Raw genomic sequence first — 115,285 nt, 5'->3', positions numbered from 1 at the left:
CCCCCAGATGCCTGGCTTTACCTAGTGCCCTTACCCGGGCAGGTAGGGTCCCACAGCCCCCTGGAGGCTTCCCTGCCATTCACCAACTAAAGATAGTGATCACAAGGACAAGAACAATGATAAATGGGAGGAAGAGGTGAGAGACACTCTCTTTTGTCCTCTCCACCAGGCAGGTGTCTTGGTGTCCCCTGGTACCCATGAAGAAACAACCTCAGAGGACAGGTAAGTTACCCATGACTTGAAACCGTGCAGACTCAAGCCACTCAGCTGCACGTACTCAGCACAGGCACTCAGTGGCTCCACAGCCTCCCCACCTCCCTCCAACAGGGACTCCCTTACCCATCCCTTAAATTCTCTCTGGCCTCTCAGGCTAACTCCCTATGGTGTCTCCTCCCATTACCTTGTCACAATCAAGACTTTACAAGGTGTTTCCTGGCTTCCTCAACACAAGCCCATCACCTCTCTGCGGGCCTGGAAGCCTGGGGCCTACCCACCCAATGTCTCTCCTCCACTCTGACCAAATCACCCTCTGCCAAGGGCCTTCTCCATGCTCCAGGGACCTCTGCCTGCCGCTCTTCCCTGAGAACCCAGATGAGAACAGCCTCACCTCTCTGGGCTCAGAGGTCCCCTCTTCCAGGAAGCCTTCCAGGGAAGACTGAGCTGGGGAAGGCCCTGCAGGCCATGGTCCTCAGCCCAGAATCCTATCTCTGGGCCAGTTTGGCAAGTGGTAGGTGGGTGGAGGCAAGCCTATGGCACCCTGGGTTAAGGTCTAGGTGCCCATGGGGTAGTCCTCCCAGGCAGTAGGAAGCCAGACTGGCACCCGAAGGCCCTATCTCAGAAGCAGTCCACAGACCCTGCCTCTGGGGCACCTGAGGACTGTTGGGCTGAGGCTAGGTCTCACAGACAGGTGTTCCAGGACGAAATGGGCAGGTGAGTGGAGAGGTCTGGGCCAGCATGGGGTAGGGCTAGACTTCACAGGCAGGTTTGTGAGGAGACACCGCCTAAGCGTGAAGAGCTCCAACAGGTGTGCAGCTGCTGAGGCCAGGTGTTCCTAAAGTTGGCTGTGAAGTGCGGGGAGGTCAGAGGAGGAGGTGGCCCAGAAGGGCGGGAGAGGTGAGCAGTGGGGAGGGATCATGGACAGGTGCAGCTACCACCGAATGTGTGGGAACAAGTGCGCCTGCGCCCAGTCTTCTGTGCCCCTGGCGTTGCTCACGGCCCGCTTCTCCCGCCCACTACCCCACCTCCGCGCCGTTCCTCCCAGTCCCATCCCCTGACCCTTACCCCTCACCCGCCCCCTGCTCCTCCAGCCCCTTCGCCTGCCTCCCGCCGCCACCTCCGGCCCCTACCCAACCTTTCCCCAGCACCAGCCCTCCCACCCCGAGTGTCTCCGGCTCCCGGCGGCCCGGCTTCCCCCAACCCTGCCCCTGCCCCTGCCCCTCCCCTCCCCTCCCCTCCCCTCCCCTCCCCTTCCGCCCCGCCCCGCCCTGCCGGCGCTGGGCTCTGGCGGCGCGGGGACCCGCTGCCCTCTGGCGGAGACGCGGGGCGCGGCGGCTCCCGGGGATTCGGCGGCCCCGCCCCGCCACGTCTGAGTCGGCAGTCCGCGCAGGGTCCGACCCAGCCGAGGGCTCCTGAGCCCTGGGCGCTGCGCGCGCTGCCACCTCCCGCGACGTGTCGTTACTGGGCCCGGAACAGGGAACCTGAGTGGCCTGTGCAAACCCTGCCCCTTTAAAAGTGAAACCTACTCCCTGGCCTGGTGCCGGGTCGCGATCCGACCCCATTGCATTACTGAGTGGCTTGCGTGAGTTTCTGGCTCCCACCTGTCTGCACAGGTAAGCCCCATAAATCTTAATTCGCTCCTCCTGTGACCCTCATTCTACAGGGACGTGCTGGGCCCTGGCTCTGCGCCAGGCAAGTGGAGGGCCAAGCCCCTGAGCGGGTGGCCTCTTAGCAGGTGTAGGGGCTGGTGAGAAAAGCGCAGAGGGCCAAGAGCTTGGAGAGAATGAGAAGCATAGGGATCAGATCATACCACTATCCTCTGGAAAAAATAAAACATAAGCAGTGACAATTGTATGTGAAAGCTGCTCCAGACATGGGTCTTTGGCAGCAAAGGACAGTGGCCCAGGAGAGAAGGGAAATCAAGACTGCCTGCCCCTACCCTGCTCAACTAGCAGAGCCCAGATGGGTGGCAGGTGGAGAGCAAAAGGCCAACCCCCAGGGCCACTCAGGGGAGGGAGGCTCCTGAGGACAGCAGGAGCAGGAAGAAACACCTAGGCTGGGAGAGAAGCCCTGCAGGAGGAGGGAGGGCTGTGGTGCCAGAGGGCACCTGGGGACTCCAGACTCAGAGTAGGGAGAAGGTCTTGCCTCACAGCGGGGAGAATCACCCTGGACCACAGAGTTTGCGCCTCCAAAGGAGGCTCCAACACAAGCTGGGAAGGGTCACACAGTTGCATGTAACTCAGTCCAACCCCAGAAACACACACAGGATCCAGGAATCCAGAAAATATCCAGTACATGCTAAGTGCCCCGTAAAGACAACCAGACGTGGAGATAAGCAGGAAATCAACCCATATTAAGGGGGAGCTCAAGCCAAATTGACCAGAGTTGACAGGCAGAGGTTAGACCAGGTGAGCACATCATATGCATCCTGAGACTGCTTTCTGTTTGTAATGCTGCAGGAGAGACACGAGGGGACGCAGAGACAGACAAGAGCGTAAAGCTTCAAAATGAATTTCCACAAGTGGAAATGAAGTGCCTCTGATAAATAAGACAGATGGAACTGATGGCAGGCTGTGAGAGCCACGCTCGCCACACCTGCCTGCGACAGAGCCCGTCCAGTGAGGCAGAAGCAGCTGGGGAGAGTGGGCATCGCAAGCTGTGGAACTCCCAGCACAGGCAGAACCAGGTCCCCACAGGAGAAGGTAGAGAGGTGGGGAAAGAAGAAATCCTCTGAAAAAAAATGGCCAGAATTTTCCCAGAGGCGATGATTGAAAAACAAACCTACGACCAAGAAAGGCTGACCTGACCTGAGTGCAGAAGAGTCAAGTAACATCAGTATCAGGGTGCGGAGAGCCAGCCCAGCGCAGAGCGCAAAAGCAGCTCTGAGGAGAGGTGCCTTCCATGCAGACTGGCAAAAGATGCTCCTGCAAATAACCCAGGCAAGGAGACGCCTGCGTCTTCAGCACCCAAAAAAGAAACCTGCCAAGCCACGTGCCTGGCCAGCAAAGATGCCTTTTAAAAACAAAGGTGAAGCCAGGACGTTTTCAGACATCTGAAGCTGAAAGAATCCATCCCCAGCAGATCTGCAGCAAGGAAGGCTAAAGATGTCCTTCAGGAGAAGAAGGTAATGCCAGATGGCACCTGAATCTGCACGACTTGAGGAGGCCTGCAGACGGAGACTACACCAGTCCTGGAGAGCATGGCCTGACTGAGTCTCTGTAGAGACAGCTGTTTAACACAAAAGTGACACAGGCATCGAGGGGCTTAAGCCACATGAAAACCTCCAACATAGACTAAAAGCAGAAAGAGGCTGGGAAGAGATAGAGAAGAAGTGCCTATGAGACCAGGACCACCACGACCCTCGACCATGGCACATGGGCATGCTGCAGGAGGCCAGGCATGGGGGTGCAGGCCTGTGGTCCAGCTGCTCGGCAGGCTGAGGCAGGAGGGTGGGTTATCCAGGAACTGAGGCCAGCCACACAGTGAGACCCCATCTCAAAAACAAAAGCTGTTTTATATCCTGAAGCATTAAAATAACAAGGAATTTCAGCTAATGGGGCAAGAAAGGAAACAAAGTAATTAAAACATTAATCCAAAAGGAGGCAGGAAAAGAGGGAGAAAGAACCAATGAATAATCAGGATAAAAGACAGCAAGATGAGAAAACTGTTAGGCGCACATACATTCAGGGTAAACATGAATATTCTAAACATTCAAATTAAAAGGTGGAGGTTGTCAGATTGGGTACAAAAGCAAGACACAGACAGATGCTGCCTAGAAAAAACACACTACAATACAAAATAGGTAAGATGAAAGTGGGTGGAAAGATATACCATGTTAACACCAGGCAGAAGAAATCGAGGGCAGCCAGAGCAGAGAGCATTTCCAGAGACTGCAGGACTGTTCCATGGGGATAGAATGCTGAAATGTCAAAGGACTTCCACACCCTAAATGTACACGCATCCAACGGTAGGCAAACACCACAGAAGAGAAACTGGTAGGACTGAGCAGAGAACTGGACAGTACCCTTGCAGTACCTGATCAGCAGGTGGACAGGATGGGGACATAGAAGAAACAAGCAACAGCTCAGCTCCTTGGCCTACTTGTGTCCACAGAACCCACCACCATTTTCTGGGCACAGCCTCAGTATATTTAAAATGATTTGAGTCATTCCAAGCATGTTCTGTGGCCCCAGTGAAATTCTGTTAGAAATCAGCACAGAAGGGCCGGGTGTGGCTCATGGCAGAGTGCTGGCCCAGCATACCTGAGGCCCTGGTCCCTTGCTGAAAAACCAAATCAAACCAAAGTGGAAGGAAAGGATAACATACCAAAAACTGAGGGCCGTGCTCCATGTAGTGAGTGGATGCTCACAGTACTCAGTGTGGAGTGTAAAAAAGACAGGCTCCAAACCAGCAGCTTAGCTCCATCCCAAGACAAGAGGACACGGGAGCAAATGGCACACCCACTGAGCCGGGAGCCCGTGAAGTTGTGGTCAAGGTCAACAAAGCAGAGAGCAGAGAAGCTTTGGAGAAATCAGTGATAGCAAAACTGACTCTTTGGAAAGATGATAAAACTGACAGATCTCTTACAATCAAGAGCAGCCAGAGCAGAGAGCATTTCCAGAGGCGGGCAGGCAATGACCCTGATTTGTAAATGCCAAGGCCAACTGTGCAGAGAACGCCATGGAATCAAACCTGGAATGAAAAGGAACAAGACGGATTCACACTGGAACCCAAGAGGCAGCATTCCCAGAGTCTGAACACACAGAGGGTGATACAGATGTGCATATCGTAGCCAACAGATGTGGCAACTAGAAGAAATGACACCCATCCTGGAAGACAGGAAGACCAGAGCGCACTCAGAATCTCCAGAGCCGGAACAGCCACATATCGATTAAATAATCTGAACTTTTGCTTGAAGAAAGCAGGAAGCCCAGCCAACTCTACTGAGAGCCCAGAAAACACTCAAGGAGTCCACAGCAGCTCTGCAAAGGAAGAGCAGGACCACTGCTCGCTCCTGGGCAGCAGTGGAGACGCCAAACCCAATGACAACAAAATGACATCTGTCATGAACCGGTGCATAAAATGCTTTATTGCAATTAGTCAAATGCAACAATATGAAGAGGAACACTGCATGCTGATCAAGGGGGGTGTCCAGGTCTGTAGCATTGGCTTAATTATGAAAACCCACTAGCACAGCTGGCCACATCGACGGACAGGAAGGTTGGAACAGGGATCTCAGTGTTACAGTAAAGGAATAAAAAGACACAACACTTCCTCAACCTGGAAAAAGGTATCTACCAGAAAGAAAATTAAAAGTACATCCAACATCACATGGGAGAGTAAATATTGGCTCTTCCCACTGACATCCGTAACCATGGTGTCTGTTCCTGGCCAGTGCAGTAAGGGCAAGGGAAAACATGACCCATGTGGAAAGGGGCAGGCAATGGCCCTGGTTTGTAAATGCCAAGGCCAACTGTGCAGAGAACGCCATGGAATCTAAAGGAAGCCAATAGAACTCATGAGCTCTCGCACGTCAGGGTGCTAGACCCTCACACGGCACCCCTCAGGGACAGCAGCAAGCGACTCCCAGGCGTAGCTGGGGAGCACGGGAGTCTGCATGTTCAGTGGAGTGACCCAACCCTTCCACCCAGCATTCACCACCCAGAATCTAAGGTGCAGGGCCACACGACGGGCACCCACGTCCAGGGCCACTGCCCATGTCGTGCCCTAGCCGGAGACAACCCAAGGTGTCAGCAGGAGAAGGCAGACACGTTGCTCCCACCCACGGCACTCTCACCGACTGCAGGACTCAGGCAACAGCGAGGACCGTGTGGCTGCATGGCAGCCAATTCACAGGGGAAGGCTGCTAACTCCTGGGTTCTAACGCTCCTCCTGCCTCAGCCTCCTGAGGAGTAGGGACCACAGTGTGGCGGCTGCACCCAGACTCTAAAGGTGCATTGATCTCTGGTGACAGAAAGGGGCCAGAGGTTGTGGAAATGGGGAGGGGTGAAAGGGTGAGGCAGGAGGATGGAATGGCCTAAGACAACTTTGGGGTGATGGGAAAGCCATCTGGATCAAGGCCGGGACTCATGGGTGCCTCTGTGCCCCGAGCCAGTGCGCCAAGCAGCCCCCATCAGAGGCCTAGCGCTTCAGGGCCCTGTCCCAGAGCCCCGTGTGGCTGAGAGTCTGTGTCCCCCAGCTCTGTGCCGAGCCCTAGCCCCCGTGGGATGAGAAGAGGAAGAGACATGAAGAGGGACGGGGCACCATCCACAGGCTGTGAGGTGGGCCTTGCAGGGCCCAATATTGCTTCCTCAGCCGGATGTCCAGCCTCCACAGCTGGGGGTGGTTGATGTCGGTCTCTGAGGCCATGAGTCTCTGCTGCTCTGTGTTGGCAGCCTGGCTGCCCAGGACAGGACTCTCTGATCAGTCTTACCCACAGGGCTGTGTGTGTGACACCAGACCTGCCTCACGACTGGTCAGGGTGTGTTCTAGGCTACTGGACAGGACAGCAGATTGAACAGACCCTACCAGCTCTGGGCTCAGCCCCGAGCCCCGGAAGACGGGTACCCTGGCCTGAGCTGAATCTCTGCCTGAGACCAGAGAGGACACTGGCTTGGGGGCTGACGGGTGGTACATTTTTCAGGTCTCCCACCTGGAGACTCCTGGCCTGCCCAGGCCTATTCCCACCATGGCCACTGGCAAGGGTGCTGCCTAGAGTGTTTCTGTTGTCTGGGGAATGCACACCCCGACTCAGCAGCCCAGGTGGTCAAGGCCCATCCACAAGCCTCTGTGACCCCACAGGCCCTGCTCCTGGGGCCGTGGTGTTCAGCTTTAGGATAATGAATCCTCCGGGCTACATACTACGTGCCACAAAGGAATGGGCAGCAAGAGGCCCCCAGGCACAGGTCCAGTGCTGCCCACCACTCCTGCTGTTGCCTTCCCCACCTGGGCTGCTGCAGGGGGGTGTGCACTGCCCACCTGGGCCCTGTGGGGTCTCTGGGAATATCCTACAGGTGTCCACCAGGTGGGACACCCCAACAGAAGGTGCAGGGAAGCTCCAACCTGGGGCTGGGCTGCCTGGGGTCACCCTGAGAGGGCAGCACAGGCCTTGTCCTGGTGGCCCTGGCTGAGGGCCAAGGAAAAGGATGATATGCAGACCTGGGGCTGCACCCAGGCCTCCGCAGCCCTGGGAGGGTGTTCCCTCGAGGGCAGCCCTGCAGGGCTGCCATGCCAGAGTGAGACCCCACCCACAGTCCCAGCCGGTCCTGGTGAGCCATGCAGGGAGGTGGGCACACCCATGCCCAGGCTGCTCCAGGCCAGCTTAGCTCCTCCCTGGCCCTCTCCGCCTAGCTGGGCCTGGAATCACGAGCAACCCAGGACCTACGAAGGGGGCTCTCAGGCCAGGTGGCTCTGGGTGTGAGGCCAGGGCCACCCTGCAGGAGACCAGCCTCAGTTATCAGTGGTGCTGGAGGAAGTGCAGGTAGAGGAATGGTTGCCCTGGCAACGGGAGGACTCCCCAAGAAAGAAGAAGTGGAGTGGGAAGGGGCAGCTGAAGACTGGGGCTCCAGGGCCATCTGTGCTGCCAGGTGGCACCCAGCTTAAGGCTGGACCTGCTCACCTTCAGGAAAGGGGGGCAACCCCAGGAGAGAGCTTGTCTGTCCCCAGGCAGCCACCTGAGGAGGGTGCCATCCCTCCTCTGCCCCCAGTAAGGCCGGGAGAGAGGGTTACAGAAAGGGAGTAGGTGCCAGGCCTTGGGGCGCTCAGGAGCCTTGTGGCTCTGCAGGTGGAGGACCACCGCCTCGCCACCTGAGCAGTGCAGGCCTCCAGCCTGTGCCGACCTGAGCACCTGGAACAGCAAGGGGCAGGAGGCCAGAGTCCTGCACTTCAGGGCCGCTGTCATGCCCCAGGACCAGCAGCACCAGAGCCTGACAGAGGGCCGAGTCCTCCTGACTTGGACAGGACACCAGCACTTCCAGAGTGATATGCCTTCAGGGGCCTGTGGCTTGGAGACCACGGGAGACATGAGAGGTCCCTAGAATGACTGATGGCAGCTGGTAATGCTGGGACCCTGATGCCCCCATGGCTCCGAGGCCTCCCACCTGAGCAGATCCCTGTACCTGGAGCCGGGTGGACAGGCGGGTCCCCGAGGAGGACCTGGAAGTAGTCTCTGGCTTAAGCCACGGTGTAGTAGTGACTGCCTGGAAGAGAGGCCTGAACCACTCAGTCCCCTCCCAGAGACCATGTGACTCGGGGCTCAGAGTGGGGCAGGGCATCTGCAGCAGCCCTGTGTGGAGGCTGTGGGCTTGTGGACACTCTGGCCGGGCCTGCGCTGGTTCAGGAGGCAGAGTGGGGCCTCCAGTGGGCCCCAGCTGGCCGGGCGGTGGTTGAAGACTGGAGGATCGCAGTGCCTAAGGCCCTGGCCTGCAGTTGTCACAGGCAGATGCTCCTCTGTCCTTGCCTAGCAGGAGCCTCTGTGCCACTCTCCCGCCAGAGTGCACCCAACCGGATCAGGGCGATGCTGGCTGGACCTGGGGCAGGAGACTGCACACACCCTCCCTGCCTCAGGAACATGTGCGTCCCACAGGGTGGGAGCTCAGGGGTCTGTCAGCACCCAGCAGCCTGGGGAGTCCAGGATAGCCCACTTAGACGTCCCTGTGCCTTGCTCCACCTCTCACAGGCAAGGCCTGGGGGGCTCTGGTTCTGGGTGCCCCTGTGTACCTAGTTTCACATCCCACCCTCACCACCTCCTGGACAACAGGTAATGCTGGCAGGAAAAGGCTCCATGGCCTAGCCTGCGACACTGCTGGACAGGTGGCCCTCAGGCCAACGCAGCCAGCAGACTGAGAACTGCCAGCAATCCAGACTCTACCTCCTAGTGCAGGCTACTTTCTCCTGTCCCATGAAGTCCCCCTGGAAAGCAGCTCTGGATTCACCACTGAGCCCTGGTGAAGCCCCAACACCAGTCTCCACTTAGCCCAAAGGGCAGCGCAAGCCGAGGGCACACATGTGCACTGTGATGTGCCACACGTGGGCAGGTGGAGCCTTTGGACACTCTAAACCCCGCCTCTCCCACAAGAAGCCTGGGCTTCACATGCCCTCCCACTGCTGCGGGAGGAAAGGCACGCGTGCAGAAGTGGCTTACAGCGCTGTGTCCAGCAGGCCACCCAGAAGGGGACAGAGGCTGTGTCCTAGCCCACTGGGCCTGGCCCTGGGAAAGGGCATACCCCACCCAAGTTTGGCTCTCCAACAGCAGCATCCAAAAGGCTGACTGTTGGCCAGACCCAGAGAGGAAGGAGGCTGGGGACTGGCAGGCCTGGGAAGACAGTGCGTGGGCTGCCAGGACAGGCAAGGGCCTGTGCCCTCAGAAATGCCCACATTTGTCCCAGGGCATCCACTCCGCTGTGACCCTCACAAACATAGTGTCAGATACTAGGCTTCTGCCTAGATGCAGTGGCCATGGTAACAGGGACAGCATGGACACCCCTGGCTCTTGGCATAGCTTGAAACCTGAGCCCCAAAAGCAAGGGCCAAAGGCGACATGTCAAGAAGGCTGGAGGGTGGGGACACAGCGACCCCAGGCATGGCTGGCCATGGGACCTGGCTAGGGAAGGAGCACTGCTGAGCCCTCCATCAGCCTGGACGCGAGCTCTGCACTTAGCTACAGGACAACCCCAGAAGACATGCTGGCTCCCATGCCTCTGTCCTCCACTGATGACAGTCTCTCAGCCAAAGACAGCCATAGTGGGCATGGGAGAGGGGCTGGGGCTGGGGCCACGTCCCTCAGTGGAGCGCACTGCTCCTGGACGGTGGCTTTTCTTTGCAGCCTTCTGTCTGGACCTGCTGGTGCCCCTCTGCTCGGCAGCTGCCCCCACCTGAGTGTCCTCACTCATTTCTTCCTGGGCCCAGAGGACCTGGGGAGGTGGAGACAGCAGTCTTTCCTGCTGCTGACCACAGTCTGGCATGGGCAGGGATGCCCTGTCCCACCCTCCACCATGGTGCCCTGCAGATACTCCTCCTTGGAGTAGCCTCAGTGCCCCGTTCTGCAGAATGAGGAGGAATGCTGGGAGCAGGAGTGGGGGCTCCTCGCCAGGGGGACACCAGGGACCCCTGGTGGGCAGGACAGGTATCTCCACCTGGTAGCCCTCACCAGCAGCTCCACCTGGCGGGGTGGGGTCCTTGTTGGGAGGAGGCAGGCAAAGGCCAGGCTCCACCTGCTCTCCACCAGCCCTGTCCTCTTTCCCTGGTGCCAGTCCCCACTTGACCCAGTGTCCATCCAGAAGCTGACCCATCACTGTGATGTAGAAAGGCTCTTTAAACTGTGAGGTGGGAGACAAAAGGAGCTGGCACCCTATGACCAGCCAGCAGTTCACCAGGCTCATGGGTCCCTCATGAGGCAGGGACCTCCAGGTATGGTACGGGGTTGGAGAAGGGGCCCGGCCGGGCCCAATAGTCCAGTGCTCGCACGCGGTAGGAGCCAGAAACAACAGCTGTGTCTGGAGACATAAAGGTACATGTGTTATTGAGCATGTGTCCACCTGAACCCACCCTGAGTCCCCCAAACCCCCTGCCCCACTGCACCCAGGGGTGTGCTGAAACCCAGGGCAGTGGGTGTTAGGTGTACCTGGGCTGAACACAAAGAGGTTAAAAGTGGATGGCCTCCTGCTGACCGGGGTGTATGCCTCACCATCCGGGGAGAACTGGACCTCATAAGTCCACAGGCACCTGGGGGGTTGGGGTCAGGGTGGCCCCTGAGGTCTGAGTGGGCAGGGCAGGCTGTGTCCACAACCCTCCAGCCCCTTACTGGCATCTCCCCAGTCCAGCACCCTGGGCATTCTTCCTACAGGGACAGGCCACAGTAGCTGAGGGGAGAGGACAACGGCCCAGCTATGGCTCTCAGTGTCCCCTGCAGGGGCCCAGCCAGCTCTCCAAGACAGGTGAGTGGTCCAGGGTGGCTGTGTGCAGGGGAGCGCATGTGCGATGGGGGCCGTTGAAGGGCAGAGGACAGGCCTTTGGGTCAGCCTTGTGGAGGGCATTGGGAGCTCTGCAGGGGGAAGACCAGGTGGGCCTCTGCAGGGCAACACTGAGGAGGGGCAGTGGCCCAGTCACGCACTTGGAGCCCACACGCTCATCCGACCAGACCAGAGCCAGCTGCCCTCGGGTCAAGGGCAGGACACGGAGGCGGGTGACCTGCGGGGAGAGAGGGGGGCTATGGCAGGGTGTGGAGGGAGTGGGCAGCTGCTGGCGGGGCAGGGGTGTCACTTGCCTGGCCAGGAGGCTTCTCGGGGCGCGCACACACGTGCACCAGAAGGAGCGAAGGCAGCGCAAGCTCAGGATGCAGCGTCAGGCTGCTGCCGACCGGGAAGGGGCGTGGCTCTGCAACCACAGGGTCCTGAGGACAACAGAGGGGCCCAGGTGAGAGAAGCCCCCCTGACCACAGGTCTCGGCGACACCCAGGGCCCACAAACCTCAGCTAAGCGCATGCGGCGGAACTGCTCCGCGGAGGGGAAGACCGGCCGGCCCATGCGCTGCCACTCGCTGTGGGGGCTGCAGAGACGGTTGTCCAGGTGGTATGTGACGTAGAGGAGCCCTGCGGGGCAGGACACTGGGGCTCATCTCACCTGCCCCACCCCCTCCAGCCTGCCCTTGCTGGGCACCACTCACCTGGGAGGGGAGGAACCCCGTACAAGCGCAGTGTCACACGGATGCTGCGGTTGGGGTGGGCGCGGGTGTCATCGCTTGCATAGACCAGCATGGTGGCACGCCAGGTGTCAGTGGGGCCCTTAGGGTGGTGGGCACTGGCCAGGACGCCCACTGTGTGGTTGCTGTCCAGCACCACCCTGTGTCGGGACACCTCTGCCCAGAGCTGCTCTCCATCTACAGGGCCCACGGTGGGGGTGTGGGTCTGTCACCATGTGGGGTAGCTGCCCTCCACCTGCCTTCCCACCATGTGCTCCTCCTCACACCTCTCGGCCATAGAACCAGAGGGGATGGGGGCAGAAATTTAGGAGGACTAAGCCCCAAGACATAGGCACAGCAGGAAGTGTGCTTCCCATACCTCAGGTTCTTTGTACAGGATACTCCTGGCCCTGGAAGATACCCTGACTAGGTAAAGCCTGGGTCAGGGGCTCAGGGCCTTCTCTGGCCTTCCCCATCTCAGAGGGAACATGCCAGGGGCAGGTCTGACCGAACACACACAGGAGCAACAAGGAGACTTACCCAGCAGGGCCAGCAGCCCCATGGCTGTGAGAACTGGCTTGCGCAGCAGCTGCACGTGGGGGGGGTGGGTGTTGTTCACCTGGAAGCGGGCGGTCAGCGTGCGCTGGGAGAAGGGGTGCGGGTGGTAGCTCAGGAAGGCGTTGTCATTGCTCAGGAGAGCATAGTGGACTGGGGAGCTGGCGTTGGAGACCAGCAGATTCTGGTGCTGGGCGATGACCTGCGGGGGCCCAGGACAGCAAGGTCGTGGAGGGCCACCTGCTCACCCCACCCTGGAAGCTCAGCTGGCCGGCCTGGTGGACTCAGCAGCTACAGGGTGGGCCCACCTTCACCACCATGGCTGCGTAGGTCACGTCGGCCCTCCACGGCTGTGGCTGTGACCAGCCCACCAGCGGGTCTGCCTCATCGTTGTAGATGGGGGTGTCCTTGAACGTGGGGAAGAGCTGCTGGATCTGCTGCACGGTGGCCACCTCCTGCTCCAGGATGCCGATGGAGCTGCCGTTGCCCTGCAGCAGCACCGGCCTCAGCACCGCAGCTGGCGAGCCTGGCTGAGCGGGACTGGGCACAGCACACACCTTCTTGTGCAGGGAGATGTAGTCCAGACGCACGCCCACCTCGCCAGTGAAGAAGTTGGTGCCATTGGCACAGTGCCCCAGGAGGCTCCAGCAGAGTGGGGACCGCGGGGGCGGGTGGAAGGAGTCACCGGGGCCACCCAGCCGTAGGGCAGGGCTGGCAGCCCTCAGACCCTCAGAGCAGGCATCATAGTAGTTCAGGAAGCCTGCAGCCCGTGGGTCCAGGGATCAGGAGGGTCTGTGGGCACAGGGCCCCCCTCAAGCCCACCCCACATGGTGGGACCGCAGCAAGCCACACACCTTGAGTGGTCATGGACACATTGTCAAAATCCTTGTGGTCTGGCTCATTCCATGTCTCGAAGTTCCACTTAGAAACCTGCGCTAGTCCGTACCTACCTGCAGAGTGTCCACCTCCATCCAGAGGGCATGAGTGCCCCCCGCCTCCCAGGGGTCCCCAGGACTGGAGATCTGGAGTGACTGAAGGTGAGCCCCCACCCCAGGAAGCCCAGGAGCCGTGATAGGAGGGGGCCTGGGTGAAGGGGAAGGAGAGCCTCAGGGCCCCAGGGCATGCCCTCCCACACACCTATGTATCTCCTGGCCAGGAGAGAGACCAGGTCCCTCCACTTCACCACCTGCAGCTTGTCCTCAAAGTCACTGAAGCGTCCTGAAGGGCTTCCCATCAGCTCAAAGCCTAAGACACAGCAGGCAGCTGCCCCACTGCCTGCATAGTTCCAGCAGCCCACCCAGTCCCAAGGCAGCCCAGGCCACCACTGCCAGGGAGGACCCAGGGTGTCTGCAGGGGGCTTGCCCCTGCTCACCGGGCAGCAGCTGGTTCTCTTGGAGGAGGTCCAGATACCCGTCCAGGTGGGTGAAGTTGTAGCTCAGGCCCTGCCCGGCCGGCCCCTTGCTGAAGGAGAGGAGGTGCTGGGGACAGCCATGCATCTGGCAGCCCTGGGCTGGAACCACTGCCGCTCCCAGGCAGGGAGAGAACGATAAGGTGCCAGGCTGAACGTGGCTCCAGGGTGCCCATGCCTGTCCCTCTGGAACACCAACACTGTGGAAGCCTGTCAGTCACCCACAGCCTGGTACCAACCAGAGTCCTCATGTGTCCAAGACTTTCAAAAATGGGAGCCTGGGGTGGAGGGGCAGGAAGTCGGCAGGAGCCACACAACAGGACGGGGGGGGGGGGGGCGTCCTGAGGATGGCTGGCCTGGAGCAGAGGACTGGTACAGGGCCAGGCAGAACGTGGTCTCGGCACCTCCTGGAGGCAAGGGCCCCACATTTGGCACCCTCACCACCCTCCCATCCTCCCAAGAAGCAACTGAACAGGCAGGTCAGGAAGGTGGAGGGTCTCCCCACACCCTCAGTCCAGACGGACTCCCACAGGGCTCAGATTCAAGAGGGACAGGTATCATCAGACAACCACGTGGATCTTTAATAGGCTGTCAGATGTTTGTTGGAGGGGATGTGACAGGAGTGGGAGCAAAGGGGGCAAAGGGTCAAGAGAAAGGACCTCTCAGAGTAACATCAAAGGCCTGCCAGGTGACAGGACACGCCAGTGATGTACACACATGCAAAGGCCCTGAGGTAGGCATGAGCTCATGGAAGGGTTCAGGCAGAATGAACAAGGTGTGTTTTGGGGGGTCTTGTGCCCATGTGAGGATGGGACATTGACTGACTGAAGTAGAGCCCTTGCAGAGTTCTGAGCAGAGCATCACAGGGACATTTTGGAAGGGTCCCTGTGGCAGTGAATTGGAGTCAGAGCAGGAGCCAGAGACTGGCTAGAGGGCTGCAGGGGCTCCCAGCACAGCTGGGCAGTGCCTTGGAAGCTCATGGGAAGGGGCTAGAGCTCATGGGCTTCCAGGGAGTGGGTGGGGTGAGGTTTCTCACAGCAGCTTGGAAGAGCAGGATGAGCCTGCAGGAAACTGGTCTGGGTTTGGTGGTGGGAAACTGGCCGCCTGAGGGGGGCTAGGTAAGGGTGCTGGTGCTCATGGGTCTGGGGCCAGCTGAGGCCTGCTCAGTAAAGAGTTAGGAGAGCCAGCCAAGGTCTGCCACTGCCCAACCCAGGCACTAGACCTCCCACTGGGAGCCCACTGCAGCCCTCTAGCCAAGGTCCAAGGGTTAGGGTTAGGATCCAGGTCCAAGGACATGTGCCCCCAGAGGACCTGCAAGACAGCTCTGATTTGTCTGGGATGGGATGGCAGGCAGGTGAGGTCACCATGGTAGACAGTGCAGTCTGGCTTGACCACAGATGAGTCACAGCTTATGATGACCCCTGCCCAGCAGGTGGGGACAGCACCCCTTCTTCAGGTTCCACATATCCTTCCCCCCTCCCGCACACCCTGGAGCAGAGCCTGGGCCCAGTCCTTGGTCCACAGGCCTAGCTCCTGGGGCTCCCTCTGCTGGATCTGCTGACGCCCGGAAGGCTACGCCCACTCCACCTCAGCGCCCTCAGACAAGGGGCACAGTCAGTAGCAAATAAATGAAACGTTACAAGCACTTGGATAAAGATTAAATGCGCGGTCGCTGATAGACCGGTTCCAAAGTCCTGGAGGTAATGAGGGGACACAGTCACAGGCTCCCGTTTTCTCTGCAGATCTCTGCGGCCATAACCCCACCTAGCGCCCACTCCAGGGACGGGCCGGAGGGTCTAATGGCCCTAGTAGCCAGGGATGCAGGATGCCAAGATGTCCCCAGCGGCTGCCCCAGACCCAACCCCAGGGGCCTGTCCTGTGGCCCCACTTTCGGAGGGTCAGTCTCCCTCTGCCTCAGCCCCCACTGTGACAGGATTCCAGAGGCCTAGACTCGGGAAGGGAATAGGCCGGAGAATGGTGAGGTCCACCCAAAACTCCCCTGCAGAGCCGCCAGGATCCAAAAAGCACACAGGGCCACAGCCAGCTGAGGCCAGGAAGCGAGAGGCCCCTCTACAGGGCCAGGCCCCGCGGGACCGCGCCGAGCCTCACAAGGGCCCATTCACCGCGCTGGTGCCTGTTGGGCCCCAGGCCCCCGCCCCTGGCCCGAGCGCGTGCGCCGCTAGAACGCAGCCGCTGCGGCGCGGTGAGTGCCCGCCGCTGGGGTGACGGCGGGCGGGCCCGGGTGGGCTAGGCGGGTGCGCGAGGTGACACGGCCGGGGAAGCGTGCACGGGGGCGCGCATGCACGGGGGCGTCCGCACGGTGGAGGGGGGAGCGGGCCGGGACGCGCGTTCTGGGGGTGGGCGGCCTGCAGGGGTTGCATGCAGCGGGGGTCGATGAGCGGGCGGGGCCGCGCGTGCGGCGGGGGTCAGGGCAGTGAGCTCGTCCGCCCGCGCCTCCGCTGAGGGTGGGATGGCAGCCCGAGGGCGGGATGGCAGCGTGGGAGAGACGCGCAGGGTGGGCAGCGGCCGCGCGCCCTGAGGGTGGGGAACGGGGCGGAGCCGGGCCGCGCTCCCGGCGTGGGAAAGAGGCCGCCCAAGGCGGGGAGGACCTGCATCTCTGCCCAGCTGGGGTCTTCTGAACCCCGCTGCACGCTTAAAGGATAAAACGAAGGAAATCACGCGGCCGCACTGGACGAGATAGGCGTGCAGCGGGGTCCCGGCGGACTGAAGGCGCCGGACCACAAGTCGCTGCCCTGAGTGGGCCCAGCAGAGAGCGAGGGAGCCTATGTCTCATGGGCGCGCTGCGGATGGGGAGTGGTCCTCACCTCAACACAGAGAAACCCCGGCTGGGGGCTGGGAGCCCTAAGTCCCAAGGGTCCTACTATTTTCTCGCCTGGGGTGTGACCACAGTTGCATCTCCCCTGCGGAGACACCCGTACCAGGCGGGGCACCGGGAGCCCGGAAACCTGTCAGCCAGACCACAGAGGGGGAAGGGGCTGCCCCTACACTGCTCTGTACTGCCCAGGTGACACCCCCCACCTTGTCCTGTGGACCCAGGATCCATCCTGCCAACTCCAGGGAGACCCCAGGAACGTGACTCAGCCCTGGTGGTCTCCTGGGTAGTTCTTCACTGCCCCTCCATGGGTAACTGGGCAGATGAGAGTTTTATGACGCCCAGCACTGCCTTCTGGACAGCAGAAGGGTCCCTTATCTGCCTCAGAAGGCAGGCTGCAATTCACCCCCACCAGACCCACTGGAAGCCACACTCCCAACCACTGGGCAAACAGTGGGCCCCTCAGGCCTGGGGTCCAGGAGGAGGAAGGCCCAGCCCCTGCCGAGGCCCAGCAGAGCCAGGGGAGATGGTGGGGTCCTGGGCAGGGTCCCAGGATCAGATCTGGAGAGGGCATGGGTGGGGGCTATGGTAACAAAGGTGGGTATCCAGCTTAACCTCATCTCCCACTCAGGCTTCCTTCCACCCACCTAATTCCACACCCACTTAGTCCCCAGACAGGGCTGCTGGTCTTCCCTGGCCAGGCCCATGGCATCAGGAAGCAGAGCTTGGCTGGCAGGACAAGGTTCCAGGGTGGTCTGGCTGGGAGCTGCCTCCCTCTGGAGCTCTGCTCCCCACCTCAACATCTTACTGTCTCCTCCTGGGGGAGGAGCCCAGGGTCCCAGCTGGCTTTACAAGACATGTGGGGAAGAGAGAGAGCTGGTGGCTTCACGGGGCCCAGAGCCACGCAGGCACAGCAGGCCAGGCCAACTGGACCTCCCAGTCCCACGGGAGGAGCCACCAGTCTGTGGGGCCTCCCTGCAGGATGGAAGAGCACCTAGCCCCCGCAGCCCCAGAAGGGAGCCAAGCCTCCTGACACATCGCGACGTCCCCACAAGCCCACTCCTATCCAGATGGGGCCTAGGGTTCTGAAAAGTCACTCTAGAGACAGCCACCCACCTTAGTTCCTTCACTTTGGGCCACACTCTGAGTACTTGGTTTAATCCCTTCTAAGGGGCCACTTATCTTCAGACCAGCCCTACAAAGCAGGTGCTGTTGGTCCCACCCTGCTTCAGAGGAGAGGGTGAGCTGCATGGGGACCAGGAGCCCACCCACAGTCACACATTGGGTGGGTTCAGGGCCAACCCAGGACCCCCTCTGGCAAGGGCAAGAAGGCACACCTTTCATAGGAGCACATGTGTGCACACACCAGCAGCCTGGGTCTGGTTTCCTCACAGGGACCCTGGACAGAGGTTGGGGACATGGTCACACTGTGCCCAGTTGGCTGTTGTGCCTCCCCTGTTCCAGCTTGGACCAGGCCAGGCTTCCCGACAGAATGGATAACATCTAGCAACTGGATAGGGGCCTTGCCTCCCCACCCGCCAGGGGTGCTGTGCTCACCTCTGGCCAGGTCTGAGACACTGGGCACCCTGCTCTAGCCACTCATCCCACCCCTCCCAGCAGGGTGGCTGCCCCCAGGAAGGTGGTGGTCACTGGAGGCCCCTACAACTATGATTATGTGTGAGGCTCCGATTACTGTCTGACTCTCGGGATTGGCTCACTGGATCAGCACTCAGGTAGCACTGGCCGGGGGAAACCCATGACTCAGCTCTCTTTGGGGTAAATAATTGAACTGCAGGTCCGACACACACAGTGCTTTTCACAGGTCAGCCTCAGACCTGCCGTCCCAGAGGGCTTGGAGGGCCAGCCGGCCAGCAGGCCTCAGCCCCTCCATATTCTGAGGGCCACCAAGCCTGTGGGCACCACCAGGTAAGAAGCATCCCTGCGCCCGACCACCTGCCACGGCAGAGGCACTGGACAGCCAGGAAGGAGCAGGGAGGCTTGGCTCCCGCAGTTTCCTTGAGAGACTGGGGGGTAAGACAGGAGCATTTGCAGTCCCGTTCTGTATGCCTGGGCCCTAGGCACCTGCGTGAGCACCGAGAGCCAGAGACCCCTGTGGCAGGGGCTTGGGAGGAAGGGCTCACTGCTCTCACTGCTGCTGGGGACCGTGTGGCCTACCAGGCTAGGACCACCTCCCCACTCTCCCCAGAGGCGGCAGGCACCTGTGCCCAGGGCCAGCCATAGCAGTGGCTCCTCACAGGTGCCTTGGTGCCCTGGGCTCTGAGGGCCAGAGAGTATTTGCTTAAGATTGCCAAGAAGGGGATTTTGAAAACAGGTACTTTGGAGCCTGAGGAGGACAGGCCCAAGGTCGCAACTGTGGTCAGTGTGGCCTCTAAGCTCCGCCCCTGACACCCTGCCCTTTCGCTCACCCAGGCAGGTCAGAAGGTGCAGGGATGGCCAGGCCAGCTGTTTGCAGAGTGGCATGCTGGCTGGGCAGGGAGACAGATGCCAGCTGCCTCAACTCGGTCCCAGCTGGCCTGGTGGGATCACTAAGCACTTTCTCTGACCCTGGGGGGCGGCTGTTGGAGAGACACGTGAGAGAGGCACAGATCTGGGTCCCTGGCATCCATGAGGCCCTCTGCCTCACTATTCTGTGTTGTCCACTGTAGAGTGGTGATGGTCTGGGTGAGAGTATGGGGTGGACAGCAGGGCTTTTCACAAACCATGGACCAAGGGAAGTAGCAAGGGCAGCTGAGCCACATCTGCTGCTGACACCCTTGGGCCTGAGGCCTGTGTGTGCAGGTGGAGGCCCTTTCCCTCTCCCTTGGGGAGGACCTTCAGGATGCTTTGGGGTGGATTTCGGGCAGGAACTGCAGAGCCCACAGGCCAGGCAAGCCTGGACAGAACGTCTCTGGGCAATTTCCGAGATCATCCGGCTCACAGGAGGCACGTGGCTTGTTGCCCACATCTCTCCAGAAACAGGGTGTGGGAGCTGAGGCCCAGCATCCCTCCATCCAGGGCCTGCTGTTGGCAGGCAACCCCTGCCCTCTGCCCAGTGGACCCGCAGCACCAGCTGGGCGCTGGCTCCTGGATCCATGAGGGGACGAAGGCCCTGACCACTTCGACTCTCCCTTGCAGGTTGGTCTGCGGTGCCAGGTGCTGCAGGATGGAGGCAGCCCCTGAGTCCCCGCAGCAGGGCAGGGGGCTGGTGCTAGTCCGCCGGCAGCCCCCTGCGCAGAAGGGTCTACTGGAGAGGCTGAAGGCCAGGCTGTGGCGGAGCTGCACCTGCAGTGTGCCACGAGCCTGGGCGCTGGTGCAGAGCCTGGTGCCCGCCACACGCTGGCTGCGTGAGTACCGTCCGCGGGAGGATCTGGCGGGCGACGTCATGTCGGGCTTGGTCATCGGCATCATCCTGGTGCCACAGGCCATTGCCTACTCCCTGCTGGCCGGGCTGCAGCCCATCTACAGCCTGTACACATCCTTCTTTGCCAACCTCATCTACTTCCTCATGGGCACCTCACGCCACGTCAATGTGGGCATCTTCAGCCTCCTGTGCCTCATGGTGGGGCAGGTTGTGGACCGCGAGCTCCAGCTGGCTGGCTTCGACCCCTCCCAGGATGGCCTGGGGCCTCAGGGCAACAGCAGCACCCTCAACAGCTCCACCACCTCCCTGGTGCTGGGGCCACCAGGCTGCGGGCGGGACTGCCACGCCATCCGTGTCGCAACCGCCCTCACGCTGGTGGCTGGCATCTACCAGGTGAGGAGCTGCATGGGAGGCAGGGCTGGCTGGTTCAGCTGCTCCTGCTCAGGGGCTTGCTGCCCACCACCATGGAAGGCCATGGGGAAGTGCAGGTCAGGACCAGAGAGGTTCCCTCGCCTTGAGGCCAGGGCCTCCTAGAGGGCAAGGCAAGGGCAGAGGTGGGCACACAGGGTGACCCATGCCTAGGACCCCAGAGGCTGTGGATGCAGACAGGAGGGGCATGAGCAGCTGGCCTGGCCAGTGGCAGTGTGAGTAGGGCTGCTGGGCCAAGCCTGGCTGTAGCTGAGACAGCTGGGCCGCAGCCTCACGGCCTCCTGGGTCTCCTGTCCCAGGTGAGCTTGGGTGGAGATGCTTCCCATGGCCTCCCCACCCCCATTTGCCCCTTCCCAGGCTGTCTGCCTGGTCCCTCCTGTGGTCCCTTCCCTGCCTGGGAGGGGGCGGGCTGTGCCTGGGCAGGACACAGAAGGAAGGGGCTGCCTTCTGACACCAGAGCCGTGACCCCTGAACAAGTCTAGTTCCAGTAGCAGGAGGTGAGACATGACACCCACAGTCACCTGTTGACACGCAACACCACGTGTGTCAGGTCTGCTGGCGTGCGCCTGTCCAGATCACAGGGGCCAAAGGAGGGTCCCACTCTGGAAGCAAGCAGGTCACAGGCTGCGCCAGCCGCAGATAGGCAGCGAGGTCTCTGCCTGCGGCCTTCCGTGCTGACTGCACTCTGTCCACAGGTCCTCATGGGCGTCCTTAGGCTGGGCTTCGTGTCCACCTACCTCTCTCAGCCCTTGCTCGACGGCTTTGCCATGGGGGCCTCCGTGACGATCCTGACCTCGCAGCTCAGGCACATGCTGGGCGTGCGGGTGCCCCGGCACCAGGGCCCAGGCATGGTGATCAGCACGTGGCTGAGCCTGCTGCGCAGCCTGGCGCAGGCCAACCTGTGTGACGTGGCCACCAGCGCCGTGTGCCTGGCAGTGCTTCTAGCCGCTAAAGAACTTTCAGACCGCTGCCGGCACCGCCTGAAGGTACCGCTGCCCACGGAGCTGCTGGTCATCGTGGTGGCCACACTGGTCTCCCACTTTGGGCAGCTCCACAGGCGCTTTGGCTCCAGCGTGGCGGGCGACATCCCCACTGGCTTTGTGGCCCCACAGGCACCAGACCCCAGGTTGATGCAACGTGTGGCGCTGGACGCAGTGTCCCTGGCCCTGGTGGGCTCGGCCTTCTCCATCTCGCTGGCGGAGATGTTTGCCCGCAGCCATGGCTACTCCGTCCGCGCCAACCAGGAGCTCCTGGCTGTGGGCTGCTGCAACGTGCTGCCCGCCTTCTTCCACTGCTTTGCCACCAGCGCAGCGCTCTCCAAGAGCCTGGTGAAGACAGCCACCGGCTGCCGGACACAGCTCTCCAGTGTGGTCAGTGCTGCTGTGGTGCTGCTGGTGCTGCTGGTGCTGGCCCCACTGTTCTGGGACCTGCAGCGGAGTGTGTTGGCCTGCATCATCGTCGTCAGCCTGCGGGGAGCTCTGCGCAAGGTGAGGGGCCTCCCACGGCTGTGGCGGCTGAGCCCAGCAGATGCGCTGGTGTGGGTGGCTACTGCGGCCACCTGCGTGCTGGTCACCACTGAGGCCGGGCTGCTCGCTGGGGTGCTCCTCTCGCTGCTCAGCCTGGCAGGCCGCACACAGCGCCCTCGGGCGGCCCTGCTGGCCCGCATTGGGGACTCGGCCTTCTACGAGGATGCCATGGAGTTCGAGGGCCTTGTGCCTCAGCCTGGGGTGCAGGTGTTCCGCTTTGCAGGGCCACTCTACTATGCCAACAAGGACTTCTTCCTGCGGTCACTCTACAGCCTTACTGGGCTGGATGCGGGGCGCTCAGCTGCCACAAGGAGGGAGCCAGGCTCAGAGATGGGGGTTGGAGAGGGAGAGCCAGTTGATGGCAAGGACCTGGGTTCAATGACCAGCAGGGCCAGGCTGGTGCCCATGGTGACTGGCTTCCACACGGTGGTCATTGACTGTGCCCCACTGCTCTTCCTGGATGTGGCGGGCATGGCCACACTGAAGGACCTGCGCGGTGATTATCGGGCCCTAGGGGTCACCCTGCTCCTGGCCTGTTGCAACCCCTCAGTGAGGGATGCTCTGAAGAGAGGGGGCTTCCTCGGTGAGGACCAGGGCCCCGAGGATGAGCAGCTGTTCCCCAGCGTGCACAGCGCTGTGGAGGCCGCCCGTGCCCGCCGTGGGGAGCTCGTGGTTCCTGACTCTGCCCTCTAGCAGGGCCAGGGTCTTCTGGCATCCACTCCCCCCATCAGCCATCACCGAGCTCCTTCTCCAGGAGCCTGCCAAGGGCTAGAGTCACCCAAGGATGCAATTTTGGGCCACCTCTGCCACGGAGAAGCCAGGGAACCTCAACTGAAAAGGGAAAGGGCAGCACTCGAACACACATGAGAACCCCACATGCTTCGTCTAAAACCTGTGCTGCCACCCTGGTGCCAGCAACATACACGGTCCCTCGGCCCAGACTCTGAGAGACCATGCCCAGTCTGACACTCTATGTCACTGTTTGATTTGAACAGATTCCCACAAATGGTGTGGCCTTCGAGGAGTCAAAAGGACACCCCATCCCTGGGCCTACCCAGCCCCTGCCTCACAGGGAGGAGCTGGACAAGGGACCAGGGGCACCAGGGCCTATTTCTGGAAGGCCACCATACCCAAGTGCTCCTCACACCTGGTGCTCACCTCTGGCCAAGACTTGCATAGCCGGTTCAGTGTCAGGGACAAGATGGGAGAGCAACCTTGGTCAGCCCCCAGGTGCACTGTCCCTGCACAGCTCTGCCAATGGCCACACAGCCTGGAGCACCTGTCCTCACACAAGAACCAGGTGCAGCAAATGCAGCCAGATACTAACCTCCAAAGTGACTTCCAGGGAGAACCCAGCTATGCCCCTTCCAGGGATCCAGGGCCTCTGGGCACACAGTGGGCTTCCAGCATTACCAGCCAGGATGTCCCCCTCCTGCCTTCCCCAGTGGAGGCTCTGTTCCCCATGATGCCATTCCCTGCTGCCCTGCACTGTCCTCCACAGCTGGCCCATAAGACCAGGCCTACCTCTCCAGTGTCTCTGTCAGGTGGGCTCTGGCCAGCAGCCCAGTATGCCTGCCCCAGCATCACCCACCTGGCTGTGATGAGGTCCAGCAGCCAATGTGTCCGGACTTGCTTGATGCCACCATGAGGGACAGCACCCACGTAGGCCAGGTTGAGCTGCTGGTCCCAGCTGAGGTCGTAGTGGGCAGCCTGCTCATGTGGCAGTGGGGGACTGGGGATAGGACAAGGCACTCTGTGTTCACCCAGGCCCGCCCAGTAGACATGGTGCCTAATGACCCCTCCACCAGGAATGCCAAGTGTCTTGTCCTGGTGGGCTGGGAGCTCCCACAGGACCCTCGCCCTGTCAGACAGGGAAGGGTCTCAGCTCTCCAAGGAGGGTGCTGGTATCACCCAGGGGTGGGAGTCAGCCCCCAAACCGCTGGGCTGCCCTTTTGGGGAGCCAGGAAGAGGGCATCCTGAGCCCCCAGCCTAAGTACCCACCAGGACTCTTCAGACTCCTGGCCACAGGGAAAGCTCAGGGCTGGCCCCAGCTATCCAGCACGGAGAGTACCCATTCAGTAAAGCCCCATACACCCCAAACTTGGAGTGGAGGGGAGAGGAGAGAAGACCCCCACCTGAGCCACAGAGGAAGTAGCTTGGTGGGTCCTGACTCCCTAGGGCCCACAGTGTGAAGGGCAGTGAGCCCGAGGGTTTCCCCAGATGCGACAGGGGGCCTCAGCAGCAAGGTGGGCGCCCTGCTCTGGGGGGCCTCCCGGGCCTCAGCTGTCCGCGCGGGTGGCTCACCAGAAGCCGGTGCTCCTCCAGAAGTGCCGCAGGGGCCGCAGCGTGCGCGCCGCGTCCACGCGCACCAGGTGCGGGGCCTCGGCCAGGGCGGTGGCCAGGAGGGTGGCCAGGACCGCGAGCCGCGCGGCGCGGGGGCTCATGGCCGCAGGCGCCGGCGCTCCCCACCTGCAGGACCAGAGGGTCAGACCAGCCGTTCTGCCTGCGGGGGACACCCACGTGACCGCCGCGGCAGAGGCCGAGGGCGGGGCCTCGCGGCCTGGAGGGGCGGCGGCTGGAGGCCCTCTTCCTGGTGCACTACGCAGGTCCCCTGTGTCCCTGCGGAACCCGGTAGTGCGACCCCGCATTGCTGTGAGGGTGGTGGCCTTGGGAGAGCTTCTCAGTAATGCTCGGCGGGTGGCCCAAGAGCGACTGGGTCCTGGAGCAGCGCAGGGGCTGCGTGAAGTGGTCAGGGCCTGGCTACACTCAGGACTGGCCCACTCGAGGCCTGAGGGATTGGAGGTGGGGGTGAGAAGGATTCAGAGCGCACGGAACAGGTGTGGCCAGAGGCCGCGCTGTCTTTGAGCAGTCAGGTGGGTGCTTCCAATGGACAGCTGATGTCCTGGGGAGGTGAGCTCAGAGGTGTGTAAAGCTTAAGGTCTGAAGTTTGGGCACAAGCAGGTAGGATATAGCAGCAGGCAGTTCAGCAGGCAGGTTTCATGACAGGTGAAAACCCTCCCTGCCCCCTTCCCCGACAGCAGGAGCGCATCCCTGGAGCCAGCCAGGTCACAGTTCTGGACGGTGATTCTGGATCTTGGGTCACCAGGACAGCTGTAAAGGGAAGACTGATGGAGAAAAGGGACATGGGGCAGAGCAGGTGCTGGGAAGGAGCAGGGAGCTCAGGGCACAGCTGGGGCAGGCCTACTGGGCAGACAGGTCTGGAGAGCTGACCTAGAGGCAGAGAGGAACCGAGACGGTGGCGGACACTTTGAGAGCATGGAGAAGAAGAGAGGCGTCCCACCAGAGTCCTGGGCAGATGCCAGGTAGAGCGTCACCCACACAGGCCTGTGTTCCTAGCACTTGGGAAGCTGAGGCAGGATTGCAAGTTCTAGGCCAGCCTCAGAAATTTAGCAAGATCCATCTCAAAAAAAAAAAGAAGGAGGAGGAGGACGACGACGACAGTGACTGGGGTGTAGGTCAGGGGTAACGCACCCCTGGGTTCAATCCCTGGTACTGGGGGAAAAAAGCTAAGCAGTAACTCGTGTGAAACTTAAGCCTGTGAAGCAGAAAGTACATGTGCCGGGCAGAAACCATAAGAGGTGACTCTCACCTGGACCTATTGTAACAGAACTGGAAACCAAGAAAGGTCACAGCAAGATTCTAAGAGGAACCAGAAGAAAAGTTCAGGTCACCTGCAGAGGAAGGCCATTGACTGACAGCTGCGAAGGAGACAGGGGCAGTGGGGGCAGGAAGCCAGGACCGTGGGAGAACCACAGGAGTGGGGTGCTGGGGCACAATGCAGCTCACCACCCCGTGGTCCAGGAGCTGGGAGCTTGACCCTCAGGGTGGTGATGTGGGAGGTGGGACCTTGCAGAGGTGGATCCTAGATGCTGGGGTGCGGCCCTCCCCAGGGATTGTGGGATCCCAATGTCTCTAGCTTCTTGTCTTGAGATGTGATCTCTCATTCCCACAGGCATCCCTGCCATCTGCCAGGGGGCTCTCACCAGAGCCAGTGTCATGCTGCTTCACAGCCTCCAAATATAGGAGCTAAATAAACCTCTTTTCTTTATAAAGCTACTGAGCTTTGGGTATTTCATTGTAGTAACATAAAATGGACTAATGGGGGGATGGGTTGGATCAATATACTTGGAGATGGAAGAACACTGGCAGTTTCCCCAAGATGCCTGTACCCAGGGTATTTCTGAGGCAGGTTCTGCAGCATGAAAGGTTCCCCACAAGAGTAGCCTGATACATGTAGCAATCCAAGGGAACATTGTATAAAACAATGGAAGGAAGGAAGGAAGGATTAGAAACAGAATACCCAGACAGCAGCAGCCTGAATCGGAAGGAGGGATCAAAGTTCTGGGAACTTTTTTTTTAATTTGGCAGGAGGAGGTTAACATATTTTTAACACTGGATCCTCTTAAAACTTCAAGATAAGATGTCATAATTAGCCATTTAAAAGAGAAAAAAACAATGTATAAATTCCAAAACATCAAGGGAGGAAAATAAAATACAAAAATTAAAAAAACTGAAAGGCCTGAAAGAGGCGGAGAGCGGAGAGGGAACTGCAGCAGGCAGCCCACCTGGACGCGGGGCTGAAAGTGTGAAACTGTAAAACAGACTCACGAGCATCAAAGAACTGAGCTGGCAGCCAGGAACCCAGGTGAAGACCCAAGTGAGGCAGGGCTCACAAGCAGGGATCCGACAACGCCGGCCTGGGGAGGGGACTCCAGCGTGGCCAGCAAGGCAAGGTTCGCACCCGGGCTCCAGCTCCGGAGCGGGTATGAGAAGAAGCTGCGTGGAGCTTGGGCAGCTTCACGGGAACCCCAGGACAGAAGTCAGAGCTGGGGCAAGGGCCCTACGTTAAAGCAAAGGTGAACAGAAGAGAACTGGCCTGGCAGGGACTGAAGTCCACCCTGGATCACCTCCACCCTGTGTGAATTAAATGACCTGCCGCCCAGCCATCTGCTAGGAGAAAAGCAGGTACCTGCAGAAACGTGGGGCCACAAAGTCCTTGATGCATGTGCTGAGACAGGTCCCCAGTGAGGCACGGGTGGCCGCACAGGGCCTCACTGGACAGTTCACCCCTGGGAGTGTGTGCCATGGGGGCTCTGAAATGCCAGCCTCAAAGGCTCTGTTCAGGGCTGTGGATGGACTGCTCTAGTTCTTTCCAGATCATGCTCCCGTGTTTACAGGTGAAGGGTCGTGATGTCTGTATCCAAAATGGCTCTGAAAACTAAAACAGAAAACAGTGATACTGTCACAAATAAAGAATAAGATACAGAGGCACCACGCACACCCCTGTGATCCCTGGCTCAGGAGGCTGAGGCAGGAGGATCGCAAGACCAACCTAGTGAGACCCTAAGCAACTCAGCAAGACCCTGTCTCTAAACAAAATGTATTTTTTAAAGGGCTGGGGATATGCCTCAGTGGGTAAGAACCCCTGGGTTCCACCCCCAGTTCCAGTCCCACCAAAAAAATAAATAAATAAAAAACCAAATGCATCGAAAACAGTTGACCTAGGAGAAAAATATGCAAATATTATATTTTACATTTTTCAACCTGGAAATATTGAAAAAATCCATAAGTACCTCAAGAAGACTTACTCAAAACTTGTTGAATCACACAATTTATTTATTTATTTTTATTTTTATTTTATTTTTTTAAAGAGAGAGTGAGAAAGACAGAGAGGGAGAGAGAGAGAAAATTTCAATATTTATTTATTTATTTATTTTTTTAGTTCTCGGGGACACAACATCTTTGTTTGTATGTGGTGCTGAGGACCGAACCCAGGCCGCACGCATGCCAGGCGAGCGTGCTACCACTTGAGCCACATCCCCAGCCCGAATCACACAATTTAAATTGATCTGTTTTATTGTATGTAAGCCATATCTCAACAAATGGGTCAAAAATGTAATGGGTTGGTTTAACTGCAGTTTACACCTAAAAAGAAGAAGAACTAGAAGATAGAGCACAGGTTAAATTAACACTAAACAGAAAAATAGGGGAGACTACAGAACAAACACCGGGAGAAGATCCAACTCAGTTTCCCCACCTGGAAACGAGGCAGAGCGGAGCAGAAACAGGGCTGCGGTGTTCCAGCAGCGAGGAAGGGAACTGTGGTGGTAACTGACTGCTCAAGACCCAGGCCACGGGTCAGGGGGTGCTGCAGAGGCCCAACCAGGAAGACAGCAGAATCCCATCAGCCCAGGATGTAAGAGCTGAGGCCAAAACCAAGGGGATATAAGAAGCTGCCAGAGACCTTCCACTTTTAGGGCCCAGCAGTGCAGGGACACTGGCCTTTCAGCAGAAGTACCGACCAGCAGATCGTGGGAGACTCACGCTGCCTAGAGTAGGCCAACAGTGAGGGAAGTCAAAACCCAGCAGAAACATTCTCCAGGCAGGGTGGGGTGGCGAGCACTTGCAGTCCCAGCTCCGGAAGCTGAGGCAGGAGGATGGCAAGTTCAATCCCAGCAATTTAGTGAGACTGTCGCAAACTACAGTGTCCCCCCGCCCCCCCAAAAAAAAGGTTGAACAGAAACATTTTAGAGAAACTCTAAGGTTTGCCACCATCAACTTCCGGTTAAGGAAACAGCAAGCAATGTCCTTCATGCAGAAGGGAAAACCCCAGGAGGCTCGGTCGCAGGAGGAAGGGAGGCCCGAGGGCTTGCAGAGGCAGTGCAAGTCTGACTGGCGTCCGGTGCGAACCCAGCTGTGGGACCTCTCACGGGACCTGGAGCATCAACTGGACAAGAGAGGTGTTGATGCCGACCGCTGAGGGCATGGCCTGTGCTGGTGCTGGACCCGGGCCATGGCCCGTGTGGTGCAGGGACTGTGCAGGTGTAGCTGCATTATGAGATTCTCCTGGATTACCCCGTGGGCCTGGAAGGGGCAGCCAGGGAGGCATGGCTTACGAGAAGTGCTGGACAGCCTTAGAGAACTCTCCTGAGGTTGGCAGCTGGGCTGATCAGATCCAGTTCAGTGGACTCAGAGTGAAGGTCCTGGGGAAGGGAAGGGGCAGGTTCTGGCAGGGTCTCACACTGCAGCCTCTGGGACACAGAGACACGACATTTTGGTTTATGTTTGGGATATTCATAAGGCAGAGGTTCCCAATGTTCTACGCCCCAAAGGGGATGACCTTAGTGGCCCAGCAGTTCTAACATGAGTGAAAATGGGCTGTGTGCTGGTCAGAGCCTCCTCTCCACTATGACTGCCTGGAGTTGGCTGAGTATGGGCTTCTTGGCCCTGCAGAAAGGCAAGGACTAGACAGGGGAGGCCCTGCTGGCTCCCTGTCTTAGGGAGGGCTGTCCGTGGGCAGTGGTGTGTGGAGGGTCAGGTCTAGGTCTTTCAGAACTTCTGTCCCCAGGAGCCCAGCAGATGGTTTCTGAGGTCCCACCACAGGACTAAGAAGGGCAATCTTGCCCAGGGGCTCCAGACGTGGGGAGGGGCCAGGACTGCCACAGTGGGGGCTCCTCAGGCTCTGAAGGGGGCACCTGTTGGCTTCAGGAGTAAAATTGGAAATGTGGAATTGTTGCCAGCAGAGCCCACAGAGAACAAAGGAATGTGGACTGGAGTGTCGAAAAGAGAAGGGCCTGGAACCAGTCTCTGGGGGAGGTCCTGGGGGTCTCGCTGCGCCCATCCCTGGAGAAGGGGAGAGTCTGGCTCCTGTGAGGGTGTGTGTGGCAGGAACGGCAGGTGGGGGTCAGGGCTTGGGAAGCTGTACCCTGATCCCCTCAGGCAGAGCCGGCTGTGGCCAAGGGAGCGTGGCCAGGAGGAGTTGAGTGGGTTGGACTCCACTGGGAGCTGGGTTACAACCTGAGGCTGCAGTGCCCACCAGAAGGCCCTTGGGCTTCCAGATGAAAGGTCAGGAGGCCTGGGCTCCTGAGTACTCCCTGTGGACCTCAGGTCTGTTTTCTTTCCACTCGGCCCACTCTCTCTGCCTAGGCCTTTAGCTCCAGGGTGGGGTGTTCAGTTCCTGCTCTGGCCAACTGGGGGTGGGGGAGGGACAGCCACTGCTGCTCTGGGACTTCTTCAGAACCAGTTCCTTTCTGTTCTTTCCCCCTTCTCCCTAAACAGAATCTGACGCACATCTCTAGGGTGAGTCTCCCCACTGTCCTGCTGATATCTGCTGCATGCCCGTGCTCCTGTGGTCTTGATGCTCTGGCATTTGAGGCCTTGATCCTGGACAGCCCTTGCCCACCTAGGCTGACTAATTCCTAGACAGCAATGCAACTCCCCTTTGATGCGCAGGCTGACCAATCAGGAGCCACAGAGGCTCCTTCACCAGACCTCCCACAAGCACACTTCCCTGCCCTGAGAACCCTGGGTCAGGTGCACAGAGGACTGCCCTACAGCCCAGGCCCCAGATCCCCCACTCACTCAGTGCTCCTACCATGCCTCAGCCACTTCTTCCTGAGAAGCCATGGTGCAGACCCTGGCCCACCTCCGGCCTTCTGCCCTGGCCAGTGTGAGGCATGGTGTACTCGCCCTGGGGAACGGAGCTGCAGGTCTTCTAGGGCAGCTGTCTGCAGGTGTGCCTGGCTATGCTGCTTAGCACCCACTCTGGGTGGCATCGTAGGATGCAGGGCTGGCTGCTGGGTTTGAAGGTAGGCCAGGGGTACAACTCTGGGAGAAGAAACGGACAGGTGTCTTTGCCTCTGCAGGGAGCTGATCCTGAAGCACATGTGCTGAAGGAGTGTGTCCACCACCCTTGACGAAGCCTGCAGAGGTGTGGAGATGGCAGGGCACCGGTGAAGAAGAGCCAGGTCCAAAGGGGGTCCGCTCATGGGATGCCTCAGTCACGTGGCCTCGGGACTCTGTAAAACTCAGTAAATTAGGAGGGTGATGGCGTGTAGCTCAGTAGTAGAGCACCCGTGTGTTCGTCTCCTGAACCAAAATATAAAAATACAAACATTTAATTTGTTGTAATTTATTCTCTTGTTCTGAATAAACATGTCCCTAATTTTATAATAATTTATTTGCATTTTTTCTTGAGGAGAGCTGTAGACAGCCCACACCTGGACAGGCTCCAGCAGTGTTCCACCCTGGTTGCCTCCTCCTGTACAGCAGGTGGGTCATGGGAAAGCTAGGTCAAAGCAGGAACCCAGCCCCACCTCACATGACACCCAGCTGGCTCTGAGACTTGAAAACCAGCGTCATCAGAAGCCACCTCTAGGGCTGGGGTGTGGCTCAGTGGCAGAGTGCCCGCCTAGCACATGTGAGGCACTGGGTTCGATCCTCAGCTCCACATAAATATGAAATAAAGATATTGTGTGCACCTACAACTAAAAAATAAATATTTTTTTAAAAGAAGCCACCTCTGCAGGATGATAAGAGGACTTCCAGCCCCAGAGCTGTAGCAGCACTGCCCTGACGTGGAGAGGTGTGGCCTGTATGATATAAACAAACCCTGTGTCTGCAATTTCACCCACATGCTAAATTTGTAACCCCAAATCAAGGCTCATTGTGCTTCTCCAATCACTCAAGGCCATGCTCAGAGCAAAGAAAGATTTAAGCCACTGGCCTGCGGCTCCTGCTGGGGTGGCCCAATTTAGGTACAGGGACTGAAACCAGGGGCTCTATCAGTGTCAGAAATGGTTCCCGTGCCGTGCTGGTGCTGTCATGTGTTCCTAGCAAGATGGTTGTGACCTGTTCTCCCAAGGAAGACACAGTGTCAGGACGGCTGCAGTCCGGCTGTCATGTGTTCCCTAGCACAAGATGGTTGTGACCTGTTCTCCCAAGGAAGGACAAGTGTCAGGAAGGCTGCAGTCCGGCCCAATAGACAGTGTCTCTGGGAAGTATAGATACACACTGAACATGGTGTCTTGAAACAGAACCACGCAGGAGATGAGAGTGTGTCACTCGAGTGCCAAAACTGTGATCAGACTGGTGGGGCCATCCCCAGGAGCACTGGTGCAGCCTGCCCTGGTTCAGGGCAGCGGGCAACAGACAGCATTTCTTTGTGAACCAGACTATACAAGCAGTGAGCACCGACTGGGACCAACAAGACAGCCATGTCCTGACTACGTCCAGAACTAAAGGTCAATAAGAATAAGACACTCCGTAGAAAAAAGGCCAGGGTGCGCGACAGCCTCATAAGAGCTGCAGGGGCAGGTGCCCAAGGCAGGTGGAGCCTGCTCCCCAGCAGGGGGAGGGGAAGCCAAATGGAGATTGCCTGCAGCCGAACTAGAGCCAGGATTGTGACAAGTGTGGAGGCCTGACTTAACTTTTTTTTAATATTTTTTTTTAGTTGTAGATGGACACAATACCTTATTTTATTTGTTTATGTTTATGTGGTGCGGGGGATGGAACCCAGGGCCTCACGCATGCTAGGCAAGCACTCTACCACTGAGCCACAGCCCCATCCCGAAGACTTGACTTTTTGTGTGGATTTTTGGACAAGGGCTTGGCATTATCTTCCAAGGGAACATAGCATGTCCGATGACCTGTGTTAGTCTACAGTGGGATCTCTGAGCATGTGGTATCCAAACACAAGAAGAATGCTCACAAAGCCTGATTCGTAACAGCCAAGGTCTGCCGGTACCTGGGCCCACTGACAATAGAACAGATAAAGTGGAATACACACAGTTCCTACCAGGGGACAGCAGCAGTTAAATGGGCTGATCCTGGAGCTCTCAGGCAAAACCCGGAGAGAGAGGCTGATCACCAAATAACACGTACATGGACTCTGTGTCTGTGCCATTTGGTACAGGCCAGCACAGATGACAATTCTGAGTGTCCTAAGGATGTCATAACAAGCGCCCAAACTGAGTAGGCTTAAAACTTAATGTCTCATTGTCCTGGAGGCTGCAAGTCACCATCAGCGTGTCCAGGGCTGGCTCCTCTGAGGCTTTGAGACAGTTTCTGTGCCAGCCCCCTGCAGCTCCTGGCAGTTCTGGCCCCTTGGCTTGTAGACCACCACCCTGACCTCTGCCTTCATCTTCACAGGGCCTTCCCCTGCAGTGAGTCTGTCCAAGCTCCCCTTCTACAAGGACACCAGTCGTGGGGGACCAGGGCCACCCTAATCACCGTGTCTTAAACTTGATCATCTCTGTAAAGTCCCTGTCTCCAACTGAGTCACACTCCAAGGTGCTAAGGGATTCCAATATATGAACTTGGCAGCACAATTCTACCATTACAGTGCACAGCAGCTCCCTTAGGAAGTGGGGAGGGCAGTGGACTCTCTCCAGAACCTGACCACACCAGCACTCTGACCCTGGACTTCCAGTCCCCAATGCCAGAGAAGTAAAGGCTCACTGATTAACCCACCCAGACAGAGAGGGAGAGAATAGGAGAGGCAACCCCACAGACTAGTGGGGTCAGAACTTAGAGGGGCCTGCACAAGAGACCATCCCAAGAGCTGTGGAAGATGCTGAAACACAGAGTCTCCATCTGGCGGGTGTTGTTTGGTTTTGATTCTTTGCAGAGGTTTCAAGTTGCTCTGGAAGACGTTCTGGGAAGCTTGTGGGAGGGTGTGATGGAAATGCTGGCTGTTTCAATTAACATGCTAGGTCAGGAAACAAAGTTCTAGAGGAAGCAGTCAGGTGCACTCTTGTCTTCTCCTGAGTGCAGGGAGGAGTGTCCATGAACACTGCTCTTCCTTAACGAAGTGCTGGCCGTGGGTGTGGGCCTCGGGGAACATCTGCCTCCTCAAGGCTCCAAGGTTGGGTCAAAGCCCTCCCATGGCCAAGAGGACTATGGGAGGCCTGCACAGAGGCAGGTCCAAGGCATAATCTGGTTGAGAAAGGAGAGAGGAGGGGTGGAGACCAGGGTCCTCACAGCTGGCTGGCTGGGGTGTGTAGGGCAAAGGGGAGGGCTGTCAGTGGAGGGCAGCACAGTGCTACTCTCTGGGTGCAGGACGGAGGAGTCCTCAGAAGTGGTGTGCCTTCCCCTGACTCCTCAGCGGGGCCTCTGCACTAGCTGTTCCTCCTGCCTAGATGCTCTTCCTTAGGCCTCCTGGGCACTAAGTCTTGGGTCCTTCATCCATATCCAGTGGCTGGTTTACTCTTCAGTTTGTGGTCAGTCTGCCCCAGAGGCAGCTCCAGGAGGGCCAGCTGATCCCTGGTATCCTGAGGCTTCCCCAGAGTTCTGCCCTCAGCTGAGGCTCAAGTGGACCAGTCCTGTAGTCATGGAGGACCACGTCTCCCCTCCCAGCTTCTTAAGGGCCTGCTCTTCTTTTTAGACTGGTCCCTGGAACCAAGAACAAGCTTCCTGTTTCCCATTCAGAAGTTCTAGCATATTCCCAGGCATTTCCTCTGCAGCAGCCCTGCCTGGAGACAGTATCCTCTCCTAATGTGCCCCTCCCTGTTTTCCTCTTCCCCTGGGATCATCCCTTTGCTCTGGTGCAGCCTGCCCTAGTTCAGGGGTTCCCAGGTCTGGGTGCACCTCTCAGCGATTGGGTAGCAGGGATGGGCAAACCGGCTGCCCTGGTGACCTGGCTGGGGGCATCTAGGTGTCCTGCAAGAGCCAGGTGGGTTCCCTAGGAGCCCCTTGGCTCAGATGCGCAGTGAGGCCTCCCCTACTCTAACCGAGGACAGGCCCACAGGAACAAGTTCCCCTTGCTGGCAAAGGAAGTAAGGTGACTAATATGGACTGCCCCCAGATGTCACCAGCACCACCCTGACAAGTCAAGTCGTGCATGCTGGGGGGTTGTCCCTCCATTGAGTGACCGGCTCCATGGATTCCAGAACTAGGACTGTGGTGGGACGGGTTTTTCCACGGGGGAAGGGTGGCTCCCTCCCATGGCCCCCTCTCCGTGGTGGGGATAGTGACCAGGAGTGCGTCAGGGAGGTCAGCACAAACCCAGCTTCCAGCCACACTGCAGCCCCGAGACAGCGGCACGCGGGGTCCTAGCCCTGGAGCCCCTCACCGCTCTCTTGCCCTCTGTTGGGTCCTTAGTGAACCCGGGCAGAAAGGCAGAGCCTGGGCCCCAGAACCCGCCCAGGAGCGCCAGGCAGTGACTGCCTCTCGCTGGGATCAGCGTCCTGCGTGGGAGGTGTCGATCCACACAGCCACAAGCATGGGAGCCGCAGGTGCAAAGGCTTCAAGTCCGGTGTCGCGACGCCACAAGCGGGGAATTACAGTCCCGGCTCGGGCCTGCCAGACGATCCCTGAGGGTTAGGAAGAAACCAAGTCGACCCACCTCGGTCCCCCTGCTCGCCCCGCCCACCGGGGGGGGGACCAGCGCTCTGCAGGCCCCGCCCCGCCTGGACGTCCCGCCTCTCCGGGACAGGCCCCACCCCTCCGCCCCACAGGCCCCGCCCCATGCGCTCAGCCCCGCCCCATGCGCTCAGCCCCGCCCCCCCGCGTCCCGATCCCGCTTCGCCGTCTCCGCCCTCACCAGGCCCCGTAGCCCCCGCCCCCTCCCCGGTCCGCGCAGGCCCCGCCCTGCGCCTGCTCAGTAGGCAGCGCAGTCGGAAGCCGGCGCGGGCGGAGCACGGCGTCAGTCTTCCAGCGCGGACTCGGCCTGTACCCGCCTGCGATCAGGGCTCTGGCCGCTCGGGCCGGGATGGCCGCGGCGACCGAGCCCGGGGCACGCGCCTGGCTGAGCGGCGGCTCCGTGCGCCCCAGCAGCCCGGCCAGCAGCCCTGTACTGGGTGCCCGAGGCCATGCGCGCCAGGGGCCGGGGCCGGGGTCGGAGCGGGCTGGCGGCAGAGCCCCTGGCCCCGCCGCTGCGGGTCACAGCTTCCGGAAGGTGACGCTCACCAAGCCCACCTTCTGCCACCTCTGCTCCGACTTTGTCTGGGGGCTCGCCGGCTTCCTGTGCGATGGTGAGCGCGCGCCGCCGGCCGGAGCCGCGTCCCAAGAGGCTGCCTGGGCGGGACGCGCCCTGATCTCTGCGCCGCGGGCCCGCACGGGCCTTGTCCTCCCGGAGCGCGGTGCCGGGCCTCCCTCAGCACACTGTCGCTCATCCCTGCCCCTCCTGCCGCAGGATTCCTGGGCTCCCTTGTCGGAAGTCGGGGAGTGTCGCCACGGTGTGGCGCTGGGGTTGAGTTGGGGACAGTTGCAGGGCCCGGGATAGAGCCAGCTGGCCCTGAGACTGGCCAGACCTCTCTGGGGTTCCCAGTTCTGGGTGCATCTCTCAGCGATTGGGTAGCAGGGATGGGCAAACCGGCTGCCCTGGACCGCGGGTACTGGTCATTCTCTTCTTGAATGCATGCTGTTGCCCAGAGGGACTGAATGCTGGCTCTGCTCAGAGTCTGCTGCGTGGAGAGCCTGGCTGGGTCTCCTCCCAGGTGTGGCATGTCCCAACAGGGCTCCCACCCAGCTGCCAAGCCGGCGAGGCAGCCCTGTCTCTGCCTCAAGGGTGCATCTGGGCTGGGCCTCTTCTGGTCCTCTCTCATGCCAGCAGGCAGGCCCTGGGGCCCTCAGCCCAGCCTATGTGGAACACATGGACCTTTGGCACTGCCTATGTCCTGGTCAGGGGCTGGAGGTGGGACTGGCTGAGGAACTTCTACCCTGCTCAGGGAGATAGGCCTTTGCTCTAGAGTGGAATCTCTCAGTTCAGAGACTCACATAGGGGTGTCTTCTGCCAGTAAAAAGGGTGTGGTGATCCAGACTCCAGGGGTGGCCAGCTGGCATAGGGGTGGTCACTGTGGTTTCTCTGACAGATCAGAGACTACACTGCTCTGCCTGCTCCCAGGAATGTTGGGGCTCCATTATGGTGGAGGGTGTGCATGTGCAGGCCAAGTGAGCTCCAAGTCAAGCTAGATTCCAGGACCCCATGCACAAGTGAGAGGTAGAAAAGGCGGGGCTGCAGGCAGGTAGAAGGTAGAACACAGGATTCCCTGCACAGGTGAAAGGCACAGAAACAGAGGTCCAGGTCTGAGACTAATCCCTGTGAAGGTGGCAGGTGATGAATGTGGAACTGTAGGTTTGAGGCTGGAGCAGTGAGAGGTGTGAAGGCAGAAGCCAAGTATAAGACTAGATTCCTGGTCCCCTTCACAAATGGGCCCCTGTAGGTGGGTTCTAGGTTCAAGGGGCTCAGGAACCTAAAGCCTAGCCTTGGGCAAAGCAGCTCATTGAGGGGCTGGCCTGATGTGTGGAAGATGATGGAGAGGCCATTTCCGGGCAGTATCTGTAAAGATAGGACTATGACCTGGGCAAACAGGGCTTGGAAAGGGTGTGGGGAGGTGTGCTCCTCCCAGCAGCACCCAAGGCATGGAACGCGGGATCAGGCACCACCTCCCCTCCCAGTAGAGGAAGCTGGCAGTGTCTTCGTCCCAGAGTGAACAGGGAGCAGGGCCCCTGGGGAAGGCTGGAGGACTCCTTCTCCATCTCCTGACCCCCACAGTCCCAGCTTACTTTTACACGTTGTCTCTGAAGCAGTCAACGGAGAAACTTCTGCCTGTTCCCTTCTAAGGCTGGGAGGTGCCTAAGAATGGGGCTGCCTTGAGGCCCCACGGGCAGGTTCACTCCAGGCAGTTTTGGCATTTGTGTTCTTTGCCCCTGTGGCCTTGTCCACCTTTCCTACCCTTGGGGCCCAGCTTGGACCCCTTGCCCCTCTGTCTTCTCTTGGCTCTGAATGTGCCACCACAGACTGCCCTCTGCCCCTTCTGACCATCTTCTCTCTGCTGCTGAGCCTTTGCCCCTGTTGAGGCCCAGGGACACTTTGCCTCCCCAGGACCAGGGTGCCATGTCTGCTGGCCCCAGTGCTGTCCTGGCCTTCCCACCTAGCCAGTGTTTAAGTTCTCACTGTCTTTGGAGGCTTAGGGAAGTCTCCCTGCTGGCAACTCTTGCCTTTGGGAGCCCTCACCTGACTAGATGCCCCACCTGCCTGGTGTGGCTCTAGATATGAGGCATAGCCCATAGAATGTGGCAGGAGCAGTTAGGAGTGGATGCAGTTGTGGGAGCAGGAGGGAAGATTGTCCCAGGCAAAGCTGCTCTTAGTAGGTGTGTAGAAGTTTATGAAACCTCTGCCTGCTGTGGCCAGGACCATCCCTCTCACAGGACCAGCTGCAGAGGTGCAGGGGGACCTGGGCCTGCTGTTTCCCAGGATGGCCACAGCACCAGTCCCTATCTGTGGATGAGGGTAGGGAACATGGGGATCTGTGCTAGTGCCGTCACCTGGCTTCATATTATGGGGATAGCAGGAATGGCTTCTCCACTGCCCAGTTGTCAGGGCAGGCACCACAGCAGCTCACTGGAGAGACCTCTTCCATCAGCTGTGCCAAAATCCACTGTGACAGGCACTCAGGCCCTGTGGCAGAGTACTAGTGCTGGGGGCCAGGCCCTGGGTCCTGGGGCCTCTCTTCTCCTGGGTAGGAGGTGACTGCCCTGCAGGACCAGGCCACTGACACAGCTCTTGTTCCTACAGTCTGCAACTTCATGTCCCATGAGAAGTGCCTGAAGCATGTGAGGACGCCGTGCACGGGCATCGCGCCCAGCCTGGTGAGGGTGAGTGCCACCCTAGTGTGTGTGGGCCCTTGTGGGGCCAGGGCCTGCCTGGCTGTCCTACTTGTCAGCTTGGTCACACCGTGATTAAGAAGCTCAGCCATCCAAGGGAAGGAGCAGTTGATGACACCAAGCACCTGGGTGGATCCCCAGGTGTCGTGCCTGGGGAGGCCAGTCCCACACGGTACATGCTCTACCACCCCGCCCAGTAGCAGGTGAAATGGGATGCTGGGAGAGTACAGGTTGTGGGTGGAGGAGTGGGCATGGGTACCGGGTACATCATGTGGGTCTCCTCGGGCTGGGTGCTCTGATTCAGCATCACTGTCACTGCCCTGCTGTGATACCTACCAGCTCTGTCTGATGTGGCCCTTGAGCCCACAAATGCTCAAGATAACAGGCTTATATAAACAGAAGGCCCAAGCCTAGGAGCTGGAGGAGTTTTGGCCATCTAATTCCCTCTTCAGGGTTCTCGATGGGGTGTTCAGGCACCTGGCTGAGGTCTTTGCAGGGTGCAGGGACTTCTCTTTTGTGGGTGATGGCAGCCAAGTGTTTAGGGAGGATTGATGGCATCAGTGGTCACCTGTGCCCTGCATACAGCATCACACCCTATTTACCTGCCTGCTAGCTGGCTGTGGGCAGTGGGACCACCGACCACCATGTTGGTGCAGTGGGCTGGAGCTCAACGCAGCAGTGCTGTTGGTGTGGTGGGCTTGTGCCTATGGGTGAAGGGGGCCGGGATGCAGGTCACCTGCTGCCAGGTGGTGTCTGCCCTGGGATACTTGATGCTGTGTTTGGGGAATGACTTGAATACCATGTGTGAGCCCAAAAGGGCCTGTGGATACTGGCTTCAGGTGCTGGCTCGGGGTGCCAGCTTGGGGTGTCACATTGGCTGGGGTGGCCCTTCATGTAGACATTTATGGCTATATTCTAAGGTTGGTCTTAATGTTTCCTCTTCACTTAAAAAAATTAAAAATTAAAAAATTAAAAAAATTTTAAAAAGTTAAAGATTTCAAATATATATATATATATATATATATATATATATATATATATATATATATGAATGATAAAAATTTGGAGGATATAGATATTTTAAAAAAGCCAGGCATGGTTGCACACACCTGTAATTCTAGCAACTCAGGAGGCTGAAGCAGGAGGATTGCAAGTTCAAGGCCAGGCCTGGGCAACTTAGTAAGGCCCTGTCTCTAAAAATAAAAAGGACTGGGGATGTAGCTCAATGATAAAGTACCTCAGGGTTAAATCCCCAGTACCAAAAAACAAGATAAAGAAATATACACCAGCCTCTGTGCCCGTGGTTGCCATTCTGGCGTGCAAGCTTTCTGTTTACGCTCCCTTCTGCTGTGCACATGGTAACTGAAGGACTAGAAAAAGAACGGATCCCTCTCCATCTCTATCATGGAAAGGCAAGGTTCACAGTCCTTGTGGCCGACTGCCTCCCAGAGGGTAGACCTGGAGGTGGTGGCTTCAGGAGCCTTTGGAGGGAGGAGACAGCGGCCAGGGAGGAGGTGCAGGCCAGACGGGCAGAGGCTGAGGCTCACTCTGCCCTGCAGGTCCCTGTAGCTCACTGCTTCGGCCCCCGGGGGCTTTACAAGCGCAGGTTCTGTTCTGTGTGTCGCAAGGGCTTGGAGGCACCCGCACTTCGCTGTGAAGGTACCACTGGCCCCACTAGCCTCCTAGGCTGAGCCCCTCACCCAGGGCCTGGTCTCTCTTGCCCAGGGTGGCCTGCCCTCTGGAAGCCTGCCCTCCCCCAGTCCATGGTTTGTTAGGGAAGTGGGGGTAGGCGCAGGGCCGGCCTGGGGAGCTTCCGAAGGAGGGGTGCACACCACGCCCCATGCAGGTAGGTAGGAAGGGGATTCCTTGGTGGCAGGGGTTGGGGTCGGACCCAGCCCCAACTGGGAGGCCTGCAAGGAGGGCGGGGGCAGGGGCATGGTGAGAGCCCCTAACCCTGCCCGCCCCCCAGTGTGTGAGCTGCACGTTCACCCCGACTGTGTGCCCTTCGCCTGCAGCGACTGCCGCCAGTGCCACCAGGATGGACACCAGGACCATGTGAGTGCAGGGGCCTGGGTGAGGGCAGGCCTGGGCAAGGGTGGGCCGTGCCACTGACTGCTCCCTCCACAGGACACGCATCACCACCACTGGCGGGAGGGGAACCTGCCTTCCGGCACGCGCTGCGAGGTCTGCAGGAAGACGTGTGGGTCCTCCGATGTGCCGGCAGGTGTGCGCTGCGAGTGGTGTGGTGTCCAGGTGGGCATGGGCTGAGGGCTGGGTGGGAGTGGAGCCCTGGGATAGCCCTGGTTGGGGTGGGCCTTGGGGATGGGCTGAGGTGTCCTTTTCCTGGATCTGGTCTACACTGTGCCGTCTTGGGGATGAGGGCCCCTGTCTTCTCTGGTCTGGGTGAGGCCGCCTCTTTCCCAGTGCGTCAGGCTCGCCCCGTGTCCCCCAGGCCCATGCGGTGTGCTCCACGGCGCTTGCTCCAGAGTGTGCATTTGGGCGCCTGCGCTCCATGGTCCTGCCCCCCTCGTGTGTGCGCCTGCTGTCCCGCAACTTCAGCAAGATGCACTGCTTCCGCATTGCTGAGACTGTGGTGCCAGAGCCAGGTGAGGCTGTGGGTGGCCTTGGGGGCACCAGGGTCCAGGTTGGCAGAGCGTTGAGTGACAGATCCATGTCCAATATGCAGGTGACCGGGACGATGGAGCAGATGGAATTGCTACTGGGGTGCTGGGCAGAGAGGCCCTGGTGGCTCCAGAGTCAGGTAAATGCCCAATAGAGATCACCTGGTCCCCACGCTCCCCCTATGGAGTCCTCACTGTTCCCTCCTGGCCCAGGCAAGCAGACCCTGAAGATCTTTGATGGCAATGATGCCATCAGGAGAAACCAGTTCCACCTGGTGACTGTCCCGCGGCTGGCCAGGAGCCAGGAGGTGCTGGTAAGAGGGAGGCCAGGGTAGGGCCACACGTCTGTGAGGCCCCAGTAGCAGCCACACCCGGGCCCCCACACCGATTACCCTGCCAGGCCTCCCCACATCATTGTCCCCCCACCCCCCGCAGGAGGTGGCGTTGCGGGCCTACTGTGTCATTGAGGATGCTCGGGACTTTGAGCTGCAGGCGCTGCCCCTGCCTTCATTGAGTGGTGACACCCAGGCCCTGGGGAAGGCTGGGCTAAGTGGTCCTGTAGAGGAGGAGGGCAGCAGAGTCTCTGGGCCCCAGGAGCCCATGCCCGAGGCCTGGGTCATCCGTTCCTTGCCTCGGACGCAGGAGGTCCTGAAGATCTATCCAGCTTGGCTCAAGTGAGGCCCAAGGCACGGGGTCGGCTGGGGGAGGGGATGGGGTAGGAGCCCAGGGCCCAAGCTCCAAGCCTGTCCCCTGCAGGGTGGGTGTGGCCTACGTGTCCATCCGTGTGACCCCACAGAGCACAGCGCAGACCGTGGTGCTGGAGGTCCTCCCGCTGTTTGGGCGCCAGGTGTGTATGCTGGGCCCGCCTAGTTCTGCCAGACCTGGGGATTCCCTACCCAGTGGGCCCTGTCGCTGTCCCCTAAGGTGTCTTGGGGAGGTGGCCAGGCCTGAAGCCATTCCTGCCTTGCAGGTTGAGGGTCCTGAGAGCTTCCAGCTGGTCGAGGTGCTCATGGGCAGCAAGCAAGGTGGGTGAGTAGCCCGGCAGTACTCTCAGGCCCTACACACATCCCGGGCCTCCCAAGCCTGTCCCTCAGGATGTTGGGGCTGGTCTTGCCTATGTCCCCATATGCCTGGGTTCTCAGGGTGGCTGTTGGCTGATGTAGGGAGGAGCCCACCCGTAATGAGCTGTGCCCCTCAACCCCACAGTCCAGCGGACAGTGCTAGCAGATGAGGAGCCCCTGCTTGATCGGCTTCGGGACATCCGGCAGGTCAGTGGGTGTGGACACTGGCCCCAGTGTACTTCTGGCCCTTAGCCATGGCCTTTGCCCCACAGAGGGGTGTCTCCTTCCCAGCAGGCAACTGACCCCCCTGGCTGGCAGTGCCCTCCATGAAACATCGTCATCCAGCAAGAGGGCCTTGAGCCACAGACTGCCCCAGTTCCTTGAGGGGGGCAGGGCTCACCCAGAGGAAGGCAGCCCTGGTGCCCCTCTTACTTCTGTTGCCCCTGGTTGATGGGGAGTGGGCGCTGATGGCACTTCCCAGCATCCCTACAGCCCTTGCCCTCCCTACAGACATCTGTGCGGCAGGTGAGCCAGACACGGTTCTATGTCACCGAGAGCCGGACCGTAACCCCACACGTCTCTCTGTTCGTGGGTGGCCTGCCACCTGGCCTGTCCCCCCAGGAATACAGTCACCTGCTGCATGAGGCTATGGCCACCAAAGGTGTGACCCTGGGCTGGCCAGGGCTTCTGGCTGGGGTGGTTCTCCTGCCCTTCCCGCCATTTGAACCCCGACTCCATTCCCACCCTAGGCACAGCCCACTCAGCTTCCTATCCTCTGTCATTCCTCAGGGATCTCTGCTTCCCCCTGTGGGGTCCCTGGACCTCCAGGGGGCAGGGCCCTGCTCTGGAGTGGGATACCTTTGGGAGGGGGAGTCGGGCAGCCTTTTCACCATGCACCCCTAACACAAGTCTGTCTGCAGCTGCCGTGGTGTCCGTGAGCCATGTCTACAACTCGCAAGGTGAGCTGCACCCACGGACTCTGGAGATGGGTGGAAAAGCTATCTTTCTCCCTCCTTCAGAGCTTGGAGCCATACCTGCCGGCTTCTGATGCTCCTGCGTCAGTGTGGCTCAGGCTCAGCTGTGCTCTCCACGCCCCTCCTGCCATGGTCCTGCCTCCTGCTGGGGAGATTCCAAACATGCCCATGACCTGCCTACCCAGGGATGCTGGGTGTGGGTGTGAGGATTGTGGTGCAGGGGACGGGCCCACTGCCTTCTATTGGGTTCAGTTACTGAGCCTGGCCATCCTTGGAAGCACTCTGGGGTGGGGAGGCCCCTCACTGTAGATGCCAGCATCAGTGCGCTGACTCTACATGGCTGTGGCTAGAGCTGGGGCTGTTACCAGGGGACTGAAACCCTGCTCTGGGCACCATGGGAATGGGGCAGTGTGTGCACAGGGCAGGCCCCTGAGCTGCCCCATGGGCGGGTGGGGTGGGTGTGCAGGGCAGGCCCCTGAGCTCTGGCCACCTGTGCAGGTGCGGTGGTGCTGGACGTGGCCTGCTTTGCTGAGGCTGAGCGGTTGTTCATGCTGGGCAGGGACACGATGGTGCGTGGCCGGCCGCTGTCGCTGCTGGTGCTCCCAGACGTGCTGGTGAGTGGGCAGTTCTGGGCTGTGCGTGGTTCTCCAGGGTGGAACCTGCACATTTTCCTCATGGCTGGACGCGCTCAACCACCATCTCCCTCAAGTGTGCTGGGGCTGGTAGTGCCACCTTGGTCAGGCCTCACCATAGCCAAGGGTGGACAAGGCTGCCCACTTCGCACCAGAGGGTCCGAGGTCTGAGGGTCCGTGCTTGCTGGTGGGTGAGACCCATTCCTGGGGGCTGGGGTTGGCTGTCTGTTCTGGATTCCTGTCTCTGTGCTGTGGGGAGGCCATAGGACACAGCTCCTGACTACAACAGCCGCTTGCTGAGAGCCAGAGCCTGTTACTGTACCGTCATCATTCCGGCCTGTCCTCTCCACCTGTCTTGGGGGGCCGCAGGGGCCCTGCTCCACACCCAGGGCTTCCACCAGCCAGTGTAGCCTTGTCACTGGGGCTCCCCTCAAGACCTACCTGTACCTGGAAGAGGGTGGCAGGGTGACACAGGGCCAGAGCAGCACTCCCTGTGAGCACAGGGGTGAGCTGCAGGAGGGCTGGAGCCTGGACCTCCATCCCACACCCTCATAGTGGCCTGTGGCTCTCAGCCCTGCCTGCCCCTGCATGTTCCTCAAGGCCCCCAGGCATCCGTGACTTTGCCCTGCCTGCCCCTGCTCGTCCCACAAGGCCCAGGTTTCCACAGCTATTTTGTTCTTGAATCCTGGCCCTTGACCCCCCACATAAGCCCAGGAGAAAGAATTAGTCTAGGGGTCTGTGACTGAGTAGGAAATGCCCATGGATCCTTCCTGTCCTTTCCCTACCTGGTCCTATCCTGGACAGGCCAGGTGACTGTCCCCACTTTCTGAGGATTCAGTCCCTGTAGGCCAGGGCTCAGGCACACCCCAGCCCCGTCCTGTTTGCTCCATGGGCAGAGCTGGGCCTGAGGCCGACACCGCTTTCTCTCTCCCGTCAGCTGCCTGCCTTGGGGTGAGTGGGTAAGTGGTGAGTGCAGGCGGCCTTGCCTGCCCCTCGGGCCACAAAGCCCCAAGTGTGTCCTTGCCCAGCCACGGTCTGGTCCGTGTGCCACTGCCCACCCTGTGTCTGTCTCTCTTGTCACCCCACCCTGTCACAGGGATGCTGCCTGGCCCACTGTCTAGACTCCTAGGCTGGTCTTGGGGTTGGGTGTGGGAAATGGGAGACAGGTTCTGTCTCACAGCTCAAGGGAGACGTGTAGCCACCCTGAAAACAGCATTTTTCCTGGAAGCTGCCAATCTTCAAAGGATAGGTGGGTGGCCCTTTGAGGGCCAGGCCTGGTGTGCTGGCTGGCAGCACCAAGCAGGGCCCTATGGGCTGTGTAGTCTGGCAGGTGGGTGTGGCTGGCCTTTGTGCCTGGACCACCAGGCAGCCAGCCAGCCTCCTTGCTGCCCACTGGCCACAGCCTGTGGTCCTGGGGTCAGCACCGGTGCTCATGTGGGGAAGCAGCCCTCCCTTCTTTGGGAGGGCTGCTCTGGCCAGTGGGCTTGGGGCTCAGAGCAGACGCTGCATGGCAGCCCAAGGACCTTGGCCCTACCCTGACCCTGCCCTCCTGCTTCTCAGCACATGAAGCTGCCCCCAGATTGCTGCCCGCTCCTTGTGTTCGTGAACCCCAAAAGTGGGGGCCTCAAGGGCCGAGACCTGCTCTGCAGCTTCCGTAGGCTGCTGAACCCACACCAGGTCTTCGAGCTGACGAATGGGGGGCCTCTACCTGGGTGAGTCAGGGTCTACTGCAGGTGGGAGGGCCCCCGCTGCTATCTGTGACCACCGGGAACTCCAGTTGGAGCTCCAAGATGGAACCTTCAGGTCCTCTATGTGGCTGGAGACAGGCATGTGGAAGGAGCTGCTGCACTGTGGTGGGATACTTCCTGTTTCCTGCTGCAGGTTTCATCTGTTCTCCCAGGTACCCTGCTTCCGGGTGCTGGTGTGTGGTGGGGATGGCACCGTGGGCTGGGTGCTTGGCGCTCTGGAGGAGATACGACACCGTCTGGCCTGTCCAGAGCCATCCGTGGCCATCCTGCCCCTGGGCACAGGTGGGGCCAGCCATTGAGTTGAAGACTGGGGCCTCATGGTTCTCCCTGCCCCTAGTTTTGCTCCAGGCCTGTGCTGGGTTTTCTGTCCTGTGGTGGGGGCTCTGTTCTGTGATGGTATGTGGGAGTCATTGCCTTACCTCTGTCCCAGGGAATGACCTTGGCCGAGTGCTCCGCTGGGGGGCAGGCTACAGTGGGGAAGACCCGTTCTCTGTGCTCGTGTCTGTGGATGAGGCTGATGCTGTGCTTATGGACCGCTGGACCATCCTGCTGGACGCCCAGGAGGCCAGTAGTACCGAGAACAGTGTAGTGGACACAGAGCCCCCCAAGGTACCAGTGTGCCCCCTGCTTGGCTCTTGTAGGTGGCTCTTGAGGTGCACAGAAATGCTCCCTCCTCAGCCACGTGCAGGAGTACTGGCACCCCCGCTTGGAATATGAGGCTGCTCCTCTGAGCTGCTGGTGCGGTGGATTGCACTGGGGTGCTGGGGCCTGGCTGGTGACCTGCTGACACCCTTTTCCTCAGATTGTGCAGATGAGTAACTACTGTGGCATTGGCATTGATGCTGAGCTCAGCCTGGACTTCCACCAGGCGAGGGAGGAGGAGCCTGGCAAGTTCACCAGCAGGTACCACAAGGGCAGGGCCAGGAGCTGGGGCTTCTGTCGGCAAGGCAGTAGCCATCAGCTAGTGACCGCAGGTGTGTCTCCTCTGGCAGGTTCCACAATAAGGGTGTGTATGTGCGGGTTGGGCTACAGAAGATCAGCCACTCCCGCGGCCTCCACAGGGAGCTCAGGCTGCAGGTTGAACAGCAGGAGGTGGAGCTGCCCAGCATTGAGGGCCTCATCTTCATCAACATCCCCAGGTGTGGGGCTGGGCTCCCTGGAGACTGCGTGGCCTGGGCTGAGCAGTGTCAGCTGGGCCTAATCTGTGCATGACCCTCCCTCCTCTTGGGGCAGCTGGGGCTCAGGGGCTGACCTGTGGGGCTCAGACAGCGACCCGAGGTTCGAGAAGCCACGCATGGACGACGGGCTGCTGGAGGTGGTGGGTGTGACAGGCGTCGTGCACATGGTGAGCACGGGAGCCCAGCGGGTGGCCCTCATGGCACCCGTGGGCCCACTAAGCCTGGCCTGTCTCTGCCCAGGGCCAGGTGCAGGGTGGGCTGCGCTCTGGGATCCGCATCGCCCAGGGGTCCTATTTCCGAGTCACGCTCCTCAAGGCTACTCCTGTGCAGGTGGATGGTGAGCCCTGGGTTCAGGCCCCGGGGCATATGATCATCTCAGCTGCTGGTCCCAAGGTATGGTGATGAAGGCTAAGCCCAGGTGGGCTGTGGCTGTGCAGTGGCCATTGCTGCTCAAGTGGGCTGGGCCTCCCAGAGGCCAGGTGGTCAGGGGATCCTGGTAAGGGTGGCCAGGCCTCAAAAGACATGAGTCCTGGGCCTCAAGAGAAGAGGCCTGACTGAGGATGGGCAGTGGGCTCCTGGGCTCCCAGGACTATGATCTATGTCATCCTGACCCTTCCCCCATCTCAAACAGGTGCACATGCTAAGGAAGGCCAAGCAGAGACCCAGAAAGGTTGGCACCACCAGGGACGCCAGAGCAGACACCTCATCTGCCCTTGAGGGTGACCCTAAGTAGAAGCTTAAGGCTGGTTTCCTGTCTTCAGCTGCTCCGAGTTCACACACTGGCTGGCCAGCAGATGGACCCATCACCTGGACCCTAGCATCTTCCCAGGCCCAGATGTTTCCGGCTCTTGTCCTTGTCTGGTGTTACGTGGACACTGATGGGAGGCGGGTGGCCATCTCCCCGTTGGCCCAAGGGCAGCTGTGTAGCAGGTGGGCACTGTTCCCTCAGGGGCTGGGATCCCACACCTGTGTTAGTCATGGAAGTCCTGGGGAAGGGAGAACCGGGAGGTAGGGCCCAGGCTTCCCTCCTGGGGGTCGACACCCTCTCTTTGTAAGCCTCCACCTGAGCACTATGAACTGGACAGCACTGGACAAGGGCCACGTGTGCCACTTAGACCATTCCCCTGGAACTACTACTGGACCTCCTACTGGCCCTGTAGTAGCAAGTGCTGTCAGCTTTTCCTGCCCCTCCCCGTGGGAAGGTGGTCACCTCTGTTTGTCTTGGGGAAGGTGCCTTCCCTTTTTTCCAGCTTGCACTGTGGAATGTGGCTGCAGGGTCTGCGCAGTACTGACTGGGCCTGGCTACCCTTCTCTAGGGCTGGTGGCGAAGGCTAAGGCAAGGGGAACAGCATTCCCATACCTGTGAATCCACCTTGAGCCCAGCTGGAGTGTGGGCTGGGCCCTGAGCATATTCCCTTGGGCCCCAGAGTCCATGGGCAGGGCTGGCGTGCACTGGTGGAAGTGTAGACCACCCGCCAGGCCTCAGGCTCAACCACAGCACTTTACATGCCTGCTGCTTGCCAGCAAGTGTCCCATGTTTTCTTCCTGCCCTGGCTCTGTCCCCCAGGCAATTCTGCTTCCGGGTCACCCTGGGGCACCATGCCAAGATAGCCCTTGCACCTCAGATCCCAAAGGAGTCTGACCAGAAACCTATGTGGGAAGTCTCCAGAGGTCCCAACCCTAAAAAAGAGACCTCAGTCAGATCTTCTCCCTTTGTCTGCTGGCACTGGGTCTGCATGGCCATGGCCCTTGACCTCAGAAGTGGCTGTGGCCTGGTTTGCAGCCCTGGAGAGCCTTGGTGCCATTAAGCCCAGCCCCTTTTCCTGCTTCTGCCAAAATTGCACAAATGCGTCCTGGGGGCCACTTGTGGTCTCTTGTGTAGACATTCCTTGTGTTCATGTCATATGTAATGTCCGAAACACGTCTTAGTGGTGTAACTAGTTTTTGCCTTGATTCTCATTTGCAATAATTGTTGTGGTCAGTGTGGCTTGTCCTCCATTTACGTGAGACTCTGCCCACTGGGTATGTGTCCCTGTGTGCTAGTCCTGTGTGTGACTGACTAACCACTCCTTGAATGTGACATAATTTATATCAGGATGAATAGAATCTGGACTCCACTGTTCCATGGCCACCTCTTCTTCATTTGTATGACAGATGGGGAGGGGGTGGGTAGCTCTGCACTGCTGGGAGGGTGGGCCAGGGCATGGCTACAGAGGGTGCAGGCGGTAGGGCAGGAGAACCACTGGCTTCAGGTTCCAGAGGGGCAATCTTCCTGGTTGTGTTGGAGTCTAGGAGGAAAGTGGGTGGCTAACAGCAGAGACTGAGTTCCTGTGGAACTCCTCATAGTGTAAAAAGGAGGACAATCTGCATACTCTGAAACAGGTCTTGATATTTCACAATGGAGGCAAAACCCAGATTGTGGCTCCATGAGGCCTGCTGGCCCAACCCCCAAGGCTTCCTTCCCAGGCAGGCATAGCTTCCACTAGCAGGAGGAAGGCAGGAGCTGGGACTGGGCCTCCTCTGGGGCCTGGCTCCGGAGGGGTTGTGCTGGCCGCAGGTGGCGTAGGCCACGCAGGCTGGCCAGAGCCAGGCGCACGAGGAGGCGCAGCAGCAGAAAGGCGAAGGGCACTGAAATCTGCATGACGTGGAAGATGGCTGTGCTGAATCTGCTCAGCAGGCAGGTGGCTGCAAAGGCCAGGAGGCTGGCACAGGGGTATAGCGCAAGCTTGGCAAACATGAAGGCATGCTCCTGCCCACCAAATCGCACAGCTGGCTGCAGCGTCTCCGCCTGGCGCAGCAGGGCCGCAGTCCAGATGGCAAACTGGAAGATGCTGGCGAAGAAGACAATGGCACAGCTGAGGCGCACACGCTCCAGCTCATCTCGTGGCTGCCTGGCGAAGGCTGCAGTCTGCTGGTAGGCCAGAGGGAGGCCACCCACAAAGGCCAGGGAGAGGGTGTTGAGCAGACCCATGGCCTGTGTGGCCTTGCGGACGTGCAAGAAGAGCGAGTGGTGTGCAAACCAGAGCAGACCCACTGTGGCAAAGGAGCCGAAGTATGCCAGGAAGTGTGGCCCATAGGCGCCCAGGGCTGCTACGAGGCTCCCGTGGAACTGTTCCTTCACGGCCTTGGGGTCTGGGACGTTGTCCTCGCTGAGGAGCATGAACACAGGCATTTGCACCAGCCTCCCCAGGAGCCCACAGGCCCCAGGGAGGTGAGCTGAGCATCCGTGCTAACTTGGGCGGACACCTGGACACCTCTGCACAAGAAATGTTCCTGATGTGGTATCGTGTGTGTGGGACGCTGAGGTGTTTATGCTCTCCTTAGTTCACCCGGAACAGATATCTAACTGGCATGCTCTCTGCTCTCCTTGCTGGGAGCAGCCCTCACCCATAAGAAGCTCCAACAATGTGCCTGGCCCTGGAGACCCAGGAAAGAAACCTTTCATCAAATAATGTGGAGGATGGTGGATCCTGAGGCAGCCAGAGATCTGCACCTCCAAAACTCTGGGCAGTGGGGAAGGGTGTGTGGGAGAACCTGGGGGTCACACAGGAGGAGCATGAGACCTGCGGGTGGTGATGGGCTTCCCCCTCAGCCATATTTCCCCGCCCACAGCATCTGGCTGCAGGGCAGAAGAAAACAGATCATAGGCTTTAGGAATCAGGTACTACCAAAAATATTTGCTACAAATTTTTAAAACTTCACAGTACAGGGGTGCATGCCTATAACCCCAGCTAACTTGGGAGGCTGAGGTCAGCCTGGGCACTTAGCAAGGTGTCAAAATAAAAGGGCTGCAGATGTAGCACAGTGGTAGAGTACCTTGATTAAACCCCCAGTACTGCAAAACCAAGCAAACAAAAACCCCCAAAACAAAAAAAAAAAAAAAAAAGTTTTTAAATGTTTAATGCAATAAAAGTATGCACTGACAAGAGACTAAGGAGTCAAGAGACTTAGGAAGCCTGGAAGACTTGAAAAAGCAAACAAACACTTGGAAATAAAAGTGGCTGCTCAGATCAGAGCTCCAACAGATTCCCATGGCAGTCTAAGCTGCCCAGACCCACAGACATGCCTGAAGGGACCTAGGTGGGGCCAAGGCCTGAGGGGCGTTCTTGTTCCTGGGGAAACCCTCCCAGGGAGCTCTGCACCCATAGGAGGGTGAAGTTGAGCCTTTCTGGTGTGGCCAGGACAAGATGCCAGGGACTCAGACACACCGCCACCTGAAGATGAGACAGGGCTGCCCCTGCTTGGGTCCTCACCAGATGTCCAGGATGAGGAGTGTGGCCACAATGGCGTAGACACCGTCGCTGAAGGCTTCCACCCGTTCCTTACTGAGGGGCTCATGCAGGTCAAAGCTGAAGACCTCTGCACTGTGGGCCGGGGGGTCCCTGTGACCTGCAGGCATAGGAGGGAGGAACTGGCTCAGCCCATGGGCTGTGGGGCCAGTGTGGTTATCCCTGCCCGCTTCCCTTAGGGACTGGGAATGTATAGCCCAGGAGAGGAGCTGGTGTGGAGCTGCTGAGGGGTGGGAGGGTCACCACATGTGTGTGCCTTGCCCCAACATGGCAGTCTTCATGAACAGCCCGACCCCTGTGGTGCCTCCCTTGGCCTCAGTGCAGGACTGCCACTGACACCTACCCACAAGCCTGTCTTTGCACCAACTGGTGGCCTTGCTGATGTAGGGCAGGAAGATGACGGTCACCATCAGCAGGTATGACTGTGGGGACATGACAGTCAGGGCCTGCCTCCCCAGGGCAGGGCCATATACCATATACCTCCTGGAGCCCAGCCACCCAGGAGTTCTACCATCCGTGAAAAATCATGTGTAACAAGGAAAAATCCAAGGAACTGTCCTTTATGGAGATGAAGTAAAGGATAGCCATGGAAGGTAGAAAGCGCCCAGCAGCCATACACCTGCCAAGAGTTGTGTCCAGAACACACAAAGAACTGCTACAACTCAACAGAAGACAAGTGCCCAGCTGTGAGAGGGGCAGAAACAACATGCACACACCAGCAAGCCAGAGAGCCTCAAGGCCACTGTTCTCAGGGAACATGCCCAGCGGCTCCAGGGGGAGAAGAGGACTGCGCAGTACAGCAGGGCCCCTTCTGAGCATGTGCACAGAACTGAGAGCAGAGGCTGAAAGAGGCTGTGCTCAAGGCAGCACCATCCACGACAGCCAAGAGTGGGACAGCCCAAGGGGCCATAGTGAGCAACCTCAGGCACAGCGTGGCACAGCCCCCAGTATACTATTTTTGGATAACAAGAAAGAATTCTGATCAGAATGCAGCAAGGAGAGATCCAGAAACCCCATGTAGTCTCCTGTTCCGCCAATGCCTATGCCCTGCCTTCATGAGACATTCATGCCACATGGACCACCCTGGGTGTACCCCTAGAAGGGGACTGTCCCACCTCTGAAGCTAAGATTCGCCTCCAACTGCTGCCTCTCACTCCTGTCTTGCTGCCTACCCCTGGCTTCCCCACTCAAAACCATTGCCCTTCCTCCCTCCTGTTTCATGAGCCCCAAAAGACAGCTCCAAAGGGACCAAGTCATATGGCCGGCCACAGGCCCAGGGCCTCATACCATAATGCTCACCTTTCTTCTTTGCCCCACCACCAAGGCCTACCTGCCTGGTGCTCTCCAGATGATTCCGCTCTTCCTTGGCCAGAGGGTTGGACCCTGCTTGGCTGCTGCCACAGGCCCTTACCAGCCTACTTACTTTTTAACCCAGAATTGAATGAAAGGGACTCTACCACTAAGTCACATCCTCAGGCCTTTTTATTTTTTGAGACAGGATCTTGTAAGTTGCTGAGGCAGGCCAGAATTTGTAAGTCTTCTTCCTCAGCCTCCTGAGTCTCTATTATAGGCATGTACCACCAAGTTCACCTTAGCCTGTTTTAAACTTGGAATCCTCTCGAATACTTATTAAATGTTTATGAAAATGTCAAGTTATTTTGTTCATAATTCTTAGGATAATTTGGATTAAAAACTCCATGTACTTCAACAACGCTTAAGCAGACCTGGAGCCACAGTGAGCTTCTTAGGCCAACTCTGGAGCAGCTTATTCTGCAGCTCTTGGTCCTGTGTGAACAGCACACTGCCAGACCACCACTCTTACTCCTATTAGAATTAGCTGCTGGCTGCAAAAAAAGCATCTCAGTGCCCCGGCTGTGCCCTCCCTGGGGTGCCCCAACACTCACCACAGGGAAGAAGAAGAGGGAGAAGATGGCCGCAAGAAAGCACAGCACTGGACCACGGAGGACAAGGTGCAGGATGTGCCTTCGGGACAGGGCCCTGTGGGCAGAGCACCGGATCTGCGGGCTCAGCAGGTGTGGGAAGTGGAAAGCATACCCCACAATCAGTGCCTGTGGGAGAGGCAGGCCACAGGGCACCCTCTATGAGCAGAGGGACATGGCCAGGCAAGCTGGCTTCTTGCAGGGGCTTGGGGGATGGCACCTAAGGCAGGCTCGCACTGGGGTGCTCTAGGGAAACACCAGGGATGGGAGTCCTGGCCCTGCACCTGATGCAACTGTGAGGACCTTCTTAGGCTCAGCAAGGACAGGGGTCTCAGGCATGCACACCCCAAGTATCCACGGCAGGACCTGGGCTCCTGGGGACATGGGGTCAGGATACTGGCGCCTCGCCTGTTTGTCCCCATGACCATCTCTTTGTCTCTTTCACATACATTCCTGCAGGCTCCTGATGCCTTACCTGCACAACTCCAATGGCGATCACACACACACAAAACAGGAAGATGCCCAGTGGCACATCAGGGAACGTCACCATTAAGGAAAACTGTCCAAAACAAGGAGTAACGCAGAAGTTCATTAGTCTAGGAGCTGGGACACAATGAGCCTCCTGGTCTCCCTGCTCTGTGCTGAGAAGGACTATCATGGGAGGGGACATATAGGGTGTGGCAGATCTGTCCACAGCCCCCACGGGAGCAATTCCATCTACTGCTACAGGCCTTTGAACTCCCCCAGATCCCAATTCTCTGGCCCAGCACAGACAGACCAGCAGGCCAGGTTAGCACTGAGTATGAGAACTTTTTGGGTCTGTGGAGACTCTGAATGGAGGAAGGCCACAACGGAGTGGGGGCCCTGCCTTCAGTGGTCTCTGCCTTCAGAGCCCCAGGCTCCCAGCCAGACTCCCCCTGGAAGTTCTCTCCTCTGTGTAGCCCAAAGGCCCAGAATCATCTGCTGGTCTGCATTTCCAAGGACAGTCAAACCCAGGTGGAGCTCAGCACGTCTTGGGCATGTCTGGGGAGCAGGCTGTTACTTACTGTGTATGGCAGAAGAGTGATGGTCATCATGCAGGCCTGGAGAGGAGGGAGGGAGGTCACATCAATGCAGCCTGGATGGTGCAAGCTGCCCCTTCACTACTCCAGAAGGGGCCAGGTTAGGCCCCTCCCAAGACAGGATGGTGGGCCAGCAAGTGTCAGACCTGAGAAGCCTGTGCCTTCCTGGCTCATCTCAGCCCTCTCCACAGGCAGGCCTAGCACCCCCAACTCTATGTGGGCTGGGGAAGAGTGGCAGCCCCCTATGGCGCAAGGGTTGTCTAAGGAGCTTCCAGGTGTGGACAGAGTTCAGGTTCCGAGGTACCAGAGGATAAGAGAGAAGCAGCCAGCTATACACTCTCAGTCCTCTTGGGAGGGTTAAATTATAAACCAAAATCATTTCCCAAAAGGATAAAAAAACACCACCAACAACAACAACAACAAAAAACCCAAAAAACAAAAAAACTCACCAGATTGAGCAAGGCAAGTGTATCGTCTATTTTCCCAACAACCTGGAATAATCTACAAAGAACAGGAGAAGATGGGCCACTCATCAAATGTAGTTCCAATAAAATTACACACACACACATTTGCTCCGGTATTTTCTAGTTTAAATTTCATTAAAAGATGATTTTGGGGGTGGGGAGGTAACCAGGGGTTGAACCCAGAGATGTTTAACCACTGAACTACATCCTCAGCCTTATTTAATTTTTAAGACAGGGTCTCACCAAATTTCCCAAGTTGGCCTCGAACTCACGATCCTCCTGCCTCAGGCTCCTGAGTTGCTGGGATTATAGGCATGTGCCACCACACCCAGCTAAAAGATGTCATTTAGGATTAAATGTAAAATCCTACCCAGTGTATGAAATTCAGAAAATTCAAAATCATAAATTCCCTGGAAATCACCCTCTTCATTCCCACATATTCTTCCTGTTGTTTTGCCATTTAAAGCATATTGCTTTGAAGAGTAAGAGCCAAACTACAGAGACAAATGTGTACAATGCGTGGCTCTGGAGGAGTCTTTTCAAAGTGTGTCTTTGGAGTAGGCTCATCCTGTGGAACCTGGGATCTGGAGGGCTAGAGGGGGCTCTTGGGTTGGGTTCCAGGGGAGGCCTTGCTGAGAGGGGAGCCTCTGAATGTGACCTGCCTGTTCGAGGTGCAAGAGGCACATGTGGCTTGCCCCAGCTGAAGCTCTCTTGAAATGTTGTGCAGCTTCTGCCAGAAGGCTGAAAACCCGGCTCTGGATATGTGTACATAAAGTTCCATCATGCAGTGAATTCACTCTTCAGGCCTTGTGCACAAAATCCATTTCGAAGAGAGGAAATCCTTCTTTCCCATTGTTTTCAGGGGTTTCAAACCCTAAACCTGTGGAGCTGCCTATTTAATAGAGAAATTGCTTTGTCCTGAGACTATTTGACACAAACAAAAAAATTAAAAACTGACAGCTTTCACGGGGTGTGGTGGCACATGCCTATAATCCCAGCGGCTTGGGAGGTTGAGGCAGGAGGATCACGAGTTCGAAGCCAGCCTCAGCAAAAGTGTGGGGCTAAGCAATTCAGTGAGACCTTGTCTCTAAATAAAAATCAAAATAGGGCTGGGGGTGTGGCTCAGTGGGTAGGTCTCCTTGAGTTCAATCTCGGTATCAAAACAAAACAAAACAAAAAGACAGCTTTCATCATGGGCAACATGAGTGAGCACAATTGGCCAAGGGTCTTGTTTCTGAGGCCCCAGCCCACCTGGTCCATGCCCCAGGTTTCCCTGTCAGAGCTTGACGCCAGCTTAGGACAAGTGCCATGTCCTCTTCCACTGTGAACCATGCCTTCTCCTGGGCTGGGCAGCGAGCCTAGGGACAGCGACACAGGGCCAACCTGGTGCTGCAGCATTTGCTGAAAAGCTAAATAGCAAGGACTATGGCCCCCTTGAGTTGGAAAGCTCTTCTGGTGACCTGCTGAGCACTGCAACCAGGTGTGCAGAAGACCATGCTCAGGCAGATGCACAGAGCAGATCTGGAAGCCCCTCATGGGGCCCCTGAACCCCACTCAGGCAATGTCCTCCATAGTGGGTACAGCCCCTGGCAGAGCTCATAGCCCACCTACTTTGCAACATCCCCTAAGAGCCTCCTGGGCACTTAGTACACCAGGGAGGCTGAGGAGAAGAGACCTCCCACCCCTGGAGCTTGGACTCCGAGGTCCATGCTTCATCTCCCAAAGTGGTTGTCTGCTGAGGGCAGTATACAATACACAAAGCCAGAGGTATCTGGCCCAGTGCCAACACCTGATGGAATGGGTGCATTTTCCTGCACCCCAGTCTTCCTGGACAAGTGCTTCCCTTCCATAGGCTGGTCTGCAACCTAGGATGGAAACATCCACTTCCAGCCTCTGGGTGCCTCCTATCCCTGCTCCCCTGCCAGTGGTTAGGGGCCCTTTAGGTTAGGCAGTAACCCCTGGATCAGGGCCTTTTCCTCCCCAAGATAAAGCTCAGGCCCTGGAGAACTACCTGTGGGCTTGGAACAGGGGCTGGAGGGGTTGGCAGCTTGCCCCCTCCTGCCAGGCTCCATCCTGGTTCTGGGGTCTAGCAGGACACACTGGGCACCCACACCCAGTGTCTGGACAGCCAGTGGGCAGTGCTATATGTTTGTGGAAATAGACTTGCCTTGGAGCATGTGTGTGGGAACCCAGGCAGGAGGTTCAGAGAAAGAACTGGGGATGATGGAGAAAGGGGTGACCTACCCACCCCGGCACTCTCACCCATGATGATGTGAGGGGCCCACATATACCTTGAGAATGGTGTGGCTCACTGCCTAAGTAAGTCAAAAGGTGACCTGACCTCAAAGAAGCCCGGTCCCTACCTGGTGTGTGCGGCCCAGGCCACAGTCACAATTAGAAATGTCATCAGGTAGACAGCAATCCTGGTTGCTAGAAGTCTCTGTATATTTTTGTCAAATTGCTAGAACAAAAGAGCACTGCCATTAGGGACAGTCATAGGTAACCCAGGTAGCCTTCGACACATGGGCATGGCCTCACTGGAGTGCAATGAGACGCCTTGGAGCACCCAGGCTCTGCCTGCTGGGGGCAACACCCCCTCCCCTGACCCTCTACTCCCCTTAGGGCGAGCTTCCAGCTGTCATGCTGGGGTCCAGAAAGCCCACAATACAGGCCTCATGGTTCAGAGTTGCAGAAGTGCCTTGGACAGCGGGCTCCCCATCTCATGGCGGAAAGGTAGAGGACAAAGGGACCAATGAGCCCTGCAGCCCTTTCACAAGGTCACTGATGACCTCTCAAAGGCTGTCAGTGTAGGGTCAAGACCCTGGCAGGCGCAGGTTGCCCGCTGTCTCCTGGGCTCTGGGTATCATCTCCGAAGGTACCCTTCCCTGAGTGCACTGTGCTTCTGAATTGCAGTGTTCAAAGTTGACTATCTTCATGTTAACACACGAGCAGTCCAGGAAGCCCCGTGTCAGGGAGGATCGCTGGTCCAGCACCTTTCTCTCCTTCCCAGAGTGTTTCTGCCTGCACCCGTGGACTCTTAGGAGCTTTCTGAGACCCAGTGAGGAAACAGAAAGACTCAGCACCAAGAAGTCCCAGTTTCCATGCAGAGAAAACAAGTGGCCCAGCGGCGGTGGGGTCAGGGTGGGCCTGAACAGCTGAGTTTTCTCGCTGCTTGGGAAGCTGCCCCTGTGGTCTCACAGGATGCTGATCTGGGCCTCTCGTGAAGGAAACACCTCAGCCCATACTGGCTGGAGCCAAACCATGGGCTTCCCATAGTAGGCCCCAGAACTACAACCAATCCCGTGGGGCACGGCTTTTCTGAACAGCTGCTGGTGGGCACTTTCTACTGGGGACTGCCAGGCACTTGGTGCAATCAATGCTAGGATCTCCTCCAGAGAGCTGTGTCAGGCTGGACGCACATTTCTACTACAACCCTATGGAAAGTGCTTCATCATTTCTTCACAGTGCAAAAACCAAATCCAAGTAGCTGTGGGGCTTCCCAGGTCATCCAGTTCAGCTTGCAGGCGGCTGGACATCAGCCTTGCTGGGCCAGCCCATTCCTCTGTGCCTCACAGCACCCCAAACAAGTCTGGCACTGTGACACCCTGTCACACGGGCAGATAGGAGACAAGGTGCATGCATGCTCCCACAGGCATTCCAAACTGTTCTGCTGTGATCAGTCACATGTTGCTCTCTTTAGTCAGGAATAGTCCAGTACAGCTGGCTCTAAACAAAAAAGCTTTTACACCCTTTCCCCACTCACCCCCAGATGGGCCTGGTGCACATGCCAGGTGGATGTGCCTCTGCTGAGGCAGCCTGATCTCTGGATCTGGGGAGCTCCCTCCCACCAGAGGACACTTCCTTTTCCACTCAGGCTGAGACAGGTCTTCACTGTAGAAGCCTGGGCCCAACCCCAACCGCCCCAACTTATGCAGACGTGACCCTACCAGGAGGAAGCAGGTGCCCACCCTGCTGCCCAACGCCCCCAGACCAGGTGGGTTGTCCCCCTGCACTACACAGCATGCTCCTGGTACCTGCTCTGGGGAGATCTCCGTGTGGGTCACAGGAAGGATCTGAAGAACAAAGACAAAAAGAAACCAGATGTTTCTTGGGCTGGCAGCAGGGCCAGGGATGGGTGCCTCCACCTGCCTGAAGTGGGCCCCACACTTACCATGACTGTGGCGATGATGGACAGTAGTGCGTCACTGAAACCCAGCATGCGGTGGGAGCTCTGGGTCCCTTCCCTGATGTCCTCATCCTTCCTGCATAGGGATGAGTCACCCTGGGCATCCAGTGTGTGTTCAAGAGTCTGGGGCCCAGACATGACGGGGCCACTGCCCAGTGGCCACAAAAGCCTAGAAGGAAGCACAGCTCTGAGCATACCAGTGGGTTGCTCCCAGGGGCTGCCTTACAGGCTTTAGCCAGGGGGCACAGGAATGGAGGCTGGGTGTGGAGAGTGGGGAAGACCCTCCAGGCTAAGCATCAGCCTGAGACTCCCTCACTAAGCTTAAGCTTGGTGACTGGGGTGAGGGACATGCTGTGCCTGCTTCCCCTAGAGGAGCAGGCAGGAAGGGAAGGCCCACACAACACAGGTGGGTGCTTAGCACCCACATCACCAGGGAAGGGCCCAGAATGCCTGAACCCAACAGCAGACTCTATCCTATGAGCTGTTTTGGTCCTAAACAAGAAAAAGGAGTGGGTGCCCTTGGGGCCTGAGGTCACAGCATCAGGACCAATGTGCACACCCAACAAATGCCCCCATGGCACACTGCCTTGGTTCAGAGCTCCCAGGACACTGTCAATGTCAGGAATAGGCTCTGGAAGACAAGGGTGACTCCAGACAGAGTGTGCTCATATCCTGGAGCAGAGCTGGTGGGCGTTGGGGCAGCACAGCGCTGAGCCCTGTGGACTCCACACTGAACCCAGGGCCCCCACCACAGCTGGGTGACAGGGGATGGGAATGTAGCAAGGATGCTGAAGCTGGGATTCAGGGAGAAGAGTAGGTCTGGCAACAGCCAGGGGCCAAAATGTGCCTGGAGATCAGTTCCTCAGAGAGAGGGAGGCTGATGCCCAAGGTCCTGGAGAAAGAGCCAACCCTGCCCAGGAACTATCCAGATCCAGAGGGTGGAGAAGATCAATGTTGAGGAAGGATGAAGGGTTTGCTTCAGGGCCAATTTTCTAAGGCACAGAAAAAAAATAAGTAAAATTAAAAAATAGAAAGGGCTGAGGATATAGCTAGTGGTAGAGTGCCCCTACCTTTAACTCCCAGTACCTCCCAAAGCCCAGCAGAGGATGCTGCTCACCCTGGCCAGAGCATCAGTAGACAGACTGCCAAAGACAAGAGGTAAGGGGCACCACCACATGCTGCTCAAACAAGGAAACTGACACCAGACACAATCAGAAGCCCACCCCAAGATGGACAAAGGAGGCTGACTGGCAGTTTCCAGTGAGGAAACCAAACTGGATAAACATGTAGTCAGGGGTGGGTGGAGCTCAATGCTAGAGGGCCTGCCTGGCAGCCAGAAAGTGGTAAGCTGTCAGTCAGAAGAGGTAGTGAGGTTGTAGGAGACATCTGGCATCCTGGGGACATTAGCAGAGCCACAGCCCTCAGCTGAAGAAGCATGCCTGCAGGGGACCTCAGTTTCCAGAGAGGCCTGAGGTCCACACCAAGCAAGCCTCCGTTAACAAGATACGTGAAACACAGGCCAGGGTGTCACTCATGGTGGGGCACTTGTCTAGCACGTGAGGCCCTGGGTTCCATCCCTAGCACTGAGGGAAAAAAAGTAAACACGACTAATTATTAAGCCATTAAACAAAGTATGAGCAAGTAGGCAGACCTAGAGAGACAGAACTAAAAACTTCAGCTGCAAGTGCAGACAGCAGGGGCTGGGGTTGTAGCTCAGTAGCAGAGCACTCACCTAGCACTTGTGAAGCACTGGGTTCGATCCTTGACACCACATAAAAATAAATAAATAAAAATAAAGGTATTGTGTCCAACTACAATTAAAAAAAAAAAAAGATGCAGACAGCATTGCGCAGTGACCTTCTGACGAGGGTGTCAACATGTAAGGCAGAACCCTCAGGAACACACGGACTGCGTGCCAGGACAGAAGGAAAGCGGGAGGCGGCTCTGGCCCACCTCCCCTTTCCTATCCAACGTATGGTCCAAGCCACTCTTCTGGGGTGCAGTTCTGAGCTTCTGAGAAATGGACATGGTTAAGTGACCAGTCCCAATTGGAACCCTGGTCCCCGCTCCCAGTCCTCGTCAAACTCTCCCACATGACAAGCTTGGCAGCTCTGTCACTACAGCTTTGCCTTTCCCAAATGCCGTGGCACATGGCTGGGGGAGGCACTGAGCTCTTTCCTGCTGTGTCATAACTACTTACTCTGTGTGGACCGACTGTTCATGTGCTCAGTGACCGAGCACTATGGACTCCACACAGTGGAGTTGTTCCCAGTTCTGGCCTAAAGATGTAGCCCAATGGCATGGGATTCAGAAGTAAATATTATGGTCAAACCAATCTCATTTTTTTTTTTTGTACCAGAGATTGAACTTAGGGGTACTTAACCACTGAGCCCCATCTCCAGCCCTCTCTTTTTGTTTTACTAAGAGGCAGGGTCTTGCTAAGTTGCTTAGGGCTTCACTAAGTTGCTGAGGCTGACTTTGAACTTGTGGTCCTCCTGCCTCAGCCTCCTGAGCCACAGGGATTATAGTTCCTTCTACCAAGCCTATCCAAGCTCACTTCTGAAGAGGTTGCCACAACCGTTCAATTTTAAACCTCTGTGCACCACAGGACAAAATTAATAAAAACAATTCCCAAAATGGGAGAAAACATTTGCAAACCACTATCTGAGCAAGGTATAATATCTAAAATATTTAAAGAACTGTTACAATTAGACCCTGATGAGACAGCAACCCTCCAGGCTGGCAATGAAACAAAACAAGGAAGTGTTGGCAAAGACAGAGGAAACTGGAACCTGCACCCTGCTTGTAGAGCACAAAGTGGTGCAGCTGCCTGGCTCACAAAACCAAGAACATCCCACCACCAGGTCCGGCAACTCCTTCTCTGGTACACATCCAAGAGTCAAAAACAGGGACTTACAGAGATGCTCCATGCACCCAAGCTCATCCCAGGGCTGTTCACAATAGCCCAGAGGCAGAAGGCACTGGAGCCTCCATCTTGGTTTCTGAATGGAGCATCACAAAGTCCTGACACATGCTATCACATGGAAGGACTGGGAGGACACTCCAATGTGGAACGAGCCAGTTGCACAAGACAAATACCGTATGGCTCCACTTGCATGACACCCCAGAGCAGTCAAACCATAGGAACAGGAAGTAGAGCAGTGGGCACCAGGGGCTCAGTGGAATGGGTGAGATGGTGCATCACGGGGAGTTTCAGCTTTGCAAGAGGAAAAGCCTGGTGATGGGTGGAGAAGCTGCACGGAGGAGTGGAGGAGTGAAGGGGTTCGTGTCTCTGGGTCGTGTGCTTACAAGTGGTTAAAACAGTTTTATGAACTGCACCAGTTAAAAAGAACACAACCTAATGCCTAGTCTTTAAGTGCTCAAACCATGTCATCTACACATTTGCATGCAAGTTTTTATGACACATGCCAATGAAGAAAAGACAGGACTAGAGATACAGATGCCGCAGTGGGAAAGCAAGAGGTTTCTTGCAGAGACTGTCAGGAGTCTTCAGTATGGGAGATGCTGGAGCTGAGTGCGGAGACACTTCCGACAAGGGACACAAGAACAGTAAGAGGCCTTTATTAAGCATATCTTAAACATCAAGCATTGTCCCAAGTAGTTCATACTTGACGTCTCTTTTAATCCTTAAATATCACTGTGAGAATTAATGAAAAGCCAAAAAGAACTATCTCTGTGTAACAGGGAGAGCCTGGCATGCAGCAAATTGCAAGGAGTTTGAGAAGGCCGCCTCATGAGGCTCAAACTGGGAGGTGTACCTGAAGAAACCAGGACTACACCAGAGCCTTGTGTACCCAATCCCAAGACTGGACAGAAGACAAATAGACTACCCTGAAGACATATAGAACTCACTTTCCTCTACATGTACTTCATATACAAGTCTATTACCACATAGGCAATTTGCAAATATTTTCTCCAAGTCTGAGCTGTCTTTTAATTTCAACAGTGTATTTTTAAAAAATAGACACCAATTTATATTATTGTAGGGATTATTTTATAAATGTTTATTAATTGGCTCAAGCTGCTTGGTAGTTCAAGTCTACAGTATCATTAGTGATTTTCTGGGTTCCTGTCATTTATTTTTATTTACTTTTTAAAATGTTTATTCTTAAGATTTAGATGGACACAGTATCCTTATTTTACATTTATGTGGTGGTGAGGCTCGAACCCAGTGCCTCGTGCATGCTAGGCGAGCACGCTACCACTGAGCTACAGCCCCAGCCCCTCTTGTCTTTTACTGAGGAAAAAATACTCTCCAACTACATCAACCTCCCACTACAATTGTGATTGGCCTCTCTTCTTGTAGTTCTGAGTTTTTGGTTCAGATATTTTACAGCTTTGCTATTAGGCACATATATGTTTATTAGGATTGTTACATCTTTTTAGTGAATTCACCCCTTGATCATCACAAAACAATTCTCCTACTTGTGGTGATAACTTTTGCTATAATTGGGGGATCAAGACCATGGACTTAGTTTTAGACATGTATGTGAAGTGAGATAGCTACAAATGAACACCCACTGTCAAATTTAGAAAAACATGGAGGCAGGTTTGGGTTAAGACAGTGTTACCATGGCATCTACTGCAATGCCAAGAAGCGTGGCTTTATAAATACTTACGAAAGGGCTGGGGCTGTAGCTCAGTGGTAGAGTGCTTGCCTAGCATGTATGAGGCACTGGGTTTGATCCTCAGGACCACATAAAAATACACAAATAAAACAAAGGCATTCTGTCCATCTACAACTACAAAAAGAAAATTAAAAACAAATAAATAAATACTTACGAGAGAGTTGCGATAGATTTTGGTTTCCTGATTACCTGATTTATTTATTTGTCAGTCCTGGGATTGAACCCAGGGTTGTACCACCACTGAGCTACATTCCCAGCCCTTTTTATTTTGAAACAGTGTCTCAAAAAAAAAAAAAAAAAAAAAAAAACAGGCAAGTTACTGATGTCTCAAACTTGTGATCCCTCTGCTTCAGTCTCCTAGGTTGCTGGGATTACAGGCATTTACCAGTACGCTCAGCAATTACCTGATTTAGATACCTCTACTTGGTCCTAGGTCTTGCGTGTTTGAGTAGATGGCCTCAAACTCTGCCACACTCTCTAGTGAGTTATTCCTGGGGTGTCACCACAATGGCTTTTAGGTCTCTTCCACGTTGCTTAAGCCCTAAGATTCCAGTCTCTCATTCTTACTTCCCATAGATGATTTCTATTCCTTGTTTACAAATCAAAGGGAAGCTACCAGAAAATTCCTTCAGCAGCATCATGCTAATAAACACACAGTTGCCTACAAGTGCAAGCCACTTTTCCTCTTCCCTCCTTTTGCAGAGTTTTTCACATGGAGAGTGCTTTTCCTATGTCCAAAACAAATACTCTCACCCATGCCATGCAGTCACTGACTTTCCTCCATTAGTCCCCTCTTCTCTCTGCTGGCTCCCTTCTCCCGGCTTCAGGCTGTTCACTTAGTCTCCCGTCTTGGGACCCCAACACCACACTGCCCTTCTAGTCCCACACTCTTCCTCACAACTTCCTGAGCTATCTCCACGAACCTTCCCTACTTCATCGGGTTTTTTCCTGGGCATCTAGGGGAGGCGCAGCTCCCGCCCACCACTCAGATGGCACTGCTCTCGGGGAGGTCGCCCGTGACCCGCTGTTGCTGGGTCCCACGTGCACCCTTCATCCCCTGTTCTACTTAGACAGCAGTCGGTCTCAAAGGCACTCTTTACAGACTGCACTCCGGGTGCGGGTTACGGCGCCGATTCAGAGCCCTCTTCTGCGAGTGAGAACAGCTCTCTATGCACGGCCGCGGCTCGCAGGGCCTGGGCCGGCCGGGCAGGCGCACGCCGCGTCTTACCTGAAGGGGGCTGCGAAAACGCGGGACTGCGGCCCGACGCCGCCAGGTCAGGCTTTCCCACGCAAGCTGGGAAACCGCGTCCTTGAGCTCAGTCTCTCAACGGTAGCGACTAACTCATATTTCCCCCAAAACCGTACGGCCCAAGGAAAGGAACGCGCGTGTGCGGCCGCCGGCTCCGTCCTCTCGAGGGGGGCACCGGGACCTTCCGCTGGCCCGGCCTTCACTGGGAGGCGCAGTCCGGCGGAGCGGCCGCCAAACTCACGCCCAACGTCCGCGCCGTTCCGCCCCGCCACTGAGACAAGGCCTCGCGGAGGGACCGGCTGCCTGGCCTGTGGGGCGCGTGGCAGGTGACGACCTGGGCGGGGCCGCCGTGGCCCTCTTTCTCTCAGGTGTGAGCGGCCCGCAAGCCTCGCCGGAAGTCTGCCGCGGGCCCACGCCTAGAGCTTGTGCGCCTGCCTGCGCGACGGAAGTGAAGCACGCGTCCTTCCGGCCCTCCGCGAAGGGTCGGGGGCGTGGCTCCACGGCTCGACGTGCTTGCGCACTGACATCACGGCGCGGGCGGAAGATGGCGGGGCTGTGCTCCGGCGGCCGCTGACCAGGCGGAGTGCAGCCTGAGCCCCAGCCCGGCTCCCGCTGCCGCTGAGCGGCTGCCGCCATGTCGCTGCTGCAGTCCGCGCTCGACTTCCTGGCGGGCCCGGGCTCCCTGGGCGGAGCTGCCGGCCGCGACCAGAGCGACTTCGTGGGGCAGACGGTGGAGCTGGGCGAGCTGCGCCTGCGGGTGCGGCGGGTCCTGGCCGAGGGTGAGGCCCAAGCTGGGCGCGGGGGTAGTCACGCTGCCGGGGACAGGGTCATCGGGAGAGTCACCATTGGGGACGTGGGTCAGGGCAGTCCGGAGGGTCACCACTGGGGGTGTGAGTCTGGGCAGGGCTGGAGGGTCACCACTGAGGGCGTGGGTAAGACCAGGCCTGGAGAGTTACTGCTGGGGGCGTGGGTCAGGCCAGGTCTGGGGTGGTCACCCCTGGGAGCATGGGTCAGGGCAAGGCTGGAGGGTCACCACTGAGATCGTGGGTCAGGTCAGGCCTTGAGGGTTACCATTGAGCGCGTGGGTAAGGGCAGGCCTGGAGGGTCACTGCTGGGGGGTCTGGGTCCCACCTTCTTTGTTGGAGGGGTAGACTCAGGCTAGGGTCAGGCTGGAGGATAATAGATATGGAGGAACCTCCTATATTTGGGACTGAAGCTCTATCAGTTGTTGGGGAGGGAGAGGAGGACCCTACACACTAGAGTCAGGAGGTGAGCAACACTGCTGGGGGGCATAAGCCATAGCTGTTTGCATCACACCAGGACTGCTATGTATTGGGGACTGGTTTTCCTGAGTTCCCAGAAGTTCCTCTGGTTGCACACAGCATTTAAGCAGTGGCATTCCTGTCCTATTTAGGGAGGGCAGACAGTGCCTGATGCCCTAGTCTGTTTCTCTCTTGAAGTCAGTGTGTCTCACCCTTGAACATCTTGTGTGGTGCCTGTGTAAGTCACAGGAAGCAGAGCTATTATCCGTGGACTATGTAGGACTTTGCTGGATGGATATGGCCATCGTTTATGTCTTGAAGTCATCTGTTGTTGGTTTTATTTGTAGCTTTCTGAATGTCCTCTCCCTTCCTCACACAGGATTGGAATCTCTCTTCTGGGTCTTCCTTACAATTTATCCAGTGGTGTCCAGGGACGCATCAGTTCTCACCAGCTTTGAAATTCATGGGCTAAACACAGTCGTGTTCCGTTGCATGAACTCTCAGGGTTGGAGGGTCAACCTTCTGAGCCCTTTGTTGTCATTTGTGCTCTATTGGGGGCTGAGAACTGGCGGAGTATTTGGATGTTTTCATTCTAAAAGGCCTGAGGGAATTTTCTGGTTGTAGCACCATCACATGCTTTTCCCCAGATTTTTGGGTGTGATTTAGGGAGAAACTTTTGATGCTTCTTTTAGAGATGGGGGCAGTGCCCCCACTAAAGTTCTGAAGTGTGATGTTCCCTTATATCTGTTACAGTAACAAAAGCTTGCTCAATTTAGTTTATTTACTGTAAAAATGTCAGGCAGTTATCTTCATTTTTTAGGAAATTCATACTGGACAGGACCTGGTTTAGGCCCTGTAGAATGTGAAATGAGACGCATGCTCAAATGGCTAAAGAACAAGGCCATATGGAGCAGGCAGTACAGCATTGAAGTTGTACATGCAGCTGGGGAGACCTCTGGAAAGGGATTGGCAGAAGACAGCAGCAGGGTGGGGGGATCAGGGTGTACCCTCCTAGGCTAGGGGTGACCTGGGCTAGGAGGGCATTTGAGATGGAAGTGGTCCTGGTTGGTAAGAGAAGGAGGTTCATGCAAAGCAGGAAGTTTATGTAGGTCACAAAGCACCCAGGATAAAGAACCAGGAAGTGTGGGTAGCCACTGTGACTGTGTAGAGACCTGGTTTCCCTTTGCTCTCTGGGCAGCTGAGAGATAAAAATAAGCAGAGCAGCTATCAGTCATAGATTTCTTCCTTTTGGATTCACTGGGTTGTTTGAAGCTTCTTTCTGAACTGAAACAGGGAAAAATCTTTAGTATTTTATGTAGATGTATTTAAATAAGTTTCTTGGATAGTAACCAGACACCATAGGCTGCTAGGATTCAGGCTCTATGAATATGAGGAAGGTCCACCATTGGAAACCCTTGAGTTTGCAACTTGGAAAGTTTGCAACTTCAAAAGTCTTTTGGAAAGATAATATGGTGTATGGCCTATATTTCATGAGATATTCCTAAAGGGGCAGGAAAAGTATTCTGTAGTTAAATACCTTGATATTTTTATAGTTAAGTGAAGAAATATTCTCAATGTGGGTTAAAGTCTGTACGTGGCTCTGTCCATTCATGTCAGGTTTTGTCCCATATGAGTTTATGATAGACCATGTTTTGCTGTCACTCAGTTTTCATAGCTTTTACACATTTGGACCTGGCGTGTGAAATGGTTGTTGGACAGAACTATGGAGCCAGATAGTTTTCTAATCTTTTCAAATTTTATTCTTATTCTTCATTTTTTTAAAAATAAGACGATTACTGGGAGTATCAGCCATGCTAGAGGTGCCCAGTCCGAGCATGTGCTAGGTGCACTCTTTGTGTTCACACTCTGTGTGCTGCTGCTGCTTCTGAAGCTGGTCACTGGTTCAGAGGCAAGGTCGCACTGTGGGGCCGACTCCGGCTCTCTGTGCACATGTGGCTAGTGAAGTGGATTGAGGTAGGAAATGGAAGCCATGCCACATGGCTGTCATGGATTTAAGTGTCACTAGCTCTTGTGTTGGTTTAGATGTGATATGCAGTTCCCATCAGTCACAGGATCCGTGTTTCCTGCTCCAGAGCCTGTGTTCTCTTGGGGCTGTGCTCTGGCCTGAGGCACAGGAGGGCACATCCCACCGAGCTCCCAGGGCCTCTTGATTGCAGGCCTAGCTCCCTACCCATCTGCCTCCCAGACACCACTTTTGGAGGGCCTTCCCTTTACTACTATAGAACGTTCTGAACTGGGTGAGGCAGAAGGAGTATTTAGTATTGCCTGACAATTGCAGAATTGCCACAGCAGGACTCTGGGCTCCTGTTTTCAGGGCCCATGGAGGCAGGATTGATGGAGGAGAGCTCTTCTGGCCACAGGGTGTGCTAGTGAGGTTTTTAGGATCAGAGCCCTAGATGGGCACTTGCTGTGTCATAGCACATAGTTCCCGCTACCCAGTGCGCCTGAAGCCCTGATGATGAAGGTCTTCCCATGTTTTTTCTCCAGTTTTATTATAGTTTTACAGTTATGCACTGTGTCCATGGTTAGGGCCATCTAGTTGACGTATGTTTAATTATTTAAGATGTTGCCAAAATGTCCTCCAAAGTAGTTGTGAGCATTTGGCATTTCCCCAAGCATGTGTAGCTTTCCAGGTGCTTCACATCCTAAACAACACTCGATGTGGTGTTTAAAATTGTACACGTCTGACAGGTGTTTAGAAGACTCTTGTGGTTTAAATCTGCATCTCCCGGATGGATAGTGATGGTACTCCTTGTCCTGTGTTTTCCTGCCCCTGTCATATTTTTGCTAATGTGCCTGTTTATGTCTTTTGCTCATGAAAATTTCTCTTTAATGAATTTTGGATTTTTTTTTTTTTTTGTATTTTCTGAATAGAGGGCCTTGCATTCACAGGGGTTCATTCCCCAGCACCACCACCATCAAAAAAAAGACCTGATTAGAGGCGCTTTTTTTTTTATCCTTCAACCAGTAAATTTTTAAAAAGGAGCCAGGCACAGTGGCCCATACCTGTAATCCCAGTGACTCTGGAAGCTGAGGCAGGAGGATTGCAAGTCCCAGGCCAGCCTTAGCAACTTAGTGAGGCCCTGTCTCAAAATAATAAAGAAAGGGCTGGGATGTGGCTCAGTGGTAGTACACCTCTGGGTTCAATCCCACTGCCAAAAAGTGGAAGAAGTTCTGTGTCTGGTGGTGTTTGGCCACCTGTTTTGAGTGGATCGTGCTTTGGTGCTGTGTCTCCATCCTTGCTGCCTAACCATGGGGGTGTGGTGCACAGCAGGCCTCCGATCTTGCTCTGGTCCCACAGCCCTTGTGAGTTCCTGTTAGCTACAGTAGCTTTCTCTTAGAGCTCACCCAATTGTCTTTATGGAAGGTCATGTCCTGTGTGTGCAAGACCCTGGCAGGACACTCCCACTGTGCTGCAGAGCAGGCAGGAACACACTCCTGCCTGGTGCTTGCCCTTGTCCTGGTGGCCGCTCTTTGTCAGGTGGAGGAAGTTTCTTTCTGTTCCTAGTTTGCTTGTGGTTTTAAATTTCACTGTGTGAGTTTTTACTTGTGGGAAACGAAACAAAGCTAAGCAGCACCCACTTAAAAGCTGTAGGATTTGATAAGTTTTCAGATATTAGATCTCCTCTGCTAGTCATGGCATATTATCCCTGTGTTTATTGGCTTTGATTGGGTGATGTCTATCATATTAGAATTAAGAACTTATAAAGAACTCTTGCCCATTTTTAAGTGATTCTGCACCACCCCCACCCCACACCCACCCAAAACTGGAGATGGAACCCAGAGTGCTCTACTACTGAGCCACACCGCATTCCTTTTTATTTTTATTTTGAGACAAGGACTCACTAAGTTGCTGAGGCTGGTCTCGAACTTGCAATCTCCTTGCCTTGAGAACCACTGGGATCAGAGGCATGTACCCCAGTTCCCAGCTCATGAGTGGTTTGATCTGCACTTTCCACTGGACATGGGGCAGCAATGTCTCCTTCTCACTGGGTGTCAGCAGCTGTCCTTTTTCCATCAGTCTTTCTTCCTGGTCCGTCAGCTGTCTGTGCCCTAGTTGTTCTGACTCTCCCTTCCCTGACCTGCCTGCGCTTTCTCTTTCTGCCCCTGAAGCAAAACATAAAAAAGGCAGTGGCATATTAATTGGGTTGTATATTTTTGTGGAAAGCAAATTTCTGTCCATAGCCATAAATCTGGTTTGTGTTGTACTTAGTAAAGTGTTTTAACCTAAATCATAGCACCAAACTGACAGATATTTTTATTTTCAGGAGGATTTGCATTTGTATATGAAGCTCAAGACCTGGGAAGTGGCAGAGAGTATGCATTGAAGGTAAGAAGGGATGACCAGACGTATCATATGGCTCTGCTTTGCTGTGAGGAGGCCTCTGGGACTGTTTGCTGCAGGGTGTTTCCTGCTGCTCAGTCGGTCTGTTTGTCCTGTCTCCTTCATGTCTCAGGGCTCACCTTCAGTTCAGCTCTCCAGCTTGGGTCAAGGACATTTCTGTCCTCTGGGAGCCAGTTGGCCTTGGAAAGACACGTGAGAGTGAACTCACCATGGAGTCACATGCCAAATAGTGGTCTAGGAACTGAAGGGGTTTCAGAGACTGGCACAGAACATGTGTCCACAGTGCATCTGCAGAGAGCAGGCACTGGAGGAGGGCCTAGATCTGTGTGCCAGCGAGAGTGGGTCTGGTGTTTCCTGCGTGGCAGCAGCAGGCCCACTTGCTGGAGGCTGGAGGGCCGCCTTGCCCTAATGGCTCCGGGGCCTGGTCTTGTTACCCCACAGCGCTGCCCACCGCTCTGAGAACCTTCTCTCCTCCTCCTCATGTATCTCATTCCACTCTGACGCACATGGGAGAAGCTCCTCTTTTGTGTTCTTGTTTTCTGGGCTCCTCAAGGCACTTGACAGATCTCCGCTTCTGTCAGGGCAAGTGTGAAGGTTGGACAGGGCATGCTCCTAGACGCAGTGCTATTCCTCCCTGGGTGTCTGTCTGAGATGAGGCATTATGTAAAATGGAAGGTAAACAATCTTCCACCTTTTTTGTGTACTATTCCCTGGCAGAGGTTACTGTCCAACGAAGAGGAAAAGAACAGAGCCATCATTCAGGAAGTTTGCTTCTTGGTATCCTTTTCCTGGGACTGAGAGCCCGCATGTCACTTAGGTGGACAGCCTGCATCAGGCTGTGAGTACCAGCTGCCTGGAGGCTGCTCTGTGATGTTCTGTTTGATGTGTTAAAATTGACCTTTTGCTTTTACCAGATTTCCTGTTGACCATTTCCAGTGAAAAGCAATTTTCTTCCCTGTTCTCTGTCCCAGGGTCATAATAAAAGATTCACAGTGTCGGGAAGGGAGTTGTTGTTCCTGTCTGAGAGGTCTCCATGCCAGTTGGGTGGGCCACTTGCCACAGGGAGAGCCCTGCTTTGTCCCTGCCCCTCTGGCCCCAGGAGCTGTGTGGACAGTTTTGGCACAGGCAGACTTCCATGCAGCTTCACCTCATTGTCCCCCTGCTCAGCCCTCCTCATGCTGTAGTGACGGCAGGCTTCCAGGGCCCTTCTTGTCTACTGTCCTCAGTCGTGTGTCCTCCCTGAGTGGGAGGCTCACCTTCACCGTGGGTCAAGTTTCCAGGCTCTGTAGCTGTGGGTGGCATGGGCACAGTCTCTCCTCACAGCCTCTCTCCTGCGGACCCCAGTGCCTTTGCCTGCTTCCTCTTGGCCTGCTGCACTTCTGCCCTCCCACTGGCTTCCTCCCAACTCTGCCCTCTTGTAGCCTTGCCAGCCTCTTGCCCACCTTTCTGCTTGAACGCACTAGACTGAGGCAGGGCAACAGTCATGCCTGGTGAGTCTTCATGGATATACGTTTATTTTAAGTGCACAAAATTGTGAACACATTTACGCACATTCTCCTTTAACAAGACACCTGCAGAAGAAACTTTCTGGCCACCCCAACATCGTCCAGTTCTGCTCTGCAGCATCCATAGGAAAAGAGGAGTCGGACACTGGGCAGGCCGAGTTCCTCCTGCTCACGGAGCTCTGTAGAGGTAAAGTCCCTGGGATCTGAGTTGTTGCTTTGTGACTTGTTCACACAGCTGTGAGGCATCCCCAGGTCTCTTCACCACAGCTGGAGCAGTGCCCAGGCATTGAGCGGCCTTCAGGTTGTCTGGAGTGGGCTTGTGTTTCCCTCCTGGGCTTCAGGCTCTGAGGGAGCAATCTCCTTATGTCATTCCAGCAGCCAGATGGGCTGGCCCACAGCACCCTTGGGCCCCTGGTAAACAATCTTCCACCTTTTTTGTGTGCTATTCCCTGGCAGAATAGACAGGGAATAGGAGTGCTGACAGTGCCCATGGGGCTGCTTGGTCCACACTTTGCAGGAAGGAGTAGTGCTTGGTCCGGAGAGGAGAGAAGGGGGGTGGGTTGTGACCTCAGCAAGGTCATGCCCAAGAAGGTGGAGGGAAGGCTTCTGGGCTCGCAGGTGGGACAGGGAAGAATTGCCTGGTGGAAAGCCTTGCGACAAGAGGTTGTGTGTGTGGCCTGGGTGGTTCCTGAGGCAGGGCCCTGGTTCTATGAGCCCAGGCTTGCCTGTGAAAGGAAACTCCAAGGAGGCTCCTCCACCAGGGGGGTCAGTTGCCGGGCATTTTCTGAGCTCTGTCTCTGGGGGTGTGTTACCCTTAAGCCAGGGAATACTTCCCTGAGAGATGTGGCCATGGCATGAGTGACAGCTTGTGTGCCCACGGCCCAGGCAGTAAATGGGGGGACAGAGCAAGAGTGGCAGGGAGCCCGTGGTGGAAAGGGAAGCTCAGCCATGTGAGAGCTGCCACCCACCACCCAGTCTCTCCTCGGAGACCGTGAGCAAAGCTGCTGTGATGGCAGAGTGCACGCAGCCCTCCGTGTAGGCTGCTGGGGATGGAGGAGAATGGTGGGGCCTGGCAGATGGCCAAAGGGAGAGTGGCTGGGGCTGCACACTCAGGGAGCAGTGTTCCTGTGCTTCAGGGAGGACCCTGGGGTCCCGGAGGGTCATGGGCCCTTCCAAGGCACAGTAAGAAGGTGAGTGGGCTGCACACTGCTTCTGTGTACCACACAGGTGCCCTGGGCTGGTGACCTCCATTGGCAGTGCTTCCCCTCCAGCCTTGTCCTACCACTGCCCCGCTCATCTGCCCGTTGCTTATCCTGCTGCTGGGGACAGGAAACAAGACTGTGGGGTCAGGAGCCATTGGGGCTGAGAAATGCCATCAGGTGACAGTGGAGACATTAACTCCTCGGCAGTGTTTTGTTTTCTCAGCTTTTTATCCTGAAGTTTTCAATCTCCAGGAAACATGCAACAAGTGTGTAGATGTTCTAGATTTTTCCGTATGTGACATGTTCTCACAGTTGCTTCACCTCCCTCAGGTTCTTGCTGAATCATTAAAAATCAGCTGCAGGGGCTGGGGCTTAGTTCAGTGTCAGAGTGCTTGCCTAGAATGTGTGAAGCACTGGGTTCGACCCTTAGCACCACGTAAGCATAGACACACACAGTACAGGCATGCTGTCCGTCCACAACTACATGAACAAGAATTAGCTGTAAACGTCAGGACCAGGCATTCTTCTTTTTTTTTGGTAATAGGGATTGAACTCAAGGGTGCTTAACCACTGAGCCACATCCCCAGTCCTTTTTGTTTATCTAAAGACAAGATCTCCCTGAGTTGCTTAGGGCCTCACTAAGTTGCTGAGGCTGGCTTTGAACTTGCAGTCCTCCTGCCTTAGCCTCCTGAGTACCACCGTTCCTGGACAGGACCAAGCAATTTTTACGCACGTATTGTCTGAGATCAAGAGCATCTTCGTTCTATTTACGGTCCTGAGTAAACCTCTGCAACTTGATGGCACATCATGTGCAGTGTTGTTCAGTGATGCCAGTTGGCCCCGGCTTGCTTCTAGCATTTTCCTGTGCCTATGGCAGACCCATCTCCTGTTCTCAGCTTATGGACTTGCTGCTCCAAGCTCTGGCTTATTACCTCTGCACTCCTGGGTGGGACTAATAGCCAGGTCAGAGGGCCAGGGATCTGGGTCAGGCCGGGGTCTCATTGTCCTTTCTGCTTTCCCTGACCCTGAGGATGAGGCCCACGGTGCACCAACCCCTTCCTGGGATGTCAGGAAGCCTTGTGTGCTACAGGTCCTGCTTCTGTAGTCCTGGTTTTCTTTGGTTGGGGTTGGTATGGGGAGCAGTGTAGGTGCTCTGACGCTGGTACTGGAGTGGTATGGAGGAGACAGGAGTGGCTTGGGTGCTGTCCCTGTGCGGGGTGTTGTGGAAAGGGTTTGGCCGCCACTGCCTAGCCCCGCTCCATAAGGAATGCTGTTTCCTTCTGTGGTTACCCAGGTTCCTCATCCCCATGATGGGCCAACAAATCGTGCATTTCAGGGGATGCTGCCTGGGGACCCCTGGGATTCTTGTGGACACCACAGCCATGCCATCCAGGTGTAGGGCAGAGTGGGGGACAAGCTCTCTCTGAGAGCCTCTGCTCCTCCCAAGGCCCTCATTCCACCAAGAGCCTTCCTTCCTCTGAGGGCCCTCATTCCTCTAAGGCCCCCATTCCTCTCAAGGTGCCATCGTTCCTCTGAGAGCCCCTGCCCCCACCCCTACCCCAAGAGGGCCCAGGTCCTCTGAGGTGCTGCAGATCCTGGCAAGTAGGTGGGTTGGAGGTAAGGAGGGGTTTGGCTCAGGTGGGGATTAGAGCCAGGGTGGGCTGGCTGCAGGCGGGGCCTGAGGTGCTCTGGTTGGGGACCACAGAGGCTGCTCAGGCACATCTAAAATCCCAAGTGGCAACACAGATTGTAGGGGAAGGAGTTTACCTGGGCTGTGCTGTGGGCATGAGCCTGGGTCTTCTGCTGAAAAGTCCAGTTATAAGAAGGCCTAACTACTGAGTTCAAGTGAGGCCAGGATGGCAAAAGTGGGTGTTTCCTCCTTTTAATAGTATAGTGAAGGCACTGAGTGTGGAAGTAGTCCTCCAGATCCTTAAGTCCAGACTGCTGCTCCTCCTGACAGCCTCCTGGGGACACTGCTGTGTGCAGTGAGGTGTGGACCTTGTCCTCCAGAGCCATAAATGTAGACTGCTGTGCCTCCCCACACCCTCCTGTGGGCACTGCTGTGTGCATCCCCAGGTACTGTCCAGGGAACGTAGCTGGATTCTTTAGTCAGAGTTGAGTGTAGGCATTGCCAGTGCAGGAGGACTGAAGCCTGCAATGGAGTGTCTCCTTAGATGGGGTGGCTGGATGAGGCCCCTGGCTATGAATGTCTGGGCTATGAGCCAAGGAGGGGAACCTGGGGCCGTCCAGCCAAAGACCCACGGTGTGGAAGTCTTGTGTGGGACAGAGTGGGGCCATGTGGCTGCAGGGTGTGCACCTGGGGCTTGTCAGGCATGGCTGTTTCCTTGCTCTGGTACTGAGTGGGGTAGGTTGCTAGGGTGCAGGTTTTAAAAGTTGGTTGGGTCTCAGGGTGAAGGGGGACTGCAGCTAGATGGGAGTGAGGCAAGGAGGATAGGTTGAGTGTGAGTAGCCTGTGGAGGCTCCGTGCATGTGCACAGGGTTACTAGCAGTGGCCCAGCCCCAGAGGCTGAGGTCCTTGGCCCTGCCTTTGGTGCACTAGCCAGTTTAACCTGAGATTACTAGTTCTGTTGGTTGGCCAGGCCATGAGCGGCTGGGCTGTGCCCACCACAGTGTGCCTGTGGTCCCTGGGCTGCAGAGCCATGGCCAGGATGTGGGTGCCCACGTGCCCTGCACAGTTAGTAGGGTCAGGCTGGGAGTGTGGCTGTGGAGGTGTCCTGGTCATGGATATATAGCCATTTCTCCTTTTCCTGTTGAGTGTGGTATTCCACCCCAGCCCCATAACCACGTCTAACCTAAGCAGGCAGTGGTTGCTTCACCAGAGACCTTGAAATCTCCCATGAGCAATTCGTTTCTTGATGGCTACCTCCAGTGGCGTGCTCAACTCCATGTCACGGGGGCCTGTGAGCCTTTTCCTGGGAGCTGGTACCTTGGTCCTTCGCCCAGTTGCAGGTGTGTTTCCTTACTGGGAGCTCTGCAGTGTGATGATCGTGCTTCTCATGCTGCCCCAGGATGCCCCACGCTAGTTCCCACTGCGACACTACCCTTCCCCCTCCCCTGCCCCTACCCTGGACCTAGGGTTGCAGTTATGCCTCCTGTCCACAGACTTTCCTACAGCCGCCTGAGAACTGCTGGGAGTCAGGCTGGACCCTGACTGTGGGTCAGAAACTGTACAGGTTCCTGGCAGTCAAGGCTGGACCTGAGCACCTGGCTCGAAGCATATGGCATCTGTCAGCCCCAGGGTGATTAAATGTACTTATCTCTTTTAGGGCAGCTGGTGGAATTTCTAAAGAGAGTTGAATCTAAAGGCCCTCTGTCCTGTGACACCATTCTGAAGATCTTTTACCAGACGTGCAGAGCAGTGCAGCACATGCACAGACAGAAGCCACCTGTCATCCACAGAGACCTCAAGGTACCAGCTGCCATCAAAAGTGCTTGCTGGGTCCCTTCCTGCCTGTGTCCTTGTGGGGTACAGCGAGGCTTCGTGGAGGCTCCCTCTGGTCTCTTGGGTGTTCTCACCCAAGCGACTGGGCTCTGGGCCTGCACTCCTTGCTCTCCCTGCCATCTCCCACTCTGCACCAGCAGGTGTCCCTGCTGCCTAGCCCTGGGGGGGCAGTGCCTATGGGAGCAGGCCTGCCGTGTGGTGCAGTTGAGGGTCACATTGTGGTCGTCAGGCTCTACTCTTCAGTCACCTTCCTGCCAGCTTTGCCGCTGCTTGTCTCTCTCGTGTGGTGGGTTCATCGGAACTCCACTGTGTTCTCAAGAGTATGTGCCACAGGAGTCTTTTGGAGGTGGCCTAGTTTTCACTCCCTTATCCTATCTTAAAAAACCAAGATTTGTGAGAATCATCTGACGTCTGAAGCTTGTCCTTGTCCTGACCCCTCACGTTAGGGACCTGGACGCACATCTTTGTGGGAACAGGGATGTTCCTTAGTCGATTGTAGCCCTGTTGTTGCCCAGCAAACGAATGTCACCTGGAGTTCCAGCTTGGGCCTAGCCTATTCCCAAGTTCCCCAGTTTTCCTCAAAGTATTCTATCTCCTGAGGTCTGTGAGCCTGAAGCAGTGCCCACCACGCAGGCTCTAGAAGCAGCCAAGGTCTCCTGGGCAGACCCTCTGAGTGCTCATTCGGCCTTTCCTGCGTCTGGTCTGTTCACCTGGAATTGGCTGAGTGACACTAGGTGAGGCAGCGATCCCCTCCACCTCATCACCCACCTGCGCCCAGGCAGGTGTCTGCCCATCCTGGCTGGGCCACCAGTCGCAGTAGGGTAGTGTCTGCTCCTCAGTGGACACCAGTGAGAGTGGGTTTTCTGTGGCACAATGAATTTTCTGGCTTATGTCTTTTAAGTGCAGCGAGTTTTGTGTGTATTAAGAAAAATAGAAAACACAGAGTTAGTGAAGTTGGGGAAAGAGTCGGTTTGTGAGCTTGGCCTGGTTGGCATCACTTGTCCTCCAAGTAAGAGGTGTCCTTTGCTCCAAAGTGTCCTATGGTCTCTGCTGCAGGACACACAGCTCCACCCAGGCTCTTCTACCCCAAGTGCCACTAGCCATGAAATGCTAGCCACTGCAGGGCTCAGCAAGGCCTCTGGGCCTCTCTTCACACTGACCCCAGAGTCTTGATTTCCTCTACTGATGCATGTTCTGCACCCACCCAGGCAGTGTGCCTTTCTGCCCTGGGACATCAGGAACGGACTCTTGTGGCACACGTCCTCCTGTGCCTGGCCGCTTTTGCTCAGTGTTGCCCATGAGATCTGCCTGCCTCATATGTGGCCCTGCCTCCTAGGGCATCTGTCATGGTGAATGCTTCCACATTGCTGCCTTGCTCATGGTGGGCTGCTGCTCTGTGCCCGCCGTCCCTCGGGAAGGGCACTCTCTGTGGGCAGGAGGTGCAGGGAGCTATGGCTGGAGGGCATGGGCTGATCCTGGCGGACCCCACTTGGCTTCCTGCTTGCCTGCCCTGGTACCGCAGGTGCTGCGACTCTGCAGCCTGTGGGGGTCCAGGTTGCCATCCTTCCTGTCAGTGAGACTGGCTGGCTGCTCATGTCTACTGGAAGTGGGTTCCTCTTGGGGAGGTCCTGTCTCGTTGTCCTCTCCCTGGCGTATGCAGATGCTGGTGCTGCTATGTGGGGTAGACCTCATCTGGCTGTACTCCTGCTCTCAGGGAAGGTCCTGTGTTGAGTGTTCTTCCTGTAAGCCAGAGCCCCTAGGCTCTCTGCACAGGAGTCTGTTCTGTTTTCCTGAGGAGGCCATTTTGTCCCACACGAAGGTGGCCTTGTATACTGTCTTCTAAAGGACTTGTGCTTTTGCTTGAGCTTAGGAGTGTCAGTGTTTGACTTTTCTGAACTGGGACCAAGTCATTATCCTCTCGCTTGTCCCCTGGTGCCACCTTGTCATGAGCATGGCGTCTTGGTGGTGCTCTTGGGCCAGACTCCCTGTGCTGGTACCAAAGTCTCCTGAAGGCCTAAGTCTCGTCTCTAGGATTGGGCCCTCTCTGGCCATCTGGCTGTCCATGCAGTCTCTAAGGTTGCACCCTCTTTGGCCATTTAGCTTTCCATGCAGACTGTTGAATGCCTTTTTCAAATTCTGCCCAGAACTTTTAAGAATTTCATCAGAATTTTTGACCTTCATGTAGTGGTTGACATAGTCATTCAATAAACCACCAGACTTCAGGAATCAGGACCCTGGCTCTGCTGTGTCCTATGGTCAGTGTCCTATGGTTTCAATGCATAGGAAATCCTATAACATGAGTGGGTGTGGCTGGGTGCCAGTAAAACCATGTACTGGAGTTGGTATTTTCTGTGATTTTATGTATAGTGGAATGTAATCTTTCTTTCATTTTTCAGTCATTAAAAATGTAAAAACTGCCCTGGTGGTATAGCTCAGAGGCAGAGCACTTTCTTAGCATGGGCAAGACCCTGGGTTCCAACCCCAGTACTGCATAAAGAAGTAAAGTAAATTAAATCGTAAAAGCCTTCCTGGCTGTTTGGTTGCACCAAAGCTGGCAGCAGCCAAAGTGGACTTGGGATCACAGACGGCCACCCACACCCTGCAGCCCTTGGGGTAGGTCCAACATCTATACAGTTGCACTTCATGTGGGAGCATGATTAGTTGTTGGTTCAGGATCTGAAAGTGCCTCTCATCTTATGCTTTCTGCACAGAGGTCTTTGCCCGTCTTTTCTTGGGCATATTCCTAGGCTCTTGATGCGTTCAGTGTAAAAGGTATTTTCTATTCTCTTTTCTTCCACTTTCTTGAAGGCTTATTGTTGGTCTCGTGTTGTTGATTTGGGTGATCTGCTTGATTTATGGTTAATTTCAACTTTAAAGTTTCCTGATTTGAGGCTGTGACAGGAGGATCCCAAGTTCAAAGCCAACAACAGCAACTTAGTGAGACCTTGTCTCTAAATAAAATGTAAAAGGGCTGGGGATGTGGCTTAGTGGTTAGGTGCCCTTGGGTTCAATCCCCGGTACCAAAAAAAAAAAAAGAAGAAGAAGAAGAAGGAAGAAGTCAGGCACAGTGGTACATGCCTATAATCCCAGCAGATCACAGGAGGATCCTCCCGTGACAGAAGGATCACAAGTTCAAAGCAGCCTCAGCAACATAGTGAGGCACTTAGCAACTGAGTGAGACCCTGTCTCATAAAATATAAAACAGAGCTCCAGATGTGGCTCAGTGGTTCAACCCCCATTACTAAAAAAATAAAATAAAATAAAAGACGATTTCTCAAAGTGTGTGTTTAATTAAAATAGGTACACATTGCTTCTGCTCAGGAAGGACCTAAGACCTCGAATTGCTTCCCTGGGAGAGCAGCCCCTCTGCTCCCTCCTCCTGCCCCATCAGGCTGTCACCAGCCTGCAGCACCTCCTGCACCTCCACGCTGCAGTGCTGCAGGCCTTGTGGGTCCTCTGGTGACTCTGTGGCCAGCAGCCTTGACTTGGTGCAGGGGACTGTCTGGTGAGGCACTGATTCTACCTTATGCTCTCGTTGGCTTCTGCTGAGGTCTTGCCTCTGTCTGCACCCCAAGTTTATAAGTACTGTCTTCTGGAATTTTGCAGGTTGAGAACTTATTGCTTAGCAACCAGGGGACCATTAAGCTGTGTGACTTTGGCAGTGCCACAACCATCTCCCATTACCCTGACTACAGCTGGAGTGCCCAGAAGCGAGCGATGGTGGAGGAGGAGGTGAGGCCTGCTGCCCGAGTGCTGCTCCTAGGTCCTTCCGCAGTCCCTTTCCTTTCCCTTCTCAATCCCTCATGTACGAGCCTGAGCATGTCCCTGTGAACCACGACTGGGCCTGATGTCCTGGGGACCTGTCCTGTTCCAGGCTGCCCTCCATCTGCCCTCCACAATATCCTTCTCATCTCACCCTCTTCCTCGCAGCAGATGGCTCTGAATATCTTAATGCCTGTTTTCCCTTGGATGTTTATTATTAGGTGCACACAGATGTGCCATGGCAGTCCCTTTAAGTGCACAGTTCAGTGGTGTTAATGTGTGCTTGTTCGTGGCGTTGTGCAGCTATCACCACCACCATCTCCTGTTTTTCAAAAGTATGGTTTAGAAGTGCACCTCCATGTGGCTCTGTCCAGGAGATCATGCAGCAGGTGGGCTGCACTGTGGCTCAAGTTCTACAGTAGCTTGAGTTCACGGTGTCTGTGTGAATCCCATAGACAGAACTGTTCAGAGCAGAGAGCCACGGACTGGGGCACGGAGTCTGACAGAAGGCTTCAGAGGGTAGTGGGAGATGGCCCTTCTGTGGGGCATTGTGCATGGAGGGTTGGCCCCCATCAGTCTGTCCTGCGTGGAGCTTGCCTTGTGGCCAGGTTGCTCTGTGCAGAGGTGTGCACCTTCCTCCTGTGCTGCAGGTGGTGTGGGAGGAGGTAGTGCTGCTCCTGCTTGCTGCCTGAGAAGAACACCTCCTTCTTAACACGGAACAGGCCTTACCAAAGAGCTGTGGGCTCCCAGGAGCATGTCCTTGGATCAGAGCCATGCTTCCTGGTCTTCCACTTTTGTCACAGGCCTACTGAAAGGGCCACATGCTGAGTGCCCAGCCATGTCGTCTCGGGTTGGCTGGCCAGTTCCTCAGGAGGAATTGGGCCATGTGCTGAGCTGGTCAGAGCACAGGGAGGAGGCCTGGCCTTTGCTGGCTGCCTCACAGCCCCACTCCGCACAAGAGTATGGGGAGGAGGTCCCCATGGCCCCGAGCATCTAGTACCAGTAGAGGCAGCGCCATCAGCCATCTCCAGTGTGGACAGACCATGGGGTGCCGTGTATCTGGTGCTCCTACAGCATGCTGCCACCTGCCACAGAGGGCCTGCTGGAGGTATGTGAGCTGGCTGCCCTGGGCTGCCTGCAGTGCAGCTCCCCTTCTGTGCTTCTGCGCAGCCTTCGATGCTCTGCACGTGGCCAAGGCAGGAGCTCGTGCCTGCTTGCTTGTCTTCACAGGGACTGTAGTGCCACATTTCCTATGGTGAGCATGTGTCCTTAATTGTGGTAAGGATGTCCTAGATCTGCTTCATACTGGCTCCAGGTTCTGACCTTTTTCATCTGCTGTGGTTTAAAAATGGTTTGTTCTCCTGAACACAGGTTGTAGTTTAACCCCATCATGAGGCCCCAAGAGGATAGAAACCTACCCTGAGGCTCATGGGAGTCTTTTGGAGGGCCATCAGGGTTAGATGAGTCATCAGGGTAGAGCCTTTGGTGGCTTTACACGAAGGGAGAGCTGTGTATGGTGGTCACACTTGTGATCCTAGCTACTATGGAGGCGGAGGTGGAAGGATGATTAGTTTGTCTCAAAGAATAAAAAGGACTGGGGTGCAGCTCAGCAGTAAAGCACCACGACGTACAGATGGCAGTGCGAAGGGTGCTCTGCTGCCTCCACATGAGCTGGGCTGCCCTGGGGCCCTGCCAGCAAGACAGCTGCCACAGATGTGCACCTGTGACCCTGGGCAGAACCAGGAGCCAGAGCAGCCTACTCGTGCTCGCCTGGCCTGTGGCATTGTGTCAGTGTGGTAGAGAATGGCTCTCACCGTCATCTGGAGTGCTGGTGACAGGAGTACTGATTGTTTTCTGCTACCCCGAGGCCCTGAGATTGCCTCCTCTGAGACGCCAGAGCAGATGTGCTCACTGGTGTACACATATGCATGCATGTGTTCACATGTGAATTGTGTGCCCTCAGTACACAGCCCCAGGTCTGTGTCATGCTCCACGCCAGCCAGCCCAGGGGCTCCTGGCTCTGCTCCCGCCTTGGCGAGAGCTCAGCTACCAGTGGTGTTACTGATGTGAGTTTTCCCAGCTGCAGCCCCAGGTGCCATCAGGTTGAGCCCAGAGCTCCTGGCTGTGTGTGTCCTTCAGGAAGGTTGCTCCTCGCTAGTTTATTGGACAGTGCTTTGGGGAGCAATTGCCAGGTGCCCTCCCCTCGTGGCTCCGGGTCCCTGCTGCTCAGTTTCCTCCTGGTCCTGCAGGGGTGTCTTCACACTGCCCCGCTCTTGGCTGCTCTTCTCCCCCATCCTGAAGTGAGTCTGCAGTGGTCGTGCTGTGTGTTCTTTCTGCTGGGAGCTCTGGTAGCACTGTGCCCCACCCTGCACCACTGTCCTGTGGCTGCCCACTTGCCAGCCTCAGGTTGTTGCCTGTGGACCACAGGTCTTTCAGAGGACAGTGCATTCTGTATCCCATCTGTTGAAGAAGTGGCTGCTGCCGTGTGGCTCCTGGGCATTGGCTGTCCCTGTGGCATCTGTGACTTGGGGGTGGCTGTATGCTTGAGCCTTGCACTGAGACTCACATTTCCTGTGCTGTAGGGGTGTGGCCCTCTTAAATACATGGGGCTCAGTTTTTAGACCTGGCCAACCAATACTGTGGTCACTTCTCTTGTTACAGAGGTTTTTGTGTCCACACTAGTGTCCGTGTGGAAGCTTCCGTCACATAGCACCCCAGCTCACATGGCCCTCCTGTGGCCGGTCTGCATGTAGTGCCTGGAGTGGGCTCAGCCGACTGAGATGGTGCCTCTCTTGCGCAGACAGCAGGGTCCTGTTAAAAGTGGGTGACCAAGGCCTCTGGGACTCCATAGCAGGACAGGGCACCACTATAGCCTGTGGTAGAGTTTAAAAAGTTGCAGGGTTTGTTGTTGTATAGACCAGATGGACAGAATGCTTTGTTTTATTGGTTTACTCTTATGTGGTGCTAAGGATCAAACCCAGTGCCTCATACATGGTAGGCAAACGCTCTGCCACTGAGCGACAGCCCCAGTCCATGTTGCAGGGTTTTGATGTGAAACAAAAAGTAAGGCTTACACGTAACTTTGCTCTGAAATACTTGTGTTTTTCTTCAGATCACGAGGAACACCACACCCATGTACAGAACCCCAGAAATCGTAGACCTGTACTCCAACTTCCCCATCGGAGAGAAGCAGGACATCTGGGTGAGGCTGATTGCCTAGTGGCACCTGTCTTGAGCAGGCCTGCAGACCCAGCAACCCTTGTCCCCTGGGCCTCCTCCTTTCCTTTTGTCCTGTCTGCTGAAGAGCACTGGTGACGCCTTCTGGGGGAACCCAGTTGAGCAGAGCCAGCTGGGGATCAGTGGGCTCCAAGGCAGCACAGACGGCAGGCAGTGGGGGGTCTGCCTGGCCTAGGCTCCAGGTCAGGTGAGCCCAGGGCTCCCTGTTCCTCTCCAGGGCCTTGCCACCTGGAGTCAGGGTGGCCATGCTGCACTTACATGGTGGATAGGAGGCCTGTGTGACTTGGAGGCTGGGTCTCTTCCCCGAGCAGCAAGCAGCCAGCTACCCGCCACTATTGTGGCCACGAATCCTTGGCAGCTGCGCGGCGAGGTCCTCCCTGGTGCCCAGTGGCCCAGTTCATGTCCCTGTGCTTTAGCTGTGTAGGGTTTTTTTTTTATTATTATTATTATTTTAACATTCATTTTTTAGTTGTAGGTGGACACAGTAGCTTTTTTTTTTCCATGTGGTGTTGAGGATTGAACCCAGTGCCTCACGCATGCTAGGCTAGTGCTGTACCTCTGAGCCACAGCCCCAGCCCTAGCTGTATGGTTTTGAGGGACCTTTTGATCTGAAAATGAGAGTTTGGTGCTTCAATCCTGCAGCCTGGACATTTCTTGTGTCGGGTAGGGTGGAAAGTGCTAGGCTTCCTGTGGGGCAGGACCAAGAGCATGAAAGGGGTCCCTGAGGAAAGGGCTGCTCCTCTGCCCTACTCAACCCATGCCCTGGTCCCCTGGCCTGGCCCGCCTCAGCTTTGCTCTCCCTGCAGGCCCTGGGCTGCATCCTGTACCTGCTGTGTTTCCGGCAGCACCCTTTTGAGGATGGTGCAAAGCTTCGCATAGTCAACGGGAAGTACTCGATCCCCGGGGACGACTCTCGGTACACCATCTTCCACAGCCTCATTCGTAAGTTCCCCTCAGGCTGCTGGGTGCAGGGGCCTGGGTGAGGAGCCTCTCCATTGGGCCGTGGTGCCCCTCACCCACTGCCCACAGCTCCTGCACTGGTGCTTTTCCATGGAACCCCAGCCTCTGCCCCACTGAACTTGCGACGCTCTAGCACCTTTCTGATAACTTGGTTCAGTTTTATGGTTGTGCTTTGCTTTGCTGCTCTCCCTTGCTCCCAGAGTTGGCACTCTGGTGTTAACCAGGTGAGAGTCGGCCGTGCTCTGCCCTGGAATCGACATGGGGTCCAGTGCGCTGCTGTGCTCTGCCTCAGGTGCCATGCTGAGGGTCAACCCTGAGGAGCGGCTGTCCATCACAGAGGTGGTCCGCCAGCTGCAGGAGATGGCCGCAGCCAGGAATCTGAACCCCAAAGCACCCATCATGGAGGTAAGGGTGTCCTGCCACTGCTCTGTGTGCAGTTCCAGGTCCTCATGGGCTAGCAGCTATTGTGCAGGCTGGAGTCCTGCCGCAGCCAGGTTTAAGACCCAGGCACTGCATTGGTCCTGACTCTGGAACCCTGATGCTCTGCACACACTTTAGGCTCAAGGGTCACTCCATCAAAACTGTCTGGTGGTTCTTGCCCAGATTCTGCTGATGTGTGTTGTTTTCTGCATGTCACGGTTTCTGGGGTCAAGTTTCCTTCTGTGGCTTTATGATCATGTCCAGTCTCCACCCACAGCTGGCTCACATGGCTCAGCTGTTGAGCTGAGGCTCCTCCCTGTGGCTACATACCCAGAAAAGTGGGCAGGTCAGGAGGGCCCTGGCACTTAGCTGCAGGACTCTTCCTGAGGTAGCCATGAGGTCTGCCCATACCTCTGAGAGTGGGACCCGTCTGTGCAGCTCAGGGCTCAGGCCAGACTTCACCCCTCCCCTCTGGCTCTGCCTCCTGTGAAGGCGAGGCCCTGTCCTCTTTGCTTTCTGGTTGTCTTGTCAGCTCCTTGTGTCTCTCACAGCTGGAAGCAGGGTTTTCTAGGGGCTGTCAAAGCAGGGTGTGTGGTGGGATGGTGCTGTCTGTGCTGCTGGGGGTGGTACAGGGCACGGGAGTTCTGCTGGCCTGCACGCTCACCCAGGACCCCAGGAGGGAGTTGGGCATAGGAGGCTGAGGTTTATGATTCATATGTTGGGGAGCAGCAGGAAATAGGGCAGGGCTAGTGGAGGGGTGCCAGGGAGGAAATCCTGAAGGTCTGGGGTGGCCGATTGGTGGCACTGAGGGCCTCACTGAGAAATTTTGGGGGAGGTAGGATGGCTGGTCTGTTTTGAAGAGAAAAGCTGACAGGCGTGTCCACACCTCTCGGTGACTGCTCTGGGGCCAGGGCAACTCCGGGCCCCAGCAGAGTATGCTGCAGGCCATGGAGGTTATAGGGGCCAGGTGGCATGTAGGGGCCATGGGCCTCACTCTCCATGGGGTGTGCACTGAGGAGGTGTACTGGTCCATGGGGACTCCAAGCACACTCTGACCTTTGGGCTTACAAAGCTGTCACACTGCTCCTTGGGGCCCACTCCCCAAGCGGGGCTGCGCCGTGGTGGAGGGAGCAGCCCTAGCCCGGGCACCCAGATGCCTGTGCCTCTCGTCTACATGCACCATGCATCTGCCTCCCGTGGTTGGGTGGATAGGGAAGAAGCTGGAGAGGCGGGGGAGGGCGCTCAGCCAGGTGTGGGTTGAGGCCCACAGCCGCTTCCTCCCCATGCTGAGTGTTTTGGGGCCACAGTGGCCTGCCCTCCACCTAGACCCTTAGCAGGCAGAAGAGCAGCTTAGTGCAGGGACGCGTGTTTAAGCTGAGGCAGGTGCATAACAGTCTGGCTCCCCAGGGCGCCAACGCCATGCTGTTGATTCCTATAGCTGCTGGAGCAGAATGGAGGCTGTGGGAACCCAGGGCCATCCCGAGTGCCACCCCCCGCCGGAGGCCCTGTGAGCAGTGGCTACAGTGGAGGTGAGTACTTGTACCCACTGTCCACCCCCGTTGTGCACTGGACACCCGGCACATATTGAGATGGAGCCCCAACTCCCTCTCCTGTGGGACTTTTAGCCTGGTGGTGAGAGACAGACGACAAGGCTTGGTCCCTGCACACCCTGAGCCTCATGGCTCAGCTGAGCTCATACACGCAAGGTGTGGTGTGGGCTCCTGGGAGTGGGGCAAGGTCCAGGAGAGGCCAGGCATAGGTCTCTGGGGTCCTGTCCCAGGGGTGGTCAGCACCTGGATCCAGCTCATGGCCAGGGTCGTCCTGGGGCCAGGCTCCTAGGTGCAGCTGACTTCAGTCTCCAGCTTTCCCAGAAGTCAGTCTGACACTCTGCGGCCCAAAGCCACCTACACCACCAGTGTCTGGGCTGTCTTACACAGCCCGAGGCTACAGGGAAACTGGCTTCCTTGAAATAGGGATGTTCCAGGGTCCCTCCCGGGAGCTGAGGACAGGGGCAGAGTGGGGAGTAGAGCTGGGCTGCGGGAGAGATTGCAGGACTGGGAGCCACCTGTGCCCATGGCTTGAGTTGCCATGTGCTAGAGCATGGCCTTCTACCTGGTGCAGAGTGGGCTTCTGTGAGCGTATCTGTGGGGGCCTGGGCCTGGGGGAGAGGGGAGGGTGCTGGGGCAGGGACATGGGTACATGCTGGCCATGGGCCAAGCCCCCCGCCCAGTCCTTTTGGTCTCCTGAGGAGAGGGCTTGGCCCCATCAGCTGGCTTCCCTGTGTTTGGGCACTCCAGATCCACCCCACGGGGCCCAGCAGGTACAGTGTGGTAGCCATGTGGACCTGGAGCCTGGTCACATCCACACCTGCACACTGAAGCCTGTGAGTTCTCGCTCTAGGACCTGTGCTCTCAGGGTCCACTTTGGTCAGCCTCGACTTCACAGCCGGGGTGGCATGGCCTCTGCCCACAGTGCCACAGAGGGTAGAGCTCCAGCTATAAGCCCTGCCTCTGGACCCGGGGGATAGCTGTCAGACTGCTAGGGCCCAGGCAGGCGCACTCCTGGGTGTGGGCTGGGCCAGCAGCGCCTCCCAGGGCCCACACACCTCCGTGCTGCAGGCACCCTCACACACCACGCCCTGCCTGTCCTGCAGGCCTGGCACTGGCTGAGTACGACCAGCCTCACGGTGGGCTCCTGGACATCCTGCGGGGTGGGACCGAGCGACTCTTCACTAACCTCAAGGACACCTCCTCCAAGGTCATCCAGTCTGTTGCTAAGTAAGTGTGGTCTACACCCCATCTGTCCCCAGTGCCAAGGGCAGAGTCACAGGCAGACTCAGAGTGAGCCCAGCACCACGGAGCTGGGGAAGCCCATGCATAGACTTCTGCTGGGACTGGCCCTGAGCTTGGGCTGTACCCAGCCTGGGCCCCTTGCCCTAGTCCCCAACACACTGTCACATTGTTTTTCTGGGTGTATGACAGGTGAAGTGACTGTAAGGCATAATGTCCCCTCATCGATGAGGTCTCCTGGCCACATGGCTTGAGCATGTGGTCATAGAGCATCACTGCAGGCCAGGGACGCCCCAGAGTACAGCCCCATGTCCAGGGCTCAGCCCTGCTGGCCCTGGTCCCCATACTGCTTCTGCTGGCCGCTCGGGTGCTGTTGAGGGAGCACTGAGGAACCATGCTGTGTGTGGGCATCAGGACCAGCCCCGTCCTCCACACTGTGCAGGCGTGGGGCTTTCTGACCTCCTTTTATTTGTTCGTTCTGTGTGCCATGATGCCTTGGTGTGCACAGGTGTTCTCAGCCCAGGCAGGGACAGGTGACCACATGTACACGTGTGTATGTGCTTGTATGTGTGCATGTCTGCCTGGGGTGCATGCTTGAGTTGGACACTGTCCTGCAGACGCCGTGTGTGAGATGAACTTTAGAAGTAGGGAGCCCCTCTGTGTGTATGTGGTGCTGGGGTGGACCCTAGGCCCCTGTGTGTGCCAGGCATCCCCAGCTTGCTTCTTCATTTTTTGGTTCTTCCCACTGAAGGGGCCCAGGTGTGGGGATGGGTGGCGGTGGCCCTGAGCCCTGAGCTGCTCACAGTGTCCATGGCTGCCCTGTCCCAGCAGCTGGAGCCTCGGCTCTTCTCAGTCTGGGGTGCAGGCTGACAGCCTTGCACACGTGTCTGATGCTCACACGGCCAGCCCCCAGGTTCACCCGGCAGGGGAGGTTGGGGTTGAGGTGTGGGTGCACCCGATGCCTACGTTGTGCTGGGCCAGGCGTCTTGCTGCCTCTGCTCTGCCCACTGTGCCAGGCAGCCAGGCATGTGTGTCATCCTGGAGGGGCAGCCAGGCCCTGTGGGTGGGTGGTGCTCCCCCTCAGGTGTGTGGGTCTGCCTTTGCTGTCATCTGTTTAGTGGTGCTGGGACTTGAACTCAGGACCTCACACATGTTAGGACAGCACCTTACCCCAGAGCCACATCCCCAGCCCTTTCCATTTTTTTGAGGCAGGGCCTTTCTAAGTTGCCCAGGCTGGCCTGGAACTTGCGACCCTCCTGCCTCAGCCTCCTAAGTAGCAAAGATCACAGGCATTTGCCAGCACATAACAGCTGGGTTTTTTTTCCTGTTTTCATGCTGATACTAAATGTTCTCTGAACCACTGTGTGTGTGTGTGTGTGTGTGTGTGTAGAAACACATGGCAAATACTTTTTTTAATCCAGTTATACATTATGTGTGTGTGTATTTAGTTGTGAACGGACCTTTATTTATTTATATGTGGTGCTGAGAATCAAACCCGGTGCCTCGTACATGCTAGGCAAGCGCTCCACCACTGAGCCACAGGCCCAGCCCCACAGAAAATACTTTGTCCCAGACTGTGGCTTGTGTTAAGTGCCTTGTCCTGCAGCAGCGCCAGAGCATGAGACTTGCCTGTGCTGTGCTGTAGGCTTCTGCTTTTTGTCTTCTTTAGGGAGGTCCTCTCACCCTGAGTTCGCTGGCTGCAAGTAGGTCTAAACAAACTTTTAAAATGTTAAGATTTAGCCAAGCCATTTCATACTGCTTAACAAGGCTTAACAATCATAAATATTTATAGCCCAAACAATGGAGCATCTGTGTACATAAACCCTTCTCGATATCCAGAATCAAATAGACCACAGCACAATAATACTGGGTAACTTTAACAAGCCTCTGTCATCACTGGATAGATCCTCCAAACAAAAACTAAATAAAGAAGCTGTAGAGGGGCTGGGGTTGTAGCTCAGTACTTGCCTGGCATGTGTAAGGCTCTGGGTTCAATCTTCAGCACTGCATATAAATAAGTAAAATAAAGTTCCATTGAAAATTAAAAAACTATAGAAGTAAAGAAATACAATAGATAGCTTAGACTTAACAGACATCCATAAAATATTGCATCCATCAATGACTGAATACACTTTCTTCTCAGCAGCATACGGACCCTTTTCTAATATGACCATGTTATATAAGCTGTCATATACATTGGCATATAATTGTAATATGACCTTAATATGTTTTTAGCATCTATAGGGTTATTTTCATAGCTCCTTTTCCATTGGTATTAATCTTTCTGTTCTTTTTTTAATTAGACTTGTTTGGTTTTTATCAGATTTTAGCTGTATTATTTCTTCTTTATTTCATATATTTCTGTTCATACTTCAAATATGTGCATTTTATTGTACTTCAATTTTACCTCAATAAAGCTATGGGGAAAAATAAATAGATTAAGCCAGGCTCAGTGATGACTCTAATCCCAGCAGCTTGGGAGGTAGAGGCAAAAGGATGTCAAGTTTGAGGCCAGCCTCAGCAACTTAGCAAGACTCTGTCTCAAAATAAAAATTAAAAAGGTCTGACAGAGACAAACCCACATAAATAAAGTTATATCATGTTAGAAAAAGGCACCAAAAGCATATATTGGAGAAAAGATAGACTCTTCAACAAATGGTGCTGGGAAAAGTGGAAATACATAGGCAACAAAATGAAACTAAACCTCCATCTCTCACCATGGCACAAAACTCAATTCAAAGTGAATCAAGGACCTAGGAATTAAACCAGAGATCCTGTCCCTAATAAAAGAAAAAGTAGGCCCAAATCTCCATCATGTAGGATTAGGCCCTGACTTCCTTTATAAAACTCCCTGTAGTAGAAGAATTAAAATCAAGAATCAATAACTGGGATGAATTCTAACTAAAAAGCTTCTTCTCAACAAAAGAAAAAGTGAGTGAACAGAGAGCCTACAGAATGGGAGCAATTTTTACCCCACACACATCAGATGGAGCACCAATCTCCAGGATATATAAAGAACTCAAAAAACTTAACACCAAAAACCCCCAAATAATCCAGTCAATAAATGGGCCAAGGAACTAAACAGACACTTCTCAGAAGATTACAATCAATCAGCAAATATATGAGAAATGTTCATCATCTCTAGCAATTAGAGAAATGCAAATCAAAACTACTCTAAGATTCCATCTCACTCCAGTCAGAATGTCAGTTATCAAGAATACAAACAACAATAAGTATTGGCGAGGATGTGGGGGGAAAGGCACATTCATACAGTGCTGTTGGGACTGCATATTGGTGCAGCCAATCTGGAAAGCAGTATGGAGTTTCCTTGGAAAACTTGGAATGGAACTAACATTTGATCCAGCTATCCCACTCCTCTGTTTATACCCAAAAGATTTAAAAAACGGCGTACTGCAGGGACACAGCCACATCAATGTTTATAGCAGCATAATTCACAATAACTAAATTGCGGGTCCAACCTAGATACCCTTCAGTGGATGAATGGATAAAGAAAATGAGGTATATATACACAATGGAATATTACTCAGCATTAAAAGAGCATTTGTAGTTAAATGGGTGGAGTTGGAAAATATAATGCTAAGTGAAGTAAACCAATCCCCCAAAACCAAATGCCAAATGTCTTCTCTGATATAAAGATGCTGATTCATAATGGGGATGGTGGGGGAATCATGGGGAGGAATAGACGAACTTTAGATAAGACAAAGGGGACAGGAGGGGGCAGGAGGATAGGAAAGACGATGGAATGAGACAGACATTCTTACCCTAGGTACATGTATGAAGACATGAATGGTGTTCAACCAGAGACATGAAAAATTGTGCTCTATTTGTCTAATATGAATTGAATAGCATTCTGCTGTTGTATATAACTAATTAGAATAAATAAAAAAAAATTTTTAAAAAACAGGTCGAGGGCTGAGGCTCAGTGGTAAAGTGCTTGCCTAGCATCTGTGAGGCACTGGGTTTGATCCTTAGCACCACATAAAAATGAACAAAATAAAGGTATTATGTCTATCTTCAACTAAAAATATTTAAAAGCGGGGGCTGGTATGTAGCTCAGTGGTGGAGAACCATGGGTCCAACCCCTAGCGTCCCCCACCCCACGCATGATGTTAAGATTACTGTGAATACGTCTTGTGTTTGGGCCTCCACCTATCTGGGCCTCGTTCTGTTGACCTCTTGCTGGCTCCTGTTGGTGAGCACCCCTCTGCTGACAATACCTGCGTGCCCGCCCTGGTCTGTGGTGTGCTTGCTTCCCTGCCCAGTTGTGGTGGGTGCTGTGGCCCAGCTGCTCTGCATGCTGAGTGGCCTGCTCCTGGTCCCACCTCCCAGAGTGTGTTGGCTGTGCTTGCACAACTGTTTATTGAGTTGGAGTTTAGAATAGGATTGTCACCTTCTCTGTGTCACTGAGGAGTTCTGTCAGCATTCTGTTGGTGCTATGGAACTGTTCAGAGGACAGTTGGTCTCTAGGAGGTGGCCAGGACCACCACAGGGTGGGTCTCAGGAGCTTGCAGCTCCCCTCCTGCCTTCCCTCAATGTCTGCTGGCTCTCTGGTGGCCTGTGTGACTCCAGGTGTGTCCTGCCCTCAGGCTGCTGGCCTTTGCAGCAGTCTTAACTGTGTTCACATCTTGTTCAAGATCAGCCCCCAACACTCAGGAAAGTGGTAAGGTGGCTAAAGGCCCTGCTGGGCCTGCCTCACCCGCTTTCTGTTCACCTCTGATTAGGTATTAGCTCCACACACACAGAACGCTGCGTGCACACGCACCTGTCTCCGCGCACACACCTGCTGGTGGGGTACGCCTACAGCAAGAGTGCCCTGGGGTGACTGCCACGTGCTTCCTGCAGTAACCTCATGCTCTTTTTCCAATTCCAGCTATGCCAAGGGTGACCTGGACATATCCTACATCACATCTAGAATTGCTGGTATGTTGGCCAGGGTAGCCTCTGGCCCTCCCCGACATGAGCCCCCAGGAGGCTCCCAGAGGCACTGCAGGCAGGGCTCTGTGTCCACACACCTCCAGGCTCTGCCTGCAGCTCCGCCAGGCTGCACATCTGGAATGTGGCTCTCCAGGCACAAAATAACCAGAAGTGTCTCCTGATGCCTGGGCACCCTGCTGGCACCCCTGCGAGGGAAAGCCTCCTGGAGCCCCCGTGGCTGTTCTGTGGGGTCTCCCATAGGGGTGGTCTTTGCACCTTGATCAGCAGCCCAGGTCAGGCATCCCCAGAGGCCAGGAGGCCAGAGGGCAACTGGGGAGGCTGCAGGAGTCTGCCTGGCTGGAGGCTGACAGGCTGCTCTCTTCAGTGATGTCCTTCCCAGCGGAAGGCGTGGAGTCAGCCATCAAGAATAACATTGAGGACGTGCGGCTGTTCCTGGACGCCAAGCACCCAGGGCACTACGCTGTCTACAACTTGTCCCCACGAACCTACCGGGCCTCCAAGTTCCACAACCGGGTCAGTGTCCCCTGCTCATCATGGCGTGACCCTGGTGGCTGTTTCCCACTTAACACAGGTTCAGGTGGTGATGAGCCACCTGGCTGCCATCTTGCACTGACCTGTCTCACCCATGTAGCCTGCAGGTGACCAGGGCTTGGGACAGGTGGGCTGTGGCAGGAGCCCAGGGTCTTAGAGAGCCATGGGGCTGGGGGTCACTGTGTCATCAGACCAGGTGTCCCTACCTTGCTGCTCCTGACCTCCAGGGCAGTGTGGCCATGAGCTCCTGTGTTGAACATGTGCTAAACAGGTGTCACATGTTCGGGCTGACCCAAAGCACAGGAAAAGGTGTCCCAGGAGTTGTGTCCTATGGCACACAGTCCAGGGTCACAGGTCCACTGCACATGAACATCAACTGAGGAGGGCCTTGGGCACCTTCTCAACACACCTCAGAGAAGAACAGTTCGGCACATGGTGGGCATGAGTGAGGCGTGGGCCAGTACACAGGACCAGCTCATGAGCTGAGCCGAGCCGGCCCCTCCTACAGGTCTCCGAGTGCGGCTGGGCAGCCAGGCGGGCCCCACACCTGCATAGCCTGTACACCACCTGCAGGAACATGCACTCCTGGCTGCGGCAGGACCACAGGAACGTCTGTGTTGTGCACTGTATGGTGAGTCGGAGGGGCCGGTTCAGCTGTGCTCCTGCTCTCCACCAGAACTGGCCTGCTGGAAATGGAGCAGGCACTGTTCTCTGGGTGGGGCAGGCGGCAAGCAGAGGGGTTCCTGCCCCAGGGCACACGGACTGCCCAGTGGGGTGACTCCTGCCTGTGGAAGAGCGCTTGGTGAGGGCATCCCTGGGCACTGTGACCTGTGCATCCTGCATCAAGTCTCTGCCTGGTCATGGCCATGCCGCCGCCTCCTCTGCTCGGGTGTCTGGGTCTGCAGAGTGAGGGAGCATCTGTGAGCTTTCCCCAGGGCATGACACTACAGGAAGCACTCAGGGCTCATGCCAGGGACAGTGCTGGCAGATTCAGGGAAAGGGGTTGAGTCTGTGGGGCTGTGGGTCAAGCTTGAGGTTGTGTGGGATGGTGGCTGCAGGAGCTGGCCAGTTGTGCTCGTTCTCTGCCGGGCTCTATGTTCCTGAACGTACCCAAGGTCAGAGGATGCGTATGTCTGTGTCATGCCTGGCACTCTGTAGTGGGGGAGTCTACAGAAGCCAGCAGAGCCCTCCGCACCATTGAGCAGTCAGGTGAAGGGCCTGTGTCCTCGTCTTAGGATGGGAAAGCTGCGTCTGCTGTGGCCGTGTGCGCCTTCCTGTGCTTCTGCCGTCTCTTCAGCACTGCAGAGGCCGCCGTGTACATGTTCAGCATGAAGCGCTGTCCGCCAGGCATTTGGCCATCTCACAAAAGGTACCGTGTGTTCTTTGCCAAGGTGGTGACCACTGCTCCGTGCTGAGGCAGCGGTGCCCCACTGCCTTGGACCCAGTGTCACCACAGGTGGGCTATTGGGCTTAGAGCCCATCCAAGCAGCTGCTCCCAGGTGGTCAGCACCACAGTGGGTGTGGCTTGGCCTCAGCTGGGACTTGAGGACTGTGAGGGCCCAACATGTGATGGGCAACTCCCTGTCCAACTCCTGGAACTGGGTCCTGCAGCAGGTTTGTGAGCCTGGGGGACCACACGCCTGCTGTGCAGTGCTGCCCCCCGGGAGCCTGTGGGCTCTGCTCTGGAGGTGAAGTGGAACATGTGGCCCGTGGTGCTGCAGGTGTGCAGTGCCATGCTCCACCATGAGTGAGGTGTCGGACACTGCTGCGCCCTCAGAACACTCCGGCCATGTCCTGTTCTGCATGGGCACCCAAGGCCCTTCTCTTCTGGCTGGAGGCTGAAGCTGCCTTGCACCTTCCCATCCTCTCTGGGACTTCTGCATTCACCAGTCATGTCTACTGTTGTCCACTCTTGCCCGTTCTCCTGCAGTGATAGGGAACCTCTGGGTGGCCAGGTCTGGGGAGTCGCCCTCTGGTTCGTCTTGATGAGGACCTGGGGCACCTGGAACCTCCTCCTCTCTGTGGATAGCAGAAACCCCCAAGAGTGGGCAGAGCACAGCCAGCATGGACACTGGGAAGAGGCAGGGCCCAGGCCATTGAGGGGCCATGACATCCCCAACACTCACAGGGCCCCAGAAGCAGGGCCTGCCTTATCTGCTCTCTGCCTAGGACCAGAGCACCATGCAGGGCTTTTCGACTCCTGGGGCACAGGCCACTTGCTCTCCTGGGTCCAGCATGTTGGGACCTGCTGTGCATGAGTTGGAACAGGGAGGGACTCTGGGCACCCCAGCAGCACCCCAGCGATGTTCAGGGTGCTGCTCCTGACAGCGGGCCCCACCTTCATGCCCTAGCTGGCCAGATGCAAGGTATGTCAGCACTGCTAGGGCAGTAAGAGCCCTGCCGTCAGGCAGACGTGCTGAAGCACCAGGTCGATGCAGGCCCATTGTGCTGCCTGATGAGGCAGAGGCGAGGGCAGAGCCTCTGGGGCCATAGCCCAGGAAGGCCCTTGCCCCCTTGGAGGTCCTTCTGCCATGTGCCTGGCACAGACCCTGCCTGAGCTTTCCTTCTGGAAGGGATGAATGGGGCCAAGCACCACACTGTCATGCTGGGGAGCTGGCAACAGCCCACCGGTTGCCGAGCCCTGGGAAGGCAGGATGTGAGGTGGGAGCTCCAGGGCACAGAACCCAAGGGGCTGCGTGCAGATTCCACTCTGCTGAGGAGTGAGCTGGGGGCTTGCTGACAGGTCACACTGCCCAGCGGATAGCAGAAGCCAAGAGACCAGGAGCTGCTGGCCTGTTGCAGGCAGCCAGACACATCCCACTGTAAGGGGGAGAGCGGAGGATAGATAGACCAAAGAGAAGCCCAGGAGTCTCTGAGCTGACGACAGACTCCCAGCCTCATGACACTGCAGGACCAGAACCCAGACAGGAAGACCCGCCTCAGCTCAGACTGCTACAGACTGACACTTGGGTGCCATGTGTGGGGGCTGTGGCAGGTCCACAAAAGAAAAGGAACAGAAGCATGAAGATGCATTGTTAGGGCTGGGCATGGCTCCCTGCAGTGCCTGTCTCACACATGAAGCCCTGGCTTCTGACCCCAGCGCAGCTGACTGACCCAGGAGAAGGCTGAAGAACAGAAGGAAAATGAGCAGAGAGTGACGGAGCGAGCGAGGACTGCTGCTGGCACAGCAGCACTCAGCTCCGGGCCAGCCGAGAATGGCTGGGAGGGCCACAGGGACTGACACCTGGGGCTGGCAGGAGCAGGGCCAGCTCCATGTGAGCAGTGTGCTTGTCCCTTACGGCCCTTGGGTCGGGAGCCCGAGCACCAGGGCAGGTCCCTCGCAGGCCATGCAGGCTGCATCCAGATAGTGAGCTGCATTCTCACCAGGAGGGCCGTGCTCCTACCCAGAGGGCTCCTGGGCCCTTGCACCATGGGCAGCATCTGCTTGCTCTGGCTGAAAGGCCCTGTCCTGCTTCCAGCCATCGGCTGGTAGCTGCAGTCCTCGTGCTGCTACACCCCAAGGAGAGCCTGTGCAGTGCAGGTGATGGACCCAGTCGCTGGCCTGGGGCTCCCGTGGAGGGGCAGCGTGGAGGCTCCCGCAGAAGCGCTCCCTGGGAGAAGGTGGAGGAGCTGTGTCGGCACTGGACAGAGGACACAGGAGTTGGCATGGCAGGACCCAGCACTCGCCTCTGGCCCAGGTGGCAGGCCGAGAATGTGTCACCAGCAGCAAAGACCTTCCCCAAGGGCACAGGGCATGTTCAACAGTCACACACGTTAGCTCAGCAAGTCAGAAAGGTTGAAGTCACATGAAGTGTGTTCTCAGGCCACCGTGGGGCAGAACCTAGGGGTCGGGAGCAGGAGGGTGTCCAGCACAGTCTTCAGCACTGCTGGGTCAGACAACGTCCAAGTAACCTGAGACTCGGGGGTCCTGAGGACGATTTAGAAATGTTTTGAACTGAATGACAATTACAGCTCTCAATCTGAGGAGCAGCTGAAACTTCAAGGGGAATTTATGGCATTAAATGGAAAAAAAACAAAGGTCTGGCGGTGTCTTGTCCCCCCAGGTACATCGAGTATGTGTGTGACATGGTGGCGGAGGAGCCCATCACGCCGCACAGCAAGCCGATGCTGGTGAAGGCTGTCGTCATGACGCCCGTGCCGCTGTTCAGCAAGCAGAGAAGCGGCTGCAGACCCTTCTGCGAGGTCTACGTGGGGGACGAGCGCGTGGCCACCACATCCCAGGAGTATGACAGGATGCAGTAAGAGTGCAGTGGGGCTGCAGGTGCCAGGGAGGCGGTGTGGCTCGGAGTGCTGGGTCCTGGGGGGCCTTGGGGTCTCTGCTGTGTTTGCTGGTGAGCCAGTTCTGTCTCCTCAGGGAGTTCAGGAGCGAGGACGGCAAGGCGGTCATCCCCCTGGACACAACGGTGCAAGGGGACGTGCTCCTCATCATTTACCATGCCAGGTCCACACTGGGGGGCCGGCTGCAGGCCAAGGTGAGTGCCGCGGGGAGGGGAGCTGTGTGCAGGCCCCTAGCCGCCTGGCAGTCCCCAGTGCCCTCCATGCTGCACCAGGCAAGGGGAGCCAGGCTCCCAGGTCGGGTTTCCCTGGGTGCTGGGCTGCGTGCTTCACACTGGGCCTGTGGCATGGCCCTGGGGCCATCCGGGCCTGGCCACACACAACCTCTTTCCCCACGCCCATCACTGGCTGCGAGGACATGTGGTCTGCCCCAAGGCCGGACTGCACCCTCAGCTGCTTTCACCTTCTTGCAGATGGCCTCCATGAAGATGTTCCAGATTCAGTTCCACACCGGCTTCGTGCCTCGAAACGCCACCACCGTGAAATTTGCAAAGTATGTTGGTGTCAGGCTGCGCTGCTTCTCGGGAGGCGGGCTGGACCCAGAGCTGTTGGTTAAGCACCCACCCAGTGGTCTGCCCAGAGAAGATTGACAGGTGTGGTGCTATGAGGGGTGTCCTGGCACCACAGCATGTCCTGCTCCTGAGCTCTGGGGCCGGTGGCTTCTGCTTTGTGCCAGCTGCCTAGGGACTGGCTCTGTGCATTTCTGTTAAAACGTGACCATTTGCAGCTGGATGTGTGGCCAGGTGAGTGGGCATTGGTCACCTGTGTTGAGCACCTGCTCTGTGCACAGTCCTCTGCAGGGTGCTGAGCCAAGGGACAGGTGGTGGAAGGTGCAGGCTGCTTTCAGGCAACACTCACAGGCCACCATGCTCTTGACACAGGGGGCCAGGTGGCGGGCGTCACTCTGCATTTAGATAGAAAGCACAGACTCCATGGGCACTTGGAGATGTGGTATGTGGGTCTGGCCAACGGGCTCCGCACCACAGGCACTCTTGCTGGCAGGGGCCTGCCGTGCTCCCTGCCCCTGGCTCTGGGCAGCTCTGCGTCTTGCAGCAGTGCCTCATGCTTCCTGCTCTCTGGAGTGCTGTAGTTCTTCAGCTACCATGGCCTGCTTGCAGAAGTCTTTCCATAGACCGAGAAACTCTTGACCAGGAGGGAAGCAGACCTGGGTGATTCAGACGCACGAGTCGGCAAGCAGGACCTAAGAACCACAGTCAGCACTCCTGTGGTCCGACAACTTCCCCGGCACCCCCAGAACTTGGCCCCCTCCTGAGGGGTTGAGGGGGTGGGTTGAAAGAGGCCGGAAGGGCAGGGCCTAGCGTTGGAATGGTCTCGTGAGGGCAGAGCGGCTCTCTCCAGGCAAAGCTGGTGCTGCTTCGGGACTACAGGTCCTCTACTTCTTGGGGCCTTCCCAGTGTCCCCACCACCCTTAAGCTCCCCAGCTTCTGGGACGGTGAGGAAACAGAATAAACTTCATTCTGTGCCAGTCATTCTGTTGCAGTGAGAGCAACAGAAAACAGACCAAGACTGTGTGAGAGGAGACAGGAACGGGAGTTTCACTAGGCCTGAATCATGAAGGTGTGGATCCAGGACCGAAGGACAGCAGAGGAGGGGGGGCTCGGGAGACCTTGTACAGCAGGACATAACAGCTGGGGGAGGCCATCTCCTGGTCACAGCACCAGAGAGGTGAAGACACAGGGACAAGAGACACTGAGCACTCCTGGTGGCTCTCAGGGTAGCAGTGGCTTGCAGGCAGCTGGCATTGGAGCCCTGGAGGCAGGCAGCTTGTGCTGTCTTCAGACTGGAGAGTCAAGGGACCCCTTAGTGAGCACCAAGAGTTGACAGGAGAAAAGGGCACAACAAGAAAGGGGCTGATGCAAGTTAGACCTGCAAGGTGAGGAGGCAGAGTCATGGCAGGTGGAGAGCATGGGTGGCCAGCTAGGGGCCTGGAGAGCCCCCGTCCTCCCCAGGCAGGTGGCCCCCACAGGCTGGGCCCCTTGAAGAGCCCATACCAAGAAACCCATCCAAGCTGCAGTGGAGTGCCAGGAAGCCCTGCAGTTCGTGCCCATAGGAAGGGGGCTGAATAGCACCCTGGGAGTCAGTAGCAGGCGAGCTGTGAGGGCCAGTCAGTAGCAGGAGAGTGCCCTCCTGCACCTGAGCACCCAGTGACAACTTCAGAACAGCAGGGTGGGCAGACCCGTACAGACCACGTTGGTGCCCACTGAAGCTCAGAACGTTTTCACAAGTAGACACCACTGGAGCTTACAGACAACAGTAATGGGAGGTGTCTGCAGTGCCCACGTCAGAGGGCACATCCAGGGTACTTCATTAGGGTGGGTGGGGCTGGCAGGTGCTTCCCGATGAGGGCCCTGGAGGGGCAGTGATCCTGTGGAGAGCTGTTCACAGCCATTAGTGGGTGGGAATGTAAGTGAGAGCATGGGGGCCCTCTGGCCACCAGGGCCAATCTGGGCAGGGCTGAGGCCACCAGAGGCAGGAGAGGTGGTTGGAGGGGCACCTGCTCCTGGGTACCAAGGGGAGTGACCACTGCACATGGGGGAGAGCCTGCAGCTCCATCACCCTGAGACCCCACCTCCCAGTCCTTGCAGCTGGGGTCCCATTTCCGGCACCTGGTTCTGTGACACACGCAGAACATGCCAGCCATGCAGGCACGTGGCTCTGCCGTGGGCACCCTGGGTGCTGGTGTTACTGCACCAGCAGGGAGGTGTCAGGCTGGTTGGTGTGTGGACAGGTAGAGGGGAGAGTGGTGTTGCCGTCCAGCGCAGTCAGATGAGCCTGGGGGCTCTGTGCCTGCACCCATGGAGGTTCTGATGGCCCTGACCAAGTGAGGATTCAGGTGGGCTTCAGTGTGCCACACTGCCATGATGAAACATTCAACATTTTTCAACATCAGCAAGGTGTTGGGGTCCCCTCGGTGCCCTGTTGGAGATGACAAGGCCTGGCCTGACCCCCAGGCTTGTGGGCAGTGACTTGTCATCCAGGGCCCCTGGCCCTGCTGCTCCCACCCTGCTCACAGACCCTCATTGTTCCCTCACCTCCCTGGGGTGAGCTGAGCGTCTCTAGGGCCAGTGGGGCCAGGGCGATTGGGCCAAGCCATGCTGGAGCTGCCCACCATCTGTCCTGGGAGCTGTGTGGCCTTCCCACCTTCTAATGGCAGGTTCTAGCCTGCCCTCACTGTGGCCGCCGGCTCTGTGCTAGCTGTGCTCCTTGGCTGGGCACGTCACCCATTCTGGAGGACTCGGGGTAGAAGGAAGCCTGTGCCACAGAGCCTGCCCACTCTGTCCTGCACTCTCCCGAGCACAAGGTGACTGTCCTGGGCAGGAGGATGCACCTGGCTGTGCATGGTGGCCATGCTTGCTTGCTGGTTTGAGTATAAGTAAAAGTAAATCAGCCCTCGTTCTGCCACCCAACCTCTGTTACCTGGCCTTCCTCGGCAGCCTTGGTGATGGCGGCCCAAGGGCAAGCAGCCCCATTGTTGCCTGGGTCTTCCAGGATTAGCTGTCACTTCTTTGTGTCTCTGTTTTAGTTTCTTGGGGATTTTACGTGTGAAACTTAAGAACGACTATGTGGAGACATTGGGTGGCAGATGGCATGCAGCTGAAGAGTGGCATGTATCCGTGTAGCCCTGGAGTCAAGGAGAGCTCCCTGGAGCAGTGTAGAGCCACCGGGTTAGGACAGTCCGTTTGCCTGCAGGGCACTCTGCCACCGAGCAGCTATCCCTCTAGTATCTGGGGACTATCTATCCCTCTAGTATCTATCTGTCCACTTCTCCTCCCTGCCTGTCCCTCTGCCTCCGCCAGGCCCCACAGCAGATTGCATCTGTGATCCCTGGCAGTTGGGCCCCAGAGGTCTTGGTTTTCAGCCTTCTGAGAGTAGTTGGGAGTGTTTGCCAGGGTAGATGGCATGATTTTTAAGAAGTGCATTGACAAACCCAGAGCCCTTGATCTGAACCCTGTGAGTGTCTGCAGAACGTGTACGGTTGGGGGATGAGGGCAGGGCTACACGGAGTCCCTTGTGGGTGCGGGGAGCCACCATGGAGGGCCTGCCTGAGGGAGTGCACTTTCCTAGGTGCAGGGCTCACTGCGCTGTCTAGTTGTCCTGTAAGCTTCAGTCAGTTTCGAGCACACAGACTCAGGAAACACTGGGTCCGGCCCTCTCTGGCAGCAGCAAATGGGAAACCGTTGCCCCGTCTTGGGAGCCCGGGTGGTGATCCTGGGATGCACCAGCCCTTGCCTGCAGGAGTTATGTGTCCCACCATGGACTGGCCAAGCAGGATTTCCCAGGCCGTCCTCACTGGTGTACGTTGGCAACTAGGTACGACCTGGACGCATGTGACATCCAAGAGAAGTACCCAGACCTGTTCCAGGTGAGCCTGGACGTTGAGGTGGAGCCCAAGGACAGGCCGAGCCGGGTGGCCCCACCATGGGACAGCACCAGCATGAGGGGGCTGAACCCCAAGATCCTGTTCTCCAGCCGGGAGGAGCAGCAGGACATTCTGTCTAAGTTTGGTAAGACCCCATGGGCAGAACATGGCACTCCAGCTCCCATTGTGCTCCCAGAGTCCAGGAGAGGCCTGCAGAGGCCATGCCCTACGCCAGCCTGCACTGTGCCCAGGCCGTGCACTGCATGGCTGCAGGGGTGGCAAAATGCCGACTTTGGGTGTTGGATGAGGGCTTGGCTGTGCACCAGGGAGGGATCCCAAGGCCTTGTCCTGGGTTCCCACACTGCACCACTTACCTGGCCACCACTGCAGAGCTCCAGTCTGGACCCTCCAGGGAGCCTGGTCTTGGCTAGGCTCCCCAGAGTGAGGTGGTACCGCTCTGCACAGAGCCCTGTAGTCTGCTTTCAGGGTCGCATGGGGCCCACCAGGAGGACTCTCCTCCAGGCTCAAGTTTGTGCCCCCTAGCCAACATAGTTTGTGTGTGTCTGGACACGACCCTGTTAAATGTGACCTGGAGGCTGGGACCATGGTTTTTGGAAGCCCTTGCTCAGCGGGGTATCTCATCTTATTTCAGAGCAGTTCCCCAAAAGTAGTACAAAAGTGCCCGGCAGGTAGGACGTGCCGTGCGGCTCTTGGCAGGCTCCCCCTGGCCTTGGCCTTGGCGTGTGTGCTCTGCGCTTTCTCCTCCAGGACAGAGAACCCTCCCTGAGGGGTCTGCATGTGATGCCGTGTGCATGTGTGCAGGCGTGTGTGGTGCGTGGTGTGCTGCAGCGTGAATGGGTCTGCTGGCGCCTGCAGCTACCCCTGCTGCTGCTGCCCTGGCTGGCCCGTGGTCCTGGCTTTGCAGGCCTGACGCCATGCTCTCCTGGCAGGGAAGCCGGAGCTCCCCAGGCAGCCGGGTTCCACGGCTCAGTACGAGGCTGAGGTGGGGTCTCCAGAGGCTGAGCCCTCAGAGTCGGACTCTCCACAGAGCAGCAGCACTGACGCCAGCCACTTCCTCCACACGCTGGACTGGCAGGGTAGGCGCAGCCTGGCCCTCCTTCCTCATGGGGTCCAGCAAGTGCCCAGGGCTCACTGGTCACCATGGCTTTTGTGGCAGTGAGGCTCCATCACCCACAGGGGTGCACCATCCTGCAAGTGATCACATGCTGGGTCAGGTGCGCTGGCACGTCCCGAGGGGACTGACCAGGGGCAGAGCCATGGCTGCCTCTGGAGGGCTGCAGACACCACCAGCTGGCCTGTTTTAAATGGCTCACAAGCTGAGAACAGTTTCTCTATTTAAAAGAAGCATAGTGTCCACAAAGCTTAAAATGTGGGTCTGCCTGATAGTGGCCCCTGCCCAGGGAAGCCCAGCGCATAGGAGGAGGCCTCAGCAGGACCCTGAGTCACAGGGGTTCCCATCCTTAACACGGGTGCCTGTGCCCCTTATTGCCCAAGCCCACACCGAGCTCCCAGACCCATTCCTTGATTTCTCACCCCCCAGTGACCCTTCCTGACATCCTAGGGAACATCTCTGCCACCCAGTGACACTGTCGCCCCCAGAGGTGTCCCCCGCTAGACTGGCTCTCAGAGTCCACCCTGCAGGGGAGCCAGTGGCGCTGGAGAGGCAGCAGGAAGAGGACCTACTGAAGTTGGAGGCAAGGCCTGACCTCTAGCCATGTTGCTTCCCCTGGAGGCTGTGTGGTGCTGGGTGCCAGCCTCACCTACTGCCAAACCTTGGGATGTGTTCCCTATCTGTCCCATGCACCAGAGTGGGCATGGAGACCCTGCTGCTGACTGCGGGCTGTATGGGCCACAGCTGGGGTTCTGTGAAGCCTCTTCTGACTACAGCAGCCTGGGAGTCCACTGGCCCATGGTCTGTCTTCTTTTCACAGAGGAGAAAGAAGCAGAAACTGGTGTGGAAAATTCCTCTCCCAAGGAGAGTCCGTCTGCCCCAGTTGCAGATGGAGAGGGGAGCGAAGCCTCGGATGAAGAGCAGCAGACCTTCCCTGGTGAAGACACGCCTGGCCTCGCTGCAGGGACTGACCAGGGGGACTTGACACTGCAAGTGGGCTCCTCAGTGGCACCACAGGAGCCCCTGCCACAGGAGGAGGGTGTAGACCTCCTGGGGCTGCACTCAGAGGTGGACCCAGGGCCAGTGCCCACCTCGCAGGCCCCCTCCAGCAATGCAGACCTGCTCAGCCGCCTTCTTGGAGCGCCCAATGGCACTCCAGAGGGGCCCCCGGACGACCTGCTCCTGGCCAGCCCAACCCCACCCCGGAGCACGCAGAACACCCTGCCAGGAGGGCCCCCTAGCCCTGGTACGCATGTCACGTGAATGAATGAGGCCCAGCCTCCTGCGCGGAGTGGGAGCTTCCCTTTGTCTGGAGACCTGGGACAGAACTGCACTCGGGAGAAGCTACTCCTGGCTGCAGGGCGGCTGTCCCCACCAGCTCTGCCCTCATGGGAGTAGCTGTATCCCCAGGGTGACCGTCCTGAGCTGGGGGCCGTGGGGGCCATGCATCCAGGGAAAGCAGTTGGGTGGGCCCAGTTTGCGTGGCGAAGGCCACCTCCCTATAGAGTGGGAAGGTCTGAAAAAAGAGCCATGGTGGTCCCCAGAAAAAGCCTGTCTCCTCAGCAGACCCATTCGACCCACTCCGGCCACCAGCAGACTCCAGCACGCAGCCCTGCATCGCGCCTGACCTGCTTGGCGAGCTCCTCGGCTCCGACTCCACAGCAGCAGCTGCCTCACCTGTCTTCCCTGCCACCCATAGCGCCCCGCCCCCGTCCTGTAATGCAACCTTCCTGCGCTTGGGTGAGCCAGCTTGCCCTTGGAAGCTGAGGGCTGAGGGAACCTTGGGACCTCCAGATCTGGGATGCTGGGAAGGGGCCCTACTTCTTGGTGCCTTTCCCACGGTCTGGGGCTGCTTGGGGGTCTGGCAGGACCTACGGGGTCAGGATGAGTTGGTTCCTTCTGATTCTGCCTGAGCTTTCCCCTAAGACCTGGGGCAGGCTCTGGGCCTTGTCCTTGCTGCTGCCCATAGGCCTTTCAGCAGGATACCTCTGGCCCCACGACCACTGCTGTGAGCCAGAGTGGCCACTCTGCCTGGTGCTTTCATGGGGTGAGGGTGCAGGAGGTAGGATAGAGATTCAGGGACCAGGAGGGCCAGGAAGAGGCAGATGGAGTATTGGAAGCCAGGGTGTCTGTGTGGAGGTCAGGTGCTGGTGGTAGCAGGAGAGGCCAGCAGAGCTGAGGCGGAAGAATGCCCTTCTCCCTGAGCAGGAGTAACGTGGCCACTGCCTGCTGTGGGCAGCTTGGGGGCCTGCTGCCTGGGGCTCTGGTAGATGTGGGGCTGGGCGGGATAGAGGACTGGCTGTGGACCCATCAGGGGGGCTGCGTATGGCCGTGGACCCCGTCTTCCAGGTGGTGGCCACTGCGGGCCGAGTGGGCTTTGGAGAGGTGGAAGGTGGGTTTGGGGCTCTGCAGCTGGTTGCAGACTGGTAATGTGCTGCTGCCTGCTGGCTTGGTCCCCTTGGCTATCTCCTGCTCCTCTCACTCTGCTGGTCAGTTTTAGCCATCAATGGACATGTGATGCATCCTCCCCACCCAGTGGGAAGAGGGTGGCCATCTTAGCTCTCGTGCCCCAGGGTGTGCCGCCACATGGAGTGCTAGACCAGGCTTGCCTCCCACTCGCTGCCCAGGAGACAAGGCAGACACACTAGCCACGCTGTCCTGTCTCTAGGGGGTCTGCCCGCAGAGTCCAGCAAGGTGACAGCCTCCTCCAGCCACCCCGATCTGCTGGGGGGATGGGACGCCTGGGCCGAGGCTGCTGTGCCCACGCCAGTCCCCATATCAGTCGCAGAAGGTAAGGCCACCTGGCCTGGGCTCCAAGGCACCCATCTGGCCTCGGGGACAGGAAGGGTCTGCTGTGCCTGCAGGCTGTGCTCTGCCTGCTCAGCCCCAGGCTACCCCTGCTGGGCGCCTGCCCGCTGGTCCTGCCTTTTCTGGGATGCATGTGCTTTGGAACACAATCCACACCTGTGTGCTGTTGTCTGCCCACTTGGTTCTGGTTCTGCAGCTTTACATTTCCTGCATCCCATCTTGTGTCTCCTCTGTACCCTGGAGGACTGGTTGAGGCCACCTGCTGTGTGTATCTCATCCAATGTCACTTGCCCTGTAGGGCTAGGGATTACCTGGGTTGGTCAGGCTGGTGAGGGTCTGTCCTCAGGCAGCACAGATCCACCGTGCTGACACACTCTGGGCCAGCACCTTCAGTTCACAGGGTCACCGGTGTGTTCACTCTGGGCGCTCATTTATTATCCTAATTGCCGAGATGCAATTCCTGTCCTTGGTTTCTCACCAGAGTTGGATAACCTTTAAGATGCTTCACCATTTAATAGGCCATCTACAGTGCTGTTTAGTTTGTCTCTTAGGGATGATGTCAAGTCTTAATTTGTGTTTTTGACTGTTTGTATTTCCCTGAGGGTTATTTCCTGTTCTTTGTTTCTTTCCTCATAGGGAATTAATCTTTTGTTGATTCAGAGCTCTTTATTTAAAAATAGCTGCCATTTGGAATGCATACTATTTCATCAAGGGGGTGTATATAATTGTTTAGCTCATGATTTTGTACTTAAGGTGTTCTCAAGTTTGTGGTATGAGGATATTCTATATTATATGCAGTATTACATACAGTGTAAGGAATATTTCACATATAGCTGGATTCTAGCAAGTGGTACTGATACAAAATCAGAACACTGTGAACATTCCTTCCCGGTCCTTGGGAGTGAATTCTGAGGTGTTCTCCCTCATGTAACTTAGCAGAGGCTAGCTTTGAACTTGTTATTCTCTGGAAGGAACAGCATGAGCAGTGGAGGCAGCTGTGTGAACATGTGTGTTTGCGTCTTGGCTATGCCCTATGCACCCTCCTCCCAGTGTCTGAGGCTTAGGCGCAGCCTGAGCCTAGAGTGGGCCTGCAATACGGGGAGGGAGGAACAGGACCGGACAGGTGTGTGCTTCAGCTGGCCACTGCCTAAGGCCGCTGCTCTCTCCAGGCCCCCTTTTCTCTCCAGGAGGTCAGCCGACCCCACCTGGCCCGCAGCCCAGCCAAACCAAATCTCAGAGCCTGGACCCCTTCGCTGACCTAGGCGACCTCAGCTCCAGCCTCCAAGGTAATGTGTGTTGCAGGCTGTGTGTGCCTGAAGGAGGTTCAGGCCCATCTGCCCATGTGTGTGCTCTGAACCCAGGACCCTGGGACTCCATCGCCTCCCAGCCCATGTGGGGTCAGCTGATGCCTGGCCCTCAGCTGCAGCGCTGTGCACCTCCCACCTGAAGCCTCACGCCTGCCTCAGGCCCAGCCCATGCCCCGTGCCTCATCCCCAGCCTGACACCCATATTGGGCTCAGCTTCTGGGACAGGTCTCCCTTGGGTCCCTGCAACTGCTACCTAGGGCTGGTCTCCTTAGGTTCTGAGAGAGGGGCGGGGACATTTCCCTCTTGTCCCTCGTCTGAGGGGCCCGTGGCGTTCCAGGTGGGAACCTCCTAGGGGTGCCGGTGACTGGTAACGCAACCTGCTCTGCGTCTCCACCACTGGCCGCAGGTCCTGTCCCCTCCCCAGCTCTCTTCTCTTCCTATGCGCAGTGCTGGTCTCCTGGGCTTCTCTGCCGTGTCCCACCCGTCTCGCTGCTCCTCTGCTCTGGGGAGGGTGCGTGTTATCACCTAGTTCCACGAACTCACCCTGAGTTCCTGGTGTCCACGTCAGGTCATGCTGGCCTGAGGTCCCCAGTGGCCACTGCCTGTGTCTTTGCTTCCTGTGTGGCCTGGGTGCCCTGTGTGAGTGCAGGTGGGACTGTGGGGTGGTACCCTTGGAGAGCACCAGATCCTGATGCTGCCGGGCCTCATGCCCGGGGAGGACAGCACTTCTAGGGCAGCACCTGCTCTGGACAGAGCTGACTGTCAGCTTGCTGGGGGTGGCCCCTGGGACCTCTCCTCACTTGCCCTCAGAAAGCAGCAGCCCTGAGGGGTTAGAGCTGAGACACCTTCAAGGAGCCTGGATATCCCTGGTCATGGCTGGGCTGGGCATGCCCACTCCTCTGTCCCTGGCAGGGGCTACGGAGCACAGAGCCTCTCACGTAGCCATGGCCTCTGGCAGGACAGGGATGGCAGTCACAGAGCGCCATGGAAAGCAGGTGGGGTATGGCTGTAGCAGGATGGCAGGAGCCCCAGGAGCAAAGCAGCATGGGGACCCTGAGGCCGCGCCTCAGGGCAGAGCAGTAGAGCCACCACCTTGAGGAGGGCCGAGCCCCAGCAGGCACACAGAGGGCACTGTCAAGAGTCCCCCAGGAGCTGTGGTTTGACCTGCCAAGACCCTGAGGATGAGCACAGTGCTGGTGGTCTAGAGTTCTGGGCACGCAGCCCTGGAGGCTCCAGTCCTCAAAGCCAGGACACCAGTGTGAGGAGGTGTGGAAAGTGGGCTCCGGGGAACACAGAAGGCGCCACGGTCTCTGGGACAAGCTGGGTCACTCCCCGCTGGCTCTGCACAGACCCTCGGCAGGCAAGACCTGAGCTGGCGGCATTCGCACACTTGGGGAGTGGCCGCCTGCAGCGCACAGGACATGTGAGGGATGAAGCTGGCTCAGCACTCAGCCTCAGGGAACGGCCAGCCAGGACCTCGTCGCAGCTCTCCATGCTGGCCCAGGAGGACTGCCAGTGCCTGTCCTTGGTGGGCAAGGGGGACTGGGACTCACACTCAGGAGAAACAGTGGACATTGGGCCTCCAGGAAGGGCCATCGTCACGTGTACAGGAGACACCCAGGAGTCTAGATCCACTTGTTCACAGAGGCACAGGGTGAAGAGAGCACAGAGACCTCGTGTTATCAACCAGCAGAGACACAAGCAGCAGCACCTTCATGGCCACTTAACAGCGCCGTGGAGGTGTAAACCCAAGAAGCTCACACAGAACCTGGAGCCAAAACCACAGGAGCAGCGTAGAAGCCAGAGGCCAGGGCGGCAGGTGGGATCCACACAGGCCCAGCCCACGTCCAGCAGCCTTCAGGAGCAGCAGAGCTCCCAGAACCCAGAAGGGACTTTGTAGATGGACGTGCTGTCGCCGCATTCACTTGGAAGGCAGATGAACCAGCACGTTGGACACGGTAATGGGAGTGATCGGGAGACCTGGCTCTCAGAGGTGGACCCACACGGTGAGCAGCCCCGCAGATGGGCTGGAGCCCAGGCCTCCGGACACGCACAGGCTTCCTCGGGCCTTCCACCAGTTGACTGAAGAGCACAGACAGGCGCACAGTGTGGAAGCGCGCAGCCTGGGGCGCAAGGAGGAGCTTGGTCTCTGCGGTGGTGCTCATGGACAGCCCTCGTCCGCGGGGGAACGACCAGTGGCAGGTTGAGGGAGACGTTTAGAACAGTGAAAGCAAAGCAGGATCACTCTGGTAGGTAGCGGGCGCAGCACCGGCGTGGCCGAGACACCAGCACCACCCTCCTGAAGGACACCCACCTCAGACGCCCAGGAGGGAGGGTGCAGCCACTGAGCTCCAGGACCAAAGAAGCACCCCTGGCAACAGCCAGCCTGGGCTCTGTGGGAGGACACCATGATTCCCCCACTGTCCACACCCAGACCTATTTCTAGAACATCCTTCAGGGGCAACTGTGGCGGAGCCACATGTGTCCTGACGTCCCGTGGCCTCTGGCCTGGGGACGTCCATTGCAGGTGCCCGGGCCTCTCCCGGCGACAGGAGCTTCATGGCTTCCCTGGTGTCGGTGAGCTCATTGAAGCCCCAGCTCTGCAAGGTGGGGGCGCTGGTTGATGAGAACATGCTGCCTGTCCCCGCCCTGGGGAGGCCCTGGGGAGCTGGCGGGAGGCCCTGGTGAGCGGGTGGCCTGGCCTGGGGGCCGCTGCCTGCTGTAGCCTGGCGAGCACCTGCTCTCTCCCCAGGGCCTCCTGCTGGCTTCCCTCCCGGTGGCTTTACTCCGAAGTTGGCCCCTTCTCCCAAAGGCAGCTCCTGGCAGATGAACCGGCCACCAGCCCAGGGCACCTCGTGGCCTCCACAGGCCAAGCCACCCCCCAAAGCCTGTACGCAGTCAAGACCCCCCTACGCCACTAATTTCAGTGTGATTGGAGGCCGAGAGGAGAGGGGCGTCCGCGCTCCCAGCTTTGGTAAGTCCTGTGCCCATGTGGGTGTGGGTCAGGTATCTTCTCAGGGTGACTGAGGTGGAACCTGTTCCCCTCCAGCTGCTGGCCGTGGTGCCCCAGCAGGGGAGGAGCTGTCCCATCGTGACCGCTGCTGATTTTTCACACTCCCTGGTGGCCTTCCTTCCCAGCACAAGCTTCTGGACTGCTTTTGACAGAGGGCTTCTGGGTCCATAGTTCTTTTCTGCCGAGGCAGCAGGACCAAGGTCCCCCCTGGGAAGCAAGTAGAAGTGGGTGAGGGACAGAATGGACCAGTGTCTTCAAAAGCCCCCTCTTCCTTCCAGCCCAGAAGCCCAAGGTCTCAGAGAACGACTTTGAAGATCTGCTGTCTAATCAGGGCTTCTCCTCCAAGTCCGACAGGAAGGGGCCAAAAACCATGGCAGAGATGAGGAAACAGGACCTCGTTCGAGATGCGGACCCACTCAAGTTGAAGGTAGGTGCCCATGGGTCCAGGCAGTGCCCTGCCGGGACCAGCGGGCCTGGCCCTGGAATTCAGCTGGCCATTACTGTTGACACCCGGGTCTTGGTGCTGCTCTAGGAAGTTGGGTGGGCAGTAAGGGACAATGGCGTCACTTGGGGCTCCTCAAATCCTGGACATGCTAGGGTCTGGGTCTGTAGGGCCTTTGTCTGACTCACCGTGGGGAGGGCAGATTCGGTTGGGGCTTTGACCCTGACCTGGGGTGCTCTCCTTGGGGTGACAGGGATGCAGTGAGGCCTAGTTACCAGGGTGTCCCACTGTGGATCCAAGATACATTCTTATATGTAGGTCTGGGTGGTGGTCAGCTCTGCAGGATCCAAGTGTGGCTGTGGTCTTGGGGAACATCTGACAGGACACAAGAGACCTCCTTGGTCCCCAGTGGGCCCCGAGACCTGGGCCTGGGATGGGCTGGGGGAGGCTCTGCAGGGGGACAAGAGTTCGTGTCCTCATGAATGTCCTGCTGAGATGGGTCACTCAACTCTGGCCATGCTGCCTCTGAGCCCAGGTCAGTGCAGCCTGAGCACCCCACCCAGCAGTCTCCAGGTGTGTCCTGCACGCCTCCCTGCCCCAGGACGGGTGAGCGGGAAGGGCCAGCCACACCTGCAGGATCTGGTGGGCTTCCCAAGAGCTGCCCGCCTCGTAGGCAGCCCCCCAGCCTGTCCCCAGCGCAGCAGGCCTCCAGAGGCTGAGGCTGCTCTCTTCTGCAGCTCCTGGACTGGATTGAAGGCAAAGAGAGGAACATCCGTGCGCTGCTATCCACGCTACACACAGTGCTGTGGGACGGGGAGAGCCGCTGGACACCTGTGAGCATGGCCGACCTGGTGACCCCAGCGCAGGTGAAGAAGCAGTACCGCCGTGCAGTGCTGGTTGTGCACCCTGACAAGGTGAGTGTGAGGAGTGCGTCCTATGGGGGGTGCTGGCAGGGCAGCAGGTAGTGGGCAGCGGCTTTCACCTGCACCCCCACAGGCCACAGGGCAGCCGTATGAGCAGCATGCCAAGATGATCTTCATGGAGCTCAATGACGCCTGGTCCGAGTTTGAGAACCAGGGTTCCCGGCCCCTCTTCTGAGGCCCCCCGTGGGGCAGCTGCAGGAGCGCCAAGGAGTCCCAGGGCATGGGCCTGACCAGGAGGCGCGAGGCGGCCCAGGCGGTCGTCCCACTGTGTGCCTCCCCAGCCCCAGCAGAGGCTGCTCCCGGCACAGGAGAGAAGCATTCCAAAGCCGTTCTGTGTTCTGTTCTCCTTTTCTGTCCCAGAGGAACAGTGTTGCCTGTGCCCTCCCACATGTCGCGGTTTGTGGTTTATTTGGTGTCTGCCCGTTGCCTGAGCGACGGCATGGGCGCTGCTCTGCTGCCCAGGTCTGCAGTGCGCGCCCCTCTTTGTAACCTGTCTGATGATCGTCTGTACATATTAAACTTATTTTCTGATGACTGTCACAATCTCCAACATCATTGGATTATTGGATTCTGCTTCTGATCTGGAGTCAGGGGCACAGGCCAACATGGCCGGCAAGGGACACTGCTGGCATCTGAGATGGAGGAGAGGGAGGGAGGCTGACTGGGGCGTTGTCTCCTGCTCCCTGAGAACTGAAGGTCTGCACGCTGGCTCGTGGTCAGAGCTTCTCTGAGGATGTCAGGACCCTTCCCACCCACAGCGGGCTGCAGTGGGCTCAGGCCACTGCTGGGACACTTGCTGGCAGGTCTGAGCCCTCTGTGGGCCTCCAGGATAGCTTCCAACTGCCTGGGCCTGGCTGCCACCTGCAGCAGGGGCTCAGGGGCTGAACTCCAGGCCCCCCGGTCACTGTGGGGCCATGACAAAGCCATGGAACAGCTGCAGGCTGCAGCTTCTGGGGCTGGGTGTCCCAGGTCGTAGAGAGCTGTGAGTGCTATCCCAGGACAACCAGGCCCCGTCAGAAGTGGCCACAAAGTGCCATGAGACCAGACCAGGTGAGGCCCTGGCTGGTAGCAAGACCAGCGGTCCCCAGGCGTGGTCAGCAGGAGGAGGCAGCAGAGCCTGGTGGAGCTCCCACAGTGCTCCGGTGATTTGGTCTGTTTGCAGTTTGCTGAGAAACTGCAAGGAAAGCCAGCCAGGTTGCTCGGACAGTCACTGCTTGTGGCTCAGGGCAGCCTTCTGCCTCCAGGGCGGAGTCTCAGCCTGCTGGCTGTGCTGCAGCAGGTGGGCCAGGTGGGGCCTGGCTTCTGTCCTCAAGGAAGGCAAGGTCCAGTTGCTTGGGCTGCTGTGTCACATGTGAGTGGGTGGCCCTGGGGACCTTGTCCCTTGTGGGCCATGCCTGTCATTACAGGGCTTGCTGCTCACGGGGGGGTCTGTAGGCAGCTGTGTCTGGGGCCCCAGGGTCACCTCATGTCTGGCCCTGTGCAGTGGGCCCACCCTGGGCCTGCCCTGTTGCTGCCCTGGTGCTGTCAGTGCTACAAGCTCACAGCGTCCCTGTGCAGCCTCTGCAAAAACATCACAGAGCCAGTGAGACCGAGCCAACCAGATACCTGGGGAAAGCCAGACACTGACCAGAACCTGCTCCTCCTGGGCCCGTTCACGTGGGGAGTGGGCCGAGGGACATGTCCGGGAGGGTTTGGGGTCTCAGGTCCCTGCAGTGCCAGGGCCCCACCTGTCCCTGGGGCCTGTTGGCAGCAGAGCTCTCTGGGGAACCCGAGCAGGCAGCCTGTGGTCTGGCAGCTGGTGGAGAAGGGAGGCCACCAGGGTGCATAGTGGAGCCTGGTCATCCTGGACTGCAGGGCCCAGGACTCCCCTTGGTGACAGCAGGACGTGGGAGGGGCGTTGGTCCCCACAGGGAGCCTTGGCCTGGAGCTGCTCCATCCCCTTAGCCCGTCCTGGTGTGGTGGCCACCACAGCTGCACACCGCAGCCCATGCTGAGGGCTTGACTCTGTCAGTGGCTGATGGACGGATGGCTGCTCCTCTTGGTGCTCAGCTCAGGGCATTCTTCATGCCAGCTTAGGACCCGCGGGCTCGGGAGGCCCCACGGAGCCCAGGTGCCCTCCTGGAGGTGGGCACTGGGGACAGGAACCCCTGTGCAGTACCACCCTGGGCCTGGAGTGAAGGGCTGAGACCTGAAGGACCTTGGGACTGGAAAAGCCCCCGGTGCTGGGAAGAGGGCGGGCCAGGGCCGAGGGTTCCTGGAGCCATGGAAGGGGCAGGGTGCAGGCAGGGACCTCGCTGACCCCCACTTCCCTGAGGATGGGATGGACCTCAGCCCCAGCCACTCCTGGGGCCTCTTGTTCTGCTTCTCTTCTCTCACCCAGATCCAAGTGCTGCCCCTGAATTCTGTGCGGTCAATGTGCCCCACAGGACAAGCTCATCCCACCCACCCAGAAGCCACAGGCAGTGTCCAGGTTCTGCTGAAGTTGCAGAGGCAGGTGGGGAGAGGACCAGGGAGGGTCCCAGCTGCAGGAGAGGGGACATGCCAGCCAAGCCCACTCAAGCCCAGGAGGCATTTGTGGGCTGTGCCTGGGACACCCACCATCGAGAGGTCCTCAGCAGACTGTGCCAGCCTCTGGGTCCTTGACAGGAGCTGGCTGCAGACACAGTTGCTCGGGACCTGAGCTCATTAACACCCCGGGACCTGGGGCCCTTCACTTCCTCCAGTGAGCACAGCCTGTGGGTGCATGGGCCACACTGGAGACCTAAGAAGGGTGCCTGGGTTGCACCCCTGTGAAAGCTAGCACTGTCTTCAGAGCAGGTAGCCAGCATCACTGGCCAGCTGGCAGCTTGTCACACGTACTCAGGACAGTCAGGACCAAGAGGCCACAGCGGGTGATCAACTTGGGAGGACATGGACTGTGCACACTGCACTTTGGGAAAGTGTGACTGTTAAAGGGAAACCCAGATTCACTGCACAAAGGCACAGTCCCCTGCTTGGACTTTAGGGACAGCTCTGACTGCACAGACCTCCCTCGGGCACCAGCAGGGGCATGGGCAAGCAGGGGCAACCATGGGGCGACCACGGCCAGGCCGCCGTGTGCGTGACTGGCATTGATCTCAGAGCTCACGCCCATGGAGGAAACCACATGGAAAGCAGTGTCCTGTGAGCTCCCCCTGGAGTCCTGGCTGGTGGGAGCTGCTCTGCAGAAGCCCCCCACACCCACTGGGTGGGGTGGTCATGCAGGCAAATCCACGCGCTGGGCTCCTCCAGCTCTGCCCCAAATTGTACGTGTCCCGCTTTCCTGGGTAGGGTCCAGACCTTGGGTGATAAGCCCCCCGTGGGTGAAGGGAACTGCTTCCGGGGGAGCCCAGTAGGGGCCTCTTCCCTGGGTAGGGCAGCTCTCTGACCTCAGGGCCTCCAGAGGAAAGAGCTGCAGAGAGGGGCAGGGTGCAGGGAGCAGGACCCTGAGGGGCAGCGTGTCCAGCCTGATGGGCATGCTGGCCGGGTGGTGGTATGGGTTGGGCCCACCACCCCACCATCACAGGTCCCAGGCTGGAGCGCCCACCCCTCTCTTCCCATCCTGGCTGCAGCCCTGTGAGGCAGCTGAGGGCTGGGACTGGGGTTTCAGCCAGTCTGGTGCAGGGTGGCCATGGATGGGTCTCAGCCCTCAGGAGTCTCCAGTTGGTTGGTTGCCATCTTCACTGAGCACATCCCGCCCCCAGGGGGCACAGAAGCACCCCCTAACACCTCCCTGAGACGGGCAGAGGGACTGATCTGGGCAGAGGCTGCTCTGGCCCTGGAGGCCTGCCACCAGGCGAGGGGCTGCAGAGGCACCACTGCCCAGTCCTTCCTCAAAGTCAGAAGGCAGTGCCCAACCCCCGGGGGCCTCTGGTGGCCCAGCTCCTGTGGGCAGCTGGCATTCCAAAGTGATCCTACAACCTGGATAGGAGGGGCACAGCCCAGTCCATCGGAGCGGGAGGTCCTCACAGGCCCCACTCCTGGAGCCA

The 115,285-nt window shown here is 57.1% G+C and overlaps 5 protein-coding genes across 23 annotated transcripts; 3 read left to right on the top strand and 2 right to left on the bottom strand.

Annotated features, from left to right (window-relative positions):
• Positions 1-10,508: 10,508 nt before the first annotated feature.
• On the bottom strand, positions 10,509-24,529 carry Idua (alpha-L-iduronidase). Of its 6 annotated transcripts, XM_076864305.2 has the most exons (14): positions 24,309-24,529; positions 23,596-23,736; positions 13,820-13,908; positions 13,585-13,692; positions 13,302-13,397; positions 13,005-13,207; positions 12,756-12,935; positions 12,433-12,649; positions 11,878-12,090; positions 11,682-11,803; positions 11,480-11,605; positions 11,327-11,403; positions 10,838-10,938; positions 10,509-10,709 (listed from the first exon to the last, which is right to left on the bottom strand). In XM_076864305.2, exons 1-14 carry the CDS (start codon positions 24,446-24,448, stop codon positions 10,603-10,605), a joined length of 1,920 nt encoding a protein of 639 aa, XP_076720420.1. In that variant the 5' UTR covers positions 24,449-24,529; the 3' UTR covers positions 10,509-10,602. The 6 variants fall into 6 exon arrangements, with proteins under 6 accessions (XP_076720420.1, XP_076720418.1, XP_076720422.1 ...); XM_076864303.2 differs by having other exon boundaries at positions 12,756-13,207; XM_076864304.2 differs by lacking the exons at positions 10,509-10,709; positions 10,838-10,938 and having other exon boundaries at positions 10,945-11,403.
• Positions 19,849-22,745, top strand: Slc26a1 (solute carrier family 26 member 1). The gene is made up of 2 exons (XM_076864969.2): positions 19,849-20,442; positions 21,174-22,745. The coding sequence occupies exons 1-2, from the start codon at positions 19,852-19,854 to the stop codon at positions 22,695-22,697; spliced, it is 2,115 nt and encodes a 704-aa protein (XP_076721084.2). The 5' UTR covers positions 19,849-19,851; the 3' UTR covers positions 22,698-22,745.
• Positions 24,530-35,437: 10,908 nt separating the features above from the next.
• Positions 35,438-48,740, top strand: Dgkq (diacylglycerol kinase theta). Of its 5 annotated transcripts, XM_076864441.2 has the most exons (24): positions 35,438-35,776; positions 38,323-38,402; positions 39,971-40,070; positions 40,381-40,466; positions 40,539-40,664; positions 40,864-41,017; positions 41,098-41,172; positions 41,246-41,346; positions 41,468-41,706; positions 41,789-41,879; positions 42,003-42,057; positions 42,239-42,300; positions 42,604-42,754; positions 43,014-43,052; positions 43,566-43,681; positions 45,260-45,411; positions 45,581-45,729; positions 45,878-46,056; positions 46,250-46,350; positions 46,440-46,586; positions 46,681-46,792; positions 46,866-47,018; positions 47,257-47,295; positions 47,387-48,740. In XM_076864441.2, exons 1-24 carry the CDS (start codon positions 35,515-35,517, stop codon positions 47,441-47,443), a joined length of 2,826 nt encoding a protein of 941 aa, XP_076720556.2. In that variant the 5' UTR covers positions 35,438-35,514; the 3' UTR covers positions 47,444-48,740. The 5 variants fall into 5 exon arrangements, with proteins under 5 accessions (XP_076720556.2, XP_076720557.2, XP_076720558.2 ...); XM_076864442.2 differs by lacking the exon at positions 39,971-40,070 and adding an exon at positions 40,137-40,257 and having other exon boundaries at positions 40,427-40,466; positions 40,539-40,635; positions 47,257-48,740; XM_076864443.2 differs by having other exon boundaries at positions 40,427-40,466; positions 40,539-40,635; positions 47,257-48,740.
• A 254-nt stretch (positions 48,741-48,994) lies between these two features.
• On the bottom strand, positions 48,995-64,898 carry Tmem175 (transmembrane protein 175). 4 transcript variants are annotated; one of them, XM_076865360.2, is made up of 11 exons: positions 64,443-64,898; positions 58,551-58,734; positions 58,414-58,452; positions 56,743-56,840; positions 54,365-54,416; positions 53,901-53,936; positions 53,330-53,413; positions 52,819-52,983; positions 51,258-51,336; positions 50,879-51,014; positions 48,995-49,774 (listed from the first exon to the last, which is right to left on the bottom strand). In XM_076865360.2, the coding sequence occupies exons 2-11, from the start codon at positions 58,701-58,703 to the stop codon at positions 49,108-49,110; spliced, it is 1,509 nt and encodes a 502-aa protein (XP_076721475.2). In that variant the 5' UTR covers positions 58,704-58,734; positions 64,443-64,898; the 3' UTR covers positions 48,995-49,107. The 4 variants fall into 4 exon arrangements, with proteins under 4 accessions (XP_076721475.2, XP_076966311.1, XP_076721477.2 ...); XM_077110196.1 differs by lacking the exon at positions 64,443-64,898 and adding an exon at positions 59,413-63,245; XM_076865362.2 differs by lacking the exon at positions 51,258-51,336 and having other exon boundaries at positions 52,819-52,912.
• Positions 64,899-64,995: 97 nt separating this feature from the next.
• Gak (cyclin G associated kinase) lies at positions 64,996-111,821 on the top strand. Of its 7 annotated transcripts, none has more exons than XM_076865279.2 (28): positions 64,996-65,242; positions 70,015-70,076; positions 70,809-70,868; positions 71,672-71,783; positions 76,086-76,228; positions 79,868-79,993; positions 83,136-83,225; positions 84,067-84,202; positions 84,513-84,625; positions 86,079-86,169; positions 87,294-87,417; positions 92,321-92,370; positions 92,750-92,898; positions 93,425-93,547; positions 94,152-94,285; positions 96,981-97,175; positions 97,292-97,409; positions 97,686-97,765; positions 101,605-101,798; positions 102,604-102,750; positions 103,606-104,031; positions 104,349-104,525; positions 105,454-105,576; positions 106,763-106,879; positions 109,653-109,874; positions 110,192-110,340; positions 111,093-111,269; positions 111,352-111,821. In XM_076865279.2, exons 1-28 carry the CDS (start codon positions 65,098-65,100, stop codon positions 111,451-111,453), a joined length of 3,885 nt encoding a protein of 1,294 aa, XP_076721394.2. In that variant the 5' UTR covers positions 64,996-65,097; the 3' UTR covers positions 111,454-111,821. The 7 variants fall into 7 exon arrangements, with proteins under 7 accessions (XP_076721394.2, XP_076721395.2, XP_076721393.2 ...); XM_076865280.2 differs by having other exon boundaries at positions 71,669-71,783; positions 96,981-97,160; XM_076865278.2 differs by having other exon boundaries at positions 71,669-71,783; positions 104,352-104,525.
• The last annotated feature ends 3,464 nt before the right edge of the window (positions 111,822-115,285 follow it).

Source organism: Callospermophilus lateralis, chromosome 8, assembly GCF_048772815.1.
Source record: "Callospermophilus lateralis isolate mCalLat2 chromosome 8, mCalLat2.hap1, whole genome shotgun sequence".
NCBI lineage: Eukaryota > Metazoa > Chordata > Mammalia > Rodentia > Sciuridae > Callospermophilus > Callospermophilus lateralis.
The sequence above is the reverse complement of the archived record's forward strand: the minus strand, read 5'-3'. Positions and strand labels throughout refer to the sequence as shown.

What these genes read in the sequence shown, in the direction of transcription:
- Slc26a1 (XM_076864969.2), top strand. Translation starts at nt 19,852, where the DNA reads ATGGAGGCAGCCCCTGAGTCCCCGCAGCAGGGCAGGGGGCTGGTGCTA. An exon ending in TGGTGGCTGGCATCTACCAG is followed by an intron (nt 20,443 to 21,173) that starts GTGAGGAGCTGC and finishes CTCTGTCCACAG; the next exon opens with GTCCTCATGGGCGTCCTTAG.
- Idua (XM_076864302.2), bottom strand. Translation starts at nt 24,448, where the DNA reads ATGAGCCCCCGCGCCGCGCGGCTCGCGGTCCTGGCCACCCTCCTGGCC. An exon ending in CCTGGCCAGGAGATACATAG is followed by an intron (nt 13,398 to 13,584) that starts GTGTGTGGGAGG and finishes GACACTCTGCAG; the next exon opens with GTAGGTACGGACTAGCGCAG. An exon ending in CCGAGAAGCCTCCTGGCCAG is followed by an intron (nt 11,404 to 11,479) that starts GCAAGTGACACC and finishes CTCTCCCCGCAG; the next exon opens with GTCACCCGCCTCCGTGTCCT.
- Dgkq (XM_076864440.2), top strand. Translation starts at nt 35,515, where the DNA reads ATGGCCGCGGCGACCGAGCCCGGGGCACGCGCCTGGCTGAGCGGCGGC. An exon ending in ACCCGCACTTCGCTGTGAAG is followed by an intron (nt 40,071 to 40,380) that starts GTACCACTGGCC and finishes CCCGCCCCCCAG; the next exon opens with TGTGTGAGCTGCACGTTCAC. An exon ending in TGACAGGCGTCGTGCACATG is followed by an intron (nt 46,793 to 46,865) that starts GTGAGCACGGGA and finishes GTCTCTGCCCAG; the next exon opens with GGCCAGGTGCAGGGTGGGCT.
- Tmem175 (XM_076865360.2), bottom strand. Translation starts at nt 58,703, where the DNA reads ATGTCTGGGCCCCAGACTCTTGAACACACACTGGATGCCCAGGGTGAC. An exon ending in CGGAGATCTCCCCAGAGCAG is followed by an intron (nt 56,841 to 58,413) that starts GTACCAGGAGCA and finishes CTTTTGTTCTAG; the next exon opens with CAATTTGACAAAAATATACA. An exon ending in CCCTCTTCTTCTTCCCTGTG is followed by an intron (nt 51,337 to 52,818) that starts GTGAGTGTTGGG and finishes ATGTCCCCACAG; the next exon opens with TCATACCTGCTGATGGTGAC.
- Gak (XM_076865277.2), top strand. Translation starts at nt 65,098, where the DNA reads ATGTCGCTGCTGCAGTCCGCGCTCGACTTCCTGGCGGGCCCGGGCTCC. An exon ending in TTCAGGAAGTTTGCTTCTTG is followed by an intron (nt 70,869 to 71,668) that starts GTATCCTTTTCC and finishes AGACACCTGCAG; the next exon opens with AAGAAACTTTCTGGCCACCC. An exon ending in CAGGAGTATGACAGGATGCA is followed by an intron (nt 97,176 to 97,291) that starts GTAAGAGTGCAG and finishes CTGTCTCCTCAG; the next exon opens with GGAGTTCAGGAGCGAGGACG.